Source organism: Pan paniscus, chromosome 17 (assembly GCF_029289425.2).
Source record: "Pan paniscus chromosome 17, NHGRI_mPanPan1-v2.0_pri, whole genome shotgun sequence".
NCBI classification, from domain to species: domain Eukaryota; kingdom Metazoa; phylum Chordata; class Mammalia; order Primates; family Hominidae; genus Pan; species Pan paniscus.
In genome coordinates this window covers 27,944,167-28,088,345 of record NC_073266.2, presented here as the reverse complement: position 1 = coordinate 28,088,345, position 144,179 = coordinate 27,944,167, and the positions used below count along the sequence as shown (strand labels likewise).

Sequence of the window (144,179 nt, the reverse complement as noted above, 5' to 3'; positions counted from 1 at the left end):
GCAGGTTGTCAAATGGTCTCTCCTGTGATATCCAGCAGCTGAAATCTCTCAATTATTTCAGCCTCCAGCTGCTTTACTTGCCTGGCCTTTTAAAGTCTCACATGCATATGCATGGTCCAATGGTTAAGAGAGTTTATTATCTGGGAAGAGTTTACATGCAGACTGATGGACTCACTCCCTCCTGAAGTTTCCTTTTTTTTGGGATTTTCCTTCTAATTGTCTAGTTACCTTGTCAGACTTGAACTGTGGCTTCTGGCTCCTTAAACTTATAAGACTTTCTGTACTTGCAGTGCAAATTAGAAAGTGCCACCAGGCAAAATGCATGAACCCTTAAATCTCACTGTGGTAGACAAAGTTCTAAGATGGTCCTTAAGATTCCTGCCACCAGCACACATGTGCTGACTAATCTCTTTCCTTTGAGTGTGGTGAGACTTTTAATTATGACAGCACTTCACTTGTGCAATTAGGTTGATTATGTGGGAACAGTGAGGGAATTTTGCAAATGTAATTAAGGGTCCTAATCAGTTGACATTGAGTTAGTCAAAGGGGAGATTATCTTGGGTGGGTGTGATCTAATCACATGAACAGAAGTCAGAGAGATTAGAAGCAGCAGGAACACTCCCACTGTCCTTGAAGAAGCAGCCTCCACATATGAGGAGTGCCATCTGCCAGGGCTTCATGAGCAGCCTATAAGACTTGACAGCTTTAGTTCTACAGCTGCAAGCATGTGAATTCTGCCAAAGCCAGGGAGCTGGAAGGAGACCCAAGCCTCAGATGAAATGGCAGCCCTGACTGTCACTTTGATTTCAGTCTGGTGTGACCCTGAAGAGAGGACCCAGCTAACACATATCCAGACTCCTGATTCACAGATACTATGCAATAATAAATTCATATTTTTTCAGCCATTACATTTGCAATACTTTGTTAGGCTGCAATAGGAAACTAAGACATTTACTCAGTTTAATTCTCATCTTTCAAAGGTCAACTTTCCTATAGTTTCTGTTTGCTTTTGGTAGCTCGTCAGTGGCTTTTAACTGCAATTTTGGAGGTAGCATTTTGTGCAGATTTTGTAAATACTACTTTCCTTCTACTCCCTTAAACCATCCCGGCAAGGACACAAATCTAAATGCCCCTGCCTATGAAATGGCAGTGGCTCGTTTGGTGAACTACTTAGGAAATTTGGTTTCCCAATAACTTCTTGGGAATAAAAAAATTAAATGCAATTTTTATTTGTGATTCTCTATTGTTTCATGGGAGAAGAATCATAGTTTTCCAATGGTTTAGCCAGATAAAAGAACAAATGAGATTATTACACATAAATCCATCTTAAAGGGTTTTATAGTCACACGTATAAACCCCGTATGATGAGACCACTGAAGTGAATGCTAAACAAGAGGAAGATTTGCAAAGAATGTCAGTGTTTGGCCTCATGTTATTGTTTGTGTACAGTAATAACACTCATGGACATCTGCCGGGAAGCTTCTCTCCCGAGCTCTTCCAATCGTGCAGAAGTTAATGAATTTTCAAAGAGAAAATGACTTCCATTTCTGCATGTGGATCAGTTTGTTTATAGCTATGCTTGCAAAAAAAGAATCTGGAATTATTTATTGGTAATTTGCACATTACTAAATAACAGATGGTCTGCAAAAAAATATGTATTTTGCAACTTAAAAAAAAAAGATTGGATTTCAAATGCCTAATGTGGAGGAAGTTTCATGTTTTATAAAAAGTCCTTCAAGGGACACCAAACTAGCCAGGCCAAGGGAATACTTCAAAGATTGAAAAGATCTTTTAAAACCCAAGAGATCCTTTCTCAGTGACTGGGGGCAGTTTCCATTGTTATGAATTGCTTTTTGTGAGATTGCTTGCGTGAGTCTCCTGGTGACATGTAAGAACAATAAAATATTAGTGAGATCCTCAGGGCTGGGGTCATCACCGTGTTTCTTTAAAAAATCTTGAATAATAATAATGATAAGAAGAAAATTTCATTTTAATTCTGTGGATATGCTGCACCTGATGCCCTAAAACAAAAAAGGAAAGAGAAGACAAGAGATGTCACATCCTGTTAGTTTTTACCAAACAGCTGCTTGAGCTCTCCTGGTGGAGAGCTGCCTCCAAGGACTCCTCCGTGGAGATATGTTTGATGGGACACCTCCGTCTACGTTTTAGTGACAGTAGTGCTCATTCAGGAAGCCCTGATGCTCTGATGTCTGCTGGCAACATTTGCCTGCTCCCTTAGGAAGAAGCTCAGTGCTCTGATTTCGGGCCTGTGACCCTTTGTGTAAGTGCGTGTGAGCCCAGGGCTCAGAGAGCAGGTAATGAGGTTGAGGACACCAACTAGGGGAGGTGCCATTGCACTCGTGAGACAAGAGACGTGCTGCCCAGTGGAGAAGCCCCTTGCTTTCTGCAGCCAGGAGCTCATCCTTCTGAAAGCTTTGTGGGTGGGTAGCGCTATCTTCTTCCTCCTCCACCCCTCTACCAAGGGGAGAAAGAAAGCCAATTGTCTAAAGGCTGTTGGACTGATGGGTGAGCAGGTGGAGGAGTATGCGGAGGAGGGTGAGGGCCTCTGGAAGATTTGGGAAGGGCTGAGACCATTTTCTGTCCTCAGGATAACACAGTAGGGTGAGTTGTGCCTTTGAACTAGGACTTCTTTATGGGCTTAGCCCCTCACTCATAGGCTAGGTTGTTATTTTTTCAGCAGAAAGACAGAGAATACTGATTTAAGAGCCTGAAATTATTGGCAGCTGGTAAGAAGCCCACTGGGGCTCCTTTTGAGCATTTCAGATACCAAAAAGAAGAGAACTCGAGGTGGTTAGAAATGTCCTTCCAGGACTGCCTAGGACTTCCCCTTTCTAGAAGGAATTTGTATGAAAGTTAGTCCTGTTGAAACTATGTGAAATTTGAGGCCCAATCTGTCCTTTTAACCTCATGTGCCCCCAGAAGATTCCAGTTCCTGAATAATAATTTGCCAGTTTATAGGTGCATTCTAAGTGTCTGAATTTTCTGTACAGTTTCATTGTATTTACATCATTTAATCTTTAAATTTTTTTTCCTAGAGCACATTTATAAAATTATTACCAAATGGAAAAGAATTAAAAAGCATCAGAATATCAATGGGGTGGGGGATGCTGGAAGCTTCAGTGTTCATATGGCCAGAGATACTTCCATGAGGAATGAAAAGGAAAAGAGAACCATGAGGAATGAAAAGGAAAAGAGAAAAGCAAGGAAAAAGGGAAGAAAGAGAGGGGAAAAAGGAAAGGGAAGGAAGGAAGGAAGGAGGGAAAGAAGGGAGGGAGGGAGGAAGGGAGGGAGAGTCCCTGGGAGCAGTTCTCTGGTGTGTTTCTTAGACCGGAAGGATGCATTGCTCAGGCTGGAGTCAACGTGTGAGCTGGGTGAGATGGGCTAACTTTATTCCTGTTTTACAGAGGAGGCAGCCACATGACTTGTCCAAGGTCAGCAATTTCCTTAGCTATACTGCTGAATTACAGCCCAGATCTAGACCCTGAGCGGTTGTTTCCACTCAGAAAAAATGATTTGAGAAGGTCAGTAAAAGTCCATGAAGCCATCTCACAAGGGGCTCACCAAGGAGAGGACATCTCAGAGGTGACTCTGAGAGCCTTTGTGTCTGCATGGGAAGACTTCCAACTTTTCTGAGCTACTGCATATCAGCTTGGGGCTAGGGTTTCAGGACCATAGAAACTGAAGTGACACCTGAGTCCACTTCCAGTGAGGGGCCAGTTTCGCCGTGACCAAGCCTGTGGTTTTAAGATAGTGGGTGTCCAGAGGAGAAAGGGAGTGGGAAACTGGCAGTGAGAGTGAGGGCCAGGGGAGGGACATAAGGAGGGAGGGAGAGAGAGAGGGAGGGTGAGAGAAATGGAGAGGAAACCAGGAGAGAGAGAGGGAGAGAGAGAGGAGAGGGAGAGAGAGAGGAGAGGGAGAGGGAGGAAGGGAGAGGGAGGGAGAAGGGAGAGAGAGCAGAGAGAGGGAGGAAGGGAGAGGGAGGGAGAAAGGGAGAGAGAGAGGGAGGGAGAAAGGGAGAGAGAGAAGGAGAGAGAGAGGGAGGAAGAGAGAGGGAGGGAGAAAGGGAGAGAGAGAAGGAGAGAGAGAGGGAGGAAGAGAGAGGGAGGGAGAAAGGGAGAGAGAGAAGGAGAGAGAGAGGGAGGATGGGAGAGGGAGAGAGGGAGGGAGAAAGGGAGACAGAGAAGGATAGAGGGAGGTAGAGAGAAGGGGAGAAGAAAGAGATGGAGAGAGGAAGAAGGAGAGGGAGACTGAGGAAGAGGGAGAGGAAGTGTGGGAAAGGGAGAGACGGAGGAGAGAGAAAGAAAGAGCTAGCAGGGAGGAGGAAGAGAAAAAGAGGGAGGGAAAGAGGGGGAGAGGGAGACCCCTGCCTCATCGCTGCATGTCTCCCCAGTGTCTCAGTTTCTCAGCTCTTCCCCCTTGTTCTCTGCACACATCCCCCTCCTCCAGCTGTGTCTAGGCTGGGCCTTGGTCGCCTTTGCTCAGCAATGTCCCTAGGCAGCCTCTGCAGAGTCTGCCCTCCCTGGCTGGCTGGACATGCTCCACCTGCCCCATGCATTGCCTGGACCGGCACTGCTGGCCTGGAGCGGTCTCCCTCAGCATCCCCCAGTGACTGGTGGTGCCCATTGGGGTGGGTCCTCTTCCCACATCCCTTACATCGCCCAGCTCCCAAGTGGGACTGGGACAGACTTATCCATACTCAGGATGTCCCCAGCTATTACAGTCACAGGCTGAGCAGGAGCTCTGCAGGAAGAGGGTTAAAGAGAGGCTGGTTTACTCTGCCTCTCATTATCAACTCTGGTAAACACAGAAAGCTTGGCTTGGCATAGGAGGAATTTAAACTATTAGCTCAAATGGAGGTTTGGGGATTATCTCTGGATTTCCTTTATTTGTTCTCTTTCCTCCTTTACCACAGCTAATCCAAATTTGATGGGAAGTAAGGCATAAGCTATTCCAGAAACCTCACAGAATCCTTTGTGATGTCGGCTCCCAGCCTGCTCAGGGATAATTTTTGTCACCTCTCGCCTTCATGTCCCAAGCCTGTGTCCCTCCAGCTTAGTGCATTGTGTGATTGTCTTTCCTGAAGCCTCTGCCAAATGGTTTTTGAACCAAAGCTGTTCTTGCAGGTCCAGGGCTTCGGTGAGCTCATTCCAGGCCTCAGAGGACCATCACATAAAAGCGGCCTGGCTTCCAGGTCTGACACCCCTTTCGATCCGAGTGAGCACTGGGGAGACTGCTGGCTCATGCCACAAACCTCCACTCCTAACCCACAGAGGGGTCTGTTAGCACCCACGCCCCACATGATCCCCAGAGAGGGAAAAGGATTCTGTGCCCATAGCTCTTGGGACCCCAGAGGCTGGGATGGGAGCTGAACCCTGTGGGAAGGGAGGGTGCAGACTGCCCCCTCCATCAGCCCTGGGAGCCCCTAAAGGTTGCATCCTGCCGTAGAGTCCTTACAACTCCAGTCGAAAACACAACTGCCTCAGAAAATGTTTGCATTAATACTAAAGAGAAAACCCACTTTCAGTTTTTTCTCAAACTTTTAAAATCTCAAAGCTTCCAACTTTTCTGAGCATGATTCTAACAAGCTTCACTCAGTTTACATCAAAGTGGGTGGTAAAGTCCAGAGGGCGCTGTGTGAGTTGCTATTATTTATCATGTTCACTTTTGTTTTTAAATTACCGAAAGTCACTGTCTTTGAGTCTAAAAAACTCTAAATATTCATTTAGAAATATTGCTCAGTTTAAATTTCTTAATATCTAAAGTCACCTAATATACCATTTAAAAATATGATTAATGCCAAAGTTAGTCTTTATGATTAAAATTTTTAACATTTCTTAACATTTTTCTAGAGATCAAATAATTTCAATTGTTCCATATGTGCTGAAAAATGTGAAATAAAGCCCAGGTTTAATATATGTCCATGAGGCCAAACTTCTGCACTGTGTTTTTCAAAATTTTAAATTGTCAATACATTTTATCTGCTTTATCTAACAATAAAAATAAATAAGTAAATAGGAAGTCAAAAGGCAAGTTTTAATTTTAAAAAAAGTCATTCTATTAGAAAATTCAAAAGTTTGACTTATGCCATTCAAGAATAAAAATGATTAGAGGTAAGTGAAAGGGGACCAAAAAAAAAAAAAAAAAGAATAAAAATGATATCCCTGTACAAATCACATGGTGTATTTGAGGGCTGATCTAATAGAATTAGTCAGGAGAAGACAGAGATAAAAAGAAATTGTGTCTCTTCTAACAAATGAAAATAGACTATGGATAAAATAAGCCAGATGATCAGTTGAACCTTGGAGTTCTCTGGTTCAGTCTTTGGGGAGTGAAGTCATCTGTGCCTGAGGCGTGTGCCCATCACATGTTGGGAAAGCTCTAGAGGCCAGAGACCAAGCTCTGAACAACCTTTCTGGCTTTTAGACTCTGGGCTCTCAAATTCCAAGAGTGACAGTGACATGACTGATTTTTGAAACCAATGTTTCCAGAGCTTACAGTAAAAGCAGTTTAAGAAATGTCGCGAGATTTTAATCTGGTTACACATTTGTCGTCAGTTATGACTTAAGGACCCATTTGTGGATTTCAGATCCTGGCAGCCTGTGGGAGTGTGTCTGCAAATGCACGTGAGCTGAGCATAGAGGCACACTCCCAGGGCAGGTCACAAGCAAATAATTGCTCTTTAAACTAGCTTCAAATAGATAGCTTTTCTTTCTTTATGGAACAATGTAAGGTGAAGTTATTTGAGAAGCGGTTTAGGCTTCCGTAAAGATTATAGTAACCAATGAAGAATTCACAATAGGAATATCTATCAGAACACACTACTTAACTCCAGCTGCTAAGACCCACCTATCTGCAGTGCTTGAAATGTTAATGAACAGCCCTTAATTGACTGCTGTGCCTGGAGTTCCACACCTAGCTCATTCCGTTTATTCTGCAGAGGCCATTTTGAGCTGTGCTTTAAAGACAGAAAAAGTATGGATTTTAATTTTTTACCTATTAAAATGCCTCATCGTGGCATGTAAACATTTAGGGGACTTGTACATTGCACGTGTCACACTCATCACTGATGGCAACTGAGCAGGAGCTGCCTCCCCTGCCCCAGCAGGGTCCCGAGCCCTTGACACAAGGCCCCAAGGAAGGACTCAGCACACCAGCTGTAATTCGTAGAAACAAATGAAATCACTGCTTATTATTTCCTACCTCCCCACCCGAAATACCAGGCCGTGTCAGGCATCGGCCACTTAATCCAGCAGGAGAGACTGTGGGATTGCTGGCTGCAGGGCCCTAGCAGTGGCCCACACAGTTAAAGAGGAGATCGAGTCCTCTGAACAGAAAGTCAGGGCTTCAAGATTTCAACAAACATTAGCATTATTCATTTAGAGCTGAGCCTAATTCCTAAACGTGATCGGCACTAGCTCGACATGCGTCACACCAATTTTAACCACACTTCAATTTGGAGGGAAGTAAAAAAGAAATAACATCTTAATAATATTGAACTGAAACATAACTTGGCTAGAAAAGGAAGATGTTACTAGAGATTTTATACATATATACATATTTCTATGAAACAGAGATATGTAGAATTTCAATGTTAAACTTCTTTAAAAGATGAGCCTTACGAATGGCCACCGCCCATCCAGCCTCACAGAATCTTTGTGAACAACACTGGGAGGCAATTAATTCTCAACTGGAAGTACTGTCATCAAGTTTTAATTACCTTCTGGATGGCAAATCTCAGCAGACACTTTTCGGTCCTTTTTAACACCTTCTGCAATATTTGACACTCCTAGACACCTCCAATTTGACATTCCAGCCTCCCTTGACTTTGGTGGAACGTTGCTTTTTTGGGCTCACAGATCCCAGCCCACTTTGCGGTCTTCTGTTCCTGGGTCCATGTCATAAAATGTTGGGATTCATTATGACTTCATCTGTGGCCTTATTTTCTCACAGCATCCAATCTTTCTGTGTGATTTGGTTCAACCCCCTGGCTTCTGCTGCCACCTGAGAGCTAATAACTCTCTTCTGGGCATGACAGACCCTCCCCTAATGCTCACTGGGTCCCCTTCTTGGATGTCTCCAAAACACTTCGAGTCAAGCATGTCAAAACGTAACATGTCCTCCTGCTCCATAAACTGGCTTTCCATGCATTTTCCCTCTTATGGATAACCTCACCGCCTTCCCCCATTTACCTAATGCAGAAGCCTCAGAGGTTTCTCTCTTCTTTCCCCTCAACATCTAACCAAGCTGCAGGTCCCATCAATTGCTTTTCCCTAAGTAGCCATCAAATCTACTCTTCCATCTCCAGCCGACTTCTCTTGGTTTAAACTGTCATCTCTCCTGTGCTGGGTTATTTAAGTAGCTTCCTAACAGATCTTTCTGATGTTTTCATTCCCGTAAACCCATCATTTACACACTGCCTCAGTAATCCTTCCAAGTGCAAACAAGTCCATATTAATCCAACCCATCATGGCCTTCAATAACCGCTCCATGACATTTAAGACATTTTCTGAGGGAAAGTTCTGTCATTATCTGGCCTCGTCCCAGCCGTCCAATCTTGATACCTTCATAAGCATGTTGAAAATGCCCCATCAGGTCCGCTCAGCAGGGCAAAGCCGTTTTATGGAAGCCGGAATGTTTATTTTTGATATGGCAGTGCTGGGTTGCAGAGGGTGTGTAGCACAGGTAGACTACACAGGTAGACTGTGGGGCTTCCAGAGCCTGGAGAGGAAAGAAGACTCTAAAGAAAAGATAAATGTCCTTTTCATTACTGCTTCATTTTTTGAGATAAAATCATTAAAATCATACATGTGTAATGACTAACCGAATACTTGATAGACAAGGAGCAAACATGCATGTCCTCTTAAACATCACATGTTGATTGCATATCAGACTTTTTTTTTTTTTTTTTAGATAGTGTCTCGTTCTGTCACCCAGGCTGGAGTGCAGTGGCACAATCTCCGCTCACTGCAACGTCTGCCTCCTGGTTTCAAGCAATTCTCCTGCCTCAGTCTCCCTAGTAGCTGGGATTACAGGTGCCTGCCATCACACCCTGCTAATTTTTGTATTTTTAGTAGAGAGAGGGTTTCACCATGTTGGCCAGGCTAGATTCAAACTCCTGACCTCAGGTGATCCACCCACCTCGGCCTCCTAAAATGCTGGGATTACAGGCATGAGCCACCGCGCCCAGCCTAGATTTTATAACTCCTTCAACTTTGTGTTTTCAGTCAGAAAGAGTCAGCTATGCTGTAGAATCTGGTCACAAAGAGGTAGTGGTTGCAGTTTTAAAAACATTGTGTGCACCAGCATTGAACTCATCTGTAGAAGGGATGCAATGCATGCTACAGGAGAGCCTGCAACATGGGGTACCTAGCAGCGACCCTACTCCTCTGTCTTGCTGCCTCCTCCAGGGACCTGGAAGGCTGGCCCAGGGGTTCTGGGACTTCACCCCAATCTGATTTGGTTTCCTTACAGCCTCCTTGACTGGTGAGTGCTGCTGCAATTGGAGCTACTGACCCTTTGTGGATTTAATATAATTTTTGCTTACCTACATGTAGGGGCCTTTAGAGTTTTTAAAATGCTCTCACAGATATGACTATAACCGCTCATTTTATGGAGAGGGAACCTGACTCTCAGCAATGGAAACGTCTCATCCACATTTACAAGGCTGAGAAGTGGAGGCTTGTGGCAACAGAGACTCAGGTTTCTGAATCCTGCTTTATAACACATGTGGATGTTCAATGCACCTGTGTTACGTACGAGAAGGAAGAGCCCACAGAATGGGCTGTTCCATGTGTGTTTTATGCTTTGTGAACGGGAAGCAAAGAGCACCGGGGAGGCTGGTTGCACCAGAGTGCCTTGACTCTGGCGCTGGCGCTGGCGCCTTGATGGCAGGCGGTGAGATGCCTGGAGGAGACATAGACTCTTTCAAGGTGGAGAAAGAGCCCTTTGGATAACCTAGGTCAGGGAAGCTGGTGGTTTTGTTCTGAAGAGAAGGCTGCAGATGCATTGTCTATGGTCAGAAGTGTCTGCTGGCCTGTCTCTGGGTGAAACTCCAGCTTCGGGACACGACAGCACGTGGAACAATGGCGAGGGATCAGCTTCCCTCTTGGAAATCAGATGACCACGGAATGCCATGAGGTCCGCCAAGCATCAGAACTTCATCAGCGTGGCACAGAGGCTCGCGAGCTGAATTGCCTTTGCAAAGTGTGCTCTGCACGCATGATTTTAAACAGCCTGGCCTGCTCCTTTTATCCTGTCATGAATATTTATGTTCCTGTTTTGTTCCGATGGGACAGCCTCAGGCAAAGCATGATTCAGATGGCGCTGGTGGCAGGCAAGGGCTTCACGGGACAGCTAATTGTCTTCTCAGGATTGCTGAGAGCAGGAAGGGGTGGTGCTGACCGTGCTGGTGCTGGAGCTGGGAGAGCAGGCGTCTGGATTTCGGCTCCCCTTATGGAGTCAGTTTGAACAAGCTGCTTAACTCCTTCAAGCCACCATTTCCTCATCTGCAACGTGGAGGCAATAATAGCACTGTGTACCTACGTCACATAGGCAATCTTTCATGGCGTGCCGTGAGTTCACTGAAATCTGTCTCAGCACACACTCACACATGCACGCTCATACCCGTGCTGAGTGAATCCAGTTAATTCCCAGAGAACTGCAAATAAAGTGTCAGCACTTTAGGACGCTGCATCAAATACCATTCTACAAAAGAGGAGAGGTGGGTATTTACTTGATGTTTTATACAGAAGGGTATTAGGCAGCAGTAATGAAGGCAACGGAATCTAAGAGACGTCCAAACTCTACAAAGATTTTTTTGGCCTCCTAGTCAGTTGCAAAATTTTATAGGTTTGAATCTAAGCCCTGATGTCTACCTCAGGGGTTGGCAAGCTTTGGCCTGCTGCCTATTTTTGTATATAGCATGTGAGCTAAGAATGGCTTGTACTTTTTTAAATGATGGGAAAAAAATCAAAAGAATATTACTTTGTCATATGTGAGAAGTATGTGAAATTCAACATTAATGTTCATAAATGATTTCTACCAGGGGAAGCTCATTCATTGGGGTGTGGTCTACAGTTCCTTTCATGCCACAATGGCAGAGCTGTGTTGCTGGGGCAGAGACTACCATAGGCTTAAGATACCTGCTCTCTGCTCCTTAACAGAAGAGGTTTGCCAGCCCCTGATTTACACAGTTAAGTTACTTCATCTCTGTAGGTCTCAGTCTTCTCATCTGTAGAACGGAGAAAGAGGCTCCTAACTCCCAGGTCTACTGACTGAGATCATAAAGGCAACCCACGTGACAATCACTGGTATACCCTGACCATGACATGAGTCTTGATCCTTTCCTTCTGGCCCTCTCAGGCCCCTCAACAGCAGACACAAAGAACAGAGCTATATGTCTGTATTTGGGGGAGGACACACCAGTCTCCCCTGGTGTCAAGAACAGGCCAACTACAGCGTTGCTCTCATGCTCACATCTTCTGCTATTTTCCCACAGCCCAAATGTGGAGGCAGCATCATGTATTTGTAATTGTGAGGGAGGCACACTTTGTCATGATGGCATTCAGGCTTATCCACCTTAGGCCCTTTTTTCCTCCAGTATATCATCTATTTATTACCACAGTAATGTTGTACAAAGACAACCCCCAAAGCTCAGTGGTACACAAAAATATACACTTACTTAGCTCATGAGCCTAAGGGATTCAACTCATCTGGGTGGATTCACTCCCTTTGCAGGGCTTGGCTAGCTTTTGGCTGCCCTAGGACAGCCTCTGCCCCTCGGCTTGGGGCGGGTGTCTTTTGGTCTCTGGCAGGCTGGTGCAGGAGTGTGCTTGTGACAGTTGCAAAGGTGTGAGAGCCATCGGGCCTGGTCCCCTAAGTGCCTGTCAAGGCTGTGCTTGCATATCACCTGTCCCACTGGCCCAGGCAAGTCACAATGCCAAGCTCAGCATCAAGGAGCTGGAAAACACCCTTCATCTCTTAATGGGACACTGCACAGACACATGGGAAGGGCCGTGGCTGGGGGCGAGACCAGGGCCACAAACAGTCTTGGGGCCCCTTCACCCCAGAGCCTTTCTTCTCTCACTCGATACCTGTTTTCAAAACAGTTTCTAAAGCCCATTCATAAGTAAGAATAGGCTTGAAAGGAGTGACAGAGGTTTGAAGTATTATTCCTCTAAGTAATATTTAAATTTTAACCAGGAACAAATCTTGACTAAAGGCACATCCCTCTCTTGGTGGGATTTCAGGCAGCGGAGAAGCAGTAGCTGGGGGTGGAGAACCGTCGGATTGGAGAACCTGCCTTTCCATTTCCTTTGGGGGCATACGACTTAGGTGGTCCCCGACTTGGCCAGCTGGCAGCAAGAGTGGAAATGGAAGCTATTTACTCAGGGAACTCTGACCGCACGACTATTAAAATCCCTTGGAAACCCTGACAGCTCTCCACTCCACTATCATTAAAATGGCTCGCGCTCCCCTGCCAGCTGCTGGGCCTGGGAGTGACCCTCTCCCCCACCTATTCCCACAGTCGCATTGTGCCAAAAAATACATTTGTCCTCCAATTGTCGTAGAATTCACTGAACTTGGAAAAATCTCCAGACATTCAATTCACCAATTCTTTTTAAAACAGTCTCTTTCTGTGGCTTTGGGAATCAAGGTTCCAGCTGAAATGTGTTTATTTATCAGTAACGTCTCACTTTCTGTACATGTTCTACATCCATGTGGGGAATATTGCCACTTTTTTGCATATTCATGCCCAGTAGTGGGACTAGAAATCATTGGTTCTAGGAATTCTGCACATGTGACTGGGAATTCATGTGCATATTGTTTTATATATACATACTTTGCTGGTGTGACTGAGAAGTCCGCGGGAACTACCCTTGTGTGTTCTCTAACCCACCCTAAGCATTCAATCATTCACTTTTTTGTTAATTAAAATTTAATGTACTTTTATTGTGCATGTAGTGGTTGGCATGCTCTATACTGTTGATCCAGAGATGAATAATATGTGGGCTTGCTCTCCAGAAACTGAGCACAGCCAAGAAAAGAGAAGCTGTTAGACAATTCTGTCCTGTGTGGCCAATACTTCTTTACCTTTCTGGTGTTCAGAGACATTTCTTCAAGTGAAACTGTAGCCTTGCCTGAGTAGACACTTTGTGGAATCTGAACAGGCGATCTGCCCCCTGCCCTTTCTTCCTGGGGAAGGGTATGGTTTTGGACTCTCAAAGTTCTGTCATCATACTCTCTGTCTTCTTATCCATCCAGCTTTAGCCAGTTCTCTTCATCACGTCCAAAGCGAGGATGAAAATTCCACCTGCTCGTCAAAACTCAGCCAGAGATCAGCCTCCCTCCAATGAGAAAATGTTCCCTGTGCTACAAGCTGAAGCCACAAAGACCAGTGTCAATGGAGGAGACCCTAGTGCCCACAAATAAAGCCCAGCACTGTACATCCACGTAAAGTCCTGTGAAGTCAGAAGTAAGGGAGAAATTAAGGATTTAGTAGGGTCCCACAAAGTCTTTGGAACCAGATCTGATTGTTTCCTTTAGTTAAATTCACTCAAACATGCAAGCATTTGTATAAACATCAATTTTTTTTCAGTGATTCTGTGGGATTTCTAAAATGTGCATCTATTTAGTCTAAGATGAAACACTGGTTATAGGATGAAAAAAATTAAACATGCATTCTTCAGCTCTCAGACCTCAACCACAAACTGAAATCCCAGAAAGAGTCATTAAATCACAATGTGTACTTAAAATAACAAATTTGAAATAAAAAATGTTCCAAGACATTAAACTTCAAAATGATCTCTGACTGTAATCCCTTCTGGACTTGGATCTGGACATCATTTGGGTCCCCTGAAAACATCAAAGGATAGATTGGCAGGGCATCCCAGGAGGGGACACAGCAGTCCCTGCTGAGTGGGAACAGAGACAGCCGGGGTGCTGGGCTCCATATGGGATGTGCATTCCTAACAAACAGTTCGCGTGTGGACATCAGAGTCCAGAATCAGCTATAAAAGTGTATAGATAACTTTTTCTTTCTTTTTTTTTTTTTTTTAAGATTTTGAGAAAGTGGAGGAATGAGCATAAGTGGGTTTACCTGGGGCTGTAAAGAGGACTTCTTTTCAGGAACCCAGGAGGACCAAATCAGGTCTGTTTCCCCAAAGCGCAGAGAGGTCCTTGAGGCCGTGGTTCTCAATTCTAGAAAAGGGATATGTGCATATCAAAGTCATCTGGAAGCCTTTTCCAAACTTCTACTCTGCCCCTCTGGGGAGATGGAGATTTTCAGGCTTGTTCCCACTCCTGCCTGAGAAACCCTGCCTTAGCAGAATGCCAGCTGGGGTTATAGACTTCACCTCTGCAGAAAAGGAGGAGCACTGACTAAAGTACATAAAACTTCAGAAGGCACAGCTCTCCCCAACCTACTGACTCATCATATCCAGCAGATCAGATGCATTTTCATAACTTCCTAGTAATTACATTTATATTCAAAAATAATTACTTTCTGAATTTAATTGTTGGCTGAGTATTTACAGTCTGTCAGAGGAAATCCAAAAGGATATTGCAAGATGAGGAGGTGTCCTCGCCTCTATGCCAGGCCAAGTCCCAGGTCAAGGCCGGGCTGCCAGAGTGTGGTTGGGGAAGTGATAGAAGCAGAAACTGCGTCTTAAAAGGACTGCTTACAGAACGAGGTGCTCGCCAGAAGCAAAAAACAAAGGATGGATGACAGAGCTTCCTGCAAATGTTTGAAGCACTATTGTGGGCAAGAGGGAAATGCTTTGTTTTGTTTGGTGCCAGAGGATAGAATTAGAACAGACAGGAAGAGTTTCTAAAGACCCAGACTTTGCATCAACGTGAAAAGAACATTGTAACAGTTGTTCAGAAAAGCAATGGTCATCTTCTAAGAAGGAAGGATGCCATCTTTGAACTTGTTCAGGAAGTTCACCTGTCAGGGATCCCAGGGAAGACACTTCTGATTGGGATCAGTTCAACCAGATGACCTCCAAGATTCCGTGTAAGAGGTGAATTTGACGTTTAGAAATGAGCCATAAAGAACCAGGGTGGCCAGCTTTCCATGCTGAACGCTGGGGGAGGGGAAGAAGAGGGTTGATTTGTATGTGTGTCTGCAGGATGAGTCTTTTTCTGAGTTGCCAAGTGAGAATGCTGTAAACATATTCCTATTCTGTTCCATATTTGTACAAACAAATGTGTTTCCACTGAAACTTATGTAAATATGTGCTTACTAATGAATGCAGTCACCCCAAGCACTGACTAACCAAACTGACTTCCTTTTTCAGCTCAAATATCTAAGCCCAGTTGTTTTAAACGTTAATCAACTAAAAGAAAAAAACTGAAGTCCACATTTGTCTCAATTCTTAACTATAGAAACTAATGATAACAAAGTCATGTACCTTCCAGGTAAGCAGGGAGAGAGATGTGGTGGGAAAGGTAACAGTGCATCATGAGAGCACTGTACGACAGAGCCCACTGTTTAATGGAAAACACCCAGTGGCACTCTCCCATAGTGTACACACGCACCTTGACACTTGTCCCTCTAAGAATCACAAGAATATGCATAGGGCTAGGTCATTGTGAATTCAATAGGCACATTAGCCACTGGAAGGTGAAGGGTGGCCATGAGGGCCATTTTCACCAGATGAACTCCAGTCTCCAAAAGTAAATAGAGTAGAAAACCATTTGTCCAACAGTCTAAACACTAGAAGCATCCACACACAGGGATCGTTATATAGGGACTTAAAAATGAGCAGTGACTTTAAATTTTTCACCTCTATGGTAATGGAAGAATCATATACAATGGTTTGTGGGTGATAGAGATGTCATAATCTGTGGGTTGCAAATGACCTGTTACCAGGAGTTACCCAGGTAACATTGTCTAAGTATAGTAATAGAGACATGGTGAAGTGCCTCCTAACAGAGCAGAAGTGACTCCATCGAAGACTACTTCTTGGGGAGGATTTCACACAGTTCATCATCAAGCAAAGATCATTGCCTTCTGAGCAGAAGAGACTCTAAATAAATATAGAAGAATAGAAATCTGAAGTGGAAAGTTGTAGCCAGAGCATGCATATGATACTGGCAGATCTTTTCTAAAGAGAAATTCATTTTCCATAAATGCTTTACAATGGATCCTGATGATAAGACATCTTGCCAAATGATTTGCTGCTCATCATAAAGATTTCCCAGTAAATAAAATTTCCAGGCTCATCTCCTGTTATTGCATGAATGTTTTGGAACTACATCTCAGGAAATAAGTGAGGATTGCAAATTATGACTTTCAGTTTGGAAATCCAGCAATGAACTTTGTTGACTTGGTCTGGCCATACTGGCCATGGCTTAGCATTTGACAGAACTTTAGGGTCTACAGTTTCTCCGCAAAGGAAGTTCTGAGCAATGGAAGCAAGGCTGGGCTGAGCAAAAAACTTCCTAAAGTGATTTTGGTTTCAAAAATCTGATTTATTCTCTCAGAATCACACATAACATTCTCAGCTCCGAGAGAGTGTGCGCATCACTTTAGAAAGAACTCTTGACTGGAAAGCAGTAGATGTAGGTTCAAGTTTAGTTCCCCAGTTTGGTAGGCGAGGGGAACCCCTCCTCTGTCATGTGAGAGAGCAACACCTTGTCCATCCGCACCTACAGAGTTGCATGGATCTACGCTGGACATAGCTCAAAAACAATGCATGAGAAAGAATAGAAAGAGCATTGGACATGGAGCCTCTGTAGGGCTGAATTCCTGCTCACCACTTACTCCTGATACTGGGAAGATTTTCAACGTCTCCAAGACTGGGGTTCTTCATTTGCAAAAGGTAGATTATAATCTCTTTTGGGATGGTTATGAGCATGTTAAATAAGATAATTTTTCAATGCTCCCAGCAGAGTGAATTGAAAATGGAAGATGCTGAACACCAACATATTAATTAGTTAATATTTATTTATTAAGCACTTAATATATCCCAGGCACTGCGCTTAGTGCTCCACATACATTCTGTCATTTAATCTTCATGACAACCTTAGGAGTCGGTATTATTATTAACACTACATCTTTATGAGGAAATGGAATATTAGGATCGTTTCATTACTCATTAAATGTCACACTGTTATTTCCCTTTTAAGGAAGCACACCAGAGATGCAGCATCCAAATACGTAGAGCAATTTTAGGAGCTACTGGATATCTTCTGAAAGTTGACCTCTGTCCCTTTGTGGAAAATATTATCAGAATGAGTATATTAACCACAAAAGAAAATCTGTTTAGTACTTCATACTTCTTTCATTTCTGTTGCCCCAAAATGTTATTGCCCAGGTTGTTCACCTACTTTTATCACTAGGTTCAGCTCAAAATGATTTTATTTTGTACCACAAATTTCAGCACCATTCACAGGCTGGCCATGGCTTAGCATTTGACAGAACCTACTTTAGGGTCTATAGTTTCTCCACAAAGGAAGTTTTGAGCCATGGAAGCAACGCTGGGCTGAGCATAAAACTTCCTAAAGTGATTTTGGTTTCAAAAATCGAATTCATTCTCTTAGAATCACACATAACATTCTCAGCCTGGGGCCTCCTATTTTCCCTACATGGCGCTTTCAGCGACCACACCTCTGGGACAAACCATCTGCTCTTCCTTTCCATGTGTGGCTCTTGGCATGAGTCATTGCAAACCTTGAAATCAGTTTGTTTGTTTTTTCTTTAGCAGATTGGATTTTTTTTAAAGGTATATATTTAAGGTATACAATATGATGTTTGGATATACATATGCATAGTAAAATGGTCACTATATTCAAGCTAACTGACATATCCATCATCTCACATAGTTACCATTTTTTTTATAGTAAACATACCTAAAGCCTATTCTCTTAGCAAATTTCCAGTCTGCAATAGAATGTTATTAACTATGCTCCCTGTGCTATGCATTAGATTTCTAGCCCTATTTATCCTATATAACTGCAGGTTTGTATCCTTTGATTTCCATCTCCCCATCCCCTTCCCTTGGTAACCACTGTTGTACTCTATGTTTCTATGTATTTGAGGTGTTTTGTTTGGTTTTGTTTTGTTTTGTTTTGTTTTGTTTTAGATTCCACATGTAAGAGAGGTCATGCAGTACTTGTCTTTCTGTGCCTGGCTTCGTTCATTTAGCATAATGTCCTCCAAGTTCATCTATGGTGTCAGCCTTCTTTTTTAAGGCTGAATAATATTCCATTTGTGTGTGTATGTATAACAATTTCTTTATCCATTCATCCCTTGATGGACCCATAGGTTGTGCTTTCATATCTTTGCTGTCGTGAGTAATGCAGCAGTGAACATGGAAGTGCAGATTCCTTTACAAGGTCGTGATTTCATCTCTTTTGAATATATACCTAGAAGACGAGTGGGTGGGTCATATGGTAGTTGTATTTTTAATTTTCGTAGAACTTCCATATGTTTTCACAGTGGCTGCACAAATCTACATCCCCACCAAACATGAACAAGGGTTCCCTTTTCTTCACATGCTTGCCAATACTCATCTATTGTCTTTTTGGTAAAAGCCATCCTAGCAGGTGTGAGGCAAGATGTCCTTGTGGTTTTGATGTGCCTTTCCCTGATAATGAGTGATGCTGAGCACCTTTCCACATAGCCACTGGACATTTGTACATCTTCTTTAGAGAAATGCCCATTCCAGTCCTTCTCCCATACTTTAACGGGGTTATTTGTGTTTATACTTCTGAGTTGTTTGAGCTGCTTTTATTTTTTAGATATCAACCCCTCATCTGATACATGGTTTTCAAATAATTCCTCCTAATCCATTGGCTGCCTTTTCATTTTGTTGATTATTTCCTTTGCTGTGCAGAGACTTTTTGGTTTGATGTAACTTCACTTGTCTATTTTTGCTTTTGTTGCCTGTGCTTTGGGTGAGATATATTTAAAAAAAAAATGCTTGCCAAGGAAAATAGCAAGGGGCTTTCCCCCTGTGTTTCCTCCTAAGAGTTTTATGGTCTTAAGTTTTGATTTTTGTGTATGGTGTTAGATAAGGCACCTTCATTCTTTTGCATGTGGATATTCATTTTTCCCAACACCATTTATTGAAGAGACTATCCTTCCCCATTGTGTCTTCTTGGTAGCCTTGTTGAAAATTAGGTAACCATATATGCATGAGTTTATTTTTGGGCTCTCTATTCTGTTTCATTGGTCTATGTGCCATTTTTATAACAGTACCATACTGTTTGTTTATTCTTGCTTTACAATATAGTTTGAAACTGGACAGTGTGATGCTTCCAACTTTGTTTTACTTTCTCAACATTTTTTATTTTTTGGCAACTAAGGGTCTTTTCTGGTTCCATACAAATTTTAGAATTGTTTTTTCTATTTCAGTGAAAATACCGTTGGAATTTTGATAGGGATGGCATTTAATCTGTATATTGCCTTGGGTACTGTGGACATTTTAATAACATTTATTATTTTAATCCACAAACATGTATATCTTGAAGCTGATGGAGCTTCAGTTTCATAATTCCTCACTTCCATGAGCTCCTTTCAAAGCCAGAAGAAGAGTCCTAGCAATTTTGTATTCATAATTTTGCATTCTTTTCCTTTGAAGGTCCCCAACACTTGGAGTGTAACTTGAGCGGAATACCTGTTTTCCTTTACTTCTCCCACCTAGACCTGAGTGCTTCTGGCCCTGAAACATGTGCAAATTCATCACATGCTGGAGAGCTATGATGCACCTTCTCTGCCCCAGCTAGACCTCCTATTTGCATGGTGGTTTTTAGTTTCAAAGCTCTTTCAATAGTATTGCCTCATTTAATCCTCCTACTAATTCTTCAAGGTAGGTTTAACAGATGTAAGAATCACAGAATATTAGAAGAGGACAAATGCTTTCATATTTAAATTTGGGGTTTGGAATAATTCAGACAACTACAGGTGCCTCATCTTGCTGGACCTCCCTCCCATTTCTGCACCTTGCTATTTTCATAAATAAAATAGAGATACTAGTAGCACCTTCCCCAGGATCTGTGTAGATTAACTGAGATATGGCACAGAGAGGTATAGGCAATTTCTAGGCCACCCAGCTACTGAATGGCAGGTGCCCTGCAGCAGGCTCATGCCCTTTCCACAGCCCACCCACTCTCTTATGTCCTGCCCACTTCTTTCAGTGATGAGAAAGTGAAGATATGGGAGGAGTAAGTGACTTGCTTTGGGTCACGGAGCAAGCACATGGCATAATACCCCAATATCACATGCACAAGAAGGACTGCTGGGTGGTGTCGGCAATCCAGCTCTCAAGTCAGCTCTGGGTTCCCATCACAGCTCATCCTTTCTCGTAAGAATTGTAACCCTGGGCGTGTTCCCTTACCCTCTCCACCCCACCTTCCTTACCTATAAAACAGGGTCAACAAAAAACGCTCACTTCAAAGTTTTGATGGGAGTATTGAATGAGTGACTGTGCATAGGACCATCACAGTAGTGCCCGGCACAGAGAAGCCCCCGGCCAGTGTGAGCCGTTGTTATCATTAGTCAGAGTTCACCTGTGCTAGGAGCCCACTGTCTGCTGGTTCTCTGTGATGGCCTTCACCCCCTGGGCATGACGAAGACCTGAGGTCTGCCTACTGGAGCCTTTGTCTGACCCTCTTTTTTGCGTTTTTGCTTTTTCATGGCATCCACTTCAGGATCTTCCAGAATCTTGTGGGGAGGGAAAACATAAAATATAATTACTAAAGGGAGGGAGGGAGCAATGAATCCTAATTAATTATACTTTAAAAAAATTTTGTCCCAAAAATGGCCAGCAGTGCTGAAGTAGTGTCTGTGGTCATTACTAGGGGACTCAGCAGCCATCAGCCACTACCCTGCACCCTTGTATGGGGCCCAGCCTCACCTCTGATCTTGTCCTTGCTGACGTTAGTGAGCCCTGAGCGTGGGGTCTGCTAAAGTTCACTGTGACCCTAGGCTCAGGCCTCAGCCTCTGGTCATGAGGGCCTCGGGCTCTGTCCCACCCAGGCTGTCTCAGCACCCTCTGGGCCACCTCCTGGCCCAAACCCAGGGTCCTGAGCAGGGGGTGAACTGTGGCCACATGGAACAAAGGCCACTAGGCCAGGAATGTTTGTCTGCATTGTTTCGGAGGTATCTGCTGTACTCCTTCTGGGGCATCAGGCATCAAAAGATTCCCTGGCTCCCCTCTTGAAAGCTAGCCATGTATCCCTTGCCTTCCATTAAATATACTCATAAATGTAAATTAAATAAACCAGTCTTAATTTAAATGAGCATGTTAATACTGTTCATTTCAGTGTGAATACAGGTAATTAAATATTGCTAATTTTATTATTTAGGAGGGTGATTGTGCCTTTTTCTCTTATTTATTGCGTGTTTTTAAAACTTTTGCTTTAAATAAATGCAACCCTACTTTAATGTTCGGCAGATTATTAGTCACAGCCCTGTAAACAATTCCTACATATTTCTCTAAATGTGGGTAGTAAAGTGCACACCCCTCATCTTACTGAAGGTCTTCTCCAGACATTCTGCAGGTAACTGGAGACACAAATATGAACAGGCCCCATTCAGCCCTTCAGGCCCAGGCTATTTGGCAGGGGGTTCCTATTTCCCTCCTCCTGGGCCTGAAATCTCTGGAATAGGAATTGCTCATAATTAGAGAGCAAAGGCCTCCCTTCTTTGCTCTCAAGAGAGCAGAACTACACAGGAGAGATGACTCTTTTATTTTGAAAAGCTTCCCAAACTGAGCCTGGCAAAAACAATCTAAAATGTTAGAAGAGGTCGAGTGTATGCAAAATTGCTTGGAAATAGGTCCTGTTCCCAGAGCAGCTTTTAAAAGGGTGGCGGGCGGGAGGGGAATAGGAAAGGGAAGGATGGATATAAAGGCAACCAGAACCCAGGAGCACTTGATCCCTGAGGAATGAGCTTGTAAGGAAAGCAACTCAACAAAAAGTCAGCACTACAATGCCGCTTGGACAAGGTTGCCACTTTTCCCAGAAACACTGTCTTTGGAAGACAAGGTTGATAGTAAAACACACAGGCCCTGCTTCCTTGACCTACATCCCACACCCTGGAGGTTCTATTATAACAATTGCATCTGTTTAGATTTGTTCTGTCTTTTCTCTGTCCCATCTGCGAGAGGTGGCACCCTTCTAGCTTCCTATGTTATGATTCTCTGCTATGTTTGGGCAAGTACTATGTTGTCTGGTTTTAAAAATGGAAAAACAAAGAGTTCAGTGACTGACTTAGAAACACACATATTAGTCATCAATGGATCTGAAACTATCCAGTCTCCTGACTGCCATTTAAATATTCTTTTCAAAAGCCAATCCTTAAAAAACTCATCATTCTGCAGAAAGGGCTTTTTCCCCGTGTTGGGAATTCATAATCACCATTTTCTTGAAGAATCCAATAATTAGCCTCCTGTGTGATCTCTCTAGTTTCTCTACATTTTATCTAGTGTTGTCTGAAATATAAGAATCTGAAACCCAAGTTGCAATCATCTTGTCCCCAGCAACTGTTTTACTCTCAAGTTCCTCATCAGATCAGGACCACTGTCCCATTTCATGGCATGGTTAAGAAGTCTAGCCAGCAGCTTTCAACCAGCAAGTTCTTTCAAAGCAAGTCATAATTTGCTCCATTGCTAAACAATCAAAGGTCCAGATGCACTCTTTTGTTCTTATCAGCAGAACCATGGCATAAGCATCCCTCCAGGTAATTTCTAACATCTTTATCATCGAGGCTCTCCCCACACGATTTCCCCAGAAGGCTGTGCTGAGGTCCTCAGTCTTGGCCTGATGATCAGTCCTTAGGGCTCCGCACGGCTGTGTCTTTATTCCAACACTCACTGAACAAGATCATATACATGTTATCTCTCCTCCTTATTGTAAAAAAAAATGCATAGAATCAAATTTAACTATTCCTTGGTGAACACCTGCCATCTGCCAAGCATCCTGTAGGTATTTTAAAACACATTGTCTCACCCACTCTGTATGCAGGCAAACTCAGCTTCTTTTCTAGATAAAAACCTTGAGCTCAGACTTGCCAGCTCCCTGTCTTCTCACTCCTTGCATCTCTCTAGTTCCTCCTGGAAGTTATCCAATCCTCTCCTCGGCCCCATCTGTCAGAGGTAGCAGGCTTCTAGCTCCTACATTGCGATTCTATGATATGTTCACGCAAGCACTATGTTGTCTAGTTTTAAAGGCAGAAAAAACAAAGAGTTCAATAGCTTATCCAAAAACACACATATTAGTCATCAATGGATATAGAGCCATCCACAGTCTTGACTCTCATTTAAGTATTCTTATCAAAAACTGATCCTTAATATTTCATCATTCTTCAGGAGGGCTGCAGGAACTTGGAGTACTACATGTAATAACATACTGGTCATCACTCTTGGCAAATATTGAAAGCTTCACTTGGTCCCTGACACCTAAAGGATAAAGAAGAGCTTAATGATCTGATGTGAGGTAAGGAAAGTGGAGATGGGTAGCCTATATTCACAGTTTTGCAAAAGATTTATTGCATTAGGAGCCCTGTGGGAAATCTTGCTGTTCAGAAGATGAGGCCACAGTTGTAGAACCTTAGACCCCTGGAGGTGTAAGTGGCCTCACAGATCACCACATCCAGCTTGAGTCCACCACACAACATTTTTGCTCCTTAGCAAGGTCTTCTAGAAAGCAGAGCCAGAGTCAAGGATTAAAGCACTAGCCCTTAACTTCGCAGGTAAAAATCCAAAGGTGTGTACAAGGAAACAAGACAAGGGAATGAGAGGAGCCATGCGGTTGGGTGTGCTGGCTGCTGCTTCACGACAGCCATGAAGAAACTCAGCAGTGGCTTGGCAGGTGTGTCCACAGGGCACAGAGCATTTCTCCGAGAGGTTGCTGAAATTAATGACTTCTTTGGGGGTATTTCACAGACGAAAGAAAGCAAACAAGTTTGTCTGCTAAGCTATCTCCCTTCTCCCAGTTCTTACTAGTCAAGGTTCACCATGAGGCAAGATATTTCCCTCACACTTCCCAGTAGCAACACTGGCTGTTTGGTGAAAGTCCAAGACACATGAGATCACGTTGATTCATATCTGGAAGAGGAGTGGTGGTTTGACACACGTGGGCTTGGCCTTTGGGCACATGAGCCTTGGAACCCAGGGTGCAACTCAGATACCAGTCTGCTCAGGGATCATGACAGAAATGGCCCCAGGAAGTGGGAAATGTTTTTGGACAGCAGGAGGCAGTTATGGGACTCTGAGAAGGTGCACAAGATTTAGGTCCAAAACATCTACTAAGTGATCATTCAGCAACTAATGTACATCTCCAATATAGAGGAACTCATTGCTTCATCAAGAAACCTCTTTTCTTCTTATTAAGCAAAAATCTATGATCCCTTAGATATTTAGCCTCTTACTCTAGTTATGTCCTCCCAGAACCGCGTAGAACAATTTTAGCCCATCATCCGCATGATGGTTCTTTTGTCTGTTTGGGACTTCAGGTGTCGAGCTTTGAGTTCTCGTGGTATTGTTGGCCTGTACAGGATCTCATTCCATGCTTCCATTCCTCCCTTCTCTGTATGCCGCAATTATAAGGTGGTTTATGTGTATCTGATTATTTCTATGTCTTCTCATAAAAACTATGTTGCTTTGTGTGCATACACTTTTAATTTACATGAAGGGATTGTGCTCATGGTATTTTTTTACTTTTTCACTTAGTTATGTTTTTAATATACAGCCATGTTGCTGTCCTATTCATCCAGGAATGAACACCTACTTTGCCTCTTATGCCTATGCAAATAACAGGTTTTAATGCTTGTTATTTTATAAGAGTGTGTTAGAATTTTTCTAGAATACATACCCAGAAGTGGTATATAGTCTAGAAAATATATTTCTGGTGGAGTTGCGGGGTCATTGGGTATAAATATACTTAGATTGACTAAATACTTCTGGATTAATCTCCAAAGTGGCTGCCCTGTCTATATTTTCACCAACAGCCCATGAGATTCTTACATTCCTACATTTTCACCAATATTTTCATTTTCTCACTTTTTCAATTGACATTTCTCATTTAAGTGCAAAGAAATGTTATCATTCTAGTTTATGGTTTCCTAATCACTAATAATTTTGAATATCTTTTTGTATGTTTGTCAGCCTTTTGGACTTTTCTTCCATGAATTACTTGTTACATATTTTTTGGTTGTGTCGTCTTTTACTTATTCTTGATAGATTCCTAGCTAGCAGAGATATTAGCCTCTTTTTTTAGTGTATTGATTGCAAATATCCTCTCTTATGTTGTCATACCTGCTTGTCTTGTCCATGGTATCCTTCATTGGACATGAGTTTTTAATTTTAATGTAATCGTTGTGCCTTATGGTTTTCTGCTTTTAAGGTTATGTTATGTTTTTTTTTCACCTTCAATGGGTAATATGCCAATGCTATAATAAGGCTTTAAGGAGGCACATTTCACACGTTAGTGTGAAAAACCAATCATCCTGCTTATGATCCACGAAAGGATCTAAGGTTATGTTTAAAAATCCGTTCCTCCTCCAGAAGTTAATACTGCATTCTTCTACATTATTTGATTGTTTTATAGTTAATATCTCCATTTCTTAGGTCTTTTGCCCATCTGCAACACCTCTTTCTAAATGATGTTGGGTAAGAATCTGGTTTTATTTTCCTCCATAAAGAAAGCCACCCAGAGATGTGTTGGAGCAGCTTGTGCCATGTGGCAAGAGCCAATTGTTAAATATTGAGGAATTTTGTAAGCTGGTTGCTAAATTGTTGGCAGTTTGAAATAGGCCGTGCTGGGAGTGTTTATACCATGGGAATTATCAATAAATCAAGTATTTTTTCCTTTAGGGGACTGGTTTACCACTACACCATTGAAATGTCTACTGAATGTTCCTTTCTTTATTGATCTATACTGCTACTTTTATCATATATTAAGTTCCCATATACAAGGGATCTTGTCTGCGACTTTTTATGCCATTTCATTGGCCTGTTTGTCTATTCTTATCTGGTGCCATACTGTTTTTATTACTGTGTCTTTGAAGCTTATCTTAGTGGCTCATAGAGCAAGATCCCACTCTGTGCTCCTCTTTTTTAAAGTTGACTTAATGCTTCATAGACTATTACATAGTAGAATATTATGTCCTAAACCATTTTAGAATAAGTTTAACAAGTGCCTTAAAAATATATCTGGCATTTGATTGATGTTTTGAAGCTATGAAACAATGTTGGGAGAATTGATATTTTCAAAAAGTCCATCCAAGAACATGACTAACTCTCTATTTATTCAGATTCTGTTGTACAAAGTTGAATTAAATTTTAATATTTTTCCAAATTGCTTTTATTCATTATTTGCTAATTCCTGATGCTTTACAGATATTGTTGCAATTCTGAATGGCATTTTGTTTTTTAAGAATATTTTCCAGTTGATTGTTGTTAATGCTATTAATTTTTGAATTATGAATAAATTTTTGAAACATGTTAATTTTTTGAAATTTGACCTTGCCAAAAACTCTTATTATTTCGGTTGGGTTTTGTTGAATTTTCTATGATCATAGTGTTTTAAAATATGATAGGTTTATTTCTTCCTTTTCTATCTTCACGCTGCATTTTCCTTTCTTGATAATGATGGCCAGCATTTACACCACCACATTTTGCTGTAGCAGTGCTGATAAGCATTCAGCAGAGCTTGGCCCAGAAATGATCTGATATTGGAACTATCATAAGGATGTTAAATATTTTAATAAATAAATATGTAAGTACAGATGTTAAATATGCTAAAAAACTGTAGTACAACAAGTAGACAATAATGCATGAACAGATGGTGGATGTCAGCAGAGAGATATAAACTATAACCAGAGTCAAATGAAAATGTTAGAAGTGAAAAACATAGTATCAGAGATGAAGAACTCTTTCAATGAGTTTATCAGCAAACTGGACATATCAAAATAAAACATCAGTGAACCTAAAGATAAGTAAATAGAAATTAAGCAAAGTGAAACACAAAGAAAGAACAAAGAGAAAAAATACAGCAAAACATATAAGGCTATGGGACAACATAAAATACCTAAAATTGGAGAAGGTGGAGAGGAGAATAGGCAGAAGAAATATTTAAAAAGACTGACTGATAATTCTTTTTTAGTTAATGAGAGTCAACTAATTACAGATTGAAGAAGCTCAAGAAAACTGAAGCAGGATTAAAAAAATATATACCTGTCTACATCATAATGAAACTATAGAAAACCAAAAATGAAAGATAAAATCTTGAAGAGAGCCAGAAAGTTTCAAAAGGAACAACTTACACACAGAGAAAAAATATATAAGAATTATAGACAACTTCTCATCAGAAGTTAACTAAGCCTAAAGAAAATGGAGAGACATCTTTAAAGTACTAAAATAAACATCAGTCAACCAAGAATTCTATATCCAGTGAAAATGTCTTAGAAAAATGAGGCAGAATGAAGAGATTTTAGACAAACAAAAGCTGAGAGAATTTACCACCAAAAATATCGAGGACATTTTTTTTTAGAAAGAAAGAGTAAGATAGCAGATGGAGGCTAGGCGCGGTGGCTCACAAGTGTAATCCCAGCATTTTCAGAAGCTGAGATGGGTGGATCACTTGAGGTCAGGAGTTCAAGAACAGCCTGGCCAACATGGGGAAACCCCGTCTCTACTAAAAATACAAAAATTAGCCAAGAGTGCTGGGGCACGCCTGTAGTCCCAGCTACTGGGCAGGAGAATTGCTTGAATCCAGGAGGCAGAGGTTTCAGTGAACCGAGATTATGCCGTTGCACCTCAGTCTGTGTGACAGTGGAGACTCTGTTTAAAAAAAAAAAATGACAGCAGATGGAAATTTAGATGTATACAAAGAAAAAAGTGTGCTAGAACAAATAAAAATGCAGTTAAATAAAGTAGAAACTTTTCTTATCTTTAAAAGAGAACCGAATAACAAAACACACTAACAGTGTGTTGTGGGGCTTATAACATACATAGAAAAGAAATGACAGTAATAGCATGAAGTAATACAATATTATTTGCATGTATATATGTGTATGTGTGTGTGTGTGTGTTTGTGTGTGTGTATTAGCCAGGATACAAATGAAAATCACTCATCATATCATGAACCAGGAAAATATCAACTTGAATGAAAAAAGACAATTAAAATATACCGACACTGAGATGACAGAGATGTTGAAATTATCTAACAAGGATTTTATAGAAGCCATTATAAAAACACTTTGACAGAAAATTATGAACATGTTTTAAACAAATAAAAAATACAAAGTCTCTACAAAGAAATAGAAAAAAATATGAAGAAATGAAGAAGAAACAAGCAGAAATTTTAGAATTGAAATATATGATAACTGAGTTCAGCAGAAGAATGGAGAAAACAGAAGAAAGAACCAGATGAATCAAAGATAAAACAATTCAAACTACCCAATTCTAACAATAGAGAAAAAAACTTTTGTTTCAAAAAAACAAAATAAACAGAGCCTCAGAGATTTGTGGTACTATAACAAAAGATCTAATACTGATGTAATGAAAGTCTGGGAAGAAGAGAGGAAAGAGAATGGGGCTGAAAATGTGTTCAAACAAGTAATGACTATTTTCCAAATTCAGCAAGAGACATAAACCTAAAGATTTAAGAAGCTGAGTGAATCCCAAACAATAAAAACCCAAAGCAATAGTTTCCAAGACACAATAAAATCAAATTTGTGAAAACTAAATGCAAACAAAAAAATCTTTAAAGCAGCAAGAGGAAAAAAAAAAACATAATTTAAATGACAGATTTCTCATCAGAAACAATGGAAGCCAGAAGGACATGACACAAATTTTTCCAGTGATAAAAGAAAAGAAACTGAAGTCCTATATTCAGCCAAAATAGCCTTTAGAAATGAACTTATTAAAAAAAATTAACTCACTCTCAGATATAGTAAAATGAAGAGAATTTGTCACCAGCAGACCTATCCTAAAAGAATGGCTAATAGAAGTTCTTGAAACTGAAAGGAAATCAAAAGCAGAATCTTGGTAACATTAGGAAGGATAAAAGAACATGGAAAAAGCAAAAAAAAAAAACTTGTAAATGGATTTTTTTCTATTTTTAAGTTTTCTAAATTATGTTTGACTTTGAAGTCAAAATTACAACGCAAAAATTTTCTGGTATGGTTCCAAATGTACGCAGAGGAAATACTTAGTAAATTATATTACAAATGGAGGAGGGCAAAGGGACTTAAAAGGAAGTAAGGTTTTTACAGTTCACTCAAATTGGTAAAATGTCAACACCAATAGTCTTTGATGAATTATATATGTACAATATCATACTTAGAGGAATTATTAAAAATACACACACATAGATATAGTCAAAATACTACAAATATATAAAGATGGAATTCTAAAAAGTTAAGTAACCCACAGGTGAGCAAGAAAAAGAAGAAAAGAGAAATAAAAAAACAGAAAAAACACAAAGAAAATTAAAAGGCAGACTTACACTTGAGCATATGAGTAATTACAATAAATGTAAATGATGTGAATTTACCAATTATAAGACAGAGATTGGCAGAGTGGATTTAAACTATGTCCCAACTATCTACTGTCTGAACTCTCTTTTATTAATAGCAATATAAGTAGGTTAAAAATGAAAGTTTGAAAAAAGATGTACCATGGAAACATTAATTAAAAGAAAACAGAAATTCTTTTCAGGAATTCTTTTTATAAATCAGAGAAAGTATGCTTCAGAGTATAGAAAATCACCAGGTACAGAAAAGGACATTATATAATGACAGAAGGTCGATCCACCAAGAAAACATAGCAATCCTAAACATTTATGCATCAAGCAACAGAGCTGCAACATACTGAAATGAGAAAAGTTCCCTTGTCCCCCTTGCAGGGTGTGTGATGGGGGTGTGGCTCACTTCTTCCGTGCCCTGCTGCTCAACCCCCTAAGGGGAGCATGCAGATGGGCAGGTTGTGGGGCTCTGACCCCACAGCAGTGCCTAGGGGTGAACGTTTACAGTTCCTGAAGCCCCAGTAGGCGTGTGTTACAGGGTGCTCTTTTAGTTTAGCCATCTGTAGGCAGCTTGTGTTAGTCAGCTCAATTAGACCCTCTGCCTTATCACGAGGACAGATGGCTTTCTGTATCCCAGGGTTTCTTGCCTTGGTGTACCAAAAGAATCAGAGGACACGTGGGATTGGAGAATGAATGCAAGGTTTTATTGAGTGGAAGTAGCTCTCAGCAGATGGGGGAGCCAGAAGGGAGATGGAGTGGGAAGGTGGTTTTCCGCTGGAGTCGGGCCGGCTCTCCTCCAACCACCCCGCCAAACTCCATGTTGTTCCGCCAGTCGATGGCCTGCCGGTGTCTGTCTGTGTGCTTTTCTGCCAGCGTGCTCCTTTGGACGTCTTCTTGATGTCCAGCCACTTGTGTGTTCTTCTGCCAATATGTTCCTCTCAACACCAGCTGTTTGTGTCCCGGCCTGCTAGGGTCTTAGGGTCTTTATAGGCACAGGATGAGGGCATGGCAGGCCAGAATGGTCTTGGGAAATGCAACATTTAGGCAGGAAAACGGAAATGCCTGCCCCCACCTAGGTCCATGGGCACAGGCTTGGGGGTGGAGCCCTCACCTGGGAGCATGCCCTTCCCTTCTCAGCACTTCTCTGCCCCCTTCTGTATCAATATGTGAAGCAAAAACTGATAGAACCAAAAAAGGAAATAGGTAAATCTATTATTGTAGTTAGAGGCTTCAACACCTCTCTCTCATCAACTGCTAGAACATCTAGACAGAAAATCAGAAAATATGTAGAACAACTTAGTAGTTTATAGAACACTTCACTCAGTAACAGTAGAATATACATTCTTTTCAAATGCTCACAAAGCATTTACTATGCGCTGTGATTGGAATGTGTTCCCCAAAGTCCATGTGTGATAAACTTAATCTCCAATGCAGTAGTGTTGGGGGTGGGGCCTAATGGGAGTTACTTGGGTTATGAGGGCACCATTATTGTGATTGGATTAATGCTATTATCATGGGAGTGGGTTTCTTATAAAAGGGTTAGTTTGGCCCCTTTTTGTCTCTCTCTCTCACCGTTTCCTTGCCCTTCTGCCATGTGATGATTTCTCCCGTGTTAAGATGCAGCAAGAAGGCTCTTACCACATGCCAGCCCCTCAATCTTGAACTTTCCAGCATACAGAACTGTTAGCCAATACATTTCTGTTTATTATATATTACCCAGTCTGCCATATTTTGTTATAGCAACACAAAATGAACCAAGACAGCAAGATAGATCATATACTGGGCCATAAAATAAATCTTAACAAATACAATAGAACTGAAATAATACAGACTGTCTTCTCTGACCACATGGAATCAAACTAGAAATAAATGACAGAAAAAATAACAGACATACCTTCAAGCACTTAGAGACTAAATAACACATTTCTAAATAATCTATGGGTTAAAGAGGAAGTATCAAGGAAAAAAATTCAAATAATACGTTGAGCTGAAAGAAAATGAAAATACAACATAAGAAAATTTGTGGGACACAGCTGGAGCAATGCTGAGGAGGAAATTTATGGCACTAAATGTTTATGTTAGAAGAGAACAATTCACCAGTAGTTCTGGGAAAATCTTCAAAAACTGAGAACTAGTTACTATTTCAAGCTCGTGCATTTCTAATTCTTTCAAGTTCCACACGTTCAAGAAATATTATTATATCAAATGAACCTGCTCAAACATTTCTTTGCTTGAATTTAGAAAATTTTTTTCTCTTTGTTTTTATCAAAGCTTAACAAGCGGTAGGTTGGTTTTACCAGAATGTTTTGGATCCTAAGCAAACAAAGATGGAAAGAATGACTATGATTTGATGTTCATTTGGGGGTTTGTTTGGACATTTAATGAGTTATCAGCTCAGAGTATCATATCCACAGCTGAACCTTGCCATTGATAAGAATCTGAAAGTGATCAATTCAAGAACTCACCACAGTAACAGAATGAGCATGAATCAAGAGCAAGACATCTTTATTGTAACACCTCTATCCTGTCTGAGGGATGACAGTTTCAAGGATATTCCCAACCTCATAGACCAGAGATTCTCAGTATGGTTGGATTTTTTTTTTTCACTTCCCATCTAAACTTGGAAAAAAGGAATGAGAAATCTCAATCAAGATGCTGGTCATAACAAAGTATTAGTCCAGCTAACAGGGCAATAAAAAATATCTGACTTTTGGCCAGGTGCAGTGGCTCACGCCTGTGATCCCAGCACTTTGGGAGGGTGAGGCAGGCGGATCACCTGGTCAGGAGATTGAGACCATCCTGGCTAACAAGGTGAAAGCCCATCTCTACTAAAAATACAAAAATTAGTTGGGCGTGGTGGGCACCTGCAGTCCCAGCTACTCGGGAGGCTGAGGCAGGAGAATGGAATGAACCCTGGAGGCGGAGCTTGCAGTGAGCGGCAATTGCGCCGCTGCACTGCAGCCTGGGCAACAGAGCGAAACTCCTTCTCAAAAAAAAAAAAAAAAAAAAAAAAACAAAAATCTGACTTTTGGGTATATTTTGCAGTTGGTTTAGAAATTAGTGTTTATCCACAGCCTCTTATTTTTCAGGAATGCTGTCTAAAATATAGCAGTCTTTCAGTAAATGGATGTGTCATTACTGCTGTGGTTAGTGTTATTATTAAAGATGACTGGCATGTGGAATTAAAACCCCTGGCCATAGAGCGAGGCCAACTGGATGAGGAAAGAGAGGCGGGGAAGGGGAAACTTGCCCAGGATCACACATGAGTTAGGTTCTCAGGATAATGACAAAAATGGGACTAGAATGGTCGCTTCGAGGATGAAATGAAAACAAGCTCAGGAAGACACCTTTCAAGAACTTTAACTTCATACAAATGTAATAAATAAAAGTAAGAAGTTGTTTCAAATAAAAGCCTGATAAATGAAAAACAGATATACAATTGCAGAAATAAGTACAAATATATCCAGTAGTCAAATTAACTATAAAATAATTTAGCTCACGTTAAAAAAAATAGAGGTTAAATTTTAAAATTCAGGTATGTGCTGATTATATGAATGAAAATAAATCAATTTTGAAAATATAATATTGAGTTTTAAGAAATGAAGTGGTTTTTCCTGGATGACACTCTTTTTATATAATCTAAAAACACAGAGAGTGGTCCTACGTATAGTTTATGGATACATAACATACAACGTAAAAAAATTAACTAGAAGGACACTCACCAAATTCATGACACTGGTTCTGTAAGGAGGTGAGCAAGTTTGCACTTGGGTGTCAAAGATGGATGCAGCTTTGTCTTCTACATATTCCATTTTAATAAAACTCAGAACAAAAAAATGACTACATGTTAACTTTTTCTGTATTTTATTGTATTTGGGTGTTTGCATATGCTTTTGCTTTAAAAAATCAAATAAAGGAGAAAGATCTTTGGAATGAAAGCAGACAGCACCGATGCATTCACTGCCAGGGGAAAGCAGGTGCAAGGCTCCATGGGAACGATGACCTTAGTAGATTCTCATCTGAAAATGGGCATAACTTTGCACTTTTATTGCTCTGGACATTAATAAAACAGTGTACATGTACAAAAGTGTACTGTGCTTGAATGGGAATTAAATGTATGCAAGAAAAATGCAAGGACAGTGTTCCTGTCTGGCTTAAACTTTGGTACTATGTGTAACACACACTACAATAGGGGTGGTGTGTTTCCTACAACAGGAACTAGTGGCTACTGTGGAATCCTGAGAAACTCAGCAAGATTGTATTGGCATCTGAAAAAAGAGCATTATCAATAGTTTTGGGGTTACATGAGGATGGAGTGACATGTTTTCAGTCTGCATTCTATAAGTAACACATGTTTAGGTTACTATATTGACTATGATTGCTAAGCTTTAAGGAATACACTACGATGGCCCAGTCCTGTCCCTGAGTTCATTGATTTCCTTTTCTTCTGATAACTTGAGGTTATGGCCTTGAAGAAAATTATAAGGCACAGGAAGAGTAGTATTTGTTTGCCTGGTACAGAATACCTAACATTAACAAGGGGAAAAAGTTTTTCATTCAATTGTTTAAATTCAATGATTGGGCAAGCCGCTGGATTTCCGTGTTCCTAAGAAAATGCAGTTGGAAAGTCATATGTAAATGAGAACTCACTGAAAACTGCTTCTTGCATCTAAGCCAACATTTCCTGGTTGAATGGCTCTTAAGAATCACATTAAAGCCTATTCATTATTTTAATATTGAAGGCCAACTTCTCACAAACTCATCCACCCAGGGAGTCCTCACCATCAGCTGTGAAAGGCACAGGACTTGGAGCTCTGAGAATTGCTGAGAACTGATGTAATGATCTCTGGCAAAGCACAAGTGTGGAGCCCATCTGTCTCCTTAGGGTGAGAAAGGGTAATAAAGAATGCCAAGTGAAGGAAAACCCTGGGACAGAGAAGTCACTGAGCAGCAGCTCTCTGCAATGTGGGTCTTGACACGGACACACACACACACACACACACACCTGTCCACACACATCAGGTTGTTCAAATGTGGATGGTTGTTCAAATGGTCTTGTGTGTCTCTGCTGGCACATTTCTTCTTATGATTTCTTTTTATAATCTTCAACAATAAAATTGACTTCTATGATCTTAGACCCTTAGTAAATGAAACCTGTTCATTTTCACTAGTAGATTTAAATGTCACAAAGCTGGTATTTTACATGAAAAAGGTCAAGCTTATAAAATACTTCTACATGAAATCCCCTGAAACAGAGACCATAGGATTTTCCCCTCTTTTGTCAGAGGCACAACAGACAAATACGTGGGTTCAAAAATATTAAAGGGCCGCCTATCCTCCCCCGCTTCCTGTTCATAGAATGAAATCAGAATACTTTTATCGACTTGGGCTATTCAAGAATCATGTAACATAGAAATATTTTTTAAATTATTTAATTCAAAAGCAAGTTATATGTAGGTTTAAAATACAATCATACCCTGTATAATGACGTTTTTGGTCAATAACTGACCACATATATGACAGTGGTCCCATAAGATTATATTGCCATATTTTTACTGTACCTGTTCTACGTTTTGATACACAAATACCATTGTGTTAGAACTGCTTATAGTATCCAATACAGTCACATGCTGCACAGGTTTGTAGCCTAGGAGCAATAGGCCATATAATATAGCCTGGGTGTGTTGGCTCTACCGTCTAGGTTTATGTAAGTACATGCTGTGATGTTTGCACAATGACAAAAATCACCTAATAATGCATTTCTCAAAACGTATCCCCATGGTTAAGTGAGGCATGACTGTCTATTAAGAGACACCCATTTCTTTTCTTGGTGACATGCTGTAAATATCTATGAAAATAGGAAATATTGATGAATTTTGGACCTTACCACCTCAAGGAAGAATGACCAGGAAATGAAAATCTTGAGATTTGAAAACCCGTCATTTTTCTAGGCTTCAGTTTGCCTAATTTCTCTCTCATTTTCTCTTCTTTCCTTTTTCTACTAATCTTGTGAATCCATTTTGGGAAGAAGTGGGCCCTAGAGTCACCCTCTCTGCCCTCTAACCGGACCCGGGTTGGGGATGACGGCAGATCCTATCTCCCTTCTCTCCAGTCTCAATTCTAGCAAGCAGCATCTTTCAGCTTATGTTGGGGAGTGAAGCAGGATCTGTGACCTAGGACCGAAGCTGGCGCCTGGCGGGGTGACTCAGACACCAGACTTTGGACCACAATACCATCAACTATTAGTGTCTGTCTCTCCAGGATCCCTAGCAACTAATGTTATTTTTAGTGACTGACTCTTTAATATGTACTGCTAGTGAATATGAATTTAAATGTTACGTCCGGGGCACACAGCAGTGCACACAGCACTAGCAGTTGGGGCAACTGAGGTATTAATTTTCTACTCGGTAACTCGCGTCGTCATCCACAACCTGCAGAGCAAAGCCCAAACTCTGTACCGCAGCACTCAAGACCCTCTATTATCTGACTCCATCCTAACTGCCTAGTGCCATGTTCCAGTCACAGGACCTGGAGTCCTGTCATACAGACATGTTCCATTTCCAAATAAGCCATGCAGAGCTCTGCATCTGTGCTGAGCTGCTCCTTCGGCCGAGAAGGTGGTTTCTGTCTTCTGTGGCTGAAGCTCATGCTCCCTCAGGGTCCACAGCTGTGTACTAAGTGCTGGTGCTGGCACAGTGATGCACGTCCTTCTCACATCAAACTTGGACAGGGCTGGGGTGTGGCCTCAGAACAGCCCACTTCTCCTTAGCAGCACATTATCTGTCATCTACTTATGAGTTCAAAAGTGGAGATGACAGAAACAAGGAAATAAAAGTGCATCTTCAACATAAGAGGAAGTGCACAGTCTCACTCATAGTAAGAAAAATGCTAAGTAAAAATTCCAGCAAGATACAGTTTCTAATCCAGCAGTTTGGCGGAAAGAAGAGAAGTTGGACGAAACAACTATGGTCAGGCTGTCAGAAAAAGGGCATTTTCATGTAGAATTGGAAGGTTTGTAAATGTGTAAAACCACTGAGGATGACTATCTCGAAATACCTAGTAAATTATAAATACACCCTATCCTTTGACCCAGAAATTCTACTTCTAAGAATATATCCTACATATAGCAGTACACATGGGAAATAATATATGTTCAAAATGATCTAATGAGACCTCATTGTAACTGCAAAAGAATGTAAACGACCCATATCCATTTGTAGGGATTGATTGAATATATCATAGTGCAGTCACACAAAAACTACAAAAAAACAAGGCTTCCGTATGGACCGATAGGGAAATCTCTAAGATTTATTGCGATGCTAGCTATGGACAGTACAGGCAATATTCACGTGGGGGAAATAGATATCTGTATTTGCTTTTACAAGCACAAAGAAAATCTCTGAGAGGATATACAAGAAACCAATGATTATGGTGACTTGTTAATTGTGTTCTAATTTGGAGATGAAGGAATCTGAGTAGATGGAGAATGTGGTAGGAGGAAGATCTTGATCATAATTTTTTACATTTTCTGATTTGTAACCTTGTTAATGTGTTACCTGGTCAAAATGTTTAGATTATTAAAGTGGACTTGTCATTTCCTGGGCTAACTCCAAGCATTGGGACTAGCTGCTTAAGTTGCTGCGCTGAGAATTCTGAGCCTTCCCCTGGGCTCATTGGGAAGTTGTCATGATTAATTATCTGCACGGGGGTGCGGGGGGGTGAGTCAGAGGAGAGGAGGGGGGAGGAGAAAGGGGAAGGGGAGGGGAAGGAAGGAGACCTCAGCTTTGCCTTTGTGGTACCGGCTGCTTCTAGGCTGAAACAGCTCTTGGAATAAGTAAGATAAGTTTATTACCATCTGTTTTTCCTTTTATTTTGAAAAAAATGACTTATTTCTTGGGACACAATGATATTACTTAATGGTAGTGTTCTGTGATTTGAGAAACAAGTACACCTCAATCCATTCCATTCAAAACGTAATGAAAAGACCCACAGAACTGAAGGAGGAAGGTTGGAATCATTCTGCCACCACTGTGGGGAGCTTCTGTCATGTTGGAAGTCACTGAAACCATTTTTATATCCTTTTATGAAAAATGGAGTCAGCTGTATCTATCTTGCTCTTTCTCCCAGGATGCCGTCAGATTCAATGAAGACAATACACGGGCTTTGTTCCTGTAGAAAAGGACATGACAGTCAGCTGGAATAATGCCGCTGTCCCTGCTGTTCCCTACCAGGCAGCAGCAGCCTAGGTGCTCTCTGCGGTCCCGCAAAATGTGGCAGTCAGAGCCATGTGGGGTGCCAGAGGCAGACACTGTTCAAATGGAGGGTGGTAGTCCTATCTTTGTGCTCTTCCTGGTAATGGTCAGCTTTCAGTGGGTCCTCCAGATGACAGCAGAAGCATAGGCTGATGACTTTAGTGCACAAATTATATAATAGTTCCTGGGGTCGTTCTTGCAGTGAAACTAGGGCAGGGGGGCTCAGAGCCCACCCATGGTTTTATAAGAAGAATCTCTTCCCCCAAGGATGTTACAGTAGAGTTTGCACACAAAGACTCATCTGCCATGTTGCTCTGGGTCCTCCGTGGTGGCTTTAGATCACAGCCTTGGTCTTTTTGGCAGACACCTATTCTTTTACTTTTCTTTTAAGTTCAGAGGTACATGTGCAGGTTTGTTATATAGGTAAACTTGTGTTTTTAAATTTTTATTATCTTTTATTTAGCAAACATTTATTCTTAAGGCAGGCAGCAGACACTTTACATCCTGTAAAAATAAACTTAACACACATGATCAGGCCCACAAGTGTGTGTCTGCTTCGTTGGTGCTAGTTCTCCACCCCAGGGAGATGGCCTCGGAGACTTCTAGGTTAGCAAAGCACATTTAGCAAAGCACGTAGAGGGGGCATCCTCGTGTCCTGCTCACTCAAGGACATACGCATTAAAGCAAATGTGTCTCCAAATAAGTTCAAGACTTTCTGAATGTCTCTGTGGTGCAAGTACCATTGGTAAGATTTAACACCACCCTGACATAGGAAACTGCACTCTTGCCCATACAAAGGAACCTAGGGACAGCTGGCTGCTAGCCAAAAAAGTAGTTAGCAAGAATGGACACTTGGTGTTAGAATACGTCTGAGAAACACTATAATTTATTATTGTTGTTTCTACTTGTACTTTGATACGTTGGCTTCCTCAGAGTACAATCCCCTTGAGTTGAAAGAAACAAAACTGGCCAGAAGTGAACTGGTGGGAAAAATTAATCCCTGTCACCGTCTTCAAAGGGACCAGTGTTCCTGGAGAGAAGGACTCTCTGGCCCCACCTGGAGCCCTCTGCAGGGCATCCTTCCTGCCTCCAAGCCCAGTTCACCCCTCTGTCACCTCTGCACCATGGGCCTGAGGCACCACCGAGGGCAGCCCTCACCATTCCTTGGTGGATCCCGAGGGAAGGTTATTCTGTAGCATAGATTGTGAAAAGGCCTGGCTGAAGCTTTACAGTGATATTTGCATCTTGAGAAAGTTTTGCCATCATGAGAGTAGAAAAAAAATTCCTTCACTCTGGCATTCTGTCTCCCTCTGAGGTGGGGTCACTAGATGCACAATTTTGATTTTCAGATTAAAAGGCCCTGATGCTTTTGTGGCTGGCTGGGTAATCCTCGGCCACACAGATCCATTGTCCCTCTTGAACTCACTATAAATGGGGAATAAGCTCCTTCCATGAGCTCCTTAATTTCCTCAGAGGCTGAAACAACTCCCTGGCAACAGTGGTCCAGCTTTGCATCCATGCAGGGGGATTTGCAAGGCGGGTCCCCACCCCCACCCCAGGCACACAAAAAGGCTTCTATTTTTTTTCAGAGATTACATGGTGGGCAGAGAAAGAGCAGCTGAAACACGTGACACGTGACAGGGTGTGAATAGCTGCGCCGCACCGGCACTGAGTCTGTGGCTGATTTACTGAGGGGGTCTCCTTCGCTGACGGTCTGAAGGCGGGAGCTGCTGTCCACCATGATAATAAGCCTGCATGTCCTGGAAATGCTCCGAATGCCTGCCTTTTGAAAACTGGAGGGACTCAAGAGCCTTTGGCTTATCAGAAGTAAAGTAAATAAAAGGAATACGCAGAGAGATCCTTATTGCCTAAAACCCACTGACTCCCATGAAAGTTTCTGATAAGTCTTTTAAGAATATCATCTTATTCTAACGTTCAAAGCAGCTTTGATGGTAAGGCTCTGAACTCGCCAGCCCTAGGCCCAGCCTGGCACATGGGCCACAGGGGCGGGGCGTGTGTCCCTGCAGGGACAGGGAGGGCCCAGCCTACAGCTCTCTCCCACCAGCTTGGTGCCTGCAAGCCCACCATTCTCTCTCCATGCGATTGTGCTGAGCACAGAAGTCCTGAGCGGATCACAAGCCCAGTCTGCTCTTCCTGCCAAATGGTTCAATCGGAGCCAATTCCTTCCTCTATTCTCAGAGATTCAGGGCAACCCGAGAGAATAGGACCCTAAGAGGATTAAACACCCAGAGCGGAGAGATGGTGATGCCGAAAACAAGCAGAGGAGAGGAAAATTGTACTGGGGATTCACCTATTGTGAAGGCTGCAGGCTTTTGTTACTTTGTCTCATCGCCAACTCTAGTGGCAAACTAGGAAAATTGAAGGTGCCGAGTTTTAACTCTAGTTGTTAAATTGTACAGGGTTCCCGGAATCTCCTAACTTCTCCTGTTGCTCACAAATGTGGTAACTAGAAAAAACAGTTTAAAAACTTGGCATCCTTCAAAAGTATCTTAAAATAGATTTATATTTGTAGGTACGATCAATTTTCAAATGGCCCTTTTTAAGCCTGGAAACAAAGTTAAACTCCACAATATTGCAAAATTAGAATCTGCAATTGAACTAAAACTTTATACATGGGATTTGCGGTCTTTCTACATCTCTGGTTCAGAAATGAATTTGGAATTCAAGACAATTTATCATCTCTTAAGGAAAAATGAACTGGGAAACGAAAGCGGACTGAATTTGTATTGATATTAACCCAGTCTTGCGGGTGTTGTTGCTGTGTTATTTCACCCCAGTCTTCACATCTGCAAGCACTCACTCTCATCTGTCAATTACGCAACTGCAATTTTGATCAAAATGAAACACTCCGCACTGAGATAAAAACAGGGCGTGGTATTCTTTTTTGGACTAGGAGATTTGAATAAAACGTGATAACACCGCGGTTGAACTCTGCAAACACTCCCGATCATTCACGCAATTTCGGCTTCACTCTGTGGTTTGGATGCAGATTGTGGAAATCACAGCCTGGACCCGGAGCACTTGTCGCAGCAGCAGCAGGGTTTCCGGACCCAGCATCTCCCTTCCCTTTGCTCTCCTGACAGCTGCCTGCATCTGGAAAACATTAAATAACCTCATCCTTTATGTGGATTCATTATGCTCTTCAAATTCATTATCAATTATCAACTGACTGTGAAGAATGTTTGAAATCAAAATGAAAAGGAAGTAATTAATGATGAAGAGTAGGATCTAGAAGGAAAGGTGAGCCCTCCTGGGGTTAGGACACAGAGCTGAATGCTGCAGCCACTGTGTGTTTCCTTAAATTTAATGGCATTTGCAATACTTTTTAAATAAGTGGAAGATAAGAAATTTGGCTCCATTGTATGTAAGAAGTAAAGCCAAGTCTCAGTGGTATATCTTCAATGGCACTGGAAGGTTTACATGGAAAAGCCAGACTTTTGGAGTATTGCTATCTGTAAAGGGAAAATATAAACAACCAGAACAACCTATCTGAGAATGGAACTCCCAAAGCAGTATGACTTAGATCAAATGATTTTTAAGGGTTTCAGCCCTTAAATCAAATGATTTATACAAGGGAGGGGGTTCCATCATCCAGGGGACTCCCTCCTGCCTTATAAATCATGTGATCTAAGGGCTGAGACCCCATTGTGAACAGAGAAGGCCTGCCTTCGAACCTGCCACCAACTGGGGATGGGAAGCAACCTTTGACAAGAAAGTTATTCTCTTTGTGAATCCAAAGCTGGTTTTTGGAAACCTGAGCCTCAGAAATTGGCGCTTAGAATGTATAGTCCTACATTGGGCAATGAGACTATTTCTGTGCTGGGAGTATAGCCCCCTCTTCCCATATCACCCATTTACCTGCCTCGCATCACATCAGCTGGGCGGGAGGGCAAGGCCAAAGGGCTTCCATCCTTCACTGTGAGGAATGCAAGTTCCCTACACGAGAGGGAGAGAGAGCTCATTATCAACAGGTCTTTCCTCCCCAGGCAGCTTCAGAGAACCATCTGTTGATGTGGCCAGGAAATGCTGGCTGAGATCCCAACAAAGGAGCCGAGAAGTCCTGGCCAACGTCTGGCACCTGTGTAAATGTCTGTCACAGCAAGAGTGACCCCCATAATTACCTCGACCTTATTCAAGCGAGAAGTGCCCGTCAGCCTGAGCCCGGTTTGAGAGGCATGCTTGCTGCTTCCTCCCTCTCCCCGTGAGCGCGCCAGCTGAATCTCCAGCTCAGCAGCAGCCCCAAAGCCCCCATCATCAGAATTTCACCTCCTCCAGCAGCAGGAAACCTCCTCCAAGTTGGGGGAGGCGCCCCACACAGTCCTGACATCAAGGGCTTTCCTTAGAAACACCCCAGCTGGGGGCTTTCTTTTGACTCACAGCACTTTCAGCCAGGATGTTCATGAGCCTGGGGTCCATTGTTTGTGAAGTCAACTGGATTCCAAGTTGAAACATGCAGAGGAAAGGAGGAGTTCCTCAAGCACCTCTGAACTCCAGCAGCTCTGGAATATTCCCATTTCAACATTCCCACCTGTGCTCCGTCCTCCCTCCTGCCTCTTCCATCATAGGGGACGAGATGTGTCCTTTTCAAAGGGTGTGAGGAACAACTGTTATGCACAGAACTAAGGTTAGAAAACACCTTGTAAGTCAGTTAATTAACAAGCACATGGTAAGTGCTCACAAAATACAAATAATACCAGTATTACCTCTCATATTTCAGCTTTCTTGTAGCCTAAAGTCCAAAACTCTGTTTTGTGGAACAGGATAGCATGGCCTATTTAAAGATAAAGTGCATTGTGCCCTTCAGATTGATATGGATATTTAAAACTCCGTCATGCAATTTAAATAAGCTTGGAAAGACATGAATTCAAAAAGTAAAATTGCCACCTATAGAAGTGCATACTAACAATATTACTAACAGTAAAGGAAATGTGATTAAGCATATCTAAGTATCATTACAAACCTAATAAAAAATAAAAAATATAAGAGCCAGTTTCACTGGGATTATGAGTAAGCCATTCAATATTATGTGGCAATGTGAATTGGTTCGATATTTCTGGTGCCATAAGCTCACTGCTCAGACTTACAGCTCATCATCCCGAATACCTTCAACAAAAAGCTAATCTACAAAAAAAATTAAATGCCTTGTGCAAAGATAGAGGAAAACGGAGATCAACTTAAATGTCCCCCAAATTATTTGCCTGAAGGTAATGTTTTAGAGTTTTCAGAGTGGTGAGAGAATGAAAGTTTAAGAATCAGGACGTGGTTAGATGATGGTGTGTCTGAGTAAAATAATGAACTGAATCAGGGGAGATGTCTATTTGTGAAGGAAGCTGTGCCTACCCGCACCAGACCTCTCAGATAATGTCTAAGTCTCCAATGCCCAAAGTAGGAAGGACTCACCCACCTAGAAGGAGAATCCAGGCAGTGCCAGGTAGTGTGGTGTGGCGGTTAAGGGCATGGGAGCCAGGATACCTGCCTTTGAATGTGGCTTTCACTTCTTTGCTGTGTGACCATGGGAAGGAACTCAGCTTCTTTGTACCTAGGTTTTTCTCATCTGAGAAACAGGAATAATAATAGTCCATATCTTCTAATGTCCTGTGAGGATTAAATGAGTTAACCTTGGTGAAGGTCCTAAAAAATTGCCAATCTTATACCATGTGCTTGTTAGAAATGTTTATGTAATAAATAAGCAATATTAAGGTACACAAACTGTACCTTTTCTAATTCTCCCCTAGCTGGAGTGGGAGGACAAGGGTATACCCTAGGAGCCAGCGGTAGAACAGAAAGTTTATTGCCCCAGATTGAAGAAGACATCTAAGTCAATGGGGGAAAACACCACTAACAGCTGAGGTGATGGCTGATGAGTGGAGGGATTTTAAGTGGACGGAAGGAGTATGGAATGTCAGGGTCAGGAGCAATGGGGATCATCAGGGCAGTGCTGCCTCAGACTCTGGGGTCTGTTCATTGTCTTATGTCAGCTCCTTGGGATGAGTGGCTGAGCTGTGCCCAAGGCTGGGCAGACAGGTCCAGGGATAAAGAAGGGTTCAAATCTGATGAAGATAGGCAGTGGTGAGTGCCAGGCCATAATGAGACTTGTCATCTCAGCCACGAGGATCTGGAGAGGCTGGCTGAATTTATCCAACATGCTGGATCAAAGAGGCTGCCCACCAGCGAGCAGGAGGCTAAGACTGTACCTGAATGGAAGAGCGCATGCTTCCACCCTGCAGGAGGACTCTCCGAGGGGCTAGGAGCATCTTTGTTCTAAGGCGAGCCCCCAGACTCTCTCGGCAGTAGTGGCAGCTATGGAAACACATGCAACGCTGCCCTGATGCAGCCTAGCTGCAGTTGTTGGGCTAAAATTATTCTGGGCCTATTTGATGTATTTGCAAGCTTCTGAGAGACAGGAGAGTTTGCAGACCTCTTACCACTTCACGAGGCTTGAAATACATTACATCCACACTGGATTTGACATTCACAGCTATAAATTGGGTATTTACTGCTCAGGAAAAGGGAGCTCAGAGCTGTTAAGTTACCAGCTTAAAAAGCTAGCAACTGTTAAGAAGCAGATCCCATACTTGACTCCAAATTTTATGATGCAGAATCCGTGTTCTTTAGTCACACCTCAGTGGATTGCAATGAGACATGGAATGGCTTATGAACATGAAATAGCATCACTTAAAGAAGCACAATTAAAATATAGGATGTAGCATAGAAAAATACATGGCTCGGCAATGATAAAAGTAAGAAGTAAAACGGAACTGATGAAAGGAGAGTTCAGTGATTATTTGCCCTTAGTTCCTATTAAATGTACATATGTTCATCTTAAATAAATGTTTGCATGGAAACTTTGACCTTGTGGACATGAGTTTAAAAATGGTTCTGCTATTACTGATTAGTTTAACTGGTTTTTCTTGTTTTCTATTTTACATTTCTCATATTCCATGGGAATATTAAATTGGAATTGATGTGTCATTTGCAAAATTTCTTCTCTATTGTTGGAGAACTCAAGTCATCCAAGGTATTTATACGCAGGTAAATTTTTTTCCAAAAAAGAAGGTAATTAAATTGCTGAGCATGTTGAGTCCTGCATGTAATCCCAGTGCTTTGGAAGGCTGAGGCAAGAAGATCACTTCAGGTCAGCAGTTTGAGACCAGCCTGGGCCACATAGTGAGAACCCCCATCTCTACAAAATAATTTTAAAATTAAAAAAAGAAAATAGTTTAATATGCATCTTGTCAAGGAGCATCTTTACTCACTGGAACTGTCACTTTCACCCAAAAAATAGTACCCCTTTAGGGAACTCAAAGTAACTATCTGTTTATGAGGCTGAGATTTTTTCCCCTTTGTATAGTTATTTATCACTATACAAACAAAGTGCATTATAGTAACAAAGTACCATAAAGTTAGTGGCATAAAACAAAACTCATGTATGAGCTCACATTTCTGCCAACCAGCAGTCTGGATGGCTTAGCTGGATCCTCTGCTCAGGGTCCCCCGAAGGTGCAGTCAGGTATTAGTCATGCCACGGATCTCATTTGTAGCTTATGGTAGTCTCTCAAGTTCAATAAGTTGATGGTAGAATTCAGCCGTTTGTGGTTATAAGGGGTCTGGGGTCTCTGCTTTCTTGCTACCTGTTGGCCGGACACCATCGACAGCTCCTGACCACGTGGCCCAGAGGCCATCACAATGACTCGGTTCTTGAAAGAGGCACCATTTTTTTTTCTCCAGTAGTTATTCTCCCAAGGAATGAAGAGTATGTGGGGAGGACGTTGATATCACATGACCTTACACTTTTGCTTGCTCTCCACTGAACTCAGAGGTGGATAGGGGAGCTTAGGCAGAAGGCAAGACATCTTTTACACCCCTCTGACCTCCTGGGCCCCAAGAGACTAGAGAAGTTTCAGAAGAGCTGAAGGAATTCAACTGTGGGTGGGAAGTTGCCTTTATGGGAGGACAGCAGAAGAAACAGATAAATGTGTTTTCCAGAAACCCATACTCTTTGGAGAACAATGTTCTCAGATGTTGAGGAGAGTCCCTGGCCAGCCCCACTATCAGCTGTGCTGCAGCTCCTGGGCTGGTGTCGAGGGTTGCAGAAGACATCCCAGTGGTGAAAGCCAACTGAGTCCAGCTGGTCTGATGTCCCTGGAAACAAACGGGGAGGCCATAGTGTGAGCATGGCAGTTTTGACCCACGTGTCACTGTGCTGACATTGAGACTGCTGCTCTAAGGACCATCTGGAGAGTGAAAGGCACCTCTCCCCCCATGGATCATTCCAGTATCCTCTTATCCTAGAGCCACTCGCCTTGCTCAGATCCCAGGTACCTCCGAGAACTGTACAGTGTCTGAGCTGAGAGAGAGCTTGAAGGTCATATGCAGTCCTCAGGCCTCACGGTGCAGATAGTGGAGCCAAGAACAGAGAACAGGAGTGCCTGCCCTGGTCAGCTTGTCTTAGTTCTCAGCTGAAACTTATGTTAAACAAAACAAGTAGCTGATCGAGATTAAGAATGATCCAGGTGACTGTTTTAATCCGTGCAAAAGAGAAACCAACACTCCTAGTCAATGAGCCCTGCCAGCTCATGGAAACCTTCTCCCACTTGTTCACACCTTAGTCACTACCCATCTGAACAATAAATCCACTGCCCGTGATGTGCTCAATGGATCGTCCTTACAGCATTTCCAGCAAGACCACACCTCCTGTTGCTGTCTGCTTTCAGATGGCCTGAAAGGCCCACTGTCATATGGTCAACAAATCCAGCCCTCTGCCAGGGAGAGGCCCCTCCTACTGCCCAGGAGGTCTTTGCGGCATGAGAATAATGCACTGGAGAGTGCTTCCTTTTGGCTGATTCTGCATTCTCACACCGCCTGCAATGAGATCATTTTGGTGCTCCACAATGGGAGCACCTGCGAATGCATGTGGGAGCCCTGCGAATCAAAGGGAAAGCAATCACAGGAAGATCTGTCAATCACACAGCACCTGCTATGTGCAAGGTGCTGCTCTAAGCACACTGCATACGTTGGCTTATTACTTCTCAAGGTAATACTACAGATGAGAGGCATAACCTGTCCACCCAGCCATGGCAGAGCCATGTGACACCGAAGGGCCAGGGGATCAGTGCCTCTCTCTATAGCCTTTCCATTGCTAAAATGGGCAGGGAAAGGAGCTATTATTTGTTGTTTACTATATGTGGATGGTGTTAGATGTGTGATTTTCATTCAGTCTTATCACCTTAGGGGGAGAGATTTTTTCCTACCAGCTCACACACAGCCACACCCTACCCACACCTATGTCTGTCCCTGCTGTGCTGTTCTCATCACACTGATCACTGTGCAGTGGGTATTTCACTTCATTCTTTATTCTTTCTTCCCACCTAGAAGGCAAACTGCAGGACTTATTTACCCCTTTTTTTTCAACTCTTAGGTGGAACATGGTCTCTAGAACATGGCATGTAGTTGGTGATCAATAAGAAATCATCAAAAGCATATGTGTTTTGCATATGAGAAAACATGCTCAGAGTCATTGTCTAATGTGCCTGTGGTCACAGAGGTGGTCAGTCACAAACCTGGAATTTGAACTCTGGGTGTTCTCACCTGGAGCCACTTTTTTTTTTTTTTTCCACCATTCTAATTATTGGAAAACACTTCATTTCTATTGAGTGGAAACTTTCCTTCGATATTTCCATTTGTCAGCGTAGTTACCATTTAGAGTGATACAAAATCAGTTTCATCCCCTTTCTCCCTACCAGTTTTCCACATTTGCAGTTATTGTTCCCTCTCATACAAGCCAGGTCCTAACATAAAGCAGCTTTTCTGCCTCTCCCCTAGACCTATTTGAATTTGCCCTTCTTAACTTTTTTTTATTTTTTATTCTTTTGAGACAGAGTCTCCCTCTGTTGCCCAGGTTGGAGTACAGTGGCATGATCTTGGCTCACTGCAACTTTTGCCTCCTGGGTTCAAGTGATTCTCCTGCCTCAGCCTCCCGAGTAGCTGGGATTACAGATGCCCACCACCACATCCAGCTAATTTTTGTAATTTTGTCAGAAACGGGGTTTCACCATGTTGGCCAGGCTGGTCTTGAATTCCTGACCTCAGGTGATCCACCTGCCTCGGCCTCCCAAAATGCTGGGATTACAGGCATGAGCCACCGAGCCAGCCCGAGTTTGTCACTCTAAAAGGATGATGTGCTGGGCATGCTGGCTCATGACTGTAATCCTAGCACTTTGGGAGGCTGAGGCAAGAGGATCACTTGAGTCCAGGAGTTTGAGGCCAGCCTGGGCAACACAGTGAGATCCCAACTCTACAAAAATTTAAAAATTAGCTGGGCATGATGGTGTGTGCCTGTAGTCCCAGCTACTCAAGGGGCTGAGGTGGGAGGATTGCTTGGGCCAGGGAGGTCAATGCTGCAGTGAGCCATGGTTATGCCACTGCACTCTAGCTTGGGTGACAGAGCAAGACCTTATCTCAAAATAATAATAATAAGATATATAAATAAAAGCACAGTGCAAATCTCATCTTACAGAAGCATGGACGTTGAAGAAGAGCAAGCTGAATAGAAGCTCCAGGTGTCTTGCTCCAGGGGCCACTAGCAACTTCTCTCATTACAACTCCAACAATGCCCCATCTATGGGCTCCAACAATGCCCCATCTATGGGCTCCAACAGTGCCCCATCTGAGCAGTAGTGCCTCAATAACCATCAGCCCATCTCTTCTCTATCTCACCAACTGACAGGGTGGATACAAAGCCTCAAGCTGTGTCCACACATTCCCCACAAAAAGTGTTACATGGGCAGAGAGGAAAAGCCATTGGCAGCTGGGCCTTCCCATTTGTGAGCCAAGTCTGCCAGCCTCCTCCAGCTCCTCTGCAGGCTGAAGTCAAGACCCAACAGGCCTGTGCCAACGTCGTGTCCTCTCTGTGTTCAGGCTTGGCGGTATCGCATTCCTGGCATAATTTTCCATCCTTGTGCCTGCAAGGCATTACTGTGTGGGAAGGGCACCCTTGCCTAATGATCTTGGCCAAATCCAGTATCTCTCATTCATATGGGTGCCCCCTTGTCCCCAGGATAGCATAAAAGGTGGCAGTTGAAGCTGAGTAAACAAAAATAGAAGATGGAAAATGTTTCGGTCCGGTCCCAACCTCAGGAAATCCTGCATCACGTTTGCAGTTCTGATCTAGAAGAAAGGTTGACAAATCTTTCCTTAGCTTTTCTCAGCTTATCTTTTTCTTAGCTTTTCTTAGCTTATCTCAGGATGGTGGTGTTAGGTTTTGCTGATGATGGGATCCCAACTTAAATCTTCTACAAATCTTAAGGCAAAGTGAAAACGCTTGTGAAAATGCATGGTATTCCTGAGTTCAGAACTTCCTATCCATCCTCAAATCACCAGCCTTCTGCAGAGAATCACACAGTGGGTGTGATTCTGCCACCAGTCAGCTGCCACCAACGATGACTGGCCACAACAAAGCTGAATGACATGGGGCATATCACACCAAGGGACCTCTCTTTTGATGCTAGTATTTATCTTTGAGCCTTGCCTCTTTTAGAGGTGGCCTACATGACTTTAGTCAGTTCTGGCCCTTAGAGATCTTTCTTCTGGAAATCTCCAGAACATTCTGCACACTATCATGCCTCATGGAATTGTGGCCTGGCAGACATTAAAATACCCGTTTTTCAAATAGAGGAAGTGGGTTCTTTGAAATGAACAGAATTCAGAAGCACTCTGCAGCATCTTGGAAATGGTGGCAAAGTAATTATTTTAAGTACAAGAGGCTGTTTTGATCTTGGGAATTACCTGTGAAGGCCCCGTCACAGGCTCTGCTGGCCAGTGGCAGCTGTGCACGGATGAATAACTGCTGCAGGCCTGTGTGAGCTTCTGCATGGCTGGAGCAGCACTGTGTCCCACAGCAGGTATCTCCTGGTGGTAGAAGTGGTGCCCTTCCCTTGGTTAAGCAGAGTGTGGACTGGCCAGTCTCAAGCTTCCCTCAAAAGTTCTTCCATCACCAGATACCTGGGATTCTCCTAAGGCAAGGGATGCTGACTTTCCATCACAAAACGGAGCACTGCGGAAGCTGGGGAGCAGAATCTCAATGATGCCCACAGGGGGCAGGCAGAATGCCACCACTCGGCCAAGAAGGCGTGTTTAGCTACGACAGCCCAGAGTCCAGAGCCACCACACTTCCGGTTGCTGTACACGCTGCTTCTGCTGGTACTCACCCACCACGTGGAGTCTAGCAGGTCTCCCTGGTTCTACCCAGCTTCTCTGTAATCCTTCCTCCACCTGGCAGCCAGAGGCATTCACTTAACATTTAGTGTATCATGCCCTTCCCTTGCTTGCCCTGTAAAGGCTTCCTCACATCCCTCATAGAATTCAAACTCCTCACCCCGAGGCTCAGTCCTCCACCTGTGGCCCTGCCTCATCTCCGTGCCACTTTGAAGCTCACAGGTGACCTTGCTTTTCCTTCAAGTTGCCAGCATTCCCTCATCATAGAGCCTTAACTAGCTGCTCCTTGCCCTGCAAGTCTTGTTCCCTGATTTAACCAACACTAATAGAGCAAGGGATTTTTGGCATCCAACTCATCTTCCCTGATCATCATGTAGCTGCTCTCCTTGCTTTTCAAATCTCAGGGCCGGGCACAGTGGCTCACACCTGTAATCCCAGCACTTTGGGAGGATGAGGCAGGTGGATCTCTTGAGGTCAGGAGTCCGAGACCAGCCTGGCTAACACGGTGAAATCCCATCTCTACTGAAAATGTAGAAATTAGCTGGGCATGGTGGCAGGCATCTGTAATCCCAGTTACTTGGGAAGCTGAGGCAGGAGAATCATTTGAACCTGGGAGGCGGAGGTTGCAGTGAGCCAAGATCATGCCACTGCACTCTAGCCTGGGTGACAGAGCAAGACTCCATCTTAAATGAAAATAAAAAAGAAAGAAAAATCTCAGCATAGGGGCCAGCCCATCAGACAGCCCCTTCCTGATCATCCACACTGACCCAGCTGTGCAGCCGCATCGCCCGGTTCTCAGTCCTCGCCTTGCACTGACACTGCACGCTCTTTTCTGTATTCATCTGTTCTTGTCTCTCCCAGGAAAGCAGGCCTCTGTTGTATCCTTCGTGTATAGGACTGTACTGGGGGCATGAACACAATCACTCTTTTCTGAAGAATGAATGAATATATAGAACATTATGGCCCCTTCTCCCCAGACTTCACTGCACCTGACACTCTCAACACAGGCACAATTATTTATTTGCAAACTTGTAGGAATGTGAAATCTGCATGTTGGTGCTCTCCTGGCCCCACACAGGAACTTAGCTTTCAAATGCAGGTGCATGACATAAATGTCTATTTAACCGAGAAGTGGAAAATATGTTCTGAAGGCACAATCATAAGGACAGTGTTTTTGCCTTCGGATCTTAACACCCAGCATTCTATTCCTTAGGTGTCCTGCTGAATACCCAATTCCTTTGACATTTAAAAATAAAGAATGCTTCCCCAACAGAAATATATCCCATTCCCTATGTTACTGTGCAGATTTGGGGACCCAAAAGTTACTTTGCTTCTGTATATTGATAACTAAGGAAAAAGTAGGTTTCAGATCTTAAACTATCATTAGAAATATAATCAGAACCGAGACAGAGCCTGACTTGTGATTTGCAGTTCCTGTCTCAACAATTGCTTCAGCTGCCTAGCTTGACACTGAATTTTTGATTACCTTGGTGGAGGTGGGGGGAGATGAAAAGGGAGAATTTCATGAGCTCCAGTGTCCTCTTTTGCATCCTTTGAAATTCAAATCATGTTCAGCAATGAGCAATTCATAGACAGGGTGTAATTGCCGATACAGCATATAAGATGTCCTTTCCTCACCAAAACGCGATCAGTCTACACACTGACCCGAAGGCCACGCAGAGGAGCGGCACTCCTGACAGGCACAGCCTCAGCCGGGCAGTGTGTTGTAACTGTAAAGAGCCTTGTGCCCCAGAGGCCTAATTACACAGCAAAATGCTGTGTTTTCTCACATAGTTCTCAAAGACAACCACCTGCTCATTGTGGGGAGATTTAAGGTCTTAAACACCGAGGAAAGGCATTTCATGAAAAGGTTACCCCCAAAGAGAAATCCAAGGTCAAAGTTAGATGGCTAGATACACACTGGAATTAATATACTCATTAGTTCTTAATACAGGGGATGCCTAGAATTCAAAGGGGGCTGTCTTACACCAGGGGCATCCAATCTTTTGGCTTCCCTGGGCCACATTGGAAGATGAATTGTCTTGGGCCACACATAAAATACACTAACTCTAACGATAGCTGATGAGCTAAAAAAAAATTCCAAAAGAATCTCATGTTTTAATGTTTTAAGAAAGTTTACGAATTTGTGTTGGGCTAAATTCAAAGCCCTCCTGGGCCTCATGTAGCCCATGGTCTGCGGGTTGGACAAGCTTCTTTTACACATTCAGAGAAGGAATTTGGACGAATATGTGTGATATTTTTTCCTTTTATGAACATCCGTTGAAGGGAAGAAACAAGATATCCCAGGCTGCCCATGTATCCTCGTGGTGGGTGGGTTGAGAAGGAGCACCTAGGCCCCCAGGGGAGCAGATGTTGCCACTGATTTATTCAGTGTGTTTTCAGCTATATACGAGCTACATCTACGTCCGTGTCAACTTCGCACACAAGTATATGAACAGTAAATTAAAAATTACAAGCAGCTTGGAACTGAAACACTCTCAGAGGAAAAGTGAACCATGACAGACAGGCAGCATGAAAGTCCCAAACCGACAAGTGGAATAAGTTTGGTTCAGGCAATGCTGGTGGTCAGTTCCCCTGGTCATTCCAAGGTGCCTTTATACCTTTATCCTTGGCTACTGTGCCCTCCATCCCGAAGGCCCCCAGAAATGAGCCATCGTGCTCTGGGTCGTAAAGCCTGCTTGCTGCCTCCCTGCTGACTCAGAGCGTGGACTGGATTCCCAGATCTTCAGCCATGAGCCATGTCACTCCCTGTCTGATTCTTCCTCCCACACAGCAAGGACCTGGGGCGCTGCACCTGAGCTGGGGTGGGTGGAGTCTGCATGCCAAGACTGGGTGTAGTAGCTGGGTAAGGAGTTGCCCCTGGGCTATGATGCTTGGAGACAAGGGAACCCAGCAAGAGAAAACATCTTATGTAGAAACCAAAGTTAAAAACTATGCAGTCCTCCCAAAGAAGAGGTGGAACTAAAGAGACTAAAGAAGACTAAAGAAGACAGGCACAAGGGGGAAATTTAGGTTTGAGGCAACTGGACAGAAGAATGGCAAGGAGAAGAACTTGGAGAAAATCTTTGAGCCATGAAAATACATCCAAGGCCAGCCTTTTGAGTACTGAGTTATGATGTAAATTGCAATTCCTACTGTGAGTCTTGGTTGAGAAAACAGGGCTCTAGTTATGTGCAGCTGTGTGCTGGAAAATTTCTGTGTAAGCAGCTCCACTGAATAGGTTCCAGCTAATAGTGTATCCACAAGAAGTAACCCAAGTCCCCCCCTAGCACAGCACACCACACAGACCAAGAGGTCAGGAGCTGTTTCTTGGTTGTTGGCTGTGCCACCTCTTGCATCTCAAAGAGCATTTTTCTAGGTTAGGCCTGGCCTGAACAAAATGTGCTTAGCCCCAGACCAGCTATGCCCCATATCCCATTGCTATTTTCCCTCTATGCTACTTGACAGAGGTTGCTCCTGTGCCTGGCACTGACTACAGGACCATATCACATGTCCCTGTAAGATTACCTTTTTTTTTTACACAGTTACAGGGAAAACAGAGTTTATGGAAAAACTGCAGCTCTAATACCTGGCAAATTTACCCTGACTTATTCTTTCAAACTCTTTTTCCACAGGTTTTTAAATTTGCAGAATCTTGGCCAGGTGCAGTGGCTCACACCTGTAATCCCAGCACTTTGGGAGGCCGAGGCAGGTGGATCACGAGATCAGGAGATCGAGACCATCCTGGCTAACACGGTGAAACCCCGTCTCCACTAAAAACATAAAAAATTAACTGGGCGTGGTGGTGGGTGCCTGTAGTCCCAGCTACTCGGGAGGCTGAGGCAGGAGAATGGCGTGAACCCAGGAGGCGGAGCTTGCAGTGAGCCAAGATCGGGCCACTGCATTCCAGCCTGGAAGACAGAGCGAGACTCTGTCTCAAAAAAAAAAAAAAATTGCAGAATCTCAGGATGGAAGAAATCCTAAAAGTGTTCTACATAGTGTCCACCTTTTGTAGGTTTTCTAAGTCCCAACCCAGTGCTTTTTTGTAATGTGCAATGAAAGTCCTAAATGCTTTTAACGAGTGAAGAGCTTTTCATTCCAGAAGTACACATAAAGTCTGAAATGTAAACACAATGACAGAGGTAACACATGATTTAATTTCACTCTAAGATAATAATAATGGCCATGAACAATATATTCTGGAAAAAAATGATAGTGAGGAAGCAGTCCGGGAGGTTGGGAAAAGAAGGCTGAAAGACAGTAAATGATGTGGCAAAAAGAGACCCTGGGTGCCCCAGAAAGGTCCTTGATGGCAAAGAAGGCAGGATCAGGGCTGGAGAAGAGAAGCCTCCTAACCTCTTCCTGGGTCACAAGCCTGTCTGCCTTGCTAAGGCCCCTCTGGGTAACTGTGTTTTGTGTCACCTGGACTGCACTGTGGGGTACCCAGATTAACTGTGACTTCTGTAAGGGTGTTTCCAGGGGATTAGCATCTGAAGCAGATGGCCCTCCCCAATGTGTGTGGGCCTCATTCAATCCCTTGACAGCCTGAAGGCAGAGGAAGGAAGAACCTGTCCCTTTTCCTTCTTGCCTCACTTCTGGAGCTGAAATGTCTCATCTTTCCAGCCCTCAACTGTTATTTACACCATCAGCTCTCCTGGGTCTCCAGCCTTTGGCTCCTGTTGAATTACCACTGGGTTTCCTCGGCCTCCTGCTTATATATAACAGATTATGGGACTTCTCAGCCTCCATAGTCATAGGAGCCAATTCCTCATTTTATAGACACCATTGGCTCTGTTTCTCTGGAGGACCTTGATTAAGATAGTAGCTTGTTATGAAAAATGTCCTTTTAATTTACTTTATGTTACTTCGACACACAGAGGTTGCAAGATTTTGTCAACTGAAGAATGATGAGGCTTATACATCTGGAAAGGAGAACTTCATTTCTCATAAAGGGCAGCTTGCTGGTGGCCAGTCTGATAGGCTGGGAATCGTAGCCTCTAGCCAGAAGCCAGAAACAGATACTCAGAGGGAGGGGCAAAGGGTGCAAGAATGTGTACGGAGTGGTGTGGCCAAGTATACATATTTAACAATCTCTAGGAGGAGTTGTGGATATTTATGGAAGGAGAAACATGCACATGCACAACTGAGCTTCATGCCTTTCCATGGGGACCCAGGTCCAAAAACAGTGGCATTAGCATGACATGAGGGTGGAGACTTTAGCCCTCTGATGTCAAAAGGTGAAGCAAAGGAAAAGAAAAAAAAAACCCTCTCTGTGGATCCTCTGTAGACTGGCCAAAACCACACTGTGGTCAGTGGTAGTCTTATCAGGAAGGAATGCTGGTCAGTTGTTTTGAAACTGCAAAAGAGATGGGCACGGTCAGGCAGTTGGTTGATATCAGGTGTGGAGTAGTCTTTCCAAAGGGCTGGTTTCTGTTCAGCCCCCAGTGAAGAAAAGCTAATGGGGCCAGCAAATGAGGGGAGATAGTGCAACATGTCTGAGTTCCCATCCCATCATGGCCAGAACTCAGTTTTTAGGGGTTCTCTGGGGTCCTCTTGGCCAAGTGGGGGTCTATTCAGTTTGTTGGAGGGCTTAGGATTTCAGTTTTGTTTCTCAGTTCAAAGCTCTGAATTAGGCACTGTGAGGGGTACAGAAATAACTAAAAGGCCATCCCTTACCTTATACAGCTTACGGTCTGTCAGAGAAGACACATTTGCAAATATTAAACTGTAATCTGAAACAGAAGTATACTGAAATGAGCCAAGCACTGCAGAAAGTTATAGGAAGGTGTCATTGTACCTAGCCAAAGGGAAGCTGGGGAGGGCTTTGTGAAGGAGGAGACATCCGACCAGGGATTAAAGGGTAAGTAGGATTCTCATGGTCTAAAAAGGGTTAGAAGTCGAGAGCTGCATAATTGCCTAATGGGTTCTTCTTGCCTGCTGTACAGACAAAACCAGTTCACTGAGACTATGGTATTGCAGTGAAGAAAGTTAATTGCTGCCAGGCTAGGCATGTGGAAGGCCTAGTTTTCACTCAAATCCAGTCTCTCTGAAGGCTTGGAGGTTAGGGTTTTTCAAGGAAAGTTTGGCAGGCAGGGAATGGGGAATGTTGATTGGTTGGGGATGAAATCATAGGGGTGTGGAAAACAGTCCTTGTGGGCTGAGTCAATCTCTAGTAGGAGCCACAGGAACAGTTGAGTCATGAGTTGTTGGTCCAGGTGGAGTCAGCCAATCATCAGAAATGCAAAAGTCTCAAAAAAACATCTCAAAAGGCCAATCATAGTATCTACAATAGTGATGTTATCTACAGGAGTAATTGGAGAAGTCACAAATCTGGTGACCTCCTCAACAATAGCTGGTTATTGTTTATGCCTACCTCTTAGCAGAATTTAGGTCCCTGTCATAATCCTAAGCTTGTGGACTTTCGTTAGTTTTACAAAGGCAGTTTGGTGTTGAGAAGGGGTATTATCATCCTTTCTTGAAGCTTAAACTCTAAACTAAATTCCTCCCAAAGTTAGCTTGGCCTACACCCAGGAGTGACTAATGATAGCTTGGAGGTTGGAAGCATGATGGAGTCAACTACATCGAATTTATCTTACTGTCATAGATGGAGTCAACTACGTTGGATTTATCTAACTGTCATAATCTTTGCAGAGTTAGTTTCAGTCCCAATCCCATGGGATTGGGAAAGCCTGCAGGGTGCTTGGGAAATGAGGTGCTATATTTCTCACCTATTGCCACTGTAATAAGCCATCTGTTTGCTATAGCTAGTTTGATAGCAGATATTGCACTATTTGTTGTCTATTGCAGCTCTCACAGATTACCACCAATTCCCAGGCTATCAGAATGGCCACCACCAATTTCGTGATTTAAAACAACACAAATTTATTATCTTACAGGTCTGGAGATCAGAAGTCCAAAAAATGGGTCTCACTGAGCTACAATCAAGGTGTCAACAGGCTGTGTCCTTTCCTGGAGGCTCTAGGAGAGAATCGGTATCCTTGCTCTTTTCCCACTTCGAGAGGCTGCCACATTCCTTGGCTGGTGGCTCCTTCCTCCGTCTTCAAAGCCAGCGACAGATGGTGAATGGAGTCCTTTCACGTGGCTCACTCTGCCCTTGTTCCTGCTGTCACATCCCCCCTTCTCTGTCTGACTTTTCTGTCCCCTTCCTCCACTCTTGTCATTACTTTGGGCCCATCTGAAAATCCTGGATCGTCCCCCTAATTAAAGTCAGTGGACTAGCAACTTTAATTCCATCTGCAACCTTAGTTCCCTTCTGCCATGTAGCCTAACCTCATCACGAGTGTCAGGGATTTGCACATGGACATCCTCAGGGACCCCATCGTGAGTGGTTGGGGGGATGTGGCCAGAAAGAAGGCAGTGGCAGAATGCCCAAGAACTCTGCAGCTGCGCTGAGGCATCTGAGAGCCAAGGAGGAAACCTTCTTTGTGGTTAAGTAAGAATGAACTAATATCCATCTGGCATTTGGCATTTTACACTGCACTTTTTGTACATTATCTCATTGGATCTTAAAAACAGCTCATTGTGAGATGTGTTAATATTATTCTTATTTTAAGGTGGGGAAACCGAAATCAAACAATGTAGGTGACTTTTTTCAAGATCACCCAGTGAGTGATTCAGGACTTGGCCCAGGCTTTCTGGTCTACACTCACAGCCTTTCCTTCATCCACAGAGGCAAGATCTAGCAATTGAATTAGGTTGCCTGAATACCAACCTTTGTAACCTCCTATTGTTGGCTTATTTTCCTTATGGTTTTGGAAATGAATCTTTCAAAACAAGTCAATTTTATTACCTAAAAGTTACTTTGCTTTTAAAAACTGTTCCTTGAATTAATCCACATATTGTGTGTTCCTCAGAATGATAAGCATAAAGGTAGTTACATTTCGTTCTCATCCTTACACCGAAACACGGGGAATTAACAATACCCCTTCTCTGCCGTCAGGTGTATGTGCAGGTTAGGGAGCATCTTGAGGGTTTGGTCCCATCAGCTTCCAGAGCCTGCAGTCTGGCTTCCCATGTGGCTTGAGGCTCCCAGTGCAGGCAGCCCTCAGTGTCTAGGTGCTGGGCTTCCGTCTCACAGTCCCTGGCCAGCTTCCCTCAACACATCCCTCTAATGACCCCGGGGCCTCACCCAATCTTTTCTCCTGATATATTGGGAAGTGAGGCCCTTTGGCCCAGCAAGGGTCCCCTGCCCAGGGCTCCCCTCTTGAAGGGGCCTGTGCTTTGGCCCCATGCACTGACCCACTCCTTGCAGGTGCCCAGAGCAGCTGAGGGACCTGTGCCTGTGGAGTCATGTGGGTCGTGGGTGGGCTCTGGCTCCAGGGGGCAGCCCAGCATGGCTGTCACTCCCACTTACTGCCACAGGAGATCGTTTGGGATCTGGCCATCAGAGTGGTGCTGACAGCCTGGTTAAGGTGACCATGGTCCTTGAGTCTCAGCCTGTGTGCAATTCCATGCATGGGCTCCTCCCCTCTGTGTTCTGGCTGTGATGCCCTCTAGCTCATAGCACGGGATGGTGCTGTAGGTGCCAACATGTGTCCCTCATGGTGCACAGCACCCACTGACCAGCAGCCCTCCACAGACTCTGCACATGTGTCTTGCTATGTTTTGGAGGTGGTCAAATCCATTTCTCCTGATGAAACTTCCCATCAATGTGGCCACACTGCTCTGTTGGGTCATTCTGAAGCCATGACTAGCAAGGACAGGCCATCTTGTATGGATGGGCTCCCTGTCCTTGTTCTGCTGCAGCCCTTTCACCTGGCCTCCTGCTGGTGCGGCGTGGAAGGCAGATGTTGTCCTTGGGGAAAGAGACCCCATTCATTATAGGCACACTGTGATGTCAGCCTAAAGAAGTTAAGGGATGGTTGGGTGCAGTGGCTCATGCCTGTAATCCCAGGGCCCAATGCCTATAAGCACTTTGGGAGGCTGAGGTGGGTGGATCACGAGGTTAGGAGTTCGAGACCAGCCTGACCAACATGGTGAAACACTGTCTCTACTAAAAATAAAAATTAGCTGGGCATGGTGGCGCACACCTGTAATCCCAGCTACTCAGGAGGCCGAGGCAGGAAAATCATTTGAACTCAGGAGGTGGAGGTTGCAGTGAGCCAAGATTGCACCATTGCACTCCAGCCTGGGCGACAGAGGGAGACTCCATCTCAAAAAAAAAAAAAGAAGTCAAGGGATGATGCCGTGGATGATGGGTTATTCTACATTCATGCTACATAACTCAAAATACCACATGACCAGAAAATGAATCTTCATTTGCATTTTCCTGAATCATCTGGGTAATTCTGGCATTGGTGGTCCATGTCAGCAAAGCACATAAACCACTTTGAGAGTCAGCAGAAGCCATGCCTGGTCGTGGTGGACACTGCAGCCTCACGGGTGATGTGACCAGTGGTGCATGAACAGTCCCAGGTCTACATTGTTTCAGTACAAACAGGTCCCTGAGACCCATGGCAGTGAGTGATGACAGCTTTGCTACCTTTTCTTCCTAGAGATATGACCTTGACCAGGAATGCTGCCTTTGACAATAAAGAAAAAGAAGAGATGGTGCCCGGACACCACGAACATCACGCGCACTGGCTGCATGATAGAAAAATACAGAGGTTCCTCTTCTCCACCCACTATCGCAAATCCCCATTGATAAATCACTATACCCCATATGGACCCATGAATTTTGTAACATATTTTACAATCAAATTGTGTAGACAGGAGCCTTACAAAAAATAGTTGCCCACAGCCCCGCAAACCCTAAAACCTGCCCTGGTGAGGAGAATGGTCACCTGATATTGTTTTAAATCCTCCTTGGTGTCCTCCTTCAAATTTTGCCTATTGTGCCAGCTCAGTGCCCAACATACAGTCAATCTCTAATAAATATTTCCTGGAGGAGAGAGAAGAAGTTGGTGACACTAGTCATGCCCCTAATATTTTATTTTTGCTCTTCTAAAAAGCAGTGCATAAGAAAGTTACCATACGCAGTGAAATAAAAATGCTGAATTTACTTCTTTTGCTTCCAGAAGGAGGTGAATGTGAAGGTCAGATTTTAGGCAGACTTCAAATTGAAGCTCAGTTTTAGATAAAACATTCTCAGTGCAGAGGCTCAGAGATGACGCAGTGGGGCGGAGGGTGCCGGAGGGAGGGAGGGAGGCAGGAAAACTCAAGCCCTCTCTCTGATCTCCATGGATGGCCAGATTAGGAAATGCGTGTGGAACCACAGGAAGAGCCACACAGGCCAGAAGCGACATGCTCTTGAGTGGTAAACCCACAAATGAACATACAAGTTCAGAATTCATAAATGTCCCAGAGAAGACAGCAAGCTTTAGAAGCAGCATGCATTTCATTACCAAGCAAATTTACTGGTTTGTTTCAGTTTTATGTCTTTGGACAAATATAGATTGGCAGGATTTTCATATTCAGCTCACTTCATGCTGCTGCTTTTGATTTTTTCCTTCCTTAGTTGTGACCTCTTGCAGAATTCCTGACACTGAGCTACGATGTTCTCAAGCATGTTGCAATGTCAAGTTCAGGCACTTAAGAATCATTAAATCCAAAATTTCTCTCATCTCTGTTGTTTTTGGAATTGGGGTTGAAAATGGGGTTTGAGGGCAAAGTATTCTTTCTAAGCAGAGACCTAGCAAGCACTGGCTTAAAATGCTGAAATGGTTGTTCTGTCTAAAAATCTACATTTATAAACATGTGTGGTAAAATAAATAAATAAATAAATAAGAGCCACAGCCACATGCCCCTTTGCAGTGCAACTGCATTCCTGATGATGCCATCTCCCCCTTCTCTCAAACCCTGGGAAGTCCTTAGTTTCTCAAAACTAAAGGATTGAATATCTCTTATTAGACACAATTTCTTCCCCAATTAGGAACATGGCAATGCAGGCAATTGGATTTTCCAGGTGAGGAAACTGCAACAGAAAACCTTCCTGGTACCTGCTGGCCCCACGCCTGCAGCCCCCACTGGCCCCTGTGCATTGAGACCCCAAATATTCATTGCTTCAAACCTGCTGGCAGACACCATTTGGGACATCTTTGCTCATGACGGCCACTGTAGTCCGCAGTCATCTATCTCTGAGCATTTCCCTTTACTATGACTACAGCGGGGAGCTGATGGACATAATCATTATCCTTTGCTGCTTTCATTTGTATATTCATTCATCCAACATTTTTTGGATGAACAAAAAATGTTGGATGAATGAATAAAAAATGTTGGCTGCACAAATACACAAAGGAAGGCAGCAATGGCTAATGCTATGTCCCTCTAGGGGCAGCCTTATGAACATTTATCATTATACAACATGCCGGGTTACTCAGAAGAGAATAGAAGGTGAGGTGGGGAAGGAAGCCACAGAGGTAAGGAAGACCAAAATGCAGCTGCCTTCATCAGGCCCTACTTCCAGAGATGCACGGGTGGATGGAGCTTTTCCCTCTGACCCAGTCCTTCAACTGCATGTGATGCCTTTGGGACCCACGCATTCCATCCTTTCTGCCCTGTCCTTCTCCTGGATGTCATACATTGGGATCCAGGTGTTCAGTTTTCTCTGCCTTGTCCTTGCTCTGCATTTGATGATTTAGGGACCCAGGTGTCCAGTCTTCTCTGCCCCATACTTCTCGTGTACGTGATACCTTTGGTAAGTCGGGTAACCAGTCTCCATTTCCATTTCCACAAGAGGTAGCCAGATGCTCTTTTCAATCAGGGATGTCAGGGATGTTTCCCAAAAAATGATTCACCCCCGGTGTAGAAACCTGGTAACTAGACAAGAGGCAGTCACAGCACCACAAGTTTTCCAAATGGGTGAAAAAGGAGAGGTCCCTGTGTGGCCCAGTACCATTTCAGCTTTGCCTGGAAACTGTGGTCTTATAAAAGCAAAAGAATCACAGACTCTGAACTGGAAGAGTTTTGTGGATCGTCTAGTCCAATATTCAGTCAACTCAGGAATTCTCTCTATAAGATAGTTGGCAGGATCTGCTTTTCAAGCATGAGGACTCTCCAGCTGAAGACGTGTATAGGGCAATGCCACACAGAGCTTTCGCAAATGCAGTCTGGCACACCAATTGCAGCTCCTACTCGCTTAGGACACACCATGTGCTATACATCACGCTAAGTGCTGTGAGTTCATGCTCAGTCCTCATTACAACGTTAATAGATAGGAACTATTAATACCCCCTTTTTACAGATGGGGAACCTGAGGGTTAGACACACTAAATAACTTGTCCTTGGTAATTCAACCAATAACGGACATAGCCAGGATTCAAAATCAGGTTCATCTGACTTCACAGCTAATTAGACAGCAGAAACCCTACTTCTACTGTGGCCTTGGAGGCCATGTAACACAGGGTCAACTTAAGAGATGCTTCCGAAGGCTTGGAGAGCAAGGATACACTTCCTTTTGAGATGTTTCAGAATGCCAAGAAACCTCCCCAAATAGGACACTCAAAACTCCCCATTCTTCCACACCTATGCCACACTGTGGAACCACTACATCCCTTCTTTAAGAGATACTCGTAACCTAACTCATTAGTAATCCGCTGTAGAGTTTTGCCATCAACTTCTCTCCCCTGTTTTGGAAGGTGAGGTCATATTTTCACCTTTCCAAACTTTTGGCACTTCCCATCTGTTTTTGTGGAACATTACCAGTGATGATGTCAAAATTCTATCTTCAATTCTTAGGTCTTAAGAACAGTGTTATTAGAATCATGGAAAATGGTGGATTTTCTTCCCCCCTCAGACGTTTATGATGACATTTCTAGTAGATTTTTAGCAAACTTCCCATCATGTCAATAAATAAGGGCAGGTAAATTGCATGAACCATTCCTTTTCAGTTAAATATTTTTAAACATATTTTACTAAAAATCCTACTCAGGAAATGTATCATAGACCGATTTCATTTCTATCAACTTGGTTTTGCCAGCATCTTAGAATGCATTTACAGTTTCAGGAGACCATGACAATGACCCACACTGTTTATCCCAAGGTCAATTCCTCCATCTATGCAGGTCTGCCTACCTCTTGTCTACAGCATAGTGCAGAATGGCTGATATTTGGAGGTCATTATTAATTCTCAGGTGTCAGGACTTACTTACAATTCATGCTCCAAGTAGGCCGTCAGTGAATATCCGTTATAATTAACTGAGCCACCAAAACTAGATGAAAAAAGTTTCCTCTGATGAATAGGTGAAGCACAGAACATTTTACGGCAGAGAGACTATTCTGTATGACACTGTAATGGCAGACACATGGCATACATTTCTCCAAGCCCACAGAACCTACACCACAAGAGTGAACCCTAGTGTAAAAGATGGATTTAGTTAATAATAATGTATCAGTACTGGTTCATCAATGTAACAAATGTAGCATACTAATGCAAGATGTTAAAAATAGGAGACATTGGTGGAGGGGTGGATTGTGAGGGGTTGTATGAGAACTCTGTACTTTCTGCTCAATTTTTTTAATAAACTTAAAACTGCTCAAAAATGCAAAATACATTTTTTTAATTTTTATTTTTTGAGACGGAGTCTCGCTCTGTCACCCAGGCTGGAGTGCAGTGGTGTGATCTCAGCTCATTGCAACCTCCACCTCTCAGATTCAAGCAATTCTCCTGCCTCAGCCTCCCAAGTAGCTGGGATTATAGATGTGCGCCACCATGCCCGGCTAATTTTTTGTTTGTTTGTTTTTTATAGTTTTAGTAGAGACAGGGTTTCACTACATTGGCCAGGCTGGTCTCGAACTCCTGGCCTCAAGTGATCCACCTGCCTTGGCCTCCCAAAGTGCTGGGATTACAGGCGTGAGCCACCGTGCATGGCCAGGAAAATACATTTTATTAATCAAGAAAAAAAAACCCTTCTCTTGGCTGGTATGCAAATCTGCAACAACAAAATTATGAGAAGAAAAAAAAGAAGTAAAAAGAAAAGAGAAGAAAGAGAAAGAAAGAAAGCAAGAAGCATTATGTGACAACAAAGAACCCAATTAAGAAGACATAACTTAGGACATGGAAGAAATTTGAATACAACTTGAGAAAAAGAAGATGATCCCAAAGTGTTTCAGACTATAGAATTTTGAAAACACATGTTAATAAATGACTATAGTGAGGCTGAGATTTAATCAAGAGAAGTGTAAAATAATGCCAAGTCCAACAAGGCAGTCAGGAAGTTAATTGACTCTATCATGTCACAAAATAAATTGGCAGCAGCAGGAGCAGGGCACAGGATTCCATCTCTCCCAGTCGGGATTAACTCCTGCCGCAGAGCAGGACTGGAAACACGAACACTGAGCATATGATGCACTAGCCTGTGAAATGAAATCTCCCTAAAAGTGAGGGGTGGGGCTTTTCTGCTGCCCTAAAAGCCAGCACTGATTATCAGACAGGTTCAGCACATTCATCCATGGCTTGGAGTCACCATTAGCACTTGACCACTATAAGGTGTTTTTGTACAAATTAGAAACAGGCACAGCTCTAGGAGAGTATGCTGATGAATAAAACGATGCTTTTCTGGCTGTTCCAGTTAGATAAAGGCAACCCCTCTGGGCAGAGCAGCTCATACGAGTGTCCTTTTCCCAGTTGTGTCTTGGCAAAAGTGCAGGCTGGATTTTAGCTCCCACAATGCCCTCTTGCAGATATCATTGTGTAAGGCACAATCTGCACAACTGCTCCTGACATCTTTACTCGGGTGGAATAATTCTGCAAGAGTGTAGCCTCTGGTTCCTGAATCCTTGGCTCAGATCCCTGGTTGATAAGCAACTGCACTGATGCCTGGAATTTTTGGCCCAAGAAACCTTTGTCAAGTTAAGAAGGTAAAATTACTCCTCTTTGTTAGATGTGGAAATGTATAAGAACACATAATTTGAAAAAATGAATATGGAGGCAAAATAATTCAAACACAAGATTATTTGTATCAAATTCGTATTTGTAAAACAGTAAGAGTTGTGGGTTAAATCTGAACTCTTAAAATTAGATTTTAAGATTTGTGGCTGGGCGCGATGGATCCCAGCACTTTGGGTGGCTGAGGCGGGTGGGTCACCTGAGGTCAAGAGTTCGAGACCAGCCTGGCCAACATGGTGAAACTCCGTCTTTACTAAAAAATACCAAAAAAAAAAAAAAATTACCCAGGCAGGGTGGCGGGCGCCTGTAGTCCCAGCTACTCAGGAGGCTGAGGTGGAGAATCGCTTGAACCCAGGAGGCGGAGGTTGCAGTGAGCCAAGATTGCACCACTGCACTCCAGCCTGGGCAACAGAGTGAGACTCTGTCTCAAAAAAAAAAAAAAAAAGAAAGAAAAGATTTGCAAGTTAATCAGGTAAACTTAACTTAAACCAAATAAGCCATAAATAATCCTTTCTGCACACAAAATCACTGGTCTAATGTTAACAAGAACTCCGTAAAACAAGAGGCAAAATAGTATCTGGGAAAAACACAGATTGAGGTGAATCGTAGAGCTGAGGAAATAAATTGAGCATTGAAATAATACCATTACAGAACCAGTAAATAGATTGGAAACAGCAAGAAATAAAATATATAGTTAAGGTTAGAAATCAATTATTGGCCAGGCGTGGTGGCTCATGCCTGTAATCCCAGCACTTTGGGAGGCCTAAGCGGGTGGATCACTTGAGGTCAGGAGTTCGAGACCAGCCTGGCCAACATGGTGAAACCCATCTCTACTAAAAATACAAAAATTAGCTAGGTGCGGTGGCGCATGCCTATAATCCTAGCTACTCGGGAGGCTGACAGAAGAATCGCTTGAACCCAGGAGGCAGAGGTTACAATGAACTGAAATCAGGCCACTGCACTCCAGCCTGGGCAACAGAGTGAGACTCTGTCACACACACACACACACACACAAAAAAAAGTCAAGTACTAACATAAAAGAATAATTTAAAATAATCAGAGTAAATACAAAGGAAAAAGATTAATTCCTTATAACAAAGAGAACCTAATAGATATAAAGCTAGTGTCCTTAAAAAAAAAAAAGCCAGCAACTGAAAACCTAAAAGTATACAAAGACATATCAGGAAAGACATTTTTCTGAAATGAAGGAAGAAGCAGCCTTCCAGATCATAGAGGTGTATTTTCCAGAAAATAGATTTTAAACTGACGGCTCTAAAGACTTATCCTGGTTGTTATTAACCTTCAGGGGAAACATCAAGAATTCTTCAGTCGTCCAAATAGAGAAACTCCTGGGGCCTGGTTGGCTGGCCTTAGACTTGTGCATAACAATCTTCACAGCCAAAATACATTGGAGCAACGTTATAAGGGAAAGAAACTCTGATCTAAGCATGTCACACCCAACCAAGATGTCATTCAAGTACAAAGACAAAAGGTCAAAGGTCCTGAACATGAAAGAACTCAGGAAATATAGCACCCTTGAGTCCTTTCTGCAAAACTACGTATTGATGACATGAAGCTCACCAGGGGCTACATGGAGAAACTGAGGACTAACATTTCATGCCAGAAGATAGGCCAGCAAAGTTTACAAGGTTCTAAGGGAAAGTGATCCAGGAATTTGAGATCCAGCCAAGTTTTCCTTTCAAGCATTTAAGAATGAAATCCAGCCAACCAAGTGATAACTCAAAATAAAGAAATAAAGAATGGAACAGCCACAGTAAAAGAATAAATGGTAGGGCGTCACTTACAAGTAGAGCTAAGGCTAAACAACCTGTGGTTATAAATGAAATAAATGTGTTATGAAACTTATTAGGAAAAATCATAATAAAGCATAAGAGAAGTGTCAGGAAGAATAGAAGTACTCAAATGTCCCACTGTTCACGATTGGAGTGAATCTAGCCTATCTAATACTGAAATGTGTTGTAAAACAGCCAGTGATTTCTACCACTTATTGTTTTCCCAATCATTTTTGTTAACCATAGAAGGATATCTAGGCTGGGCACAGTGGCTCATGCCTGTAATCCTAGCACTTTGGGGGGCTGAGGTGGGCAGATCACCTGAGGTCAAGGACTGTATTTTCCTTTCTTCTTTGGATTTTCTGCATTGCTTAAATTTTCATAATAATTATGAATTGTTTCTTCAAAAATAATGAAGTAGTTATTATTAAAGGAAAATAAGCATGGTCCCAGGTAGTGAAAAGTTGGGTGGGGAGGGAGAGAGCTGTACACCCCAATAGTCAGTTTAAACAGCTCTCCTACAGACACAGAGCTAATCTGAAAGGCAGAGAAGCCACTTCCTGACTTTGTGTGATTTGAAGGCACAAGAAGGTTATCAGTCCATCCAAAATGATCATTCCTTCTAATGATTAACTATGAGCACGTCAAGGTGAACTCATTGATCAAATCCCCTTCCAACCTGTTAGTGGCTGAAAGACTGCAAAGAATGCAAACAGGGGCCAGGCAAACTGTTACCTTTTGGCTAGGGCAGACCAGTTTACAACTGAGAAGCAGGTGAGGGTCTTTGCTGGGTGTGCAGAGTGACCAGCATGGATAGATCCCCTCACCCTGATCTGTAGAACCCTCACTTTTGATCTATAGGAGGCTGGCCCCTTGCCACCTGAACATACCTTTTGCATCAGTTCTTCCACACCTTTGCCTTGGCTTATTACAAAGGGTGTGTCCTACAGTTTCAACAGGGGTAAGACCAGCTGGATATGGAGGAAAGTGTGAAGATGTCAGGTTGACTTTGGGGGCTCACCCATCACCCATCTCTTCACACACACTTTTCAAGGCTATGCTTTGCCCCCTCCCAGTGAAGACTCAGACATTGCCTGCTACTCCCAGGCTACAACTGGGACTCCATCGGAGTTAGCCCACTTGGATCATGCCTGATATTTAACGTTGTCATTGCACCCTTCAGGCACCAAAATTGGAGAGTTGAGCCCATAATGTGAGCCAGGGTCCTGCCAAAGACGAAGCTGGCAAACAACTCTTGCCCAGGAAACTCTCTTAAAGGAGCCCATCTGAACCTTTATTCTTCCACCTTATCTTCCCTTGGCTCTTAATTGACTTTGGTTCTCAGACTGACCTCTGTGCTGTATGCAGTCTTTGGCTCTCTGGGCTGCTGTTTCTTGGCCAATTTTTCTTCTGCCTACTATCTTGGCTTGCTTCCATCCTCATCCTCCCTGTGCCACAGGCCTCTCGCCGTCAGCTGACCCTGGGATTGCTTTTCCTAACTCAGTCAGGGTACCGATTACAGCTGTCATGGATCAGGATGAGGAAATCTATCCATCCTGGTCACTCTGCACACCCAGCAAAGACCCTCACCTGCTTCTCAGTTGTAAACTGGTCTGCCCTAGCCGAAAGGTAACAGTTTGCCCAGCCCCTGTTTGCACAGCAGTAGAATGGAAATTGCACTGAGTCCTGTGAAGCTGGCTGACTCACGCTGAAACTCGAGATTTATTTCCAATTAGTGCGATGTGTAGTAGAAGGTGCTCCTCAAGCAGCCTTGCAACACTCCCACTGTGTCAGCAGAGTTCTCAAAGATTGTGTTTGGCAGCACCATGACACAGTGGGCCAAAAAGGGAGAAGGGATTAATATCAAGCAACAGAAATTCATTTAAAAACCAATATTAGTCACTCAAGTTTACATCCAAAGACTACAAAAGCCAAGTATGCATACTGCTTCACTAATGTGAAACTTGGAACAAAGATGAGAAAAACCAGGCATGCACAGGGTCAGACTAGGAATAAAGAGCCACCTGTGAAATGTAGTAAGTGGTGGTCTCCTTCTGAAAAAGAGGCACGATGCTTCCATTAAAGGAAGTCGAGGACTAAAGAGATGCTCTGAGCACAGCTTGTCATCACCACTTATAAAGACCACTGGACAAACACTGTGCCAACCTACCTAACAGGTATATGTAGAAAGCACCATGGAGATATGATTAGCAGATGGAAGAGAGCGAGTAGTGTGGCAGGAATATTCTGAGCATGGATGTGCATCACACACAGCTCCTCCACTCACAGATGCTGTGGCCTTGGCCAATCACACAAACTCTCAGGGTCTCAGTGTTTGTCTGTAAAATGCGTGTTTGGTCAGCACCATTCACTTGGCCCCAGGCCACAGGCCTTGGAGTCCTCCTACATTCTTCCATGGGTCACTAAGTCCAGTGCACTCAGGCTTCCAGCATAGTTTGCCTCTTTTCCTCCTCATCCATGTGCTGCCCCCAAACACCTGCCTCAGGTCATGGCGTCTCCCACCCAGGTCACCTCAGGAGCTTCCTCCCTGCCTGAGTCTCACCCTCTTCTAATCAGTCATTCATACGACTTTCAAAGTGGTTTTTTAGAAACAAAAACCTTGTGTGGGGCGCAGTGGCTCATGCCTGTAATCCCAGCACTTCGGGAGGCTGAGGCTGGCGGATTGCCTGAGCTCGGGAGTACAAGACCAGCCTGGGCAACAGGGTGAAACCCCGTCTCTATTAAAATACAAAAAATCAGCTGTGCGTGGTGGTGGGTGCCTGTAATCCCAGCTACTTGGGAGGCTGAGGCAGGAGAATTGCTTGAACCCAGGAGGCGGAGGTTGCAGTGAGCTGAGATCACGGCACTGCACTCCAACCTGGGCGACAGAGCAAGACTCTGTCTCCTCACCGCCACCACCCCCCAACCCACAGCAAAAAAAAAAAAAAACCTTGTGATTCTCCCATGTTTACCGCCCTTTTTATGACTCCCAGTGGCTTTCCAGTTAAAGCCCCTTGACCTGGCCCAGGACAATCAGGGTGTGAATTATGCCCACCTGTCTGGTCTCAACTTCTTGCTGTTCCCAGGTGGCCAACTGTCCAAGTTTGCCGAGGACTGTCCTGGTTTTTGTCCTGCGTTGGGGAACCTCTCAGTCCCTGGCAAGCCAGGGAAATTGGTCTCCTCACCTGGGCCCTTCCCTACAGCCCTAAGACTTCCCCAAAGTCTTCCTACCTGGGGCTTCCCCCTTGGCATTTACAAAAGTATGCCTACGATGGTCCTCTCCTTTTATTCCTCCTGCAAAACCCACCCAGCATCTCCTCCTCTAGGACAGTGGTTCTCAAAGGGTAGGCTCCCAACCACCAACAGCAGCAGCCCCTGGGGGACTTTCTAGGAATACAAATCCTTGGGCCTCACCCCAGATCTATTGAATCAAACTGTGAGAGTGGGGCCCAGCAATCCTCCAGGGGGTTCTGGGGCACGCTGAAGTATGAGAACCACTGCTCCCTAACACCTTCCCTGAGCAGTGACCTGCTTCCCAAAGCAGACTTGCCTAGTCCCCTCCACACATTACCATGGGCCTGGTTCCTATTTTTATTATTGTACCCATCCCACTAAATTGCAATTATCTGCTAACATGTCTATCTCCCCAACCCAACTACAATTTCTTTGCAGCGTTGCCACTTTCTGTTGCTTTCCAGGTAATATCAGTCTATGTTTATATATCCTTGGCAGTTTTATTAGCTCTTTTATTAAGAGAACATGCTTCTTAAGTTATATTTAGTCTCCTAAGTCAAACCATGTCGGAGAGAAATATGTAATCCTAGCGAGAGGATTGTCAGAAAATGAAGAGGAGCAGGTGCTTATATGCTTCCTTGAAGTATCTGTATGGGTAAATATTGCCCTAATTCTCAATAAAAGTCACAGATCTTGGATACTGTCATTTAATACTGGAACAATAGACAGCTTTTCTCCTGCTCTAAGGATTGCCACCACTTTTCAAACTATCTTATCCCTTGAACTGTAAGGCTGTACACTGAACTTTCAGGCACTTTAAAAAATAAAAAACAAAACAAAGCCTCTGACTTCTCCCAATCACTCCTGAGCATTTCACAGTCTGAGTTTGCACTGTCTTTGTACTAGGAAGAACCCTCACTTTTGATCTCAATTAAAAACACTACCACATGTCTGCTATTAATAATGACAGCAATTTACTTCTGTTGAAATTGAAAGGCTTCGATTCACTTTGAAAATCCTAAATGCATTTCACATGGTTTACAGTCATATTTCAAAGCTTTCTTCTCCTTTATAGGTTTTTCTTTCCTTTGTGTTTTTTAAATAGGCTTAACCTTCAAAGTTTATGGTGGCCATTTGGTGTCTGAAGATGTAGATCTAGGCATACACATATGTATGCATATGTGTGTATGTTTATATTGATTTTATATTGATGTTGATATTTATATGTTGTGGTCAAACAAACCGTTCTGCCTTCTGGGGCAGCTTGTTATTGTTCATGTGAATATAATTTAACTGGTTTTGTTTCCAGAATTTTTACTTGACATGTTGAAAGTCAGTGAATCTAATGAAAAAGAAAAGGAAAAAAAAACCTTGCAATGAGGAAACATAATTGTTTTCAGCAAACCACATGTGACATTTCAGATGTATGTTTTATATGGTATTGTCTTGAAAGAGCATACAATTGGCATGATTTTTAAAAGTAAATCATTAGGAGAAAACCTAAAACAACTAATTAACATTCATCAAATACATAAGAAGAAATGTGATTTTGACCACATCAAATCCCTGGCCAATCTTCATGTGCTGAACATTCGAAAAACAGATCCTGATTCAAAAGGATTTTTTCTCCCCCAAACAAGTGCTAATGTTCTGGAAGGGCTAGATGGGTCCGGAAAGGACACCTGGAAGCAGTTAGGGCAAGACTTCCCAATATTCAGTAGGAAGCAAATCCTATGCCAGGGCCTTGGCTTTCCGAAGGACTCAGAAAACAGGTTCAAAACTAGGTAAATACTTTGTAAGGTTATAACTTGGAAGATTCACTTTTAAAGTTGTCTTAAAGCCATTAACAACAAAGTTTGGGTTTTTGACTGGAATTCATTCAATCGAGTAGCTTAGCTGTCCCATTTTTGCTGAATGGACACAAAATAAGCCCACGTGCAATCATGCAATTAACTACAATATAGTTAATCCAGGAAATGTTATATCTTTATGATGGAACAGCTGAGCATTTTAATTTATTCATTAATTTATTTGTTCATTACTGAAACAATGATTGGCTCCATTAGATGCTCCACAGATTAAATCTTTTTGCACTTGTTCAGTAACTATTGTGAATTCCTAACAGGTAGTATATTTTATTATATTGCCTTTTTAACTTAAGTTTGTGCCCAAGAGTTGAACAGACCAAATATTTTAGGATTATATATTCACGGAGCCATAAAGTGAAAGGCGTAGATAGATGTTGGGGTGGTGATTAATGAGAAACTAGATGGAAGTGACAATATATTGGTGAATCAAAAGTAGGCAGGTAAACAAACTGAAAATTCAAATACTGCTGTATTATTATCTCCACAAGAGTATGCAATTAAAATCAATTAAATATTAATCATAAAGAGCTCAGTTAAAATAACCAGATTTCAGTGAACATACAGAATATGCAAATCTTCGCAATGAAGTTAACATGGCATACACTATCCTGAACAGACTAATGCAGGAAAAGAAAACCAAACACTGCATGTTCTCACTAATAAGTGGGAACTAAACATTGAGTACACAAGGACACAAAGAGGGGAACAGCAGACAGTGAGGCCTACTTAAGAGTGGAGGGTGGAGAGGATCAAAAAACTACCTGTTGGGAACTATGTGTATTATGTGGGTGTTGAAATAATCTGTACACCAAACCCACAAGACATGCAATTTACCTATATAACAACTCTGCACATGTATTCCTAAACTTAAAATCAAAGGTTTTTTATTTAAAGTTAATGTGGCATAAACATTCACCACAATTCCACTTTACAGCATATCATTTATATGAGCCCTTTAAAAAAAAACTGGTATTATTTAGTAAACCAATTATTTAAAATGTACCAAAATTAGAGGCTGGAAATAGCCTTTTAAGACAAATGCAATTAAATTAAACAGGTTACTATAGTCGAGTGGCCAACAATTTCTGTATGATTTTTCATGTACTGCTATCAGCTATTTTTGACCCTTGCTTATTAATGTAATGTTAAAAATCTCATAGTCAATACGTTTATAAACAGTTAAACATTTAAAATTATACACACTTTCTCAGGTTAATACTCTTTGTCCTTCACTTCTTATTTGAGACATGAAATTAGCAAATTTCAGTAATCTCCTTGAAGTTTTACATTTAGCTTTAAATTTTATATGGTGCAATTAAAGCGCCTTCTAACTTTAGAAGAAAGTTCAGTGGAGAAGAGATCATCTTCCATTTGCCTCACCTGAAGGAAAGAAATCAAATTTCTCCAAATTTGTAAAACATTTAGAGCTGAGGTCTATTATCACTATTTTTTTTTACCACATTAGTTCTATTGATTAAAGAAAAAAAAAGTGTCACACTGCTATTTCCTTAAGGAGACATATAGGAAGACTAAGATTTTTAAAATGATGAGATGAAGGTAAACCAAGCAATATTTTAAAGGTTATCAATGATACATAAATCTTGTTCCTTCATGGTTGACTATGCTTCTTTGAAAATCTTGCCTTAGCACTTTGTGATAAAGTGATTTAAATATCTGGCTCTCAGCTCATTTATCTGATTCTTTGCTATAGCGGCTCTGGTGGCTGAAGATGGCAAGACTCACATTACATAGCTACAAATGGAAGAAACTCTATTGGCTGGGCATCCTAAATCACAACACTTATTTTTCAATCTCATCCACCAATTTCATCAGTGTTTTAGAAATTTACATAAAAAGATTTCATGTCCTTATCTCAATCAAGATTTTGAAGTGTTCTGTTTCTTTGCAAACTAATCAGAAAGTTTTGCACTTTAATTTTTGGACATTAAATTGGACATTTTAGAGAATTTTCTTTGCAACTGTTTGAAAAGAGTTTGGAAGAGTTTGGAAGAGTAGAGATATGAAGGATTTTGTATTATTTTAGTAACAAAATCATATAATGATTGAAATAATCACAAACATCTATTTTCATCTTTTTCTACAGCGTTTCTTTTGAAACCCTTCCTTCCTTCCTTCCTCCCCTCCTCCCTCCCTCCCTTCCCTCCTTCCTTCTTTTTTAAGTCACTTTTAAGTCACTTTTACTATTATTTATTTTTGAGGCTTGCTTCTCTAGGAGATAGCTTCCCACCGACCACCCAACAAAAACCCTGCTAAGTAGCTCTCCACTGACATGAAATGAAATTTTGTTATAGAAAAGGTCAGAATTTCTAAAACATGTTGCCTTTTATTAATAAGAAATAATGCACTACTTATTTGTATATTAGACAACTTTTCTAAGAACTTTACCATAAAATAGCAGTAAACTTCAGTGTGGTAGAAAAGATTTTCATGTTAACTCAGAATCTCATTACAAAATATTGTAAGTATTTCCATTTAAAATTCTTAGTGAGGCCAGGCATGGTAGCTCATGCCTGTAATCCCAGCACTTTTGGAGGCTAAGGCAGGTGGATCACTTGAGGTCGGGAGATCAAGACAAGCCAGGCCAACATGGCGAAACCCCATCTCTACTAAAAATACAAAAATTAGCTGGGCATGGTGGTGTATGCCTGTGGGAGGCTGAGGCAGGAGAATTGCTTGAACCTGAGAGGCAGAAGTTGCAGTGAGCCGAGATCACACCATTGCCCTCCAGCTTGGGCAACAGACGGAGACTCCATGTTAAAAAAAAAAAAAAAAAAAAAAAGATTATTAGTGAATATTAGTGAAAGAGCCAGTGGCTGACACCCTAGGCAGATGACATGCCACCTGTCATGGACTGGAAGGGAACAGGGAGAAAAGGTGCCTCCTTCTGTGTGGGGGTCCCCATGGGCACACGGCATTTGATGTGTGATTCGAGACTTCCTGACATACAGACCAACTGAGGATCATGGGCCAGCCTATGAATTAAAAATTAGGGAATCTTCAGTATTTCTTATTTTTAACATAAGAATAACAATAAGGCAAAGTACTACTATTTCCTTCCTGTCCCGACTAAGGCAGGAGGCACACGCACACCACTTTGGAAACCTCCTCCCTGGCTTTCCCAGTCATGCCCTGTGTTTCTATCCTCCAGTCTCCAACCTACTTTCCGCCTGGGAAGAGGCAAAGCTATAGCTGCATTGAATGATGTAACATCAACACATGCCAGTGATACCCTAAAAAGCTCTAGCTAAGTCTATGTTCTCCCTAGAAAACCTCTACTTACTTGGGGTTAGGGAAAGCTTTGATGATGTTCCATGAACTTTGCTGGCAGGGCTTACCTAGGAGTAAAAGCTCTCTGAGCACAGGGAGGGGCACGGGGAGTTTCTTCAACCTCTCTCAGTACACAGGGTTGGGACTCCAATAGCCCAGGCCAGAGCCTGTGACAATGAATATGACACGCTGAGCTCATCTCCCGGCAACTCAGGCATCCCCGACTTCTCAGGACCACAGTCCCAGGTGTCGGAGATTTGAATCAGCTCTCCTGTCCGACCTCTCATCTCAACGTCCAGCGTTGTCTTCCATCTTCACATCTCAACATGTTACCTTCTATTCCCAATTTGTTTTCCCTGGCTTCATCTCCTAGATACCTTGTATAAGGAGGCCTGCCAGTCTCCTCCTTCTGAGCTTTAGAGAAGATGGAGGGAGTTTCAGGTGGGTTGAGTCAAAGGAAAACACGTGGGCCTGCAGAGCCCAGGATCAGCCAGTCCTCAAACCTGGCTTCCTCTTGACACAGTCGCAGGGGCTGGAATCCACTCAGGAGCTCCAGTGCAGAATCAGGCAGCCCCATGGGGCAGCCATGCAGAAAGCCTGAGTAACTTCAAGGTGCCCCAAGGCAGAAAGCCCCCAGGAACACAAAGGGAGTCCTCCTATGCCTAATGCAGTTAGTAAGAAAGGAACTCTCATTTCTGTGTCTTGTGAGGTGGTTGCACAGACCCAGCCCCTGCCTAAGCCCCATTGCCTCTCGGTTCGTGTCCCCATACCTGGACTCTATGCCTTCTCTGTCTTTTCCTCCTATCTTTGACCTCTTTCCTGGTTCAGGACACAGCTTTTCTCATGATCAAAGAACACTTGGATTCTGTTGGAGACAGGAAGCCCAAACCCAGAGCATGAGGCTCCCGTAAAGGATTTTTCTTCAAGCGTGCTAAGAAGTACAAGAAGAGGCCATGGGGAGAGGAATCTTAAGGACCCTCCGACAACACAGGCATGATTATAACCATCATCTCAGGAGGTAATCAAAGCTCAAAGACCAAACCATCTGAGGGCACTGAATGCCGACTATGTCCCAGGGACTGTCATAAACGTCATGTAATTTATTCTTACAGTTCCCTTAGATAGTTATGATGATGATGCTCATTTTTCAGATACAGCAACTGGCATCCAGAGATCTGCTGTAATGACCCCACAAAGCTAGTAATCTCACAAAGCTAGTAAGTGATAGCCCGGGTTGCACCAGGTCTCCTGACTCTGTCCAGTCCTCTTTCCGCCATCCACAGTCTGTCTCAACTGTCAGATATGTAGAAGGTCTTTAAACATGCGAGCTCACTTCCCACTTCTGAGGCTGTGAGGAAATGGTACTCCCTTCACATTGGGCATAAAAGCAATGAACATAATCCAGGATATGAGAGAAAATTTTCTGCCTTGTCAAATACTCCAAACATCAGTCTATCATTGGCCTCTAGGGAATCAGTTCATTATTACAAGCTGAGTGTGCAGACAGTAAGTAGACAATTACAGGAAACCCTAGGAACATCTGCCAGGGTCCTTGTAGTAGACATTTGTTATTTTTTCTGGCCTCCCAACTTGGGAACTCCATGGACGTGATTAGTGGAGGATCCCACCTCCCACAGAAAAGCTAAAAATGCCTGCCCCCTCGCAGGTAGGGGGTTCAGGTATGAGAACTAGGTATTGCCAAACAGCCCATCCACCCTAAGTTTGGATCATAAGCTTGTGGTGATAAGACGGGTTCTCTAGGAATCCTTTCTGCTATGGGTGGGGGCAGCAGGGGTAGCCAGCCACCATTTCAGAGGGGACAGGGCCATAGTTCTAGTAGCTATTCCCAGAGCCCAATGTCAGTGGTGTCTGTGAGGCAATCTGCACTCTGGTCTGATGGTGCAGTGACTATGTCTTTACAAGGCCAGCTCTATGCTTTGTGATTAAATTAACCAAACTTAGCCTCTGCTGCTCTACAACTGAAGGCCCTCCTAGCTTGTGCAATCTGATAAGTGGATCCAAGGCTGTCTGGAGTACTGCAGTCTGCTCTCATAATTGGCTGTGGACATGGGCCCAGGCAAAGGCCAGCACCGGGAGGAGCTCACCTGCTCAGATTCTCTCTGGGCTGCTCACCCATCACCACGATTGAACTTTCCATGGTCATCTCATCGAATCTTCACAGCAGCCCTCAGAGATCAGCTCTGCTGCTGCCACCACTTTACAAAGGAGAAAGTGGGTGTTCAAGAGATCTAGTGACAGTGCTGGGTGTGGTGGCTCATGCTTGTAATTTCAGCACTTTGGGAGGCTGAGGTGGGCAGATCCCTTGAGGTTAGGAGTTCGAGACCTGACTGGCCAACATGGTGAAACCCCATCTCCACTAAAAATATGAAAACTAGCCAGGCGTGGTGGCACGCACCTGTAATCCCGGCTGCTCAGAAGGCTAAAGCAGAAGAATCGCTTGAACCCAGGAGGTGGAGGTTGTAATCACCCGAGATCACACCGCTGCACTCCAGCCTGGGAGACAGAGGGAAAGTCTCTCTCAAAAAAAAAAAAAACAGAGAGAGAGAGAGATCCAGCGGTGCCTCAGAGTCACACCGATACAGTGAAAACCTCGTTGCAGCGCATCAGACACCAACGTCCGCACTTCTACCTGCTACAGCACTCCAGCCTCACCAGCCATTCCTCCCAGACTCAGAGCTATTTATTACCACACAGATCAGCAACTCGTTGCTAACCCTGACAGGGGTCTCACCTTTGATCCAGCATGAACTGATTTTAAAATGGGGAACAGGTTTCAACCTAGACATTCAGACTTCTGCTGCCAATAGCACAAGTTTGAGACACACCTCAAACAGCCATTTCAAGTCATGTCAAATGCAGCTGTGACCTTCAATGCGACTGAAAAAACGTTTGCCTAAAAAACTGTTGAGTACTTAGCCTTAAGGAACAGAATAGAAAGTGCTCTTCCACCATTAGGCAGTCTGTGGCACTCTCTCCTGGGAGCCTGCTGCAACGTCCTGCCTTACAGGCCAAACACCCTATCACTGATAACACAGTCTAGTGGTTTTACGTTGCCAGACCATGAAACACTATCAGAATCCTCCCTGTGCCTCTGATCAGCTGCCTCTCTGCCTTGGCCCTGTGGGTCCTAACTACCATGGTGCTACATCATTAAAAATCTCTTTTGTCATCTGTGTTGAGGCTGGGCGAGGCCATCATGGAGTTGGGACAATAGAAAATCAGTGCTCTGAATGCTCATTCAATGCAGATACAAGGCCCAATAATGCCTCCCTGTGCATGGGTCTTTTTGAACAGATGGTTTGTTTTAGTGTTACAAAGCCATGTTGTCTAATCTAGTGACACGTCTCCACTTTATGTAAAAGGAGTGGGTTCTGGACTTTATGGTTTTAATATTGTCCTTTTTTGTATGAATGTTCATGTTAAAATGCTCAAAGAAGATTGTAAACTGGCTGGCAGTATTAACTTTGTCCAATTCTGCTTTGTTTTTCTCTAACTTATTCAGTTTATTCATATTACCATGTGTATTTTGTAAATGTATGAAGTGGGCACCGCACACACGTGCACACACACACAAAGCTTGATTGTTTAACAGCTGCCTAAAGATGGCTTCATTTGGGTAATAATATACAATGTCCTTTAATACCATTTTTTTGTGTGTGTAAATTCAGGCTGTATTTTAGTCATTATGCATATTTTATGAACTTTAAATTAAATTGCACCCCAAAAAGAAAATGAAAGCTAAACCATCCCATTTCTGCTTTTGTAACAGAAGTTTTGTAAAAACTTCGTAACAACTTGTATCTCCACTTGAAATGAAATTAACTTAATGGGTCGAAGACACCACATCTTCATAGTGCTAGAAAAAGTTGTTCTACTTCGAAAGAAGAAAATAAACAAAGGGGAAATTTCAAATAAACATGGACAGTACACCTCTCAGTAGGACTAAAAGAAACTTCTCTTTGCATTTCCCATATCTTTTAAAGAGTCATGAGGCTTACTGCAGTCCAGAGAAATGTTTTTAGGTTTTTTGTTTGTTTTTGTCTTTTTGTTTCTATTTATTTTAACTTCAAAGAGTTTTGTATCTAAATGGAATAGAAAGTGCAAAAAATTGCATGGGAAGTCTGGTAAGAACGTATCTTTGCTTTCATCTGCAAGATTGGCAAACCTCTAGCAATCCTCCGGTGTCTGTCAAGGTCTGTACCACTTATTTATTTAAGCCAGGTACACTAATTTTTATAATGAGCTATAAATAAGCTTGTTATGGCAGACATTTATGAGATCAAGGTCCGAAACGTAAAGATAGACTACTTATCTTTTCCTTAGATAATAGTGAAATACCAGAGTAATTTGTTTGGGTCTTGGGCCAGCCATGACTCACTCCACCCAGCCCCAGGCCACTATCGCCAATTTTGGGGCCTTTGACACATCTTGAGATCCATCTAGAGCCTGCAAAATCCATCGTGACACAGCCTGCTACTTGCAGGTATCCTCAGCCTTTTCCATCTCACAGTGTTCTTGGACAATACGGAGGATCATCACCATATTCAATGCCAGCTCTTGCCAGGTGTGGAATGCATCAACTGCTCATCTATTGGAAAGGACCTCAGGAGTGGGGCCACAGGCCAGCAGGGACGAGCACTAGAAATCACAGATCCCCAGCTTGTGATGGAGAAATCACCACTAGGAAATGGAAGAGAGTGATCAAGGCAAAGTGTGAAATAAAAAGCTGGTAGTCTTTGGTTACTGCCCTGCATGTGAAGTCTTTCTCAGTAATACCTTATATCCCCTCTCTCCCAGGGGAGAGTGAGGAGAAGGGAGGGAAAGGAAGGGGAAAGAAAGGGAGAGTGAGGGAGGGAACTGTATGTGAGAAGCAGACAATCCTAAAAATCCAACTAACAGGTGTGGTGGCGATCTGTAGACAAGTCCCACTCTTCCTTTTTGCTTTCACGTGGGAAAAAGAAAGGTTTTGCAACCTGATGAATGGCTCAGATAATTGAGATCCTGGATCTATATTACATAAAGTGGAAAACAGAATAGAACTAGATAACATTTACAAGTTAGAACAGAACCAAAAGACAACACTCAGTGACGTTACCAAATTCCCCACCCCCGGCTAAAATCAATAAATAAAATGACCACAGCTATAATGTAAATGAAAGAGAAATCTGGCTGGCCCAGGGCTCAAGATAAACACAGCAAAGCCAAGTCTCCACCACTCCCTCCAAACTCACACCCCAAGAGGGGGAGGGCGGTCTCTGAAACACAGGTCAGTGGTTCACCGGTGGTAAAGGTGACAGTGACACATCGTGAGTGCCATGGAATTCCACCTTTCCGGTCTCTTCTGGCTCAGGGCTTCACTTGCAGTTTAAATGCAAAAATCCAGATAAAGGCTAATGCTTTTGGACTTACAAATTATTTATACTTTAGCATGAATGCGTTTATAAGATCAATTCTTATTCTGTTGAGAAAGAAAGACAGAGGACATAAGAATACTCTGGTATCTTTTGGGAGGATGAGGGCAGAAAAAAGAAGCCCAAAGAGATGAATGTTGAGCCCTGCAAAGCAGAGCACAGCGCAGGGGACCTGGGGGTGAGAGAAGCTGGGAAGTATTTCTCACTGAGAGTCTTTCGTCTAGTCTGGAAGCCTTCTGTTCCTTCCTAATGAAAGGAGTGGTGCACTTAAGAACATGGTGTCTGAAATACAGTGGATGCTAAGTAAATATTCATTGAATGTATGAGTGACTCAAAGTAGACATGGAAAGCACATGTCCATGTTCCAAGCAATAGTCATAATAGGTGGCATAGAATGTGGGAGGATTTAAACGGAGGCAATCGGAGCTGCAGCCCCTTGGGCCACCCCACTTGACCATGGATGAAGCACATTCAGGAATCAGGCAGTGCATTAAGTACTTTCCATCATCCGCTTCCCTAACGCACCATAGACTCTAAGCAGCAACTCACATCGCTCTTAGGACCACTGGCTTGCACAAGGAGTCACAGGTGGCAAGTGATAGAATCAGAATTTTCATCCTGTTCCGACAAACCCCAAAGCCTGTACTCTTAACCACAGGTGATGCTGCCTCCCTTCTTGTGGAAAAAGTGAAAATATATTATGATTCTTTCAACTCTTATCACCAGTGTTTGGCAAGACCTTAGAGATAACTCAGTAGATTCTCTTGGGAAATTCTGGAAAACCACTGGTTTTCAAATGAAGAGTGTATCTGCCGGCAGTAGTTCCCACACACATGTGACTAGACTTGTCACTGTAGAGATCTTAATTTTCAAAAATATACATGTGTAAGAGGAAGAATAAGATTTGGTTCTCAGTAAAGCTTTGTGGAACAAAAAAAGGTCTGACATGCTTCTCTCTTTACTGCTTGGCTCTCTGTATACAGCATTCTTCAAGGATTGCGCTGCAACATTTCTTTTCCTTATTCTTCTTTATTCTCAGATCTACATATTCTCTGGCTGGTTGGAGAGAGATAATTTTGTTTTCAAATTATTTTGGTAATAGATGATTTCAGTTTTTGCTTCTCTAGAAGTCCCTGGCCACAGCCGTGCTTAACCAGCCACCTATCTCTTGGAGCTAACCTGGCCAGCAGCAGATAGAATACAGCATATTTGTCAGCATCACTTATTATCCAAGGTGAGGATTTAGGTCTTGGAGCTGGACAACACATAGGTGGATGTGTCCTCTGGTGGTAGTTGTAGTAACTCCTGACTGGAAGCACTTTATAATTCTTCCATTCCAGCATCTTCTACACCCCAGGGGTCAGACCTGCATGAATGAATGCTTGGGTTCCATGGCAGGGATTTCTTTCTGGCACAGTAGGAGGTGAATGTGTGGGAGGGGGTAGGGGAGGGTCTTTAAAGCAAAGTTTTGTGCAGGTGATTGGTCAAGATTTAAAACCCAAGCTATTGAATTCAGTACAATAGGCTGGGTCAGCCGTCTTCAGATGGCTTTATAACAAGACAACCCACCTTGAAGAGTGTTTGCTTTCATGAGGTCTGTCTGCCACAGTGGCTTCCATGGAATTGGTGACAATGTGCACCAAGTTAATTTCAGCTTGGGGTGGGAATGGCTTCGTCTCTTTTCCATAAAGCATGAACAACTGCTGCCCTTATCGTCCCCTCCCTGTATTCTTGGAGGGCCACTAGTCTTAGCATACTCCACACATCCAGCTATGCAGTGGCAAAGAACGTTTTCTGTACTTTATTCTGCATTACAATACAGGAAAGACAGTTTGAGGACCTACAAAGTATGGCAGATTGCACACAGGAATGTGGCCTCTGATGTCTCTGCTTGTCTGTCACTCTCCCAGACAATCCAGGCCTGCTCTGCAACAAGAATAGATTCTTCTGGAATGTTTTCCCCATGGCTCACCCTCATGGAAGCACAAAGGCCATCCCACAGAGGGGCACAAAGGAAACAGCTACGACGAGCAAGGCCAACACAACACAAAATAACACCCACGAGTACCGCAGGTAAGACTGACATTGCTTAGTTTACTGTGTTAAAAGACTGTATAATGGTTAGAAACCAGGGGCTTGTGGTGAAGTAGAAAATACTTGGATACCAGAACAGGAAAGCCTAACATATCTTTAGAAGCAGCAAAGGTGGAATTGATGCAATGAAGAAAGGAATTTGTGATGTGGTATACACATTTAACAGGAGTCTGGCATACAATTAATTGAATACACATAATGTTTCATAAGGCCCTTGCTTTCCAAGTTTTTAACCACTATGAGAGATAAAATATGACCTTGAAGCACAGGAAGTGGAAGTGGAGGTGGAAGAGGCCCTAAAATGAGATGAGGAGACCTGGAATCTAAATAAGAGTTCATACTCAGGAGAAGGTCTGACTTCAAGGGGTCTCGGTTTCCTCGTAGCCCTAAACCCTCCGCTGAGACTCAAGGCTCTCTTCCACCCATCACAGGTGGACATCACCTCCGCAAGATGAAGAGTTCCACCTAAGTGCTGCTTGCATCTACTTCTACTGATGATTTTGGAGTTGCTCAACCCTCGAGTTCCAAGAGAAAAGCACAAAGGTCTGGTCTAAATGCCAGCAGTACAGCTTTACAGTTTACCACCTGCTGCATCTCTGGGGCACCCTGTGGACACCACATCTGATGGAGACTGTGCTCATCCAGCTATCTCACAGGGGGAGATGTTTTGCGCCCACCGCTGTATGGCCGTCCCCACTGACATAAGATCAGCCAACTGATGGACCTCTTATGCCCAGAGACTCCTGCCTAAACCTGCTGTCCTGTAGCTCATTCTGGATGAGCTCATAGCCATGTTGATCTTTTGTTCTATAAATTCTCCAGAGTTTGGTTGGTGTCCTTGACCCTGCTTCAAGAAATTTTCCTTGCCACTGCAGAGCAACGTGTGCTGAGTACGCAGACTTAGAGGCTCTCCAAGAATACAGGGATTGGGAGTAGAAGCAGCAGATGGTTCATGCTTTACACAAGTAAGGCTAAGCCATTCCCAGACCAAGCTGAACTTAACGTGGTGCACATTATGATGCTAGTCTCTTCTCCAGTATGATTTGCCACCATATTTGCTGTTATTCATTTAACTCGAATGGGTCTGCTGGAGTAAAACATTTGGTTTCATTTAATCAATCAAGAGTCTATGAAGAGTTACTAATTTAGGCACTGGGCTAAAGCCTATGAAAAATTTAGAAACACAGTGTAAGACAATAAACTATACAAGCATGTAAGATTTTCTTAGGTTTATAGGGTTAATTTATTTTTGACTCTGGGGCTTTTTTTTTTTTTTTTTAGAGACAAGATCTCTGTCTGTCGCCCAGGCTGGAGTGCAGTGGTGCAATCGTAGCTCACTGTAGCCTTGACCTCCTGGGCTCAAGCGATCCTCCCACCTCAGCCTCTCAAGTTGCTGGGACTAGAGGCATGTGCCACCATGCCTGGCTGATTAAAAAAAAATTGTAGAAACAGGGTCTTGCAGTGTTTCCCATGATGGTCTCAAACTCCTGATCTCAAGCAATCCTCCAGCCTTGGGTTTGTGTCTGTTTATAGAAGTTTTCTCTTTTTGTAAGGACAGAAGCATCAAAGTCACCAACTTCTGTATGAGAAAATAAAACACATTCTAAGTTAGCACCTGGTATGCTCTCACAGAACAGAAGGTACATACCCTTAGCGCCTGTAGAGGCATCTCAAAACTCTCTGAACTTCAAGTTTGCGTCTCCACATTAAACAGCCTTGGCTGTCCTCTGACCCTCAAAAAAATGGCATGGTGATCAAAGGAGACCATGTATTTGAAAAATCTTTTGAGCATTTCAAAGTGTTATACAACTATGGAGATTAGGCATCATGTGAACTTTGTGATGTTGAATTTGGTGGCCCAGAAATGTTCTGTTTTCGCTTAGCTCTGCTTTAGAGACCTAAGTTTCAGCTAGATGAAATGCGATTTCATATGGCTCCTCTCACTGAATATGCACAATCCAAAACACACACACACAAATGTGTACATTCTAAAAGGACTAGTCAAGTCCTAATACTGAAAATTTCAGAGACTCATGGCAGTGGGCAGCATTTTAGTACTTAGCTGGTCCACTTGCCTATCTTACAGAGTGCAATAATCTGTTTTAAACACTAAAACGTTTGAATATTTTATGCATGAAATAATGAACTATAGTACCAGATACCAACTGCAATAAATGTCCAAATAGCCTATGTAACATTCCTACCTTTTCCCTTTAGCTTGAATGTCTCAAAACACATCTAAATCAATTTTTCTACTTTCTACTTTTTTTTTCGGTCTAGTCTTAGAGCTGCAAATAGCACCTTACTGAGAGCCAGAAAACCCAGTGACTCTACCCCTTTAAAGTTGTGACTTTTAGGCAAACCACTCTTTGGCCTCAGTTTTCCCATCTGCAAAGAGAGACTAGTAATAGCTGAATTATCTCAATGAAAGATAACACTGAATGTAATGTTACAATGATGTAATCAGATGGTAGATTGCCACCCCAGATGGTCAGTTGAAGTAAAACATATTTGGTTTCATATAATCAAAACATAGTGAATTAAAGGAACAAAGTTATTAAAATGTTTGATACATGACTAATTGTAATACGACTAATCTTATAATTTTTCATCTTGTACAATGTTTCTCGAACTTCCTTTTTATTATTGCCCCTGAAGGAAGCTTTTTAAACATGTTTTTTTTACTCATCCCATTAGATTGTAAGTACCATGGATACACTTTACATTTGTTTAAGTACTGTCTTTTTGGAGGGCTATAAATCATTGTAATATCTAAGTTTTTTCACCTCCCCCTCTAAGAACCAATTTTTGCTCCCTTGGGGGCAATTTTGCTATTGGTGAGAATGTATGGTCTAGTCTAAACTCATTATTGTCAGTGAATTATTATTTAGGGTACACTTATGTAACACTTAACTATGTGCAGGTATATGCTGCTATTATCCCCATGTTATAGATGGGGAAACGGGCACAGCCAGATTAAGTAACTTGCTCAGGGTCATAGAGCTGAGAGATTGTGCCCAGAGAATCTGGCTCCTTAGCAGTTGTGCCAGGCTGCCTCTTATTTGTTGCATTTGTTTGAGTGTTGCTATGTGTGCCATAACAACCTCGGGTATGCTCGGAGTGAATACCAGAGTTTTTGTATCTTTCTGTTTCTGTAGTTGGGTGCCGAAGTGGCTTAGGGTGGTGTTGGCTCATAAAGACTCTTTTTTGATGCTCTGATATTATCCTGCCTCATTTACGAGTCCAACAAATGCCCATTATGGAAGGACTTGTGAAGGGGCTGGGGGAGGAGACACACACATAATACCCGATTTTCTTCCTGCCTTCAAAGGGCCAAATAATTTAGTTGCGCAGATAAAGCAGTTAGACATAGAAGGCAATCAGCACTAAAAGGAAGAGTCGTCTCTAAGTCACATGAAGGTACAGACAAAAATGCTATTGAGGTCCTTGAGTGTCTCCCATCCCTGAGGTCATCTCATATTTTCTTCCAGTGGGAAGGTCCGTAGTCTTCTCATCAGTCCCCCAAACAGACTCGTGACAGAGGGTAAATGAACAGTTAAGCCAAATCCCCTTCATACATACCTGTTCCTAATTTCAGGTGATTGTACATATGTATCTGATACTCACCAGTTGGACAAAACATGAATGAATGTTTGCTAAGCTCACAAACATTTTATTTGTTTTCTCTGATAAACGCCAGGAGTATAAAATGGAATGTAACATTTAATTTCTTAACCTCAGAGGTTGTGTTGCTCAGGGATATATCTAAACTGCATTTTATTTTCAAAATAGAGCTTGTTCTAGTTAACATGTTTAAAAAATATAACTCCAAAATATGCCCCCTTCTAAGGGCCCCTCAGGATAATTTCATTGTCTTTGCCTCTGAGGGAGCTGTGTAGGATTTTTGAAATTTTATATCTACCATTTCTCAAAGTCCTGCTGTGGGCAAAAGACTGGAAATACTGGCTTAGGTGCTAAAAGGGGAATGGTGATGACTCAACCACTCCTGGCCTTTGGATGCTTCCAGTCTGTGGGAATTTAATGTAACCTCACAAGCTTGGAAATGATATCTGACAAGTTTCAAGAAAAGTCTATTCCTGGTGACATTTTGTAGGCTCTGAGGACTCAGAGGGTAGTCAAATGCTTTCGACCATACTCATAGTTGACTGTGTTCTAGAATCCATGTTTTAAATACCCTGGCCCTTCTTAGAACCAAAAGGCCTAGAATCTCAGAAATTCCAAATGACTAAATGACTTGCATGATGGCCCAACTTTATACCAATTTTCACAATGACTGCGTTAGAAAACCAAACTGTGGCCCAGGTTTTAAGGGGCATTGGTCCTTGTGCCTCCCAGGACAACAATGAAATAGAGTGTTCTGCTACTCTGTACTCACTAAAAATCAAGACACCCTCCTAAGAAAATCAAGCCAAGGCGATCACCCAAGCTTTACATCCCAGGAAATTTACTCATGATTGAGCGTTCCTAGGGAAAAGCAAAGGACTGGTTCTGACTCAAAGACAGGCGATTATAGAGGCTCATAGGGCAACTGCGTTTGTGGAAAAAAACCGCTTGGTAGACACGTGACAGGCCTCGTGAGTTGGTAACTGAACAAATCACAGGCGTTCCAAGAGGTGATGTGTTGTGTGGCTGGGAACTTAGCTCCTTTGAGTTTCCTCTTCTCCATCAGCATGGCCAGGGTTATTTATGAACAGCTCCAGATATTCTAACACACTTGTTGATGCTCTTAAGGGGATCCTGTCCAGCTGTCCCTGCCAAAGACACTCCCATTATCACCAGGACCTGGACTCCACATGTTCCTGCTTGAGGCTTGGGTTCTCGTAAATGGTTTGGGGAATTCCCTGTGCTTATTTCAGGGGTCCCGATTCTGTGCTGGATTTAACAGCCACTTCATTACCTCCCTAGCAATGCTTTCTTCCCAGTTCTATTACTCTAAACATATATCCACAAATAACCTCTCTAAGACAAATTTACATGTCTTCCTTTTTCTTTCATTATTCTTCTCCAGAAGGAGGTACATTAACAGCAGAAGTGAAAAGTAATGCAGAAAATGAACTTATCCTCGGACAAATCTAGATCTTCTCGACTGTTGGACGTTGCAGGGACATTTTCAGGGAGTAGTAACTCTGGCAGGATGTTATGTTGAGGGTCGAGTATTTAAATCTATGACACTACATGGGGAAAATAAACTGGCAAAACAAATTTGAAACTGCTGACTTCATTCTGGCTACGTTTATACCACACCAGTAAAACCAGTTGGAAAAACAAAAATTGAAGCAACTTGACTGTCAAAATGACACCAAATTACAGCTGACCTGTTGGTTTTATCCTTTTTTTAATAACAAAATCAAAAAATTAAGCACATACATGACCTAACTGTTCTTCTAATATGTGATGAATAACCTAAACATTTTTCCATTACTGTCAACCAATTTGCTTATACAAAAATGCACCATCCCTAACACTCTCTTAGCCATTTGCTTGTTTCAAATATTCTTTGATGGACTAAAAGGCATCAAATGACTAAAAGACATTGAAAAACTAAACACCACTTCATATGTGTTCTTGGTGACAAGGCTTTTGTTCTGCATAACCAACCAAGTATGCTGTTTACATCGTTTCCAACTGCCCAACATTCGTGAAGAAGTCAAATTCTTGGTTTAAAATGAAAATTTGATTGGCCCTTGGCAAACATTCAAATCTTACAAATCATAGTCTGCTACCCAAGCCTAGCAACTGGGATGAGAGAACGATCAGGTACAAAGTCAGGCTCAGAAAGATGTGGCAGAGCAAGACTAACACAAAATAATGCCTGCGCTCATAGGCATCGTTTTCATGATCTTCTTTTTGCCCACACAGGTATTCTTTCATCTTCAAGATTTGCAAACAGTAGCACATTAATCTTCACAACATCCGTGTGAGCTGAGCAGCTGGTACATTTTATGATCCTCTGTATTAATGATGGAAAGATGATAATGATGGTGATAAAAATTAAGACACATCAAACAGCGTCAGCACTATCACATCAAAACACCCATGGATTTCTCAGGTTAAAAAAAAAAAGAAAAGTGGAAACTGTCAAATGTATTCTCATCTATTTTACTATTATACCGTTGCTAAGATCCAACTAGTTTTGAAAGTCTAACACATAAGGAGTTGAATTATTGCATTGTTCAAAGGGGCAGATAATTCTCTTGGGAAATCAGGCATTTATTTTAATCTTTTTTTTTTTAATGAAAAACACTAACAGTTGCGTCAAGAAATGTTCTCTAGACTCCACTGGGTCTCCTGTCTGCTCTTTATCCTAGTGTGGAGAAGAGGTGACATTAACCTTAGGAGGGGGAAAACTGCTGGAAGAGGGGAAGGGCTCAAGCAGGCCCTTGGCAGAGGAGGGACCTTCCAGGTAAATCAGATGGCCACTGCCTTGTACCCGCATTGGAGAACGAAGGACCCCAGGGGAAACTCTTCCTGCCTTTGGGTCTTAAACGCCCATGTAGTCCCCCCTCCCCCACAAGACCGCGAACACAAATAAAATCAGCGTTGATTGTGGTGATTCAATTTGCTCTGGGAGAGAAGAGGACTCGGTGAAGGGGCCTAAGTGCACGTTCTTAGACTGACAGGGAGCGTTTCTCGGAGATTTCTCCCGTTTCAACAAGTCATTTGCCTAGTGGAAGGGGGAGGAAAAAGTGAACGGGCTCCTGCCTCCTACACCGTGCCCTTCCCAGGTTCGGGCCTATGACAAGGTTCTCCGTGCTCCCCAGAGGAGCCAGGCACTGGGCCGGGGTAGGCGATTTGTAGTGAAGACCTGCACCGCACCCACGAGGGGGCCCAGCACTGAGGCATCCTCACCCCCAGCAACCCTCCAGGACTCTCTCTTTGGTCTCCCCTCTCTCCCATGGCTGCGCGCTGGCACACACCCCGGCTCAGCAGGCCGCTTTGCTTGGATCCCACGCGAGGCCTCCAGCCTCGCCGCCCGCACCCCCTTTGAACACCTTTCCCCAGGGGCGTGGGCGGAGGCCGGAGGGTGACCCGCGCATTCTCTTTCCTTGCGGGCGGGGTGCGGGGCCAAAGGCTCCCACCCCCTCCAAGGAGGAAGCGCGCCCGGAATGGGGGACGGGGAGGAGAGAAAGGGGTGCGCAAAGCCAGAGGGAGGCAGAGGGGCCTGGAGGGAGGAGAGGAGGAGGGGAGGATGGAAGGGGTAGGAAGCTGGAAGAGGAGGGGTAGGCGAGAGAGGGGAAGGAGGGAAGCGGGAGGGGAGCGGGGGGAGGAGGGGCGGCCGGAGTGGGAGGAGGGGAGGCGTTGCCCGACGCGCCCTTTCAAGTCTCCGCGCTCCCCCCGCCCGGCGGCGGCTGCCCGGGGGCGGTGGCTCGGCGTCACCTCCCCCGACCGCCCCCTCCCGGGCCCCTCCTCCGTGCCGCGGCCAGGCTGCCCCGCCGGCGGCGCGCTGGAAATATGAAGAGACGCTGCAGCTGCGGTGGCGGTGGCGGCCACTGCAGCTCAGAGCGGCGCACGCGGCGGCCGGGGCGGGACGCGGGGCCGGGCGCGGAGAAGTCGGGGCGGGCTGCAGAGAGGCCGGGACGCGGACCGGGCCGGGGCGCCCACAGCCGCCCGACGGCGCCCAGAAAGCGCGCGCCCCGCAGCCCCGCGCCTAGCCCGCCGGGCATGGGGCGCGCGGCAGCCGCCTGAAGCCCCGGCCTGGCCCGGCCGCACCCGGCCGGAGGCGGAGGGCAGAGCGCGCCCAGTTGCCCGGGCACCAAATCGGAGCGCGGCGTGCGGGAGGGCCCAGAGCAGGACTGGAAATGTCCTGGCCGCGCCGCCTCCTGCTCAGATACCTGTTCCCGGCCCTCCTGCTTCACGGTGAGTTCCCGAGGGCCACTCGAGCGCTCCCAGCCGGCGGGGGCAGCCCGGGCGCCGCGGAGCCCGCGGAGGCGTCGGGTCTGGATCGCGGCACGGTCTACCCTGTCCCCTTGGCGGGGCGGGTCCGAGGGGAGCCCCGCGCCTGCCGTCTCAGCCCTGGGAGAGGGGGCTCTGCCCACTTTCCGAGGCTTGGGACCCCTCTCCCCCAGGGCGCCCGGAGCTCTTTGCTGCGGGACTGTTCTTTTTGGAAGGGTGGAAGCTCTCCCACGCAGACACCTTTTATGTCCAGAATCCGTTGCATCCAGTCCGAGGGAAACTTTCGTCCACTCTGCTGGATTTTCCAACTGTACACTGCCATGAAATCGCCGGCTCTGCGAGCCTTTTTCCAAAATGTTAGAATGCAGCAGGCTCTTGATGTGTTCCAAGCGTTTAGGAGAGTGGAAAGAGAAACTGATCATTTGGGAAAGACACGTCTGTCTGCCTTCTGAAAACTAGTGTTTGTTGTCTGCCTGCACTTTGCCTCGCGATTGAGGCGGGGTTGTGGGGTTTTCTCCCAAGTAGACTGTTGCGTTCTCTGGGTGTAATTTTAAGAAACAGGGGACCCCTATTAGCCAAGATTTAATCATTATTACCAGTCTCCCAAGGTGCACCCCAACTTGACGTCGCATTTCCTGGGCTTCCAGTGCCACTTTTCCCCAGGGGTTCTAGTAAACCTTTAGCTAGAGAACATCAGCCCTTTCAACGGGTTCCAGAAATTGCGCTGAAAACACCAAGACAGAATTTCTTTGGGGTGGACAAGGCAGGTTTTATGGCGCGTCGGGTTCATAATCCTGACAAGCCGTGGCAGATCACGTCGTGTTGATGTGGATGTCCTGAGCAAACTGTCCCTAATGGTCAGACACCTGACGTTTCAACAGCATGACTTCACGGCTCTCCTTCCTCAACACCCACCACAGCCACCCCAAACCTGTAGCGGGCTCCGGCTTCAGAATGCATGGTAGCCAGGACTGAAAGTCAGGCTGAGGACCTTCCCTCCGGAGGATCAAGGAAAGGGAAGAATTGTTAACCCACCAGCCACCGGGATGCTGTTTTCTTTGTAGTCCTGCCCCAGGTGGATGGCTCGCATAGCTCCACAGGCTTTGTGAACTTGTCTGGCTGGGCCAGACCTGTCCAGTTGCCAAGGTGTACTCAGAGCCCCAGTGATCCCAGAATTTTAACAGTCGGGATGGAAGGCTTGCAGTTCGAGGGCAAAAAGAGAGAAGGTATAATTATAGGGTTGGACTCCTTGGCCCATCTGCTTAGAATTACAGAGCAGTTTTAATCTTTGACTGAAACATGAAACAAATCAGAGCCAATGAACAGATCAAACAGCAGCTGCCACACACACAAGAAAAAAGAGAGAGATGAAACAGGAAACATTGTCCCCCTTAAAAAAATTGTTGTAATATCTGTGAAGAAAAAAGATAGTATGGTCAAATGATTTTAAAATTTAAAAAATTACTTAAAAAGTTGGCATGAACAGCATTTTTTGGGGTAAAATCATTGCCTTTTAAACTACAAAAGTGATCCTCAGAGATGCAACCTTGTACACAAGGTAACTCTGAACATGTTCTCCCTCTTTTGAGAGGTAGGGGTTGTAATTATACTTCCTATTTAGCAGTCCAAGCTGGGGTAGTAATGGCTGACAGGTAACAAGAGCCCAAGTATATCCTCAATGAAGACAGGAGCTCCAAATCTCCTGAGTTTGAGAATTTGAGTCTGGAATCTTCCATAACTCCGGGGATCTGAGGGAGGAGGGCTCCCCAGACCCCATGGTGTTGGGAGGGGGATTGGGGAGCAAGGAAATAACTGGGAAGGGCAGTCTGAGCTATAAATGGGAGCACAGTGGAGACAGACCGTGTGCGTGCTGGTATGTGTGTATGCATGTGTGTGTACACATATGTGCATATGTATATATGAAGATAAGATAAAAAGGGAGGTTTGCAAAGTTGAGTTGGGTTACATGGATAAACCTATAAAAAGTTATCCAATTTCAGAATGAATCTGCAATGGCACAATTATTAAAACTAATGTTGCTCAAAGGTCTACTTAGATCCAGCAGAGAGTATCAGACTCTAGTGCAGAAAATAAACAGAGGAAATCATTGTTCAAGTTTTAAATCCTCAGGATTTAAGAAAGGTTTGCCATAATTAGCAAGGATAATGTAAAGCACCAGAAAAGAATGGGATATTCTTCCTTTCCCCTGTCCCCCATGACATCTACTTGATTGAAGTACTTTTAACGGCAAATGGGTATTACTCAACCTAACCAAGGGAATGGTTTGCTGAATATGTGATACTCAACTGATAGGCGCTTTGCAGGCATTTAAGAATTCTGTAGTAACAGATGGAGTGTGATCATATATTTAAATAGAAGTTATAAATCTGAAGGCAATTCTTGAAATCTTCTAAGGAATTAGTGATTTTTTTTCCTGATAAATAGGCATTTTATTTTGCTAACCATAGGATACCATTTGTCTATTTATGGGTCAACTTAGTAGATAAAAGCATTTGTTCTATGGTGTTGGATGTTCCTGTGATAAACTTTAATAAATTTAGTTTCACACATCATTTAGAGATTTATTTGTTACACCACCAAGTCAGGTTAAGAAGTGCAAGAAGTGCATCCTGTGTGAGGATGCAGTAGATAACCATTATGTTTGGCATCCAGTCTTTGTTCGGTTTTGTGGCTACTTCTATTTCAATTCATTGCAACTTATAAATCACCCCTAAATCCTATCAGTGAGTAAATGAGGCTCTGGCAAGACTTGAGCCTGTTGTTTATTTAAGACTGCAAATGTGGTGCGAGACCCAAGTTCAAAATTTGATGGCATAAAAGTATACATGTCAGTTTTACTTTCCTCCTCTTCAAATTCTGAAAACAATTGCAGTACTTAATCCAAATAAAGCCTATTTAATGTCATGAAGGTATGCAGCTGGAATATGTCCATTATCACTGTTTTCTTTGCTTAGATAAAAGCCACAAAAGTTTCAGATGTCAAATTCTAGAAACCATTCAGCTCCAAAACACAGATTAGCATGAGGTATCCAGAATAAGTGTGGCTGTAATGCCGCAGTGGAGTGCCTGATTCTCTTTGCTAATGGAAACATTTGATTTTGAGTTTTGGAGCTGATGTTGGGAGAGATGTTCTATTCCCACACCCTGTTTACTTTTGTAGAATTCGTTGACTTTTCTGAGAGGTGAAGGCTCTTTCAGCTGTCTCCTTTCATTAAAGCTTATTCTGTCAAGACTTTTAAAAACTTTGCAGATTACCAAATGAGAGTTTAACCGACATAATGTGAGGAAACGTTTATACAGGGTAAAATAGAAATCTTTGAAACACTATTTTACTCAGGACAGTTTTTGTGACCAAGAAAACATTCTTTCCTGCACTTTTTTCCCTCCTCTTAGTCATAAAAAGAAAATGAAGTCTTGAAAAGAAGCATGACTCATCTGTACCCAACAGGGGCAAGGGTCTTAGACAGATGTTAAATATCCTCTGTTAAAGAGATTGACAAGCCAATTTCATTCTTTTATACTAGCTGAGTTCATTCTTTTTCCCCTTAAATGAGAAAAGAACTAAATATAGGTGGGTGATATGTCTCTGTAATTACATACTACTATTTAGGGAGAGACTGATGACAATATAATCAATCAAAGGGAGGCATAAAACATTTCAGACCAGAAATAGAAGATGATGTGTTAGTGATTGTCTACATCGGTTGAAAGATACACAGCAAGGCATGTCTTCAGTAGACTCTTCCCCTGGAGTTGAAGTGATCGCAGGGAAAACCAGGAAAAAATCCGCTACCATCCTGGACGTATGAGTTCTTAATGGGTTGGTTTTGTGTACATAGGCCATTGCTTAGTCCTCTCCAGTTTGGGAATAAAATTATTGTGGAAAGTCATGTGATAGGTATGTACATCTCGAGGTTGGAGAAAGGATATGGTATCACCCTAAAATTATTAAGGATATTCTGTTCTGCAAGGGTTTTCCGGTTTCATTCGTTCAGCTAACGATTTATTCAGAAAGTTCATCTATGAGGGCCTACTATGTGCCAAGTGCCACCACTTGCCAGGTCCACTGGCCGAAAGGTAGCATTCTCCCTTCCTTGAGGATTCTTGAAGAATATCTAGGTGAGAGAAGGGAAGAAGTACTGATTGTAGAGCCCCAGAGCTGAGTGGATGGCACACTGCAGTTGATTGCACTATTTTCCCTGCTGGGAATCCCACAAGCGTGCACACACACATACACACACACACAGACCACAACTGTGTTGAAGAGGGTGGATGTGGCTAGTCAGCTGCAGATCCAACATGCAAACTTGGCAACCTCTGGTTCAGCCCCAGTGTCCACCCTGAGGACTGTGGCACTATAAAGTGGCACAGAAAAGTAACTTGTTTTCAACTAAAGTCAAATGGAGCCAGGAATTTGAAAACTTGACCTTATTGTATTTCTCATAAAGAGAGATGACTTTTAGATATGAAGATTTTAAGATGGGCAAAAGCAGCAAGCTTACTGCAAAAAAAATGGTAATAAAAACAAGAACTTGATAAGCAGAAGTACCACAATGGTGGTAAAATTCAGTACAGTCTGCAATACATACATGCTTTTATTTCAAAAAAATGGAAACCTGTGCTGGAGTTTATCTACCAGCACCCACTTCAAAGCACACATTTACAGTAATGACTGCTTATTTAATTGGGCAGGCAATTTCATGGCTAAGTAATTACTTGCATTTAATCTAATCAGTCACATTTTATGTATCACAACAATTCTAACTGGAGAACACTTTTCTCAGTCTGATTATTAAAGTATACAGGGTACATTATATAAAGTACAGAAACTTGCAAGATGATCAGAAAAGAATCATTTTAAGCTCTCCATAATGGTTGATATTTTGACATTATACTTAGTCTTTGTCAAGTTCAGGTTTTTTCTCTTAAGCCTTAGAGTACATGTATAGAGATTAACCTGATCAAAGATTAGTTTAGCCCCAAGTGTGCTTGAAAATTATTGTTTCCTTCCCAAATAATTTTACATTTTATTATGTGTAAAATAGATCAGAACTTTTGATTTCTCAGTCAATATAGATAGGCAGGTGAAAAACCATGGAATATATTCATCTAGATAATTCAGATTGTTAAAACTTTGTTGAGGACGGGCATGGTGGCTCACGCCTGTAATCCCAGGCCAAGGGCCTCCTTTGGGAGGCCAAGGCGGGCAGATCACCTGGGGTCAGGAGTTGGAGACCAGCCTGGCCAACGCGGCGAAACCCCGTCTCTACTAAAAAATAAATGCAAAAATATCACCTGGGTGTGGTGGCGCATGCCTGTAATTCCAGCTTCTCGGGAGGGTGAGGCAGGAATATCGCTTGAACCCAGGAGGCGGAGGTTGCAGTGAGCTGAGATCGTGCCACTGCCCTCCAGTCTGGGTGACAGAGCAAGACTCTGTCTCAAAAAAAAAAAACAAAAAACAAACAAGCAAAAAAAACTTTATTGAAAAATCAAGGACTTGTACATGGAGTATACTGTCCTATTTCACTTTTTCCTGTATATGTCGCAATGATTCAAGCCTAAGAGATACCTGAGCACATAATAGTCACTCAACCATTTGTTGAATGAATGAATATTGACTTGCAAAAGTCCAGCAGGCACCCCACCCTTTTTCTTCTCTCACTGTCTACAAAGGCTCTGTTTGGTTTCCGGGTACACTGGCGTGCTTCCTTAGCGCACCATGGGTTTAGGAATGAGATCTGCTGTGGATGGCTCTAGCAGAAGTACTGTGTGTGTTCCCTTTGGAAACTATGCCAAGGACTGCTTTCTATGTGCATGATCTGGTGAATTCAGGGGATGTGAACAGTTAACCTGACACACAGGCCTTTTATTTAGGGCATAAACCTCCATGTCAATGGTCAACCCTGTGCTTCCTTTCATTTAGGTAACTCTGTTTTTAAAATGTGATATCTTTGGGAATTTTCACTCTCTGGTAGCCTATGGTGATTATGATTGTAGTTACAATCATTGTGCAGTCATTTAGGATTACTATCATGGGGTAATGTATTCCTTGGGAGTAAATCACTAGGGCACACACGCAGGTGCACACACTTACATACCACCGAGCCCTCCAGAGCTCCAGGATCTCATTTAGTGCTCTGGATATGGTTGTCTATAAAATTATGTCCTAAAGCACATAGGGCTTAATTTGTTTCTAACAGATGAACCATTCCTTCCAGAATCTACTTTATTCTCTGACATTCATTTGGAAGAAACTACTCCCTTTGCCATAATAATTTTATCAGGGCCCAGACCATTGGACCCCCAATGTTTGAGACCATTTTATGGTGGAATCATTTGGATAACCTTATTCAGAATTCTTCTGGACTGGGAACAGTCCCTGGAGAGCTTCAAGTTTAGACAGTACCATGGACTGACTTTACACATTCTCAATCAAGAGTGCCTCTGTACCTGTATAGTAACTAGCATTTGATCAAATGAGATGATATATACATAAAGTGAATTGTCGAGTGTAATGCAAACATTAGTCATTATCATCATGATCATTATGTTTAGTTTATAGAGGAAAAAGAAAGGCATATATTAGATGACTTACCCAAAACCACTTTGAAGACCAAAAACTCACAGCCATTTTCTTAATATTTGTTTAATCCTTTCAGATAACTCTTTTTTGCAGATTCACTCGCAACAAAATCTTAGTAAATGGGAACTCCATTCCCTAGTCCCCTTAATTAACATCTAGAATCTTCAACTAATCAAAATGTTGACATTATTTGTGTGTGTACTCTCACATATAGTATATGGTTTCTAACTGTTGTTTTATCTGTAAAATAAGAGGAAAAAACTCCGTAGTCTACACAGTGTTGTTACGTGTTCATTCCAATACCTTTCTATCCACAGCCCCATTCTACAGGCACGGTAGTGCCTTAAGGCACTTCTAAGAACCTGAATCATCAAAGAAAGATCATAAGGTCAAACTGCACTTGACATACAATGGCAGAAGTTTCAACAACCAAATATTGTGATTAACCAACACTTCCAATTACACAAGTAATCCAATTAAGTGGAGGGGCTTAAAAACTTAGCATTATATATAATAAGCACATTTATTATTATAAATAATAGGTGTACTCACACAGGAACGGTTATTATTAGTGCGGTCCTTGAACTTAGCATTGCTAAACACTGGGATGATTGATTTATGCAATTTAAAATGTATTAAAGGAGGCTGTATATATACTTTACAAAAGTTCCTTTTCAGATGCAGATGTACTGCTAAATTACTTGCTGCTTTCCTTCCTGTCTTCCTTCCTTCCTGTCTTCCTTCCTTCCTTTCCCCCTTGCTCCCTCCCTCCTTTCCTCCCTCCCTCCCTCCTCCTTCCTTCCTTCCTGTGACCCTCCCTTCCTTCCTTCCTTCCTTCCCTCCTTCCTTCCTTTTTTAATATAACTTTTTGGTAATTCTTTCCCCCACAAGATGCAAGAGATGGTCAATGCCTCTCCAACACTACAAAGAAGATTTACTGTAGTTTGTTGGGAGCTGTTCCCTTCTTTTATCTTTCTCATTTATCCAGTCAATAAATCATACAAGACTGAACCATTGCAGTAGCCTTATCATTGATCTTCCTGCTTTCAATCTGTCCCCCATGTCCCTCCAAAAAACCAGAAAAGTGATTTTTCCAAAATAAAATTCTTACCATACCATGACATTGCAGAAAATCTTTTGGTGCCCCCCCCCCTTCACCTTTCCGGTGAAGTCCCCACTCTGCGTTAACAGATGTGTGGTGCTCTCAACTGTGGCCTTGCCTCCCTCTGCCCCTTGTCCTAGGTCACCCCGTGTCCCCTTCTCTTAGAGCCTCCTATGCGAATCTCTCACTCCTGCCCCCCTATGCTTGAGTGTGCTCAAGCACACTCCACCTAGACCACTTCTGTTCCATATTCAAGACAGAGATGCCTCTCCATGAGCCGTCAAGGAAGAATTCAGACCCTGCCCCCTCTGTCTAGAGTCCTCTACAACCCTACAGTTTCTTGCCCAACCGAGACTCCCTGGGGCAAAATGTTTGTAGATGCTATGTCCAGAACAGTGCCTGGCCCTTCAGAGCCTTACTGATTGGATGAATGAATGATTTGCTAGTTCTAGTCCCGAATTTGGAATTGACTTACTTCAGGCGATGCAACAAACACAGGAGCTCCTTAGTTGACCAGAAATCTAAGACGAGTGTCCTTGGAGGGCACACCATGACTGATTCTTGAGAAGGAAGCTTTGGGGTTTACCGGTCTAACTTTTATGCTTGGCCTCTGCTGCAGCTGAAATTGGTGCTTCAAATGACTTTTTAATTCCCAGCCATTTAACAGAAGTAGTACTCACAGGAAAGTCATCCACATTTGCCACATCAGATGAGCCAAGTAAATACTGGATACCACTTGCAGTGGTGAACTGAAGCCCTAAGAGTCAGTTTCTCCTGCCTTACTGCAACTTCTTTCACTTGACCCATTTAATTTTGCTCCTTAAGAGTGAAATTAATTTTGCTCCTTAAGAGTAATGAAGATGTTGGGTACTTTGAAGGGAAAAGATAAAAATGGAATAAATACCAACCCCATTTTTCCATCTTAGAAATAGAATATCACCCTAGAGTGTGAGCCTGAAATCACTGTGTCCTTGGGGAGCTGTGCCAGCCTTGGGGTTCTCCATCTGGCCGCTCACATGGGTGCCCTGGCTGCACTGCCAGCCTCGCTGGGTTCCTGAGCTGTGCTCATTGTCAAATGTGAGCAATAGCAAAATGGATATTGATCTTTAGAAACCCTGGGCTATTTAATATCTTTTTTTTCCTGCTTTCCAATGATTTGCATATTGGAGGTTCTTAGATTGTATTTCTTCCATCGCTGGTTAAAAACGTAACTGTAGGCCTCCTTTCCCGTGTGACTCTAGTCTTATGAATGACCCATACAAATGCTAACCACCACTCCCTCTCTCTCTGCCTTTGAACTCCCTAACTTCCTTCCCAGAACCTCCTTCATCATTTTGACCCTTGTTCTTTGACATCCAGGCCAGTGAGACCTTAAAAGCTTCAAAGTAAAAACACACACACACACACACACACACACAAAACATCTTTGTTAGTCTTTATGTTTCTGGCTCCTAAAGTATAGCAAATAAAGGTTTATATTGTTTTATTTGTTTATTTTAGAGACAGGGTCTCACTCTGTCACCCAGGCTGGAGTGCAGTGGTGCGATCATAGCTCACTGCAGCCTTGAACTTCTGGGCTCATGTGATCCTCCCGCCTCAGCCTCCTGAGTAGCTGGGACTACAAGCATGTGCCACTGTGCCTGGCTATTTTTATTTTCTTGTAGAGATGGGGTCTTGTTACCTTGCCCATGCTAGTCTCAAACTCCTAGCATCAAGCCGTCCTTCCACCTCAGCCTCCCAGAGTGTTGGGATTACAGGCATGAGCCACTGTGCCCAGCCTCCTTGATAGGTATTTGTTAAACTGAGTAGAACTTAGCAGCAACTGCAGAGCTTGGCACTTTGGGCCTCACTCTCTTCGACATTGAGGGTCATCGTTTAACTTTGCCTGGAGGCCCTATGTCCTTATACTTTGTCCTCCTCAGAGCTCAGACTGAGCCTGGATCCTCCATGTGACTTTACCATGATTTTAACTGTTCTGTTAGTTAGAGGGGACTTTTTGAGGGTGGTCTAAGAGCCTTATCATTATTTGAAATAATACCAACCGACATGGAATGAAAGGCAGGGTGCTAAACTGAAACCAACCTTAAGAAGTGGGTGATGTTTTTATCCCTTCATCACTGATGAGTAGACAGAGGCTTGGAGAGTTAAGTGATTTGTTTAAGGTCACTGCGCTAATACTGTGTTTTATTGACTGCAAGATACCCATCTTTTTCGTACTTTAAGATCTCTGCAGGCGGTGTGCATCTCACAATCAGTGGGGACCCCAGTCTCCGTTGGCCTCCAGGCAGTAGCCATGAGGGGTGACATTCCCTTTGCCTGTGTGAACCAGAACACAGATGCTCATACTGTCCCCACATCACCTTTATGTCCATCCTTGGGACTCATCTGGAGATTCATTGCAAATAGGCTGGTTTTGAACATCAAGAGAGTACACATCTGAGTCAGCATGCTTGGTTTTTTTCCTCCCTCACTCATAAATTACACTCTCAGCACTGAAAAGAAAAACCACAGTGAAAATCAGACAGATCTTCTAATAGAGCAGTGGAGTGTTAATTTGACATTAGTGAAGCAAATATTTATTGCTGGAAGAATAACTGCAACTCCATATTTTCTCACACAGCATCAATCAACTACTTGGAAAGGAGAATGCCCAAAAAATATAAGGCATTGTTTTTGTTTTGTTACTGAGATACGTGCAGAGCAAACAGATTATCTGTCACACGTGCAGCAGTGCCACCAAATGCAAGAGAAATTGCCAGATGTCTTTGACTAGATACAGAAATGTCAGTGCCATCGGAGGCTGCTGCAAGTGATTCACGGGTATCTCGTGACTGTTGTTAAGGCATCATATCATTGTGTAAATGTGCGCGTTTTGTCACTGATAATAAAATAATGATACATCTTAACACTCCTTGATGTCTTGGATTCAGTGCAATCCTTCAAGTGGCAGATCTAGTTTCAGACTCGAGCAGCTGAGCTATAGAGATTTTAATCCACATCCACTACACTCCTGGCTTTTATTATCTTCATGGGAAAATACTTGCAGGGTGTAGAGGTTTACAAATCAAGTTTTAGAAGACAGCTTGGTTGATAGTGAGATGATGGCTTCTTTACTGAATGCTTAGTAGCATATTTATAGCAGAATCTTCCCCAACTCCCAATACCTTGTAACTATAGCTAAAATCTATTTTAAGTTAGCCACATCAAAATCGATCATACTGTTGACCCACCAGACAGCAAGTTATACTGGTTTCATTCCTTGACTGCCTAGCAGGGACACTGAGGAAATGTTGACAGTTACCAAGATAACTACAACTGTTGAGGCTGGGAGAGGTCCAGTAAGCAGGCCCCTCTCCCCTACTCTGGTTCGGAACTAAGGGAGCGTTCAACACGAGGGTGAGGCACTTGGGGATTAAAACGTTAGTGTAGTGATAAATACTTAATCAAAAGACACAGTGTAGATGGGTGCCCATGATAGGAGTGCTCATAGTTCCCCCCGAATGTTTCAGACTTCCCATCTGGCCCAGTGCCACAGCTGAACAACTAAAGGGGCATGGTCCTCACCCCCTGGGGGAGCTGATCAAAATGCATGTGCTTTGTAAATAGGCTGGTTTTGAAAAGAGAAAAATGACTGAATCAAGCATGCTTGCTTCCAGTTCCATAACTCATGTGGCTTCACCAGGGGAGGGCAGAATGAGGGATGGGGAGGGAATGCCCAGGAGTACCACTCTAGTGGAGATGCCTTGCCTCGATGGAACTCGAGGCCTCAGGAAAGGAAGCCCTGGCTTAATAACCATGACCATGAATAATAACAACACTAGGCAGAGTTCTCATGTTTAGAGTTTGCCCCATTCTAGCTCAGGCAAGAATCAGGGGACTTGGCTAAACAGGGCTGAGTGAGGTTGCCTTTAATTTGAACATGGCACTGTCCTCTTTTGTCTAGAATCTCTTTTCACAATTTTCATTTAGTTGAGTAATACCCTTAGGTATATTTGTCTCACTGACATTCATTGCATGTAAAATCTGTAAGAACGATCAGAAGCTGTCTTTCCATCTCAAAGCCAGAATTCTACTTAGAGGGAAAATCTGGGAGTTCAGATACGGAAAATTCTGTCTTCTCAACACCAAGACTTTCCATCAAAAACTAGTTCAGTCTTTTGAATGTTTTGTCCACATGATGGTAAATATCTGAATATTTAACAGATATCTGAAGTTACCATCCTGCAGGTCTCAGTTTATCCAGGTAGATTTTCACCATGTTGCTGTAAGTGACTATATTCTGAATCTAACTTCTCATTTTCAAATCATCTCTCAGAAACCGTGCCTCTCTATGAAGCTATTTATGTGTTGATTAAAAAATATAATTGCTTCCTCACCAGTAGCATTCAAACAGGTACATTTTATTTATTTCGTATATTTAAAAAAAGTTTGTACAGTTGTCTAACTAGTGTCTTTTCTGCTAACACAGGGCTAAATACGTAGTAGGTCCGCCATAAATGCCTGTTGATTTGTTAATCACTTCAGGAGTGAATATCAGAGGAGACCGTGGCTTTCAGATAATAATTCCACCAGTTTTAATTGCTTTATTCTGAACATTAGGCTGGTGGTAGTTTTGCACGGGTAGATTGTGGCCAACCTGCATGACTCGTTCTGAAGATAAGTTTACTGCTAGTATGTCTTTACCCCTGGGAAATAAACATATGTAATCTTCTTGCCATTATTCTTAATTTAAAGCCCTGTATTGTATGTTTAGGTTGTTTCTGGCCTTGTGAGGGTGAGGGGCTGGACTTGGAAGATAATTGGGGGGGAAGTGTCACACTACGTCCCTATTGTAGGAGGGTGCAAGGCTCACACCACGTGGTGAGCAGCCCTGTAGAGGGCGTCCACTTGAAGACAGAGAACCAGAAGATGCATGGCTTGGTGTAAGCAGATGGAGCCAAGCCAGCAAGCACATCCCAGCTGGGAATCTTCCTAGTCTCCTAGGCCTTCTCCTTCCATCACTGCCCAGGCTGCAGTTTCATTGAGGCTGGTCTCCTTGTTCTTTCCTTTCCTCACCTAAATCTGTCATTGTGTAAATTCACCCTTATTGATGATACCTCTTTCACCTCTCCCCACCTCCTCCACTTTGGTGACTCCAGAACATGTTCATTTCTCTCTGCTACAGTGCCAGTCACATTCCCTTGGCCGCCCTGCACAAACACTCCTCAGAAGCACAACCTTCATTGTTGCTTCATAGATGCATGGATTTGATCTCTGGCTTTGCCAGGAACTAGCTAAGTGACCTCAAGCAAGTTATGTTGGTGATCTCCAAGGACCTCAGTTTTCTCACCAGGGAATTGATCTACAACGTACAAAGTACGATGCACTTTGGAATGTGCATCGTACACGAGAGCGCGCACTGTGATGACACCTTGTAGAATAAACAATCATTTCCCACCTTCAGCCACTGTCTGCTGCAGAGGTGGTTGTTTGGCCTGATTCATGTCTGCTGCTACTTCTTCTTTTGGCTAACTTTCCACTTTTATTTTTCAGGGCTGGGAGAGGGTTCTGCCCTCCTTCATCCAGACAGCAGGTCTCATCCTAGGTCCTTAGAGAAAAGTGCCTGGAGGGCTTTTAAGGAGTCACAGTGCCATCACATGCTCAAACATCTCCACAATGGTGCAAGGATCACAGTGCAGATGCCACCTACAATCGAGGGCCACTGGGTCTCCACAGGGTAAGAGGACAGGTGGGGTCTGGGAGAGGCCAGAGAGCACACCACTATGGAAGACCCTTCTTATGGGTTCTCAGATGCAGAGACTTTATATCATTTACAATGATTTAGGTGTTGCCCAAGTTCTAATGAAGAACCAAACCACTCTTTGAAATTATGGTTGGTTAAGAAAAAGAGCTAAGTACTGTAGAAATCTTATGCTAAAGCAGAGATTATATTGTACTCCTGTTAACCACACAGTGTGAGTGAATAGATCCTTGTTTACTGAACTCTATGGGACCACTTGTGTATAAAAAGAAACCATTAGCAAGTGAAATTAAGAGGCTGTGTTTCACCAAGCCTGAAACATGACTTGCAAGCTCCGGATGGTCTAAATATTCTAGCCATATTCTGGTAATTTAATATATGGCTTCAGGGTTCTAAGAGTAAGTTAAAAGCTACCTCTACTAGCCAGGGTGCAGTTCTTGGATTCTTTTCCATGCTATGAAGCTGAGATTTATCCCAGTTTGAGCTCTGGCTTATCTTCCATTAGAGCTTTTAAAAATAGCCTAGAGGCAGATCTGCGATTTTTTTTTTCTACCCATTAAATTGCTGAGAATTAACAAGACTAACTCTGGGATCTGATCACTTCTCCCTGTACGCTGTTCCTGGGATATGGATAGCAGCCTCCAAGTTCCTTGGGGAGGGATCAGATGAATATGGAGAAGAGAAAAAAAGAAATTGTATAAGATGATGAAGACCCAGAATTTTATTTCATAAAAATGAGGTCTCTCCAAATAACCACGATAAACAATTTGTATAAACAACCTTCATGTTACATACTTTTAAAATATTTATCATTTTATTCAACAAATATTTATTGAGTGCCTACCATATGCCAAACACTATTTTAAGTTTTGTTTATATAGCAGTGAACAAAACAGACCTGGTCCCTGTCTTCAAGGGTTTTATAAGTAAATACACAAGAAGTACTATGAAAGTGGAGGGGTGGGGGCAGCAACAGGTGCTAAAAGAGAATACCAGGGGGCCCCATTTTAAAATCAGGGCGGAGTTCAGAAAGCCTACCAAGGAAGGGGACCCTTGAGCTGAGACATTGTTGGCTGTGCAAAGACTGTGGGAAGAGCTTTGTATTTAAAGAACCAGAGGCCAGGCTAGATGCAGAGTGAGCAAGAGGCTGGCTAGATTGGAGGACCGGCTGGCTGAGAGCCCTGTGGCTGGGATGCAGTAAACCAGGGCAGACAGCCTCAGATGAGGCTGCTGGGGAGGGTAGGCCAGCTCTAAGGCATCTTGCAGACCAGATCTTCTAACCTAAGAGAACTGAAAAGTCATTGAAGAGCTTTCAGCAGGGGCCATGCTTAAAACATGATTCAGCTTTTTGAAAGAGCATTCTGGCTGCTGTTTGGCAAATGGACGGGAGAAAAAGTGATTTGGGGGTGACCAGTTAAAAGACCTTTGCAGCCGTTCTGGTTAGAGAGCACAGAGGCTTAGGTAAGAGGAGCTGCAGGAGCAACTGAGAAGTGAGTGGGCCTGAGATCCACTGTACGAGGCAGGCAGAATCAACAGACTGTTGATGCTTAGATTAAAAAATTAAACAAAAGGGATCTTCTTTTCTAAACCTCATCTAACATGAATGCTTACACTAAACTTCTCTTTCCTTGTGGGAGAAATCTGGGGTGTTTGCTCTCTCCTTTTTCTAAGATTACAGATACCCCAGGTACTGTTGAGTGCTTTATGTCCATAGGATGTTACTCGACATCAGTTGTCAAACGTTACATAGCAACGGTACCCCCGTCTAAATAATGCTTATCTTTCACCAATCCATCAATGAGCAAATTAAAATGTTAGCAATTTTGAAAACCATTTGTGTTTGGCGTTTTAGCCTGACTGCTTGATTTAGTGGCGCTTCGTCAGTTCAAACCAGAATCTGTGTTAGCATCATAGATGAGAGCAGAGTGGGAAGGCCAGAATTGATGAGCTGAAAGTCATGGCGTAACTGAGACCAGGAGCTAACAAAAGGCTAAGGCCAGGTCATTTGGCCAGGGCTTTAAGTACCTCCCTGTACCCCCGTTGCAGCCTCAGCTAGTATATATGAATGGCTGACAGAGCCATTTGTGAAATCCCTCAATTCCATCCCGCTGCTGTTATGCTCTATAGATTCTGTCTCAGTGCTTCTGGCTCAGGAACCTAGCATTCATCTAAGGCCACACTGGCAACCATCATAAACAAAAGGAACCCTTATTTCTGTTGTGCCAGCTTTGCTTTTAGTTAATTGCCCCCTTTACTTTTCTACTAGAGAGAAAATTAATTTTGAATGGACAAGAAGATGCTAGGTGACTAGATTCTGTCTCAGGATGACAGACATTTTGCACCTGCCTACTGTAGACAAGGTCCATAAAATAAAAGTGTTCAGGAAGTCGACCGTTTTTGAATTAGCGTAAGGGAACTTCTTTTATAGGCCAGCACAGCACTCATCCTCCTTATCCAGAAAGAAATGCCTGCACAGGGCAGCAGGTGTTTGCCCTCCTGGCCTGCTCGTGAAGCGAGTGGAAGGCTGGCTGAGGCAGAGTGATTAGGAGCACAGCATCAGAGCCAGGCTGCCTGGATTCATGGACTGGCTCTGATACTTGCTGGTCATGTGCTCTTGGGCATGTTCCCTAACCTCAGTTTCCCCACCTGTAAAACCTGGGTGATGATAATACCTAACTCCTAGGTTGTTGTGAGGAGTCAATGAGTTGGTATCTATAAAGGGCTGACAACAGCGTCTGGCCCATCGTCAGCACTTTATTATTATTTCTGTAATTTCTTAATACTATAATGAATCTCTTTCCCATACCTTCAGGCTTACAAAGGTCTCTTCTTCCCCTTTTCTTTCCCAGCTGTGAAGTAAGGTCAGGCCCAGAGTTCATCACAAGGTCCTACAGATTCTACCACAATAACACCTTCAAGGCCTACCAGTTTTATTATGGCAGCAACCGGTGCACAAATCCCACTTATACTCTCATCATCCGGGGCAAGATCCGCCTCCGCCAGGCCTCCTGGATCATCCGAGGGGGCACGGAAGCCGACTACCAGCTGCACAACGTCCAGGTGATCTGCCACACAGAGGCGGTGGCTGAGAAGCTTGGCCAGCAGGTGAACCGCACATGCCCGGGCTTCCTCGCAGACGGGGGTCCCTGGGTGCAGGACGTGGCCTATGACCTCTGGCGAGAGGAGAACGGCTGTGAGTGCACCAAGGCCGTGAACTTTGCCATGCATGAACTTCAGCTCATCCGGGTGGAGAAGCAGTACCTTCACCACAACCTCGACCACCTGGTCGAGGAGCTCTTCCTTGGTGACATTCACACTGATGCCACCCAGAGGATGTTCTACCGGCCATCCAGTTACCAGCCCCCTCTGCAGAATGCCAAGGTACCTCAGAGCTCTGTGTTCTCCTCTTTATTGAGTAAAGTGGGTGATCCTTCTTAAAGGCTTGACATGGGGGCTCTAGGCACCCTTGAAAGGGGGAATTCTGCATCATGGCGGGGCAGGCCAAGGTGGGGCTGCTGCAAGGTGGGAGGAGATGGGGAAGGCTGGGGCTGGGGGGGCTGTAGCCAGTTAGGAGACCTGGGTCTGCCACCAACTTGCTCTGTGACTTGGAACCTTGGTTATCCTACTGAAGTGGGTGGTGGCATGGGATGATGGTTCTAGAAAATTCCTAAGGCTCCTTTCAGCTCTCCCATCCCAGGAACCTCTTCAGTGATTCCAAGAGGACAGTGTGAAGGCGATGTCATAACCACACCTGGAAAAGATACTAAACAATAGCAGCTACCCAGGCCCTGGAGGAGGTGGGGAGGGACAGAAAGGGGAGGTGACAGTGGGATTTGTGTGGGGTGTTAGACTCCACGGAGACTGTCCGCCAGAGTCACCCTGGTGAGTCCCGACACTCTTAGGCAGAACAGCCTGCTGAGGTCCCAGGGGTTATGGCTCCTGCCCAGGCCACGCGGCTACTGAGTTTTCCTGCTGGACCATGAGTCCAAAGGTCCTTCCTCCATACCCCACGTTCTTTTCATTTCACTAAGGAAAATGTAAAGTCACCATAATCAGAAGAGGGGACTAAGGAGGGCAGGAAACAATTAAACCTTATAATGTCTTTTCCTTGAATGATATTCTAGTAATTACATTTGGAATTCACAAGGCATTTCCTTCCCACAAGCTTAGAGTACACGTCCATGTGTAACTCGATCACCTCCACCATCTCCCCGCAGAGCCTGTGAAGTCCCAGGCAGGAGGGGAGTGGGCTTCTGCCCAGTGCGTAGTGTGAACGTGCAGACCCGGGCCTGCTGCGGGTGGGCGGTGGGCAGGTCTCTGTGGAGTATCACCCCGGCCGTCCCCATTGACTTCGTGGAACACTCTCTAGCACGGTGGCTCTGTAACTGTGGAGCCCTGCTTAACTTTTGTTGGGTGGTTTCTTCATTTTTTAAAAATCTTTTTTCTTATTAGTCCTCCAAGACTACTCATAACCAATAGAGGTATCACAGGGCACTTCTGCCAAAGACTGCTCCGTGTTATCTTTTTTAAATCTATGTTATTGTGAGCTTGTGCAATGCAAGTGGCTCTTATTATAATAATGAAATAGCTGCTGAGAAAGCCCACTTGGTGGAGGCAGCTTCCTCTGGATGAATCTTTTCATGGCTGTGTCCCCGCGTGTGAGATGAAGCCCTGTGCTCAGCCGATGTGCCCAGGCCCAGCATTCCCGCCGGCTCAGGATGCCCTTGGGGGTTTGTTCCAACACAGATCAGGAGCCAGGCTCATTTCATTCAGCCTTGTAAGTTTCAAATGCACTGAAGAGGCCAACATGAGTTAGGGCAGAGAGGGAGGGCAGCCTCTGATGCCGGCTCCATTGCTGCCGCTGTCAGGGGGTCCCAGAGATTTTCCTAGAATGGGACATAGGGAAAGGAGACCAAAACTCTGCCCTTCAACATGTTGATTCCCCAGGGCAGGTATCAGAAGGAGAATCGGCTCATAGGGTGATACCTGGACTGGGGTGTGCTTTCTGGGTCAGGGTTGAGTGGGTGTCTTGGGAAAATGGGTAAGAATAATGGGCTTCGAATTATACTTTGGGGCCTTTCTGGTTGGCAGCACTGCCCAAAGGCGGCACTGGACACCGTAGCTGCATAGCATTTCTCTTGTTTTATACTGGCCAGGTCCACTTGGTTTGAGGTAGTAGCAGGAGAAGGGGCTTCATACCTACCTGTGGCTCGCTCTGAGTATAGTCTAGCCACCTTTCTGGGATTTTTTTTTTTTTTTTTTTACGGAGTTTTGCTCTTGTCGCCCAGGCTGGAGTGCAGTGGCACCATCTTGGCTCACTGCAAGCTCCGCCTCCTGGGTTCAAGCGATTCTCCTGCCTCAGCCTCCAAGTAGCTGGAACTACAGGCGCCCACCACCATGCCCGGCTAATTTTTGTATTTTTAGTGGAGATGGGGTTTCACCATGTTGGCCAGGATGGTCTCCAACTCCCGACCTCAAGTGATCCGCCCGCCTTGGCCTCCCAAAGTGCTGGGATTACAGGCGTGAGCCACCGTCCGCCCAGCTGCCATCTTTCAAATGATCTCAGGTAACAGGAGGAAGGTGTGAATGTCATGAATAAAAACGGCCCACAGATAATCCAGAAACCTGGGGTTAGCCAGGAGCATCCCCGCAACCCACTGTTCCCTCGGGGCCTTTGTGAAGGTCTGCTGAATAGGAAAAGCCTGCCCACTTTCTAGCAGAGACACCAAAGAGCCTCAAAACACCAAAAAGCACGGGGAGCCTTGAGTGCGAGGTCTGAGTGAGGAGGCAGGTGCGGCTGGGGAACTTGCTGGGCCCGCGTGGGCCGGGCTGTGGGCTCCGAACCCGACCTTGGACTAGTCCTTTGCACCCACTCAGGTTCTGGTTCCTTTTCCTCACCTTCATGCGCCTGCACGGGCTCTGATCTCTTCTGCTCTTTTTAGTACTGGGGGAAAAATTAACCATCACCACGTTTATTTTCTTACCTGCCTCTCTACCCCGTTGCACTCCTGGGTGTGGCTCCGCAGATGGAGTCTGAAAGCCCAGTCAGCATTGTTAAGGCTGGCGCCCAGGGGTACTCCAGGAGGGGACACTTCATTCCCGTCAATGTCCCTCTGCAGACCTGTCTGTGGCTCCTGGAGGGAAGATGCCCCGCAAGTAAAAATTATTAAATATTGGCATGGCAATTAAAGACAGCAATTGTAAAGCTGACCTTTTTAGAATTTAACACCTTTTGGACAAATTGGCAAGTATGTGGACTTCAGAAACGGTAGCCAATCCTGGAAGCCAGTTCTGCTGTCATCAGCCGTGTGGCATTGGTAGTTATCTGACCTACTGGAGACTTCGTTTTCCTTTTCTGTAAAATGGCAAAAATATAAGAATCAATAGGGTTAATGTGCAGAATCCTGTGGGCATCAGGATAGGGCCTGAATGCAAAGCTCCATCTCTCTTAACCTAGAGCAAGTCGCCCTTCTGGGCCAATGGCTCAGAGAGGAATGAAAATGACAATGTCGACTGACCAGGGAACATCAAAGTGTTTCATGATGCCTAGCCATAAAACACTTCCTCCCATTTTCTCCTCCCTGCTCTGCTAAGGCAGTTGTAGGAACATTTACCCAGATTCTTAAGAAGTAGACTCTTTAAATCCCAGGCCTGATTCCTCGATGACAGAAAATTAAGGTGGAAAGAGCTTTAGGACCTTAGATACTACACGAGACATATTGTTAAATAGGAAAAAAGGAAGTTATAAAATAGCGTGAATAATATGATACCACGTACATAAAACTAATAATGAAAGGAGAAGAAGAGGGACTCTTTGCAAAGGAATCAGATATTTATGGAGGAAATTAATGACTGCCTCAGAGGAAGTGACAGAGCTGTCTATCTGGGATGGTCGGACAGAGACTTCACTTTTGGTACCTGTTGCATTTTGTGCTGTGATCTTCTATTACCTAAGCACAGTCATCACAGAAAATTTAGATTAAAAAAAAAAAAAAGCAAGCAAACACTCCCAGACCCAGAGGAATGCTGTGGCCACAGATGCAGGTGGCAGCCCAGCTGGGAGGAGGACCCAGGCTTCCTGAGCCAGCCCAGCTGCCTCGCAAGATGGCTGGGAGGGGGGTCAGTGGAAGGCCGAGTGGCTCTGGGAGCTGAAAGGGTCCATTCTTCTCTTGTCTCTCGCCTTGTACCTCTTGGCCTGCAGTGTGCAGCGGAGTCTTCAGGAAGTTTTCAGATCCTTCCCCAGGACAGCTCTGAGAAGGAACAAAATGGACTCAGCCATTGGTGTCTTTCCAGACCCGGGCACCAGAAAGACTGGGCACTGTGTGCCCACGCCGGCCCAGCCACAGCAGGTTGTCCGAGCTGTCTGTGGCCGCCAGTGGAGACAGGAAGAAAGGCTGGGAGAATGTCTTCAAAGACCGTACACGCCTGCCCAGGAGAGGCTGGGACCTCCTCCTTTGAACTCTTCTCCTTCCCTAATTGCTGGTCCATAGAGACCAAGCTGAAAATTAGTTTAAATGCTAAATTGAGTTTCAAACCACGAGCCTCAGCCCCTCTAGAAACAGGACACCGTGTAAAAATAGAAACTTTAAGTCAACTTGTTTTTCTAAGCTTTATACAGCTTTGCTGTGAGGTCCAGAGTCCTTTGGCAAATAAGTGATGTTTGAAGAGATTCAGGTGTGCTGGGAGGGTTCATTCAGGATGGAATTGGCTACTCTTCATTATAAAAAAGTCAAGACAGCCTAAAGTAACCCTGAAAGAAGATGCTTTGCCTGAATCAAGTTTAGCGTCAGAGCAGCCATAATCCTCTGCCGAGATTCTTCAGAACTATGCAGTTGGAGGGGTAGGAGCCAGGCTCATTCTTTCAGGGATGGAATCAAATGGTAATTAAAAGCAAATGATTGCCAAGGTCGTTAGAGATGCCAGAGCCTCAGGATCAGACTCGTAAGCAAATGGAATTGGTCTTTCTCCAAAATCCTGCACTGATTTAACCACAGGATCGTAAATCAAAGGGGCTGTCTGAAAACCAGACAGAGCCTTCCCCAGGCTGTGCATCTGAAATACTCGGTCCCAGCACATGTACAGCAGGGGAGCTACACACAGGAGGGAGAAAAGCACCGGGCTTTGGGAGTACCTGAGAACTGCAGAAAAAGAGCATGCTGTGCTTTCTCTCTCAAATTCTTTAGGAGCCGCTAGGCTATGAGCCAGCATATGTTTTTGAGGTAGCTTGCCTCTCAGAGGCTTTTTAGAGGATGTGTGACCTGTGCAGCTTCCTGATATCAGTGACACCATGGGGATGTTGAGTCAGGTGGCCTTGGAGCCTGGACTTTTCAGCCTAGCTGCAGGAGCCAGCATGGAGGGACGTCTCCTGAGCACGTGCTTGGTGTGGCTCCTGGGTGGGTGGGCGACCGCGTCTCTGGGGTATAGAAGGAGCCAGGTGCTTGTGGAAGAATTCCATGCCACTTTTCTTTCTGCTAGTGTGGATTTGCAGAGGTGATGGGAGATGGAGGAGGTGGTGGACGACCAGAAGTTCAAGAAGTCATGACCTAAGACAGTTTCAAGAACTAGTCTTACAGGAAGGAGAACCCTAGAAGAAAACTGTGACTGCTCCCTGGAGCCAGGTGTTTCCTATAAGGCAGCAAATGTTGCACAATTCTATGAAAAAACAGAGCTGGCAATTGGGATAGGTTGAGGGGGTCTTGACCCTGAAGGGGTTGCTTTTGTGGACGTTTTATCTGGGCCGAGGTGTGCAGTGTCACAATCACTGGGCTACAAGGCTGCTGATATACACTTTTATTGCAGAAACAGCTCATTATATTTCTTGACTCCAGAGTATTTCAGCAGATAAACAGGCATGCAAGGTTGCTTTATTTAAGGAGTTAGGGGACCAGGAAATATTTGTTGTCAGGGACAATGCAAGTGGTAAACATTTTATCCCTTAAAAGGCAAGAAAGCTCAGAGGACATGAGGAAAGCCTGCAAAAGCAGGAAATTGGCCATTTAAAAAGTACGCATGAGGTCCCTACTCCAGGGAGTGTTTGCTGAGCCCCAGGGGAGAAAGGAAGAGGATGGGCCAGCCAGGAGTGCCCAGTGGATTTACAGCAGATTTAATAAGTCTACTTTAATTATTTAAATGAATCAAAATGCATAGGAGTGGAAGAAAGAAACAAGTAAAAATAAATAAAAATTCTTTTCGGAAACCATTCTTAAAGTCTTTTCTCTTAAAGAACCATCTTCTTAGGGTCCTTTTTCTCCAGCTGCTGGGTGAGGCAAAACGGTCTTTTTTATTATTCTAATGTTAACTAAAACAAAAAAAGGCCTCTGTGAGCTCACTTCTCAGATTCTAAGCTGCCTTGGAAGTCCATTTCCAGAAGGCTAATGTTGCTCTTAAGGACCTACCAGCTGCCCCTGCTGAACTCCCGGGCGCAGAAGTGTTTGGTTGAGTTTTGCTCCCCTCTGCTTCATAGCCAACTACAGACTCAGGAATTAGCAGCCTGGTTTCTCCTTTTCTCCCTCGTCCTCCTGGCCCAGGCCCCTTCCTGGACAGTGGTAACAGGCCCAGGGTGGCTGTGCAGCCTCCCTGAGGCTCTCTGAGTACCCCTGGCACCACAGAGGTGCCCGCGTCCTGGCAGGGATGATGCAGCTGCACGGGGTCTGTACACTGAGGGGCTGCCCTCACCTGCGGAGAGTGGGTGCTGGGCAGCAGGTGCCTCAGTCCATCCAGGCTGCCATAGCAAAGCAGCATGGACTGGGGACAGCCACTCACTTCTCACAGTTCTGGATGTTGGAGAGCCAAGATCAAGGCACCAGCATGGTGGGAGGCTGGAATCCTGGTCAGGGCTCTCTCCCAGGTTGCAGACAGCTGACCTCCCTGTGTATCCTCATGTGGCAGCAAGAGAGCTGGAGAACTCTCAGGCCTCTTTTATAAGGGCCCTAATCCCCTTCTTAAGGGCTGCACCCTCATGACCTAGTCACCCCCCACAGGCCCCACCTCCTAATTTCCTCACATTCGTGGTAAGGATTTTAACATGGATTTTGAGGGGACACAAACATTCAGTGTGTTGGATAGACAGCAAGCCTGCCTGGGCAGTCTGTACCTAAAGCCACTTCCTTCTGAAAGTGGCATCATCATGCTCCCTTTAGATGATCAAAATGAGCCCGAATTCACAAGCTCCTAGAATCCCAGATATGAAAAGCACCCCGAGTTCCCTCCCACAAGGCAGGTGGGCGCCCATCATTTGTGATGAATGCTAGCTACTCCATTTAACTCTTTACATGTCCAATGCCAGCTTTCTCTCCGTTTGCCTGTTAGCCGAGAACCCTGTGCAACTCTCTCCTGGATGTCATGGGAAATATGACAAAGAGAGAACACTTGGTCTTGGCCTCAAAGGACTCGTAATACAGAAGACCCGAGAAGGATGTACCTGCAGGGTTATCTACGGCAGAAATTTAATCAAATACTCGGCACATCGCAGTTACAAAGAAAGCTTTCAACGTGGGCCATTAGCCACTGCAGGTTTCTTTGTGAGAAACATTTGTGTGTTTTTTATCCGAGGGAACAAAACCCTAGGAAAGGAAGTTTCCATCATCTACTCCCATTTTTCCTCCTTCTTGAACAAAACTTTAACTCAAGGAACACTGCTTTTGAAGACTTGTGTTTCATGCAGCCTGCTTCCTTAGTTGATCTGTTCACAAGATCACATCAAGTAATTTCTTCCATTCTGGGAAGATGGCGAAAACAAGCGGATACTGTCAGCAGATGTTGTTGATGAACCACCTTTCCAGAAATAAATAGTGGCAGGGAACAGAGAAAGCCTGGAGAATCCCCATCAGTCATCAGCCGGAGAAGACCTTTTCCTGGGCTGGGGTCCTTGCTGGGGAAACGTCTGTTCTCTGCAGCCTGAGGCAGCTCTGGCCAGGAGGCAGCACTCAGCAAGTCCTAAGACCAAATTACCATCCTGGCTCCACTTTGGGTTTGTAAAGTCATCTGACTTTTTCTCTCCAGGTGCCTTAGTTGCCTCATCTGTAAAATGTACCCATGGTCTCCTGGGAGGTTGTAAAGTCTAAGGAGATGCTGTACTTGAGCCTCCGAGACTCCAATATCCTGTAAATGCAAGCTGTAGCTATTTAACTTGTTACCTGGAGCTAAGCAGGAATCAGAGAGCAGAGTAGGCATAACCCCACTCTTTGCCTAGAACATTGCTCATTTATAAAGTATAAGTTTCTTTCTCATTTTTAGAACAAGTTTAATTTTTTTTCCAGAGATTATTTGCATGGGATCCTTTTTCTCCCTTCCCCTTTCTGATGAAAGCTTTTTATAGTGTGTGTAAAGAATAGCAACAAGGAAACACTTTCTGGTTCCTCTGCTTTAACCTTCAAATCTTCTGGGTACAGAAGCTCTGGCTTTAAATAGCCCTTTCTAAGATTCGGGGAAAGGGGATGCCGTGGAAGCCAAGTTGGTGAGCCTGGGAGAGGACACTTCTCAAATGAGAGTCATGTCTTAGAACATGGATCCCCAAAAAAGAGGGAATAATTTTACGGAGCAAATGATACTCCACAGTACCAATCACTCATCATGTTTAAAAACTGCATATCTAATTCTCTTTCCATGTATCCATCTTGGAAGAATACTGTTTCCGAAAAACATCTCAGAAAAGAGAAACTTTAGAATGAATACAATATACAGGCTTTAATTTGTGCTTCTCTGTAGTTGTGCCTGTAGGTCTCTAATTTTTATTCAGGCCAAAGATTATGAGAATTAGCATAAATGATATTTTTAAAATTTGTTACAATACAGAGGTGTCTCCTTATTCAACGGTAGCTAAAATTGTCCCCTCGTTGACAGTATCCACAGAGGCCAGAAACAACTCTGCTTGTTATGATAACTGGCTTCTTCATGACTGCTAAAGAGTTGTCCCAGCACTTGGGGAGGCTGAGGCAGGCAGATTGCCCTGAGCTCAGAAGTTTGAGACCAGCCTGGGCAACATGGTGAAACCCTGTCTCTACAAAAAATACAAAAAAAAAAAATTTATCCAGTCATGGTGGTGCACACCTGTAGTCCCAGCTACTTGGGAGGCTGAGGTGGGAGGATTGCTTGAGCCTGGGAGGTGGAGGTTGCAGTGATCTGAGATCACATCACTGCACTCCAGCCTGGGCAACCCCCAGACTTTCTCTTTCCCACCTCCAACAGTGAGACCCTGTCTCAAAAAAAGAAAAAAAAAAGGTAACTAGTCAACAACCAAAAAAAATAAAAAATAAAAAAAATTGGCAAAGAAAAATGTAAATTAAAACCACAATGAGCTATCAGTTTACCCAATAGGATGGCTATTACAAAATACAAAACGATCAAAACTAGAAAATATCCAGTTTTGGGAAGGATGTGGAGAAATTGGAACCTTATACATTGCTGATGGAAATGTAAAATGATTGAGCCACTCCAGAAAATGGTACGGTGGTTCCCCCCAAAAATTAAACATAGAATTACCAAATTGATCCACCTATTCTCCTTCTGGGTACATACCCAAAAGAATTAAAAGCAAGGACTTGAACAAACATGGTCCTAGAAGCATCAATCACAGTAGCCAAGAGGTGGAAGCAACCTAAATGTCCATCGACAGATGAATAAATCAACAAAATGTGGAATAGTCATACAATGAATATCAGCCTTAAAAGGATGGAAATTCTGACACATTTTACAACATCGATAAAACTTGAGGAGCTTATAGTAAGTGAAACAGGCCAGATACAAAAAGACAAATAGTGATAGTTCCCCTCAGATGAGGCACCTAGAATAGTCAAATCCACAGAGACAGAAAGGAGAATGGAGGTTTCCAGGGGCGGGAGAGAGAATGAGGCGTTAGTGTTTAGTGGGTGCAGATTTTCAGCTGGGGAAGGTGAAGAGGTTCCAGGGGTAGCCACACAACAGTGTGAATATACTTTAAAATGGCTAAGATGGCAACTTCTATGTTAGGTATTTTTTTTAACACAGTAATAAAAAAAAAAAGCATCTAGTTTAGGGATTTGGCAAGACCAATACCCAAGAACCAGGTTTCTCCCACTCCCTGCACCCTCCCTAGATTCTCAGGCCTACCTGATGGAAAACAAGCCTCCCTGCGCCTGTGCTCCCCACAAGACAAAAAAAACAAACAAAAACACAAAAACCGTGCCTGGCCTGCTTTTCTCTGCTATGGAACAGCAACACTTCAGCCAGAACCATCAATCTCCTGAAGTGACCAAGTCCCACTGGGTCCTCATCTCGGAGCTCAGGAGCCCGGCCTCATTACTGCTAAAGGAAAGCACCTCCGAAAACACTCATTCTGGAACAGCCCAGGCGACAGCAGTACCCCCTCCCCTCCCCCGAGCCTTTGCCTTGTCTGAGCCAAACAGCAGTTGCTCCTCAATGTCGTCCCAGAAGCATCTCTTGCAAGAACTAATGTCCCTTATTTCATTTCTCTCTCCCACCCCCACCTTAGAAGCTCTCTGAGCTCTTCCTGAATTGATCCTGGTATTTGACGAATTAAATCTTTTCAGGAATTGAGACTCTCACCTCCTTAGAATGACCAGAAATGAAGGAGTCGCAACTGATGTTTTTAAATTCCCAAATTACAGATGGCAAACCAAGTTGTGGGGAATGGCGCAGAGGGGAGGTGAAGGCTGGGGTTGGGGAAGCGGGGCTGCCAGCTAGGCTTTGGGGACCTGCCCAGGCAGAGGGGGTAGCCACTACCAGCGATGAGCTGCAAATGGTAGGAGTGCGCACCTCCTCCTGGCTGACGGGAAGATCTGACTCCGCGCTTCTTCTTACCCTGATGGTACGAGTGCTTCGTGTGGCCTCTCTTATTTCAGCATGTGCTGGGCTCACCTGTAGGTGGTGCTGAGCCAGGGGCCGGCTCCTGCACAGCCTGTGTCTGATAACAGGCATCACAGGAGAACACCACCTTCCTGGCTGTGAAGTTTTTGTGATTTGAATCCAAGTTCCCAGCCAGTGTCAGAGGGGGTGTCACTGGTCCCCACACCAGGACCACAGGCCTGATTTCAATGGTGACTGTTCCAGCAGTTGTGCAGGAGCCCTGGGCTGGGCACACTATGTCATATTAATTTTCCACCCTGTGTTTTGAATATGAGAACTCTTGTTGAGGTGAAAACTCTGGAACCTTTACCCCATAGTAGTTGACCAAGGAAACATAAAGGCAAAGCTACCGTACTCAGTGATGCTTTCTTTTAACTCAGTTTATATTTTCTTCACCTTAAGGTGCATTTGAAAGATAGTGGCACATAGGGTGTCAGATAGGCCTTTATTTAATGTTCACACCAAGTGGGTGCACTGAGTGGGAACCACCTTAATCTGCTGTTCATTTCTTGCAGCAGTTATGCAAGTAAGTATAATGATCACCATTGTACAAATGAGGAAGTTGAAATTTAGAGAAATAAATAGCTTGCCCAAAATCACCAGCTGTGAAGCGGCCGGGGCTGGCCTCGGCCCCCAGGAACTGGCCGGAGACATCTTTCCGTGACGTAATTAAGCACTGGCCTAATGGGCCTCATGCAGGAGCTCATCTCCATTTCTCCTGTAGCTTGCAGAGGGCAACTCACTGCTGAGCACAGGTTGCAGGCAGTTTCTCCGTGTGCCCCTAAGCCGTCTGTAGGAAACCGCAGGCCAAAAAATGCACATAGAGCCTGGGGACGCCCAGGACTTGGCCTTCATCTCAATGCTGCAGCTCTTTGATCCAATTGTCTACAAGCCACAAACCATGTTAGCAAAGGAAACATTATCTCGCCTGAAGTGCAACTCTATGCCCATCTAATGCACACAGCAGCAGCGCAAGTTAGTGAGCAGCAGCTGGGAAGCCCACGGCTCTTCCTGCCCTCTCTGGGAAACCAAACAGCGACCACAACGAAATCACATGTTGAGTGAGGGCTGTAAACCCAAAGACCCTGGTGACTGAGATCTCCAACTTTAGAGAACTGCTAGAGAACAAGTGTGTGCCTGCCCAGTCAGTGGGTGCCCCTCAGCCTTGGCCGCAGGACAGATGTGAGGCCATGAACCGATGGCATGGGAGCGCGGGGCTGGGGTGGCCCAGCCGTCCCCAGAACACTGAGCTACCAACTTCTACCTCCCTACCACAGCCTGATCCGATCGGCACGTGCTGCTAGTGGTCAGCGTTCTGCTAGCCTACCAGCTTTGCACCCCCTGGGTGGGAGGAGAATAGCGGAGGGATGACCCAGGTGCAGGAGGAGGCAGCCCGGGCTCAGAGGTGTCTGAAGACCTTGGTCAGACAGCGAGGCAGTGGCACTGTGTTCAAGCACCCTGTGCCCTGACTTCCAGCGTCTCTGACATGTGCACCCCTCACCAGAGAGGCCTTTCTGTGCCACAAACCTAGACAGCCCTTGTTCCCTGCTGTGTTCATGTTATAAAATAGACTAGGTAAGAGAGGGTCTTCTGGAAGGTCAGAGCTGTGGCTGTCTTGCTTAAAGCTGAGAAAGCAGGAAGCAGATGAGGAACGCAGAAACCTTCTGAACCTGGAGGCGGGCAGACCGGGACAGAGGGCAGTGTGCAGGTGTGCTTGCTGCTCCGCGGCCTCCAGCTCTCCCTTCTTGCAGGCCGCCTCCTCCATTCCCTCTTCTAAAGGACCTTGCCTTTCCTACACAACTCCATTTCATCCACAGCCAGTGGAGCGCTGGCCTTTTTTTTTTCCTTTGTGTCTCCTGTTTTTATTAAAATAAATTTTAATTGTGGTAAAATACACATAATGTAAAATGTATCGTTTAACCAGTTTTAAGTGTGCAGTTCTGTGGCACTGATCGCATTCATGTGATTATGCAACCATCACCACCATCCACTTTTTCATCTTCCCAGACTGAACCTCTAGTCCCATTAAACCACTCCTTGTCCCCCCCTTCCAGCTCCTGCAACCACCATTCCACTTTCTGTCTCTATGAATTTGATCACTCTAGGAACCTCATATAAGTGACATCATACAGTGTCCTTTTGTGTCTGGCTTATTTCACTTACCACGATGTCCCCAAGGTTCATCCCTATTGTAGCGGGTGTCCGAACTTCCTGCCTTTCTAAGGCTGAAGAGTATTTCATTGTACGGATAGACCGCATTTTGTTGATCCATCCATCTGTCAATGGACACCTGGGTTGCTTCTACCTTTTGGTTATTGTAAATAACCCTGATGTGAACATGGGTGTGCAAATATCTATTCAAGTCCCTGCTTTCAACTCTTTTGGGTACATACCCAGAAGTGAGATTGCTGGGTCATATGGTAATTCTGTTTTGTTGTTTTTTGTTTTGTTTTGTTTTGTTTTTTGAGGAACCACCTTACTGTTTTCCATAGTGGCTGGACCATTCTGTATTCTCATCAGCTGTGTTTAAGGGTTCCAATTTCTTCACATCCTTGCCAACTTGTGATTTTTTGATAGCATTTTTTGATAGTGGCCATCCTAATGGGTGTGAGGTGCTGCCATCATTTCTTTTTGAAATCAAGTGTCCAGTGCATGTGGTCTGAAAACTTAATAGGATTCTAAAGTGTCCACATCACACCTGAAATGTTTGCGTAGGTCTGTACTGTCAGGCAAACGTGCACTTCTGAGTACACAGGCACACATCACTCTCACCTCTGTCTGTGCCCGGAGCATGATTCCAGTTGGTTCTTGGTGTCGAGGTTGTCAGTGATGGTGACCTGGTACCTGGTGAGACCCCATTTGCCGGAAGCATGTGTGCACTACTCCCTTGGGAAGATAGAGGCCTCTGAATGTGTTTGTTTCTTGGCTTCAGAACCACGACCATGCCTGCATCGCCTGTCGGATCATCTATCGGTCAGACGAGCACCACCCTCCCATCCTGCCCCCAAAGGCAGACCTGACCATCGGCCTGCACGGGGAGTGGGTGAGCCAGCGCTGTGAGGTGCGCCCCGAAGTCCTCTTCCTCACCCGCCACTTCATCTTCCATGACAACAACAACACCTGGGAGGGCCACTACTACCACTACTCAGACCCGGTGTGCAAGCACCCCACCTTCTCCATCTACGCCCGGGGCCGCTACAGCCGCGGCGTCCTCTCCTCCAGGGTCATGGGAGGCACCGAGTTCGTGTTCAAAGGTAGGATTCCCATCTCGAGTCCCAGTATCACAGCCGATAAACAGCCCTGTGACATTTTTGTGGAGGCAGAGCTGAGGGAAAGGACCTCTTTTCTGCCTGAGTTCCCAGGAAAGAAATTGGGGAGTCATTTCTGCCTCAGTCCTTCCCAACGCCCTCTGAGTTTCTCCCTGCTCAAAGTGGATCAGGTGGACAGCCTCCGCTTGCAGGCCTGAATGCGGGAGGAGTCCACGCCACTGTGTGTGGGAAGTTGCCAGCCAGGGAGGATGTTACTGGGAATGAAATCTCTGGCCAGGTGCGGAGGCTCATGCCTGTAATCCCAACACTTTGGGAAACCAAGGCAGGAGGATCTCATGAGGCCAGAAGTTTGAAACCAGCCTGGGCAACATAGTGAGGCCCTAACTCTATAAAAAAATAAAATAAATTAGCTGGATGTGGTGGCATGTGCCTGTAGTCCCAGCTGTTCTGGAGGCTGAGCTAGGAGGATCGCTTGAGCCCAGGAAGTTGAGGCTACAGTGAGAAATGATCGTGCCACTGTACTCCAGCCTGGGCAACAGAGCAAGACCCTGTCTCTAAAAAACAAAAAAAGAAATCTCAAGTCTGCACTTTGTGTTCTTTATACACAACTCTGGCAGATTCCTTGCTGCCCCTCTAATAACATTGCGTTTGCTTGCGTGCCACATGCTTTCTTGAGTGAGCAGTAAAGAGGTGTTAGTGACACCTCGGTGCTCAGAGCTGTCCTTTCCAACCCTGAGCTTGTCGTGTAATTGAGAGGTTGTCACCTGCTTGGAGGTGGGAGCATCTGTGGGAAGGTTCAGGCTGTGTCCTTATCACTAAACAAGGAGGGGAGGAAGGAGCTGCACCAGGCTGCTAGCAACAAAGCAGGGCTTGTGGTTGCTATTTTTAAAAGGTTGCTTTTTTTTTCCCCCCTAAGTTTGAGCATCTTTGTAAAATGGTGTCAGCCCTATCATACCAAATAAAGAGGGATAGCTTCGATCCCAGGTGACTCCTCCAGGATGGCGTTCCAGGGTTCAGTCCCATTACTATAAAAATGTTTCTGTTAACCCAGAAAGTCCTGGAAGACTTTAGCCCTCCTTTTGGGTAGCAAGGTTTGCTCCAGAAATACAGGCCCTTTGAGAAACTTAATTGAAAGCAAGCAATCTTTACTTGACTCCACCCTGAAGCTCATCGTGTTATACACGGAAGTGGCCCCCTGGAGGGACCTTCAGAAGCAATTCTCCACAAAAGCTGGGCTTTGTATTTAATTTATTCACTCACATTTTTCTTGCTTGCAGCCTAACTAATTTTAGATGCCTGATGTATGGGCCCGTAGGAATGTGTGAGAATGCCAACCAGAATAGGTGTTTGACACCAAAACTTTTAGAAACCCGAAAACCTTTTGATGAAAGCAAAATTCCAGCCTTTGTTGAATATTTTTCTTTCAATCCCAACGAGTCAGCATCACCAAATAAAACTCCTTAGGAGCACTCCGAGCTGTAGTTTTATTTGTTGCCTGCAGGCACTCCCAGCTGTATTCTGGGCTCAGTGTTTCTACACCAGATGGTCTGTGTTGCATGGCCACACCTGCAGCATATCGGTTTGACTGCCACCCAGATCAACAGGTTGAACTCTTCTCCGCCTGACAGTGCTTTGATGACTACTGCCGTCAGATGGGTGGGTCTGTAGGTGGGATTGTTTTTGGAAAAGAAAGCCTTGTCTAGTTAGAGTGTGGCCAGTGTTTTCTGGGTGGGTTTCTGGATCCCACGCCTACTCCCTGGAGTCATGGAACTCTCCTTTCTCCTTTGCAGTGAATCACATGAAGGTCACCCCCATGGATGCGGCCACAGCCTCACTGCTCAACGTCTTCAACGGGAATGAGTGCGGGGCCGAGGGCTCCTGGCAGGTGGGCATCCAGCAGGATGTGACCCACACCAATGGCTGCGTGGCCCTGGGCATCAAACTACCTCACACGGAGTACGAGATCTTCAAAATGGAACAGGATGCCCGGGGGCGCTATCTGCTGTTCAACGGTCAGAGGCCCAGCGACGGGTCCAGCCCAGACCGGCCAGAGAAGAGAGCCACGTCCTACCAGATGCCCTTGGTCCAGTGTGCCTCCTCTTCGCCGAGGGCAGAGGACCTCGCAGAAGACAGTGGAAGCAGCCTGTATGGCCGGGCCCCTGGGAGGCACACCTGGCCCCTGCTGCTGGCTGCACTTGCCTGCCTTGTCCCTCTGCTGCATTGGAACATCCGCAGATAGAAGTTTTAGAAAGTTATATTTTTCCAAACCAGGATTCCTTACTATTGACAGATTTTCTTTACCAAAAGAAAAGACATTTATTCTTTTGATGCACTTGAATGCCAGAGAACTGTCCTTTTTCTCCTCTCCCTCCCTCCCAGCCCCTGAGTCATGAACAGCAAGGAGTGTTTGAAGTTTCTGCTTTGAACTCCGTCCAGCCTGATCCCTGGCCTGAGCAACTTCACAACAGTAATTGCACTTTAAGACAGCCTAGAGTTCTGGACGAGCGTGTTTGGTAGCAGGGATGAAAGCTAGGGCCTCTTATTTTTTTCTCTTAATTATTATTATATTTCTGAGTTAAACTTAGAAGAAACAGCTATCAAGCTACAACTTTTCCTGCCATTTTCCTGTGGTTGCAGCCTGTCTTCCTTTGAAATTGTTTTACTCTCTGAGTTTTATATGCTGGAATCCAATGCAGAGTTGGTTTGGGACTGTGATCAAGACACCTTTTATTAATAAAGAAGAGACACAGGTGTAGATATGTATATACAAAAAGATGTACGGTCTGGCCAAACCACCTTCCCAGCCTTTATGCAAAAAAAGGGGAGAATCAAAGCTTTCGTTTCAGAAATGTTGCGTGGAAAAGTATCTGTAATTAAAGTTTCGAAGTAATTTAACCTGTTTTTACATCATTTGTCTTACCTTGTTGAGAGAGGAGACTCGCTTGTTGGCTTCTGGTTGTTGCAGGAGGCATGTGGCTTCCTAGCCTTCTCAGTAGACAGGATGATTAGGAAAATAGCAACATCAATCCTGTTACACAGGAGCAGTGACACAGGGGTGGCTGCAGTGTGGTACATGCCACACAAATGATAGAGAAAGTGCCCGTTCATTGCAGTTTCCTCTTCCTGGGGGACCTGAGCCCTGACTCACACTGTCTTATTAGGGGCAGGCGGAAGAAGCTGCACTCTGGCATCCATGCCACCTTCTAAGATGAACACGCAGAGACAGAACTTCAGCTGCTCAGAGAGAGTGCAGTGGGCATGGTCTGCCCTGGGGGCTTGCTCCATTACACCCTTACTTGGCATGCAACCAAGTCTTTGTGTAAAGCCATCCTGTCATTGCACATACTGGCTCACTCAGTGTCTTCCCTGCTGCTGATGTGGCTCTGTGCTGGCAGTTTCAGGGTCAGTGTGCTGCTTTCCTAGGGACATTAGAAGGGCGCAGGAGTGCATGTCTGCCCATTCCTTTGGAGTATTGCAGATGATGCTATACGATACCAAGTGTTACTGCTCACAGAGACTGGGAAAGGGAAATGGGAGTAACCGAAAGCCAGATGGAATGAAAGCAAACATGGAAACCATGATCACGGCAAAGAGCCATCCTTGTATTTAAGAAGTAAATTTGGCCAGGTGCGATGGCTCACGCCTGTAACCCCAGCACTTTGGGAGGCCAAGGAGGGTGGATCACGAGGTCAGGAGATCAAGACCATCCTGGCTAACACTGTGAAATGCCATCTCTACTAAAAATACAAAAACTTAGCCAGGCGTGGTGGTGTGCAACTGTAGTCCCAGCTACTCGGGAGGCTGAGGCAGGAGAATGGCATGAACCTGGGAGGTGGAGCTTGCAGTGAGCCGAGATTGTGCCACTGCACTCGAGCCTGGGCAACAGAGCGAGACTCCATCTCAAAAAAAAAAAAAAAGTAACTTTATGAAATGCCACAGCATTCAGTGTGGCATTAAGTTACAACGACCACATAGAGTACCAAAGTGCTTCAGATTATATTTTAAGTTGTGGTGCAGACTGAGGGGGCTTATTCAAAATGAAAATACTAACTTAAATGGCTACCAAGTTCAATAAACAAAGATGTCAAAATACTCTCAGAAATACAAGTGATACTATCTTTAAAAGACGTAATAAAATCATGTGAAAAACTGTATTCACTGCTGAAGAATACCTCAGTGATTTACCACAATGCAGTTCACAAGCACTCCCCTAGACTCAGCTATTTGTGCTTCTTAAAAATATGCTACATATACACACGTACACGTATACCCAAATATATAGATACTAACGTGTATACAATGTATGTATATGTATATATTTATTAGGGATGATATGAAATTCCTGTGGTCTTACCACTTTCTGATACAATATAAATCCTTACCAACAAGAAACAATAGAATTTACTCACGGATCTCTGGCACCTTAGCTTTCTGCCTGTTGCCATCTCACCCACATACACTCCAACTTATCTTGGTTGTGTCATGTTAGCACAAATAAGACTCTAAATTCCCCAGTGTCCCATGATGATCTCCACGTTACGGTATTTCCCATCACCTCCAAGAAACAGTGATTGATCTCTAAGAGCCATTCAGGTTTGAGTGTCAGAAATTTTAACTCGAGACCACGGCGCTCTATCTGAGGAAGGCATGTCTGGCCCTTAAATATTCCATCACAAGCTTAAAGTACATAGCATGCAATCAGTGCTGGCCAGCCTCCCCCTCAGTTAGGAGCAGGTCGTTCTACGTGGGAATACCAGATTCAGGGAAGGTGGTGAAGAGCGAAGAAGACCTGCTGGGACCAGCCTTCCTCCGCTGGGGAGCAGGCTGATGAGGGCCAGGTCAGAAAGCTGTTCTTTGGGCAATAGCAAAATCTGGATGTCACTTAGACTTCTACTACATACAATCCAAGTTGACCTGGGGATCAAAAGGAAATTCCTGGCCTCCTGACTCTAGCTGGTACAGAACTAAAGGTCAGTTTGCTCAGACATGACAAGTTCCTGTGTCAGAGAGCAGGATCACGCTTCACGCTCAGGTCTGCCACCTCCGGGTGACATCATCATAACAGTCTGCAGCAGTAGTCTGATCCCGTGGTGGCATGCTAGGGTAACTCAGCAGCGCCACCACAAAGGGCCCGTCAGGGAGGCTGGCAGCCCAGCACATCTCTGATAGGGACCACACGCACCTGTGGGAATGACTTGACTGTCAGGCTCTTGTGGTTTCTGGGTGAAGGAAGAGCTTTACTGATAACAAACCGGCCATTTTCTACTCCACTAGCTCTTAAAATACATTCTGAAAACAAAGATGATCTTCACAACAGTGTTGTGTTTTAACATTGCAATGTTTTGTCTTAACATGGTACACCCAATCCTTGTAAGACAAACTAGGAACACAGCGATGGGATACCAAAGCCAACAGACAGCATCTAATTAGGCGTTGCAGAACACTGTCCTCAAAGGAAAATGCCAAAGAGCCTGGGGATAGGGAGAGAGTGGGTCCACTCAGAAGCAGAGACCTTCCCTACCCCACACAGCCTTCTCTGGCTTTCTTGAGACATCTGAGCTTTCATGAGTCCAAACAACTTTCATGGAAATATCTGCATCAAGAACAAATGCAGTTTGGATCAATGTTTTCCACCAATTTCTAGATTTATGAGAAAATGCCAAGCATTCTTTTCTTACCAGTAAAAGAATCACATGTCCTAAATAAAAGAATTAAATTCTTCAAATCCCCAAATCTAAGACTGTTCCTGAGTGTTCCTGGCTTGGGTCAACAATCTCTAAATGTAAAACTGGGCTCCTGTTTGGTCATAATCCCATTTTCCTGGTGTTTGACTAGGCAGAAGTAACCCTGCCTTGGAAAAAAGCTAGAGAAGTATGGCCTCCAACTTCTCCATTGGCTGAGATGTGATCAGATTGACACATTGCACTTTATATAGTCATACCTAGTCAAGAGAGACCAACCTGAGGCCCAGTGGCACACCACCCAAGCTGTGAAACTGCACGCACATGCACCTCGTTTACTCCAATGCACAGTTGCTCTTGAAAGCAGGTTGCAGTGTCTGACTCCTAGCCTCCCATTCCAAGAATAAGGCCATGGTTTCCACAGGTTCAGCTTGGTCGCTTTGTTTCTGATGTCTATTGAACAACCACCTCCACGGTCTACGGCCTCTGAAACACTCCATGAGCATTTCTACCCCCTCTTCATTTAATGAATCTCATTCAGCTGTTACACTGGAATTCAGAAACACAAGAGAGTTTGTGGGCACAAACTGCTATGCTTTGCAGCCTCAGCCTCTGAAACAAAGTCTTGTCTTGATCAAAATCTTGTTTTCCTGATTGGAGGAAGGATTGGCACTCTTGCCAGCCTCTAAGGAGTTGCTCCAGCCTTTTTCTCAATAAGTTGCGTCTTCTTGAGTGAAATGAAAGGCAGAGGAGAAACTTCCAGAAGGTTGGAAATTGTATTTTCCAAGGGCTTTAGGCATTTGAGGCCTAGTCTTCTTTCTGCAGCTGATGAGGCTACATATGCAAGACAATTGAGAGACTTTGACCTTCAGAAAATCAAGATGATAGCAAGCTAGTGAGGGCCACTATCTACTAAGAGAGCTCACGTGCAGAACATCTTTCTGTCTCCTCAATAAAACAGTCCAAGTTCTCACAGGCTAGGACTAGGGTAATACATCTGCCCTGAGATCAGTTTATTTAGATTGAAAAACTGAGATATCTGTTGTGTGTTGAAGTTTTATTCTCCAACTCATTTAGGAAATGAAGCTATTTTATATCTAGAGTCCAGCATTACCTATATGAAAGAAAATAGTTCATTAGCTTCATAGTATCCTTAACTCATAGCATTTTTTAAAGTCCCTTAAAAGAGCCTATAGTCTCCTATGGGTTCTAATGCAGAAGAGGGAATACCCCGTTATGTCAGAAGTAAGCAGTTTGGCAGGGTAAGATTGGGTAGACAGTCTGAGAAACAGAACTGTAACAAGATAGCTCTCTTCCCACACTGCTGCTGTACTATGCCCGACAAACATGAGAGGCATCTTAGTAAAACATGGGGCTGGTTTGTCTTGACAGTCATTTGTGCAGCTTTTGCATAACTTTTAGGAGGTGTTTTCCTCCTAATATCAAATGGAGAGCGCCGCAGTGCAAGTACTAGAGCCCATTAAAAAGCAATACTATTCGTCACAGCATTCTCTGCCATTTATGTAGGAAGAGAAGCAGCCAGCATCCTACCTGCAGTTTAGACCTTTGTCCATTGTCAACATGAAGATCTTTTCCTCTTGCAGTTGCATATGTATTTCGCCAATGTACAAAACAATTCTTCTTCACTGCATGCGCTGGATTACATAGCCCAACAAATCTGGCCAGCTGTTAAAATATTTACTAAAGTAAGGCTAATGAATACTGCCTTGAATGCCTTGGAAACTTCAACCAACTGACAAGGTATCATTAATCTCATATTATAGATGATAAAAGTGGAGCTTTCTGAGGTTAAGGGCCAAGGAGCCAAAGAGCATTGATTTAGCTCTTCTTTTTTTGCCCCAGAATTGTAGCCTGGCTTTCTCAAAAACAGCAACAACAGCCATTTCTTGAATGCACACTAAATCGTATGGTCTTGTACTCAGTTCCATAAAAGCATACTTGATTAATTTTCATAACAACTTACTATGGCAAGATACTTTACAGTTCTAAATTCTTACTAAAAAATCTGGTTATGACTTTCCATGTTCTCACTCCAACCCCCAACAGCTTTTTATTTTTAAGGCCTCCACCGCTGACCCCTCCAGAGCATGTGAACTCAGTGAAGCTTACAAAGCCTCTGGCCTGGCTCCTGACTTGGGGAGAGAAAAAGTAGAGATCAGTGGGGCCTCAGACTCTGCTTTTCAGTATCAGAGTGGGAATCACCAATCTCAGTCCCTTGATCCAGGCTGAGGACAGTCAGAGGAAACTGTTTCCTCCCAGAAACTGTCCAGGCAGAACAATGGGTGCCCTCCTACAGCAGGTGGGCGATTTCACCTTTCAAACATTCTCAGGTTTGAGTGACCCTCAGCTCCTGAGCCAGTCCAAGAACAATTCCTTCCAGATCTCTCCTGGCCCAAGGTTTCCAGGCCAGTGAGGGAAGGTGCCTTCAAGGTGAGCTCCTCCACACATGCGCACACACTTGATTTTCCATTTCAAGTGACAAATATTTGAACATCTCAGGTGAAGCTGGAGAAATATCTAATGTCCTTAATGAAGCTCCTCACATAACTGTGTGTTGTGGACACACAGTTATGTGAGGGATCCTCTGGGCAGAAGTGTGTACCCTTACATGTCCACACTCTTCTGGGCCACCAGTATACTTTAGTGAATTGTTCTAGCACACTACTCTCATATTGGCCCTGGCCTATCCTACCTTCTGCGTGAAGCCACATTTGCAAATGGTTAATAAAGTATCTGTTGCCTAGTCATCACTTACTCAAACCCTCCGTAACTTCTCCCAATGTTTGCACCCGAGTCAAACATCCAGCCGTTGCTTCCATCTGCAAGGCAGTGCTGTGAGTTGGGCCATGGTCTGGTCACTTCAAATATGCAGGCTTGCCGACATTTTGAGGATGAAGTACTCAGGAAGGGAGGCCAAGCTCAGCAGAATAGGCTCTGAGGAAAATCCAGGTGATGCTCTCCATAGTAAGTTATGAAGATATTTCCTACCGGTCCCTCCAGGTTTCCTCTCCACCCCCTCCCGTTTTCCTCTCCACCCCCTCCCATCCTCCTTCCCCACACTGACTATAGCAGCGGCTCCCTTGCCTTCTGCCTTCTAACTGGATTCAGCTAACAGAGTGTAGTTGGGTGATCCCTGGCAGGAGGAGAGGGTAGAGGTGCCTACTCCCATCACACGGCTCTCTCCACAAGACCTCCATGTCTAGGTTACCAGCAGCCACTTCCTCCTTTGCCCCTTCAGGTCTTGGATATATTGGTTCCCGCTGTTGCTGGCCCTAGAGAACTGCACTAGCTTTACATGATTTTTCTAAATTTGTGGTCCCTACTTTTGTAAATAATCTTCATTTTTCCCTTTTGATGAGGGACTCTTGAGTTTGATTTTCTCTCTTTATAGCATATCTGATTTTATTAGAGGGAACAAGTGAATATAAGCTAGAATCACTTTTTTCAGATGAGGACTTCCTGCTTCAAAGTTGGTGCCAGCCTTTCTGAGGATGTGTTTCATTTCATAAGTAGTAAAATCCTTCTTCAGCAAACGCAATCTTCTGGTGCATGTCTCCACCCCAAGTCACCTCTCCTGCACTTACAAACCCTGTTAACGTGTAGGCAGGTCAGCTACTGGGCAAGAGGAATGGACAGTAGAGAAGAGGTGATGCCACACAACAAGCTGAACTGCCCAGGTTCCACATGGACAAGTTTGATGAAAAATATTTTCCACATTATATAAACTTCACTCTCTATTCTAGTGGCAGACTATATATCTGATAATTCAGATTAAATTTCATATTTTTACCCCAAGCTATTTTCTATGTGTCTCCATTTTTTATTAATCTTCCCAAAAATGATATATAGCGTCACTATGACTTTGAACTAATCAATACTCTTATTTTCAATGTGAAAAGTTCAATGACAAGACATTTAGTGTGTTTGTTAAAAAGACATCTTTTTTATTGTAGTAAGAACACTTCACATGAGATCTACCCTTTTAATAGATTTTTAAGTGCACAAGACAATGTTGTTAATTATAGGCACCATGCTGTACAGCAGATCTCGAACCTACTCATCTTGTGTAACAAAACTTTATACCCTTTGAACAGTACCTCCACCCCAGCCCCTGGAAGCCACCATTTCACTATTTCTATGAGTTTGGCTATTTTGGATTCCTCATATAAGTGAAAAACACAGTATTTGTACTTCCATGACTGGCTTATTTCACCTAACATAATGTCCTCCAGGTTCGTCCATGTTGTCACATACACAAGATTTTCTCTTTTTTAGGGCTGAAAAATATTGCATTGTGTGCATAGATCACATTTTCTTTATCCATTCATCCACTGATGGACAATTCCGTTGATTTCATATCTTACATATTGAATACTGCAATGAAAGGGGGAGTGCAAATATCTCTTCAAGATCTGATTTCAGTTTTTCTGCATATATACCCAGTAGTGGGATTTCTGGATAATATGATAGTTCTATTTTTAATTTTTTGAGGGACCTCCATACGGTTTTTTATAGTGGCCGCACCATTTTATGTTTCTTCCAGTCTTGCACAGGAGCTCCAATTTCTCCGCATTTTTTCCAGCACTTGCTATCTTTTTTTTATATAATGGCCGTTTTAGCAGATGTGAGGTAATATCTCATTGTGGTTTTGATTTGCATTTCCCTGATGATTAGTAATGTTGGCATCTTTTCATATTCTTGTTGGCCATTTGCATATCTTCTTTGGAGAAATGTTTATTCAAGTATTTTACCCACTTTTTAATTGGGTTATTAGGATTTTCTGCTATTGAGTTTTAGGAATTTCTTATATATCTGCATATCAGATATATGGCTTGAAAATGTTTTCTCCCCTTCTGTAGGTTGGCTTTTTATTCTAGGAATAAACTTAACTAAGGATGAAAGACTTATACAATGAAAACTACAAAACATTAATGAAGGAAAAAAGACACAACTAAATAGAAAGACATTACTTACTCATGGAATGCAAGGCATAATATTGTTACAACGTCCATACTACCCAAAGTGATCCACAGATTCAATTCAATCCCTATCAACATCCCAATCACAGTTTTTACAGAAGTAGAAAAAAGCAAACCTAAAATTTATATGAAAAAAACCCAAATAGCCAAAACATATTGAAAAAGAAGAACAAATCTAGAGGCATCATTTTTTTTTCTGATTTCAAAATATATTACAAAGCTGCAGTAATCAAAACACTACAGTACTGACATGAAGACATAGACATACAGACTAATGGAACCGAATAGAGAGACCAGAAATAGACCACATATATATATAGTCAACCACTTTTCTACAGAGCTACCAAGAGTACACATAGGGAAAAGATAGTTTCACCAATACATAGTTTTGGGAAAACTGGATATCAACATACAAAAGAATAAATTGGGACTTTTATCTCACACAATATACAAAAATGAACTCAATGTAAATTAAAGACTTGAACATACAACCTGAAACTGTAAAACTCATAGAAGAAAACATTGGTGAAAGCTTCATGACACTGGTCTTGACTATGATTTCATGGACATGACACTAAAAGCATAGGCAACAAAAGCAAAAATAAACAAATGGGACCACATCAAACTAAAAAGCTTCTGCACAGTGAAGGAAACAATGAGCACAGTGAAGAAGCAACCTACAGAATGGGAAAATATCTGCAAACCATTCATCAGATAAGGGATTCATAAATAAGATATATGAAGAATTCCTACACTTAATAGCAACAACAGAACAAACAAACAAAACCCAAGTAATTTTATTTGAAAGAATGGGTGAGAGACTGGAATAAACATTTTTCCCAAAAATATATTACATTTTATATTGTCTTCCTTGACAATTACTTTTTCACTGTGAAAACCACTCAATGATGTCACTGATGGATTTCATAAACATGGAAGTTCAGACTTCATGAAAGATTTGGCCAAAGACAAAAAATAGCCCTGATTTCCAAATACAAATCATTTCAATGGGCAAAAAACAAAGTGCCTGGTATGATAAAATGCATTCTCTCAACCTTCTTTGAGTGTGTTCCAGCACAAATGTCTATCTACAGTATTCATAGCAAATTCTAGCCAACCTCTGCATTTCCTTATTAGCTTGAAACTAAATGGCAGGAAACACCCAGGGGCACTAGTAACACTAGAATCTTGTGCCAATTTAAAACTGGATAGACAGTACTGTGGAGCTAGTTTCTTAATACTTTGAAAAATTCCATTGAAATGAGAGATAACAAACTTGAAAGGAAAGTACTTTTTGCATCAATAAATAAAACATCAAAGTGATTATTGAGCCAAAGATCCAAAGAAGTCATGTGCAGTTTTCAGTATAATAAAGCACTGAATATGAATTCATATGATCAGCCTAGTTTAAAAAAATAGCAATACTTTCTATTTCTGGAACAACCTTTCTCCTGGGGAATGATGGAGGCACTAATATCACCGTACTGTGCCCAATTTAACACTTGTGCTTTGTTTCTGATCGTTTTCCCAAATAACAGAGCACCAATAAGTTAACTTCAGTTTCAAATCACTTGACAAACACCAGGATGTCAGAGGAAATGGTGGTGATAAAAATAATTAAAAAGCAATATGAATTCTGCAAGCCCAAAGTTCTTGTGACAATACATAAACAGAAGAAGATAATATGAAGTCTTTTTCTTATAATGATTAAAGACGGCCAGCAAGTCAAAGCTATTGCCCTGGAGCCTGCTTTCTCCCTTTGCTGTTTTCTCTGAGTGGGTTGGGCAGGGTTGCCATCCACTTCCTCCAGGTCCCTCTGTGGATGCCTGGGCTCTTCGGTGCTCTGCTTTTGGCTTTCTTAGATGTGAAGTGGAAAGAGTATGGGCTTTGGAGCCAAACAAGCCCGTGTTTGAATTCCTGCTCATATACTGTGCACTTGCCCATTTTGTAAGTCATTCAGCTTCTCTGTGCTTAGCTTCCTCACTTATATACTGGGATTCTTAACCCAGTAGAGGAGAAGCTGGACTTGCACTGACCAACTTTCTGGGTTAATGGCACTCCCATTGCTGCAGAAAAGTATGCTGGCTGCTGTGCATGGCCTGATACAGCGACTTGTTCCCCACACTGCAGACCCTGGACCAGCAGCATTGCAGCAACTGGGAGTTTGTTAAAATTGCACAAATTCAGGTTCATTCCAGACCTGCTGAACCAGAATCTGCATTTCATTAAGCTCTCTAGGGGATTCCTGTGCAAAAGAAAGATGGAGAGGCAGGACTTGACTCCAGCACACCCAGGTACTTCTACTGCCACAAGCTAAGTTGTATGCCCCTTCATAGTAAGTTTTAATTCCCAAGCTTCTGTATGCTTGCTGTTCTTTTTGTTATAATTGTACAATAATTTTAAAAGTTAATTTTTTGATGAAGACAAAAAATAAATAAATAAAATAATAATTTATTTATTTTGTAAAGAAAGTTGTTGTCTCCGTGAAACCCAAGGTGAATGTGATGGAAAGACGATATGCAAAGTGACTTAAAATATTGCTGTTGAGTAAGGTATAAATAAGACAACTGTTAGTTACTGACTGAGGTGGAGGGATGTAAAAATATAGAAGGAATCTGAATTCTAATGATTTCACACATGTCTCTAAGTTATTAGTATTACAAGCTACCTGCATGCATTACAAGTGAGATGTATGCAGGAAGTTGGTGCAACTATGGGCCAAGATATGTTCCTGGTCTGTTATGAAAAGACTGATGCATAAATGTATGTTTACATGTTTTTGACTAAAATAAAATATTCAACGTATATTGAAACTGTTTGTTTATGGTATTCTCACTTCAACTCACTCTTTGTCTTAGCAGACCAACTATTATCCTTGTGGCATGCTGGTGGACCTACCCACAGAGTTGATATAGAGATTAGAAGTGAGTGTGCGTGGTACAGGGTAGATGCCTAAGAAGTAGGAGTTCTGAGAGGGTGATGTTATGCAACTTCTCATGGCGCATCTTGTGGTTTTGACGCCTTCCTCTTCACCACGAGTCATTTTACTTTAGGAACTATTACATACGTGACATTGAAAGAGGCACTGTGAGAACTACGGAGATTTATAAGTACTGACTCCTCTCCCAAGAGGCTGCAATTGAATAGTGATGATAAGGTAACAGAAATAATATTTAAGGCAATGTGTTATTTGTTTTTCTGAAAGTTAATCACTTTTGGAAAAATTTAACATATAGTTGATGTAGACAAAGACAATGTTTATAAATAACCATTTGAGTAATAACTTTTTACTGTGTTAAAATCATATGAAATTCAGCATTTTAACCATATTAAAGTATACAATCAGTGTACATTTATAACTTTATGCAACCTTTGCCACTATTTAGCTCCAGAACGTTGTCATCACTCCAAAAGGAATGCTGTACCCTTTAAGCAGTCACTCCCATTGCCACTTTCCAGCCCTGGGCAACCACCAATCTGCTTTCTGTCTCTATGATTTGCCTATTCCAGATAGTTTATTTTAATGGAATCGGACATTACATTGCTTTTTCTCTCTGGCTTCTTCACCTGGCATAATGTTTCTAGGTTCATCCATGTTATAGATGTATCAGGACTTTTTATTCCTTTTTATGGCCGAATAGTATTCCAGTGTATGGATGACCACATTTCGTTTAGCTCTTCATCAGTTGATGAGCATCTAGGTTGTTTTCATCTTTTGGCTATTGCAAATAGTGCTGCTATGAACATTCATATACCAGTTTTTGTTTGACGCTTGTTTTCAGTTCTTCAGGGTGTATACTTAGGAGTGGAGTTGCTAGGTCATAGGGTTGTTGCATGTTTAACTAACTGAGAAACTACCAAACTGTTTTCCACAGCTTTACCATTTGACATTCTCACCAGCAGTGTATGAGGGTTTTGGCTTCTCTGCATCCTTATCAACATTTGTTAGTCTCAGTTTTTTTTTTTTTTTTTATTATAGCCATCCTAGTGGTTGTGAAGTAGTATCTCATTGTGGCTTTAATTTGCACTTTCCTAATGACTAGTGATATTGACCATCATTTTATGTGCTTATTAGCAATTTGTATATCTTCTTTGGAGAAATATCTATTCAAGTTCTTTGCCTATTTTTGAGTTGGATTGTTGTTTGTTTTTTAGTTGTTGAGTTGTAAGTGTTCTCTATATATTTTGTATCCTAGATCTTTATCAGATATATGATGTGCAAGTATTTTTTCTTATTCCGTGAGCTGTCTTTTCCCCTTTCTTTTTTTTTAAGAGTTGGGGTCTCACTGTCACCCAGGCTGGAGTGCAGTGGTGTGATCATGGCTCACTGCAACCTGCACCTCCCAGGCTCAAGTGATCCTCCCGCCTCAGTCTCCTCATAGCTGGGACTACAGGTATGTGCCACCAAGCTCGGCTAATTTTTAAAATGTTTTGTGGAGACGGAGTCTTACTGTGTTACCCAGGCCGGTCTGAGACTCAAGTAATCCTCCCACCTCAGCCTCCTGCCTCAGCCTCCCAAGTAGCTGAGACCACAGGGATGTGCCACCATGCCCAGCTTTCTTGACTGTGCACTTTAATACACAAAACTTTTTAATTTTGAAGCCCAATTTTTCTGTTTTTTCTTTTGTTGCATGTACTTTTGTTATTATAGGCAAGACACCACTGCCAAATCCAAGATTATGAAGATATACCGCTATCTTTTCTTCTAAAAGTGTTACAGTTTTAGCCCTTACATTTAGATCTTTGATACTTTGAAGTTGTTTTTTGTATACAATGTGAGATCAAGGTCCAACATCCTTTTGTATGTGGATATCTAGTTACCTCGGCACTGTTTATTGAAGAAACTATTCTTTTCCCATTGAATGATCTTGGCATGCTTGTTGAAATCAAGTGATAATAGATGTATGGGTTTATTTCTGCAATCTTAATTACATTCCATGATCCATATGTTTCTGATCTAACCTACACCTTTATGGTATATCCTAATGCCAGTAGCACATTGTTTTGATTACTGTAGCTTTGTAGTAAGTTTTGAAATTGGGAAATATGTGTCCTCCGACTTTGTCCTTAAATATTGTTTTGGCTATTTGGGGTCCCGTGCAATTGCTTATGAACTTCATGATTGGCTTTTCTTTTTCTACAACAAAAAAAGAAACTATTGGGATTTTTGAAGACATTGTATTGAATCTGTAGATCAATTTGAGGAGTATTGTCATCTTAACAATATTAAGTCTTCCACTTTGTAAATGCAGGATACATTCCATTTATTTAGGTCTTCTTTAATTTCTTTCAATATTTTATAGTTTTCAGTGTACAAATCTTGCACCTTCTTGGTTAAGTTTATTCCAAACTAGTTTATTCTTTTTAATGCTATTGTAAATGGAATTGTTTTCATAATGTCCTTTCAGGTTGTTCATTGCTAGTGTACAGACATATACTAGACTTTTGTGTGTCTTCTATCCTGCAATTTGCTGAATTCATGAGCTCTAATAATTTTTATGAGGAGTCTTGAGTATTGTCTATATATAAGATTATGTCATCTGTGAATAGTGATAGTTTGATTTCTTCCTTTACAATGTAGATGTGTTATATTTCTTTTCTTGCTTAATTGCTCTGAATAGAACATTCAGTAAAATGTTGAATATGTGTCAAAGTAGAAATTATTGTATTGTTCCTGATAATAGGGAAAAAGCATTCAGTTTTTCAGTTGAATATGATGTTAGCTGTGAGGGTTTTCATGAATGCCCTTTACCATCTTGAGGAAGTTTCCTTGTATTCCTGTTTTGCTGACTGCTTTCTTTCTTAAATCATGAAAGACCACTGGATTTTGTCTGATACCTTTTCTGCATCAATTGAGATGACTATATGGGTTGTTTTCTTTTTCCTTTCTTCAGTTAATGTGGTGTGTTGTATTGATTGACTTTGTTATGTTGAACTACCCTCGCATTTTTGGGATAAATCCCAATTAATCATGATGTGTAATCTGTTTAATATGTTTCTGGATTCAGCTTGATAGAGTTTTGTTGAGGATTTTTCCACCTGTATTTGTAAGGGATTTGTATGTAGTTTCCTTTTCTTGTAACATGTTCATCTGGCTTTGGTATTTGGGTGATGCAGAACTCATAAAATATTTAGAAGTGTTCCCTTCTCTTCTACCTTTTGAAGAATTTGAGAAAGTTTAATCTTAACTCTTCAAATGTTTGGTAGAATTCACCAATGAAGTCATCTGGTACTGGGATTTTCTTGTCTTGTTTTTTTAATTACTGATTCAATTTCTTTGCTTGTTTTAGATCTGTTGATATTGTCTGTGTCTCATTGAGTCAGATTTCATAGTTTATTATTTTTAGAATTAATTCATTTTATCTAGATTATCTAATTCATTGGCCTACACTTTTTAATAGTATTGCCTTAAAATCTTTTTTGTTTCTTTAAGGTTGTATTTTTAATTCTAATGCTAGTAATTTGAATCTACTCTCCTTTTATTTTTCAGTTTGTTAATTTTCTTGATCTTTTCAAAGAACTAACTTTTGCTTTTGTTGTTTCACTCTTCCTATTCTATCATTTTATTTCTTTCCTTCTAATAGCTTTGGATTTAGTTTGTTTTTCTAGTTCCTGAAAGTGTACAGTTTATTGATTTGAGATTTTCTTTCTTTTTTATGTAGCTATTAACATCTACAAATTTCTATATGAGCACTGATTTGCTGCCTTCTGTAAGTTTTGGTAGGTTGTGTTTTTGCTGTCATTTGTCTCAAAGTATTTTCTTATTTTCTCTTGAAATTCTTTCTTTGATTCATTGGTTGTTCAAGTTTGTGTTTAATTTCCATGTATATGTGAAATTTCCAGTTTTCCTTTGTTATTGGTTTCTAGTTTCATTCCATTGTAGTCAGAGAATGTACTTTGTGTGATTTAGGTCATTTAAAATTTATCGAGATTTGTTTGTGGCCTAATGTATTGTTATCTCGAAGAATATTTCATTTGTACTTGAGAGTGTATATTCTGCTGTTGTTGGGTGGAAAGTTCTATATATGTCTGTTAGGTCTAGTTGGTTTATAGTGTTGTTGAAGTTGCGTATCTTTTTACTGATCTTCTGTCCAGTTATGCTATCCATTATTGAAAGTGGGGTATTGAAATCTCCAACTATTATCCTAGAACTGTCCATTTCTCCCTTCGATTCTGTCAATGTTGGCATCAGATGTTTAGGAGCTCTGTTGTGTGCCTATATGTTTATGATTATAATATCTTCTTTATGGATTGACCTTTTATCACTATATAATGTTCTTCATTGTCTCTTGTAACAACTTTTATTTAAAGTCTATTTTATCTTATATTAGTATAGAATAGACACTGCAGCCCTCTTTTGGTTAGTATTTTCTTGGAATATCTTTTTCTACCCTTTTACTTTAAACTTATTTGCGTCTTTATATCTAAAGTGAGTAGCTTGTAGATAGCATACAGCTGGAGCATGTTTCTTTATCCATTATGTGAATTTTGGGCTATTAATTAGAAAGCGTGATTCATTTACTTTAAAAGTGATTATTAATAAGAAAGAAATTTCTTTTGCCATTTAAAAATTTGTTTTCTATATGTCTTTTTTAAAAAATCCTCAATTCTTCCATTACTGCCCTCTTTTGTGTTTAATTGATTTTTTTATGGTGTGCTATTTGGATTTCCTTCATATTATTATTTCTGTATTTGTTTTCTTAGTGGTTATCCTGAGGTTTACAATTAACAATTTTAAATTTGTAACAATCTAGTTTGAATTAATATTCAATTTAGCTTCAATAGTATGCAAAAACTCTGAATCTATATTGCTCCATTTGCCCCCTTATGTTGTTATTGTCACAAATTACATCTTTATATATTGTGTGCCTGTGCAAACAGATTTATAATTATTGTTTTATGCATTTGTTCTTAAAATTATATATGGAAAATGAGGCATTACAAATTTAAAAAAAAATAATACTGGATTTAATATTTACCTAGGTAGTTAACTTTACTGATGTTCTTTAGTTCTTCATGTTGCTTACAGTTACTATCTAGTGTTCTTTCATTTCAGCTTGAAGGCTTCATGCTGGCATTTCTTGTAGGGTAGGTGGGTCTACTAGTATTGAACTCTCTTAGCCTTGTTTACTGAGGGATGTCTTAATTTCTCCTCCATTTTGAAGGATAGTTTTGCCAATTTATAATTTTTGGTTGACAATTTTTTTTTTCTTTTGGCACTTTAAAAATGCCATCCAACTGCCTTCTGGCCTTCATAGTATCTAATGAGGAATATGTTGATAATCTAATTAATGATCCCTTGTTTGTGACTAGTCACTTTGATCTTGCTGCTTTCAAGATTTTCTCTTTGTTTCTGGCTTTCAACATGTAATAATACCTCAGTGTGGATCTCTTCAAGTTTCTTTTACTTAGAGTTCATTGAGTTTGCTGGATATGTAGATTCATATCTTTCATTATATTTGGGAAGTTTGGGGCCATTATTCAAATATTGTTTCTGCTCCTTTTCGTTATTCTCCCTTCAAATATTTTTTCTAACTTTACTTACTTCTTCTCCCCTTCTGGGACTTTTTTTCTTTTTTTCCTTTTTTTGACAGAGTTTCACTCTTGTCACCTAGGCTAGACTGCAGTGTCATGATCTTGGCTCACTGCCACCTCTGTCTCCCAGGTTCAAGTGATTCTCCTGCCTCAGCCTCCTGAGTAGTTGGGATTACACCACGCCTGGCTAATTTTTGTATTTTTAGTAGAGACGAGGTTCCGCCATGTTGGCCAGGCTGGTCTCAAACTCCTGACCTCAGGTGATCTGCCGGCCGTGGCCTCCCAAAGTGCTGGAATTACAGGCATGAGCCACCATGCCTGGCCCTTCTGGGACTTTCATTATGTATACATTGGTATGTTGGTATGTGTCTCACATGTCTCTTAGGTTCTGTTTATTTTTCTTCATTCATTCTTTTTTTTTTTTTTTAGTATTTATTGATCATTCTTGGGTGTTTCTCAGAGAGGGGGATGTGACAGGGTCATAGGATAATAGTGGAGAGAAGGTCAGCAGACAAACACGAGAACAAAAGTCTCTGGTTTTCCTAGGCAGAGGTCCCTGCGGCCTTCGGCCCAGTTTGTGTCCCTGGGTACTTGAGATTAGGGAGTGGTGATGACTCTTAAGGAGCATGCTGTCTTCAAGCATCTGTTTAACAAAGCACATCTTGCACCGCCCTTAATCCATTTAACCCTGAGTTGACACAGCACATGTTTCAGAGAGCAGGGGGTTGGGGGTAAGGTTATAGATTAACAGCATCCCAAGGCAGAAGAATTTTTCTTAGTACAGAACAAAATGGAGTCTCCTATGTCTACTTCTTTCTACACAGACACAGGAACAATCTGATCTCTCTTTCTTTTCCCCACATTTCCCCCTTTTCTTTTCGACAAAACCACCATCGTCATCATGGCCTATTCTCAATGGTCGCTGTCTCTTAGGAGCTGTTGGGTACACTTCCCAGACGGGGCGGCCTGTGAGAGGTGCTCCTCACTTCCCAGATAGGCGGCCGGACAGAGGCACTCCTCACTTCCCAGACAGGGCAGCCGGGTAGAGGCGCTCCTCACTTCCCAGATGGGGCAGCCGGGCAGAGGTGCTCCTCACCTCCCAGACGGGGTGGCGGCTGGGCAGAGGCGCTTCTTACTTCCCAGAGGTGGTGGCCGGGCAGAGGCGCTCCTCACTTCCCAGAGGGAGTGGCCAGGCAGAGGCGCTCCTCACTTCCCATTTGGGGCAGCCGGGCAGAGGTGCTCCTCACTTCCTCCCAGATGGGGCTGCCTGGCAGAGGCGCTCCTCACTTCCCAGACGATGGGCGGCCAGGCAGAGACGCTCCTCACTTCCTAGACGGGTTGGCGGCTGGGCAGAGGCGCTCCTCACATCCCAGACAGGGCGGCCGGGCAGAGGCGCTCCTCACTTCCCAGATGGGGCGGCCGGGCAGAGGGGCTCCTCACATCCCAGACAATGGGTGGCCAGGCAGAGATGCTGCTCACTTCCTAGACGGGGTGGCGGGTGGGCAGAGGCCGTAATCTTAGCACTTTGGGAGGCCAAGGCAGGCAGCTGGGAGGTGGAGGTTGTAGCGAGCCGAGATCACACCACTGCACTCCAGCCTGGGCAACGTTGAGCATTGAGTGAGCGAGACTCCGTCTGCAATCCCAGCACCTCGGGAGGCTGAGGTAGGCAGATCACCAGAGGCCAGGAGCTGGAGACCAGCCCGGTCAACACGGCGAAACCCCGTCTCCACCAAAAATACAAAAAACAGTCAGGAGTGGTGGCGCGTGCATGGAATCCCAGGCACTTGTCAGGCCGAGGCAGGAGAATCACCGGAGCCCGATGGAGAGAGGTTGCAGCGAGCCAAGATCATGGCAGTACAGTCCAGGCTCCGCAAGAGAGGGAGACCGTAGAAATATTTTTCTTCATTCTTTTTTCCTTCTGCTCCTCAGACTGGATAATTCTAACTGAAAGATCTTCAAGAACACTGATTTTTTCTCTTAATTTCTATGTTTATTTAAAAACAAAAACAAAAAAATTTAAAAAAGAACACTGATTTTTTTATTCTGCCATCTCAAATATGCTGTTGAACTGACCTAGTGAATTTTCCATTTTACTTACTGTATTTTTCAGCTCCAGGATTTCTAATTCTACTTGGTTTCTTTTCTTATTTCTATCTCTTTATTGATAGTCTCTATTTGGTGAGATATTATTCTCCTCGTTTCCTTTATGTCTTTGAGCATATTTAAGACAATTGATTCAAAGTCTTTGTCTAGCAAGTTCGATATCTGGCTTTCCTTGGGGACAGTTTTCATTAATTTCCTTTTTTCTTGTGAATGGGCCCTATGTTCTTATTTCTTAGCATGCCTCATATTTTTTGTTGCAAATTGATTATTTCAAATATTTATATATCAAATATTATGTGATAATTCTGGAAATCAGATTTTTACCCTTGCCCAGGGTTTATTGTTGCTGCCTGTTATGGGTTGGAGTGGTTTGTTTAGTGACATGTTTCCAAACTATTTTTGTAAAGACTGCATTCTTTGTTGCACATGGTCACTGAAGTGTCTGTTCTGTTAACTTAGCTGTTAGCTAGAGATTTCCCTAAGTGCCCAGAGGAAAAAAAAACACCAACCCCCCACTAAGAAAAAAACAATACTCCTGGGTTTTCAGATTGATTTCTGTTGAGGGAACTCATTTCATGTTTAGCCAGGCTGTTTACAACTCTGCCTTAGCCCTCACTTCCCGCTTGCACAGAGCATAGAAGCAGCCAGAAGTAAAAGCTTAGGGTCCTTTCTGGTCTTTCATGAACATAGTTCTGGTCCTGGGCATTAGTATAACCTTTTAGTTTCCTTGGTATGCATGGGAGCTTTTCAAAGCTTTTGTTCCCCTGTGTATCTCTTTCCCCAACTCCTTCCTTCCCAGATTTTTTTGGCTTGCCTGCTGCCTGCCCTTTAGGGGCTACTTCTAGTATATTTACCTTTAAATGCATTTGACAAACACTGCCTGGAAAGCCACTTATCTCTGAGAAAACTCTATGGTGGGCAAAACAAAGTTTAGCCCCATGGACGAATCCCTCAGGGAGCCACCAGGCAGATCAATGTCCACCTACACAGTTCTCCAAGAACAAGCCCACACTGCTCTATCTAGCACCAGCAAACTGCACCATGAACACAGGTCCTGTGTTCATGGCTACTGCCATGCTCTGGAACAAAGGATCATGGACAGATGTGTTGAAATGCTACCACAATCTCTTCACAAATTTCAGCAGTTTCTTCCTCTTTAGTCATTCTCCTTGTTGTTGTAAGTTTTTAAATTAAACTCCAGAGATATGAAAAAGCTAATTGTAACAACTTTTGCTTGCATAATCATTGTTTTAGTGAAAGGAGTTAGTTTTGGAGTTCTCTATTCTATTTTCTTTTTTTTTTTTTTTTTTTTTTTTTTTTTTTTTTTGAGACGGAGTCTCGCTCTGTCGCCCAGGCTGGAGTGCAGTGGCGCGATCTCGGCTCACTGCAAGCTCCGCCTCCCGGGTTCACGCCATTCTCCTGCCTCAGCCTCCCGAGTAGCTGGGACTACAGGCGCCCGCTACCACGCCCGGCTAATTTTTTGTATTTTTAGTAGAGACGGGGTTTCACTGTGTTAGCCGGGATGGTCTCGATCTCCTGACCTCGTGATCCGCCCGCCTCGGCCTCCCAAAGTGCTGGGATTACAGGCGTGAGCCACCGCGCCCGGCCTTCTCTATTCTATTTTCAATCACATAATAATGTTTTAACCTAAACTTGTCTAGAATTGTTATTTCTGTTTTGTATTTAATAACACAAATTTTGCTGATCCCAGAAAATATCTGTGATGCAAAATCTATTATGTGCTGAAAGCACAAGACCTTGCCAAATCTTAAAACCAAAATTTTAAAATATGTTTTTATAATAGGCACTGAAGTATGGCCTACTCTATATTTTTTTAAATCTTTGATTACCTC

At 43.4% G+C, this 144,179-nt stretch overlaps 1 protein-coding gene, 1 long non-coding RNA gene and 1 other non-coding gene across 3 annotated transcripts; 1 reads left to right on the top strand and 2 right to left on the bottom strand.

Moving 5' to 3' along the window:
* Positions 1-25,394: 25,394 nt before the first annotated feature.
* LOC112437818 (small nucleolar RNA U13) lies at positions 25,395-25,497 on the bottom strand. The gene has a single exon (XR_003026329.1). It is a non-coding gene; the product is annotated as a small nucleolar RNA U13 (small nucleolar RNA).
* A 15,054-nt stretch (positions 25,498-40,551) lies between these two features.
* LOC134729241 (uncharacterized) lies at positions 40,552-42,053 on the bottom strand. Its single transcript, XR_010110134.1, has 3 exons — positions 41,891-42,053; positions 41,628-41,705; positions 40,552-40,862 (listed from the first exon to the last, which is right to left on the bottom strand). It is a non-coding gene; the product is annotated as an uncharacterized LOC134729241 (long non-coding RNA).
* Positions 42,054-90,010: 47,957 nt separating this feature from the next.
* APCDD1 (APC down-regulated 1) lies at positions 90,011-123,902 on the top strand. The gene is made up of 5 exons (XM_003809333.5): positions 90,011-90,414; positions 103,689-103,872; positions 106,746-107,277; positions 120,671-120,992; positions 122,798-123,902. Exons 1-5 carry the CDS (start codon positions 90,357-90,359, stop codon positions 123,244-123,246), a joined length of 1,545 nt encoding a protein of 514 aa, XP_003809381.3. The 5' UTR covers positions 90,011-90,356; the 3' UTR covers positions 123,247-123,902.
* Positions 123,903-144,179: the final 20,277 nt, after the last annotated feature.

Coding starts and splice junctions, on each gene's coding strand:
- APCDD1 (XM_003809333.5), top strand. CDS start 90,357: ATGTCCTGGCCGCGCCGCCTCCTGCTCAGATACCTGTTCCCGGCCCTC. Junction 103,873..106,745: donor GGCCACTGGGTCTCCACAGG/GTAAGAGGACAG, acceptor TTTCTTTCCCAG/CTGTGAAGTAAGGTCAGGCC. Junction 107,278..120,670: donor CCCCTCTGCAGAATGCCAAG/GTACCTCAGAGC, acceptor TCTTGGCTTCAG/AACCACGACCATGCCTGCAT.